General features: G+C 43.1%; 1 long non-coding RNA gene across 1 annotated transcript; it reads right to left on the reverse strand.

The window, feature by feature from the left end:
- Positions 1-63,623: 63,623 nt before the first annotated feature.
- On the reverse strand, positions 63,624-119,222 carry LOC143840697 (uncharacterized). Its single transcript, XR_013232329.1, has 4 exons — positions 119,157-119,222; positions 118,953-119,017; positions 74,000-74,089; positions 63,624-64,573 (listed from the first exon to the last, which is right to left on the reverse strand). It is a non-coding gene; the product is annotated as an uncharacterized LOC143840697 (long non-coding RNA).
- Positions 119,223-142,830: the final 23,608 nt, after the last annotated feature.

A 142,830-nucleotide genomic window follows, 5' to 3' on the forward strand; every position in this document is an offset into this window, starting at 1 on the left:
TCTCCCCCCCCCCCATTCAGCACGAGTCTGTCGCTTTTCATCTGGGAGCAAGGAACTGTGTTAATTCCAGCTAGAGATCCTCAGCTGACAACACTAGGTACCGCTCTGGTCTCAATCATACGCCTGGCATAAGAGCTCCATCTTACAGGCCCTGCAGAAAGCTGACAAATCCCGCAGGGCTTGTAGCTCTTCCAGAAGCTCATTCCACCAGGTAGGGGCTAGGGCCAAAACAACCCTGGCCCTGGTTGAGGCCAGGAGTATGTCCTGGGGGCCCTCTTGGATAAAGTTTTTCTTTTCTCTTCAATTTTTGGAGGCAGTTGCAGCAAATTCTTGTATTTGTTCAGTACAGAAATAGAACTTCGTGCAAGAGTTACAAGTACAGAGTGGACCGTTTCATCTTGTTCCACACACATCAAGCTTTTAAAAAAAAGCATTCAGACTGTTTTAATCAGTTCAAGATAACATGACAGATCAATTGTCTTCAACTGACTCTCTTTTGCTTTGAAGTTTTGACTAAGGACAAATTAGGTTCAAACTTAGATTGAGCCACAGAAATAGCAGCTCAAGGGGGAAAGGGGGGGAGAATCTGAGGTTTAAACATATTAAATTAATTTTGATTATCATCCAAATATACTTTTAGTATGTATCATGGTAAATGGCTATTTATCTGAAGATTTCTATCTTATTCCACATATGAATATAGTTTTCCAGCATAATGCTGCTTCATCTGGGGGAATCACTTTTCTTTTGATTGATAGTGAATACATAAAGATACAACATATTTATGAATTCCATGACGTTCAAACATTCAGAGTAATTTGCAGAAAATGTAACATGAAAACCATTTGACCTGGTGTGGATAGAGGTAAATAAATCCCTTTTAAAAGAAATTGAACAGAGTTTCGTAAGTCCTATTTATTTTCAGGTTCAGTTGTTCTTCCTGTACCAAAATCTGTCTACTGAACTTAACATACTGGAACAAGTTTAAAGTAACAAAATCCAAACCATTCAAGTTTAATGTACAGATTTTGGCATTGACTTAGTGGCAAGGAAGAATCCTCTTTCCTGTTTATAATTTGACCCACATGTAGAGTTGCATATGTTATATGAGATTAGGTTTTTAATTAAAACTGTTAACAACCTACATAGGCCACAGGAAGTTTCAAAAAGTGTCCTGTCACCTCACCTAAGAAATTGTTTAAAAATTAAGAGCCCTTCCTCTAGATTGCTTGCAGCTAATATGTCATGATGATGATGATTTCCATGAAGCAGTGCTGAATAATGATGACCACGTTGGACAGTTAGAGCCACTTTGGCTAGGTTTCTATAGTTGTCTTCCAATCTTCCTTCCGCTCCAGGGCTAGAGCCGCTGATGCTGCTTCTGGGCAGAAGGCCATTGCTATGATGTTTGCTTTAGATAGGCTGCAGCTGGGCCGAGTGGGTGTTTCAGTTAGGCTTTATAAAATATGCTCCTCAGCCTCTGTTCCTGGTAAAAGAACTTCCTGGTTTCCTTTGATTTAAGAGATTTTTCCCTAGAACATATGTGCAGTTAGAGATCTAGGAAGCAGTGTACCAGCAAAGAGACAGATATTAATCATATACTTTTTTTTACCAGTTAGCTCAGAAGACTCATGCCTGAAAGCTTTGTTTCCCATCATTTTCGTGACAAGCATGTCAGCACTAGTGATTTCCCATGCTTTCACTCTGAATGCTGAAGCTTGTTCGTGGGTGTGAAAAACTGTGGCTCTCTAAGCAGGAAAATAGTCATATAAGGAAACTCATGCTGATTTGCTGATGAGGACGTGTTCTGTTTGGAGTATTCTCTTGGGTTCCATTTTTGAAACTTTTCAGTCAGCTGGCCTTGAGTTCATAAAGTTTAGCTCCCTCCCGCACTTATTAAAAAGCCCCTCTGTAGTGCCTGAGTAAGTGAAACAGATGAAAATTCATTTTATCTTGAATGCCTTGAACTTAAAGGGATCTTTATAGCCCCATATAACTTGATCACTGGCTTTGCAAATAGAAGGAAAAGGGAAAATGAGACTCCTTGTGCTGTAGCGATAGCGATGTGGAGCCATCTTTAAATGCAGGCTAGCTAAGAGAAAGGGTGACATGAATGTTTTTCTATTTATAATCTCATTTACATATTTGAAAGTTTTCAGTAGTCTTGCATTTGAAGACTAACTAGACTGATTTTAGATAAAACTTTTAAAAGAAAGCGTTGAATTATTGTCTGGCATACAAGGTTTTGGAAGCAGGACTTGGAATAAATAAATTCCAATCCAGTCAGAAGACAAGTATCTGTACTGTGATCAATGGAAAGACTGATCATTCTACACATACACTCACAGTTGGATGGTTAACATGTTATTTTAAATTGGTCATAGTGACTTTTGGTTTCACATGCCTGTTTCAAGCGATGCCCCCTATATGTAGGAGTAGCTCCACAGCACTCCAATCATTTCCTAACTCAGTACCTTTCTATCTTTCTCCTTAAATATTTTCTCTGCCCTGGCAAGTGAAGGTTCCCAGAGGATGAAATCTGTAGGAAGTCACTAATTTCCTGGCCGGCATTAAGGTTCCATGCAATATATTCTCAAGAATTGTTTCTTTTTAATATTTCTGTTGATAAGATTTAATAAGAGCAGATACAATGGCATTGTGAGGGCCAAATGGCACACGATGTTTTACACAAGTTTGCCACTGGAGGCAACTCCATGTAAAAGCACTACAGGGAGCAATTTGGATCCAGACCATGGAAGAGGGGTTCCTGTCCCTTCCCCTGGAGCAATTTCGCAGAGCTGAAATGGAACATGAAACCCTCTGAGGGAACAAATAATGCCCCTTGGGGGTTCCCAGGCCACTTTGATTAATGAGCCAGTTTGGTGTAGTGGTTAGGAGTGTGGACTTCTAATCTGGCATACTGGGTTCAATTCTGCACTCCCCCACATGCATCCAGCTGGGTGACCTTGGGCTCGCCACGGCACTGATAAAACTGTTCTGAGTGAGCAGTGATATCAGGGCTCTCTCAGCCTCATCTACCTCACAGGGTGTTTGTTGTGGGGAGAGGAAAGGGAAGGTGACTGTAAGCCGCTTTGAGCCTCCTTCAGGTAGAGAAAAGCGGCATATAAGAACCAACTCTTCTTCTTCTTCTTCTTCTTCTTCTTCTTCTTCTTCTTCTTCTGAAAATGGTATGATAGAGAAGGCAAGTGACCCTCTTCCTCCTATCCCTTGTTGAAGCTCCTGAGGTGTTTTAACACAGATTTGCCACTAGGAATTAGCATCTACAATATCACTTGCCAGGACCTCATGTAGAAATGAAAGGTATTGCTTGGCCCTGAGAGAGCACTTTTCCTCTGTAGTGATTCTGTTATTCAAGAATGGGCTATGGGGGATTCTGAACACCTGCATAGTTCAGCCATAGTTTTAAAAAAGGACAAGAATTGAAAAATGGGTAAAAGGCTACTGGTAGCAAATCTGGTGAGCCAGGTTCTGCGCTCCTCCACATGCAGGCAGCTGGGTGACCTTGGGCTCGTGAGAGTGCTGATAAAGCTGTGCTGACCGAGCAGTGGTATCAGGGCTCTCTCAGCCTCACTGACCTCACAGGGTGTCTGTTGTGGGAAGAGGAAAGGGAAGGCGATTGTAAGCTGCTTTGAGACTCCTTCAGGTAGAGAAAAGTGGCATATAAGAATTCTCTTCTTCTAGATGAAAGGGAAAAGAGGCCAAACTGAATAAGAAAGTGAACTGAGTGAAGGTTTGAGCACAGTCCCTTCTTGCTGTTTTGATTTGCAGTAGGCAATTGAGTCATGTCTCCTGCAAGTATTTGCTCAGCATTTTTTGATCTCATGTTGTGTTCAGAATCCCAAGGAAGACAAAGGAGGAGGAAATGGAACAACCAAAGGAGAGACAGAACCAGACAAAAAACTACTGACTTATTTTCCATGGTGATGTCAGCACTAGTTATGATACCCTGTACAGTTCCTAATGGATTTTGCAGGGAGGGTTCTTTTATACTGGGTGACATATGTATATGCTTAAGAGGAAAATAATATTCAAGTTGTTCACTTGAAGGTTAGCTTCAGTTCAGTTCAGAACCACAGTCAACACATTTTTTCTATCACTTGATAAAGCCTGTTATATGGTGTCTTTCTATCTCCCTGTAGGTAACAAGATAGTCTCCCTGAGATAATTCTAGCAGAGTACAAATTTGATTCCAATTTCATCAGATAATAAGGCAAGTGTTAGCATTTGGGTGTTAAGGAGAAGGGTTGTTATTTTGGCAATCCTACTGCTATGTTGAGTTGCTTTATATGACTTCAAGGTGGAGGGTCTGCTATCACCATTGGAGGAGAAACAGGATAGAAGTAGGATGCTTTCATAACATTTTTGTCTGAACTAAAATGTTTAGGCATAGGAGCTTAAAACTACTGTCAGATCATCCTCTGTTTGAAGTAGCACAGCCTAAAGAGAATCAAGTGAATGTTTTCCCTTTTTTTGGTTGTTGTTACTGTTGTTGTTCCTTTGGCAATGGAACCCTTCTTTTTCCTCTTCAGAGAAGATGAAACAACATCAGCTGCTCACCATATGAACAAAGTCATTATTGGAGTATTTTGACTTGCTTAATGTTTAGTGGTTTGTTTCCTCAAGCAAATAAGTGATGCAAGTAGTATCTTCATTAAGCCATAGTCCTATGATGTTGAGGTATAAATGAGGCACCTGAAGTGTTCATAGTAACTTGAAAGTAACTTGAAAGTAGAGAATTCCTGTTTTGTATTTTTGAATATTTAAAGGCATTGTTAAGTGGAGGCAATTTGCAAGATAAGGCAACTGTGGTTAAGATTATCTTAAGGGACTACATTTTAATACTCTTGGGTCTTTCTCTTCAACCATAAATTCCAGTTAAACTCTAAAGTAGCTTTATCCACCTCTGAGAGTTTGACAATGAGTATGATAATAGGGTTTCCACAGAGCAATCTCACAACAAAGGGAAGAGCAGAGTTAAAAATATAATCATTTTTGACACAAGTCTGCTGCTGCAGACTTGGGGTGTGCACCAAGAAAATAATTTGTGTTGATTCTATTTGAACCACATCGATTCAGATAAGCCCAAAGCATCCAAGTCCCGTTATCAGCATAGGGATTTAGATGATTTAAGTACAATCTAATAGTTTTGGCTGTAGCCCGAGAAATAGCTGATCCATGGAGATAAGTCACAAACTACCACCCCATCAGCTTGACATCTATAGCTGGGAAAATTTTAGAGTGAATAATCAGTCAGTCCTTAAGCAGTTAGAACATCTGTGATTGCTAAGAGTCAGCATAAGTTTCTCAAGAATAAGTCATGTCAGACTAACCTTAACTCTTTTTTGAGAAAGTTACTATCTTGCTGTGGACATACCGTGTATACTCGTGTATAAGCTGAGTTTTTCAGCACAGTATTCACATTGAAAAAGTCCTCCTCAGCTTATACGTGGTATATACGGTAATTGAAATAACATCCTGCTCCCAGTCAGCCAATAGTTACATTGCTTCTTCAAATCTCCTGCAAGCTGAAGCTTGCTTTTTTCTGGCTGCTTGTAGGACAACAATGGTTTGAGTGAGGGACTCTGATATTTTTTTCCCTTTTGCCTTTACTTCTTTCAAACTATTCTTTTGGTTTCTGTGAGTGGGGTGGGGTGAGGTGGGTTTTGGGGGTACTTTGGGATTTACTGTTTCTCCTAATGTTTATTTTTTCTTTTTTTCTGAGGGGCTGCATTGTTTGCCTTTTCTTCTTGGGGTTGTGTTTCTTTTAAAAGTTGATTTTTATAGTTCTTTCTTTCAGTGTTGAGTTTTATGGTTCTTTCTTTCAGTGTTTTGTTCTAGGGGGAGCACTGTAGCTGTAGTTAGAGTAGTCCATTCTCCCAGTTTGGTAGCTGTTGTACTTGTTGTGGGAGGTTGCCAACTTTGGGTACTGTTGTTCTGCTCTGGTTTGCTGACCCTCTTTTGCACTGACAGAGCTAGTTTACTGTTTTTCTTTGAAATAAATATTCAAAAACATTTAACCTACTGGTGTCTCAATTAATGTAAATCTACCAGTAACTGCTGCATTTCCCACCCTCGGCTTAAATGCGAGTCAATAAGTTTACCCAGATTTTGTGATAAAATTAGGTGCCTCGACTTATATCCGGGTCGGCTTATATGCGAGTTTATACGGTAGTTTATTTCAATTTCAATAAGGCTTTTGATATGGTTCCATATAATATTCTTGTTCACTTAAATGTAATATGGATTATTTTACTGTTAAGTGGATCAGTAACTAGTTGACAGATCACTCTCAAAGGGTGCTTGTAAATGGTTCATCATCCTCTTGGAGAGAAATGACGAGTGCCTCAGGGATCTGTCCTGGGCCCTGTGCTGTTCAACATATTTATAAATGATTTCGATGAAGGAACAGAAGGATTTTTAAATTACATTTTTGGATGATACTAAACTGAAAAGGGTAACAAACACAGCAGAAGACAGAATCAAGATACAGGATGAACTTGACAGGCTAGAAAATTGGGATAAAATGAATTTCAATAGTGATAAATGTAAAGTTCTACACTTTAGGAAAAACCAAAGGCATTATTATTGGATGGGGGACGCTTGTCTTGGCAGTAGCATGTGTGACAAGGATCTAGGGGTCTTAGTAGGCCAAGGACTTGTTGGCTAAAAAGGCAAATGGAATTTTGGGCTGTATCAAAAGATGAGTTATGACAGTAATAGGATCTTTAACCACTCCTGCAGAGCAGATAAAATAAATTAGTAAGGGCTCTGAGGGCGGGCCCTGTCCGGGATGAGGAAGGGTGCCGATTGGCCCCTTCCCCTGGACTGACAATATGAGGGCCCTCCGATTGTCAGTCCGCTGGCAAGGGACCAATCGCGAGCTGGACAATCCCTTGCTGCTGGACTGACAAATCGGGAAGCGCCTCCCGATCCACCCCCTCCGATATCAGCCACATGCAGCAGACTGCCGCCATTTCCTTCCTCGCTGCGTAGAGCGCAGGTCGCAGCCTGGCTGCGCGCCCAAGACGAGTGGCGGCGGCAGCGGCGCTGGTGGCCACTGCTAACAGGACGGCTCACCGCTGGGCCGCACAGCCAGCAGCAGCCAGTGGCAGTAGCCGCAACTGCACAGTCGCGGCGGCTGCCCAGTCGCGGCGGCTGCCCAGTCGCGGCGGCTGCCCAGTCGCGGCGGCTGCCCAGTCGCGGCGGCTGCCCAGTCGCGGCGGCTGCCCAGTCGCGGCGGCTGCACAGTCGCGGTGGCTGCACAGCTGCCACGGTGACAGCACAGCCACCCGCGAAGAGGACAGGTCGCCGCCAGCCCACGCAGGCAGGAGCAGCCGGCAGCGGAAGCTGCGGGGCCAGGAAAGCGATGGCGTCGAATGTGTCCTGGCCCTGAGCCTGCCCTCCGCCATTTGCTGCCTCGCCACCACCATCAGAGGTAGGTGGCAGGGTAGGGGGGAAGAAGAGGAGGCGGCGGTGGCGGCGCTGACGGGGAAGGCTCATAGGCCAGCCCACATTTTGAAATTAAAACAGACCACAGCATTTATTGATTACAGACCAAGGAGCAATGGTGAAACATGGGGATCTATCCCAGAAACTGAGTGATCCACCCGCCATTCGATAAACATTCCATTGTCTCCTTGCTGATGAAATTCTCGGAGTGATAAATATGATTAGAATCATGAGTGGTACCATTTGATACCAGGGGTAAGCCCAGGCAGAGCTGCAAGCTGGGTATGCATGTGGTGGCTCAATCCCGCAGAGCTCATAAGGGAGTCATCAAAAGGGGAAGGTGGACATGCAGGTCCATCTCCCCTGAAAAGGATCTGCTCAGCTGAACAAACTGTCACAGAGCAAGCAGAGGGAACCCATATAATGCTTCCATCGAAGCTCCTAAACCTGAAGCCAACCAAGCAAACATCTCATATGATGGACATCCCCATTCAGAGGGATGAACACTGTCTATATACTGCCTCCTGCCAAAAAGAAATGTCTACATGTTTGGTCATGGAGCTTTCCAAACCTCAGTGACTTTTCTTGCACTTTTGCAGACCTACCTTGTTGCTAAATCCACTTCTTCTGAGTTGCTAGCAGCTCTCCAATTTGAGAGTTTCTGTTAATGTCAAACAAGACCTATCTGTGCTAAAACTATTCTTTTGAATGTTGGAAGCAGTCGCATTTTCTGATCCTGCTTCCCTTTTCCTGTTGGCATTGGAAGAGAACCAGGATCTTTGTAAGGTCTGGTCTCTGCTACAAGAGCAAAACAGTTTTGGATGCGAGTCAAAGTATGCATCACAATTCCGATTTGCATTTTGTGCAACTACATTTTCCTTTATTATACTTCCAGCAGACTCTGTGGGGAGTTTCACTCATGAAGCCTGGCTTAGACTTGGTCTCAAATGTGGACCCACATGTTAGAGATGTGGTTGACTAATTGCCAACCACGTTCAGGATATGCTAAAAGCACGACCCCCATAAATGCAGCATAACTAGGCATCCAGTTAATGAAATTACATGCTACAGCCTTTTTTCCTTTTTTCTGAGCAACGACCACTCATGTCCTTATCCATCTGGCTTAAGTAATGAAAAGTCATCTACATAATATCCATCCAGAATATCTTCCCAGATCTTCCTAGGGCTGGGCCGGGTGGGAATGCATTGCTAAAAGCCAGAGTAGCCCTACTAGTGTCATGCATTCAGGTCCCCATACAGCATCAGGACATACTTCCCCCAACAAGGTGGCAGACTGTGAATTTGAGCCCATTTTATCCAGTAATTCCCTGAAACCTGCCCTGAATCCTCATCAGATGTAGACTTACCTGTCGCTGAGTCATCGCCAGTGTCCTCTTGTCCCCATGTTGATTGAATCATAGAATCATAGAATCATAGAATCATAGAGCTGGAAGGGGCCATACAGGCCATCTAGTCCAACCCCCTGCTCAACGCAGGATTAGCCCTAAGCATCCTAAAGCATCCAAGAAAAGTGTGTATCCAACCTTTGCTTGAAGACTTCCAGTGAGGGGGAGCTTACCACCTCCTTAGGCAGCCTATTCCACTGCTGAACTACTCTGACTGTGAAAAACTTTTTCCTGATATCTAGCCTATATCGTTGTACTTGAAGTTTAAACCCATTACTGCGTGTCCTCTCCTCTGCAGCCAGCAGAAACAGCATCCTGCCCTCCTCCACGCGACAACCTTTCAAATACTTAAAGAGGGCTATCATGTCCCCTCTCAACCTCCTTTTCTCCAGGCTGAACAGTCCCAAGTCCCTCAACCTATCTTCATAGGGCTTGGTCCCTTGGCCCCAGATCATCTTCGTCGCTCTCCTCTGTACCCTTTCAATTTTATCTACGTCCTTCTTGAAGTGAGGCCTCCAGAACTGCACACAGTACTCCAGGTGTGGTCTGACCAGTGCCGTATGCAATGGGACTATGACATCTTGTGATTTTGATGTGATGCCTCTGTTGATACAGCCCAAAATGGCATTTGCCTTTTTTACCGCTGCATCACACTGCCTGCTCATGTTTAGTTTACAATCCACAAGTACCCCAAGGTCTCGTTCACACATAGTGCTACCTAGAAGCGTATCCCCCATCCAGTAGGCATGCTTTTCATTTTTCTGACCCAGATGCAGAACTTTGCACTTATCTTTATTAAATTGCATCTTGTTCTCATTTGCCCATTTTTCCATTGTGTTCAGATTTCGTTGAACTCTGTCTCTATCTTCCGGAGTATTTGCCAGTCAGCCCAATTTGGTGTCATCTGCAAACTTGATGAGTAGTCCCTCTACCCCCTCATCTAGATCATTAATAAATATGTTAAAAAGTACCGGGCCGAGCACCGAGCCCTGAGGTACCCCGCTACTCACCTCTCTCCAGTCTGATGAAACACCATCTTTGAGTGCGGTTCTCTAACCAATTCCCTATCCACCTAACTATCTGAAAATCCAGATTGCAGTCCTTCAACTTATCCATCAGAACATCATGGGGAACCTTGTCAAAAGCTTTACTAAAATCCAAGTAAATGACATCAACCGAATTTCCCCGATCCAGCAAACCTGTTACTTGGTCAAAAAAGGAAACTAGGTTGGTCTGGCAGGACCTGTTGGAGACAAATCCATGCTGACTTCCTTGGATCACCAAATTGTCCTCCAGATGTTTGCAGATCGCTCCCTTTAATATCTGCTCCATTATCTTCCCCACAACAGAGGTCAGACTCACTGGTCTGTAGTTTCCTGGGTCATCCTTCCTCCCTTTTTTGAAGATCGGAATAACGTTTGCTCTTTTCCAGTCCTCCGGGACATCTCCAGTCCTTAAAGAGGTTCCGAAGATGATGGACAAGGGCTGTGCAAGTTCTCTGGAAAGTTCTTTGAGTACTCTCGGGTGCATTTCATCTGGACCAGGGGATTTGAACTCATCCAGTGCAGCTAAATGCCTCTCGACAACCTCTCTATCCATGTTAACCTGCCACCCAGACACTATCCTTTGGCTACAGCCATCTCTAGATGTGCCTAAACACTTTGACCTGTGGGAAAAAACTGATGTAAAATAGGCACTAAGCCTTTCTGCTTTCTCTGCATCTTTCATTAGACTTTGTCCATCTGCACCCAACAGTGTGCCTATTGCCTCCTTGACTTTACGTTTGCTCCTCACATAACTGAAAAATCTTTTCTTGTTACAATGGGCTTCCCTGGCCAATCGTAGCTCACTCTCAGCTTTGGCCTTTCTGATGATTGATCTACAGTGCCTAGTAACCTGTAGGTACTCTTCTTTAGAGCTCTGTCCTTCCCTCCATTTCCTGAACATTTTCCTTTTCTTTCTTAGTTCCTCTTGAAATTCTCTGTTCATCCAAATAGGCTTCTTAGAGCTCCTGCAGTGTTTTCGTCTTTCTGGAATAGTCATTGATTGAGCATGCAATAGCTCTTCTTTGAGTAGCGCCCACCCTTCACATGCTCCCTTCCCTTCCAGCATTCTCGTCCATGGTATGACACTCATCATGTCTCTGATTTTATTAAAGTTTGCCCTACGGAAATCCAACATCCGCGTCTGGCTACAAGCTTCCTTGGCTCCCCATCTCAAAAGGAATTCTATGAGGACATGGTCACTTCCCCCTAGGGTCCCCACCTCCTTCACCTCATCCACCAACTCTTGCCTGTTGGTCAGTATTAAGTCCAGTATGGCTGAACCTCTTGTGGGTTCATCTACCATTTGATAAATGAAATTGTCAGCCAGGCAGGTCAGAAACTTGCATGACTGAGGACGCTTCGCAGAGTTAGTTTCCCAGCACACATCTGGGAAATTGAAGTCACCCATGATGACAAGGTCCTGCCGTTTGGATATTTTCTCAAGCTGCTCACAAAGTGCAGCATCCACATCCTCTCGTTGGTCAGGCGGTCGGTAGCAGACACCAACCACCACACTGTTTGTTTTCCCCTCGCTTATTTTCACCCAGATGCTTTCCACTGCAGATATGCTCTCCTTCACTAGAATTTCCTGACAGGTAAGCCCTTTCCTCACATACAGTGCCACTCCTCCACCTCTTCGATCTATTCTGTTTTTTCTGAACAGTTCATATCCATCCACCATTACTTTCCAGTCATGAGAATCATTCCACCAAGTTTCTGTGATGCCTACTAGATCATACCTTTCCATCAGCATGAGAAGTTCCAGCTCTTCCTTTTTATTGCCCATGCTTCGGGCGTTAGTATAAAGACAACTGAATCCTTTTACTTTTGGTTCCCTATGAGCTGGCCTTGCCAGTTGTGCTGCCTCCGATCGTTTTCCTTCCATACACTCCCACTCATTGAGACTTGTGCCTCCTAGTGTACTTCTTCCTATGCAGGGGACAGCACTGGACTTCATCTTCACTGGAATCATTGGATGAACTGGGCTTCATGGGAGAAAGTGGCCTCTTGGCTCTGCTCTTGCACACAGGTGCCACCTGTACTGATGATGCTGACTGCTCTCCCACAACTTCTAGGACTAGGATTGCCAACTTCCACATGAGAACTTGGGATCTCTCATTATTACAACTGACTTCTAGATGACAGAGATCTGTTGCCATGAAGAAAGTAGCTGCTTTGGAGTGCAGACTCTATGGAATATCTGTCTGAGGCCTCTCCCCTCCCCAAACTCTGCTTTCCTCAAAGTTCACCATAAAATCTCCAGGAATTTCCCAGCTGTAGCTGGTAACCATAGCCAGGTCTGACTCCAAGCAGTCCCCCCTCAACAGCCAAAACAGGCCTGGAAAGGACCCAGACTTCTCCTCATCTTTTTACTCACAGAAACTCAGTCACAAATACTATGGTTGCTTAGCAATAGCCACTGCTGGAATTTGTTACTTAAAGCTGCAGACTGTCCTTTTATCATTTTGGAGTTTTAAAGTCCCAAATGTGGTGTTTTTTTAGATTTCACATTTTTCTGCAGTCCTGGAACCCTTTTCAGATCTGTAGAAAGATCTGCCTTGCTTGTGCACAGCTCAAGTCACCAGATGTAAGTATCCTCAAATTTGGACAACCACTATTAGTATATAGATGAATGTTATCCTTGGATAGGGATTTCTATCCAGACATTAGAGATAGAACCATAGAGTTGAAAAGAACCATATAGGCTTTCTAGTCCAACTCCCTGCTCAATGCAGGATCAGCCTAAAGCATCCAGGATAAGTATCTGTCCAGCCACTGCTTGAAGACTGTCAGTCTGGGGGAGCTTCTGATATCTAGCCAGTACTGTATTACATGTAGTTTAAACCCATTATTGTGGGTCCTATCCTCTGCTGCCAACAGGAACCTTTCCCTGCCCTCATCAAGTGACAACCTTTCAAATACTTAAAAGAAAACAATCATGTCCCCTCTTAACTTTCTCTTCTTCAGGCTGAAAATTCCCAAGTCCTCCTGGATCATCCTCATCACTCTTCTCTGAACCATCCCAATTTTGTCCATGCCATTTTTTAAGCGAGGCCTTAAGAACTGTGCATTGTATTCCAGGTATAGTCTGACCACTCACTCACTGACCACTGTGGTATACAGTGAGACTATAACTTCTTGGGATTTTATTGTAATACCTTTATTGATACCCAAGATTGCATTTGTCTTCATACTGTCTGCTCATATTTAGCTTACAGTCCACTAGTACGCCAAGATCTTGCCCCCCAGATCACTGCCACCCAGAAATATCTCTGATCCAGTATGCATGCTTCTCATTTTTGTGACCCAGATGCAGAAATGTGCACTTCTCCTTACTGAATTGCATTTTGTTCTCAGTTACCCACTTTTCCATCTTGTTGCACTCTATATCTATCTTCTGGGATGTTTTCTACTACTCCCAGTTTGGTGTCATCCACAAATTTGAGTAGGCCCTTCACTCCCTCATCCCAATCACTGATAAAAATATCAAAAAGGACCAAACCCAATACTGAGCCCTATGGCAGACCACTGCTCACCTCTGTCCAATCTGATGAAATACCACTGTTTACTACTCCTTGGGTATAGTTTTCAAGCCAGTTCCCTATTCACCTAGCCTTCTGAAAATCCAGTCTACAGTCCTCCAGTTTACCCATCAGAACTTCATGGGGAACCTTGTCAAAAGCCTTACTGAAATCCAAGTAAAAATATCAACTGAGTTTCCATAGAATAATAGAATCCATGATCTAATAAACCTGTCACTTTGTCAAAGAAGGAAACCACATTGGTCTTGTAGGACCTGTTGGAGAAAAATCCATGGTGACTTCCCCAGATCAACAATTTTTCCTTCACATGTTTGCAGATCACCACCTTTAAAATCTGCTCCATTATCTTCCCTGCAATTGAGATCACACTCATTGGCCTGTTGTTTCTTGGGTCATCTCTCCTCCCTTTTTTAAATTTGGGATAACATTAGCTGTTCTCCAGTTTTCTGGTTCCTCTCAGGTTCTCCAAGAGGTCCTAAAGATGATGGATAACTCTCTAGAATGTTCTTTGAGCACACTTGGTTGCATACCATTTGGCCCAGAGGATTTGAACTCCTATTGGTAACATCACCCCTGGCATCATAGTAGATGGGGGTGCTGTGGGGGGGGGGCTATTGAGGGTCTGGGGAGTTATGAGATTTAATGTATTCTATTGTATTTTTACTGTATTCTTAATTGTTGTTAGCTGCTGTGAGATGGCAGGCCCAGGAGTGGCAGCGTATAATTACAATAAATAAATAACTAAATCAATAAATCCAGTGCAGCCAGGTGCCGCTCGACAACCTCTCCTACCATGTCAACCTGCCACCCAGAAACTATACTTGCCTGCTACCATCTAGATGTGTTCATATTCTTCTGGGAAAACACAGAGGCAAAATATGTACTGAGTCTTTCTGCTTTCTTTAACTGTTTCTACACTGGAGGCTTCAGGTTGAGCCAGGGCAGGTTGCTCCACCTCTTCCTGCTCCCACATAGTGGAGCATTTGGCCTAGTGCACTTGGATTTGTGCTCCTACACAGGAGCCAGGGCAGGGAATTCCCAGGGCCATTTCGCACGGCTTCAAAATAGCACAATGGTTGCTAATTGGAAACGCTACTAATTTGCCATAACCCACGACGTCGTAGACATTCTGCAACAATCCTGAAACCGACCCGCAAAAAGCGCTTCGTTGTGGCGCTTTCAGGGGAATCCAGAAAAGTGGATTCACCCTCCGGATAGCGATACACTCCTGCAACCAATCTGCAACAGTAGCGCTTAAGACCTGTGTGTTACCATTGTTGCTGGTTCTTCAAAGTCCCTCCCCCTGGCTCTCTCCTCCAAACTTCCGGCGAAGCGATCGCCATTTTTTTTTCTCCGAGCGAGCGGGGATAAACACACCGGCGAGCTTCTTTCTGTTTAGAGGCTTCCCTGGCTTCAGTCCTTCACCTTTAGTCACTAAGCACAAACCACTTAAAAGCCCGTTTGCTGAAATAAAGTCCCTTTATTTTTTACACATAAATTCAGCCGAAAATCGGGCCCGTGAGAGGGGGGGGGGAATTTTTTTTTATCACTCGAGGCAGCGTGCAAACGATCATACAATCAAACGACAGCTCACATTAGGCAGCTGGATGGGTCTCTCCGTAGCAACGAATCTACCTAGATTCGTTGCTATGGGTCGGTTTTTTTTTTTTTTAAACCTTTCTTAAAGGGAAAGGGGCTGTTTGGGAGCATGCTAACGGCTGCCCATTGGCTGCTTGACGGCCAGGGGCGGGACGAGCTTGGCAATAGCGCTTCCTTTCTAGCGATTTCTGCCGAGACCGGAAGCCTGTGGGAAACGCTAAAAAACGCAACTGATTCCACTACAAAGGCAGGTATGCATAACGACGAATTCCACTATTTTAAATGGCGATTTTTCATTCCGCAAACAATTTGCAACAAAGATCCCCGTGCGAAAAGGCCCCCAGTGTGGAAACAGTCTCTCCGTCCTCTGTCAGAGTCTCTCTGTAGGTCTATTGCCTCATTTACCTAATTCTTGTTCTTCACATACCTGAAGAAGCTTTTCTTCTTATATTGGGTTTCCATAGCCAGTATCAGCTCACTCCCAGCTTTGGCCTCTCTGATGGCTCACCTAGTAACATGCAGGTACTGTTCTTTAAAGGTATGTCCCTCCCTCCATTTCTTGAACATTTCCTTTCTCTTCCTTAGCTCCTCCTGAAGTTTTCTGTTCATCCAAATAGGGGTTTAAACTACATGTAATACAGTACTGGCTAGATATCAGAAGCTCCCCCAGACTGACAGTCTTCAAGCAGTGGCTGGACAGATACTTATCCTGGATGCTTTAGGCTGATCCTGCATTGAGCAGCGAGCTGGTAATCTTTCGGTCTTTCTAGAATAGTCATGGCTTGAGCATGCAATAGCTTTTGTTTAAGGATAGTCCACCCATCACTTGCTCCTTTCTCTTCCAGAATTCTTGTCCATGAGACAGCTGTCATCATAACTCTGAGTTTATTAAAGTCCGCCCTATGAAAGTATAGCATACATGTCTGACTATGAACTTCCTTGTCCCTCCATCTCAAAAGGAATTCTAGGAGGACATAGTCACCCCCCCCCCAAGTCCCCACCACCTTCACTCCATCCATCAGCTCTTACCTGTTGGTCAGTATTAAGGTGAGTATGGCCAAGCCTCTCATATGTTCTTCATCATTTGATAAATGAAATTGTCAGCAAGGCAAGTCAGAAAATTGCATGACTCTGGACATTTGGCAGAGTTTGTTTCCCAGCACACCAAAGAGAAATTGCGGTCACCCATAATTTCATGGTCCCGATGCCTGGATATTCTATCAACCTGCTCCAAGAGGGAAGCATCCATATCTTCACCCTGATCAGGTGATCTATAGAAGAAGCCAACCACTATACTCTTTGTTTTTATGTGGAAATGTCTACTGGCGTGGCCTCTCAAATGGATATAATTATGGACATGACGTCCGTAGTCCTGCCTCCAGGGACCACATCAGTAGATGGACAGTGTGGGTGGCCTTGAAGAAGCGGCGGCAGCTGGCAAGACTCAAAGCCAAGCAGCATTCGCTGTACTGCTACCACTTATCCTCCAAGGCTGCCCGAGCCCTCAGGAGATTGTGGGCGACCTTGGAAAATGAGTAGTAGCAGCGAACAGGTATCGGCTCTCAGCCTTGCTAGCTGTTGCCACTGGTTGTCCTCCAAGGCCACCCTCACCCTCAGAAGAGTGCGGAAGGGTGAAAGAGGCAGCACAGTGGGCAGGACCCAGAGCCCCGACTCACCAGCCATCACTATGGCCATTATGTGGGATATTTCCACATAATGGCTGAGAGTCTGCTTGCTGGCTCTTTTATTTCCTCCCTCATCTTCACCTAGATACTTTTCACTGGAGTATCACTCTCCCCCTCTAGTATTTTTTGACAGGCAATCAAACATATAGCCTCAATCCATCTCCTCTTCATCCTTTATGGTTTTTGGGAACAACTCATACCCATCCACTACTGCATTCCAGTCATGGGAATCATTCCACCAAATCTTTATAATCTCTATTAAATCATATCTCTCTGTCTGCATGAGAAACTTGAGCTCTTCCTTTTTATTTCCCATGCCTTGGGCATTGACCTATAGGTAGGTACCTGAAACCTTTACTCTTGGTTCTATTCCCAGGCAGGCCATTGCTACTTACATTTTCTACCTCTTTTATACAGACAATGATAAAGTCACTTCAGATGAGTGTAAAAGATGTGCTGAGAAGAATGTATCTTTGAGAATAAATCCAATGAACTTATAATTATGTAGAGCCAAGGAGAATGGAAAACTAGCAACTCCAGGTTTAATTACTCTTTTATTCTTTCACTCTAAGATATAATAGTCCGTTTGAAACAGGAACATATCACTGTGAGTTACCAATATATCAAATTCTCAACATGGCCAGATTAGTGGATACTGAAATCCAGAGACATGAACAGACAAGTCAGATCTTTCTACAAAGTGGAGAAAAGCTCCAGGTTCTCAGAGAAATCTGAAATACAAAGGGGGACCACAAGTAATTGAAGCAGCACCTATAGCTTTAAGAAACAAATAGCTAGGGTCGCTCATTGAAAGAAGGGAAAGAAAAACAGTGAAAATCTTACCTCTGAGAGGCTGTCATACCTGGATAGAGGCTTCCAGAAAGAATCTGAGGATGGGGTTGCACAAAAAAATAGTTTGACTGGTGAGGGGAAATGAGGGAAGGCACCAAGAAAAGGGGAGAAGCTATGGGGCTTTCAGAGAAGGAAAGAGGAAGTAGTGAGGAGGGAAAAATGAGATGTGGGAAACAGTGGGAAGGGGAAAATGAGAGTTCTCTTGGATCTCCAATCATTGTTTCATAACATAATGAAATAATTGTTCAAAGCCTGCACAATTAGTAAAACAGTTACAGAAACTCTAATTAAAAGCCACTTTTCCTGATGTCATGAGTAATCAGTTCTGACGATCTTAAAAAACCTCCTAGTATAACCAAGAAAAGTGTGATGCTAACAGACATCCTCTTTCCAGAAAATCTTGTAGTATATTTGTATATTTGTCCAAAGCTTAAGTACAAAAGGATTTGAATCTCTCCCCATGCCTACATAAAACAGTCTTTGTATTGACTCTCTGCATCTGGCCACCTCACCAAGATCACACAAAACTAGTTGGCAGCCATTTTTTTACAGCTGTTAAATTTTTGAGCTAAATATAATCATGGTATTTGTAGTCATTTAAAAAGACGAGGCAATGATTAAATCAACATTTGTCTCACATCTTTAACAGGCAATAGAAGCTCACATTTCATTATTGGCAATGAACTGTTATCAGACCTTACATTATTTTTCTTACAGTGCGCAACTAAAATATTTCATACTCGCAAAGGGAACTAGTTCCTTCTACTCTAAGGTTATAAAAGGTGCCATAGATATAAAGAGGAGAAGTAAAAGAATGAAGAGGCTTTGGAATGTTTGGAATCCACACCAGTAAATTCAGTTTGTAACTGTTTGATTTAAATCACAGATCACAACACCTCAGCCAAGCATCCATTTTAGGAAAAACTCTATAAACCTTAGTTTCTGCAGGAGTATGCCTAGTCTGACTGCCAAACAGAAGTATCTAACACTTGGCCACTGGGTGGCAACTAACAGAAGCATATATTGCACACCCAAATATGGGACAGGAGGACTAGAGTTGCCAAAATGTCTACAGATTTTGAGGTGAAACATGTGGAATGCTAGGTTTGGGGAAGGAAGGGACCACACCATGGTATATTTCTATAGATTCCACCCTCCAAAGCTGTCATTTTTTACCATGGAAAATTATGTCTAATCTGTAAATCACTAGTAGGCTGGCAGCTCTAAATGTCTTAGCCCTCCTAAATATTTGTCTACATAATGTACTCAAGGCCTCAGAAAGGAGAACTAGGAAGAACCAGGCTGGACCTGGTGACACTGGGGAACTATGGAGCTGAACAAGTCAAGCACACTACATATTTTGCATATTCCAACACTATGATAGCTCTGGGTATCCCTGAATGTACTCTTCCACTCACTAAATGCTTCAGTATACAACAATGTGTGGGTTCATATAAGGGCTTTAGTTCAGTGTTTCAAAAATAGGTCAATCCACATATTTTCTTTGAATAAGAATGGGAATTAATATCTTTTACTCTATCAGTCCTTATATTATCTGGGTGCTAGGTATTTGTTTGGGGTAGGTTGGTTGCCTGAATGTGAAGTTAAAAGATACCAAGACATTCAGCTTGTTCACTGATGCCAACCTCCAGACAGGGGCTGGGATTCTGCCAGAATTACTCTACAAAGAACAGTTCCCCTGGGGTAAGGTGACCAGATTGTCCCACTTTTGGAGGGACATCTGGGGGTACCTGGCAAATTGTACTTACATTGAAATTAAAAAAATATATATTGCAATACTATTTTTGTATTCTCTGTGTTCTATGAAACTTTTTGTTGCTCCATATGGACCACATTTTAAATCAAGACCCCCCCCCCTGGTCAATGGTGTCCCGCTTTACCAATGTTAAAATCTGGTCACTTTACCCTGGGAGGAATGGCTGCTTTGGATTCTATAGCATTACATCCCACTGAGGCCCATTCTCAATCCCTGTCATCCCCAGGATCCACTCCCAAAATCTTCAGGAATTTTCCAACCTGGAGTCAGCAGCCCTATATCTTGACTCATCTTTATGTTATTTCTCACTGTGCTGGCAGCAGACTGGCCGCAGGGTTCTATCTAGGCTAAGTCTGTCTTCCTGCAAGTCATTGCCAGAGGGCAGGAGCCAAAGAACTGGTGCTTTCGATGAGCCAACACAAGACATAATTGTTTTTTTTTTCATTTTGGTTAGTTTATATTGTATTTTCTTTTGTTGTTGTAAGCTGCTTTGGGTCCTTTCAGCTGATGTGGGAGAAAATGAGTTATAAACAACACATATTAAATGCCCTGTAAGCAGAAAGAACCAGAAGTTCCTCAGCAGTTAGTGAGGTAATGTGGTATGTGTATCTCAGTGGTTCTTCTCTTGCTAAGAATGTAAAAATAGATTCTGAGTATGCATGATCAGTGTACAGACTGATTATATTGCTTAGTATGTATGTGCTCAAAAATCAATCCAAGTTCATTTATAATTTTTATTATCATTGTGAGACTACAAAGTTGCTTTGTAAATTCATGAACAAAAGTTTTTAACTCTAACTTTTACTTGACATGTAACTCCCATAGATCACTGTCAGCTAAACCTTTTGTTTGGCAAATATGGGTTGTTTTTTGCAAACAATCTTATAACATTGTGATCTCCTATCTAGATCTAAGAAGTTATTAAATATATATATATTTTTAACCGCTCCTCGCGGAGTGGAATAAATAAAGCAGTAAGGGTCCCGAGGGCAGGTCCTGTCTGGGATGAGGAAGGGTGCCAATAGGCCCCTTCCCCTGGACTGACAAGCAGAGGGCCCAATCGGGAGGCACAAAGCACCTCCCGATTGGGCCCTCCGCTTGTCAGTCTAGCCCCAAACTGCTGTGCGTGGCTGCTGATTGGCTGTTTGCCCAGCAAACAACCAACGCAAAGCGCCTCCCAACCCACCCCACCACCCACCAGAGCTAACCTTCGCTCCACAGTGGCCATTACTCTGCTGGCCGGCGAGAGCGAAGGTAGGCCCACTGGCCCCCGCTGTCTACCTGAAAACAGTTCCCCAGGCCCCGGGAGGCCGCTGGCCGGCTTGCTGAACCACCTAGCGCCCTCCCCGGGGCCTGGGGACCGTTTTTGCTTTCTCAGAGGGAGGAGAAACGCTCCCCAGGCCCCGGGGAAGGCGATCCGCAGGGCCTGGGGATCCGCCTTCCCCGGGGCCTGGGGAGCGTTTTTCCAGATCGGGGGGGGGGGACGAACGAAAAACGCCTTCCCCGGGGCCTTGGGAGCGTTTTTCGTCCCCCCCCCCCCGATGTGGAATTAAAAAAAAGATCGCCTTCCCCGGGGCCTGGGGAGCGTTTTTCCATATCGGGGGGGGGGGGGGACGAAAAACACTCCCAAGGCCCCGGGGAAGGCGATCTTTTTTTAAATTCCACATCGGGGGGGGGACCCTTCCCAGGTTCCTAGCACCCGCTGTATATTTTTTTTACAGCGGGCTTTATTTCTAGTATATATGTGTGTGTGTGTATGTGTGTGTGTATACAGCCAAGCAAGGTAAAATAATATAATAGGGTAAAATAAGCTCATATTATAAACTAAAACAGAGTAAAATTGGCTGATTAAAACATCTTTGTTCTGGCTCAATAAACAACCATTAAAAATTCAGCTTCACACAATGTAGTCTCTACAGAGAGATCATTGAGCAGGAACTGGACTGTAACTATTAACTGAACTTGGCCGAAGTAGAGGATCAAGAAGCTTTCTGTGAAAATTCACATGATTCTTTAGATTTGCAATCTAAAATAATATGTGAAGTTGAATCAGGGCAGTTTGCAGAACACGGACACAACCTTTCCCTCCTTGGGACATGCTGGTATCTTCCTGCTAAGATGTTCGAGGACAGCTCATTCTTGTCAGCATGAAAACTCTATGGAGGGATGGATTAATAAGATTATAAAAATAATTCATAATTTTCCCTTGATTTGATTGGATCCCCAGGGCAGTGGGAGAACATACAGAGGGTTCTGCTGAAAACATTTTGGACCGTTTGGCCACCACTAATCTTTGTTTCAAAATATTAAAGATTTTGGACTCATTAAACATAAGGAAAAATACATTGAAAATCCAAGTTCTACTATTTTAGATTCAATACTGAGAAACCATGAGCTGCATTGTGGGTCCATCTTTAAATAAAAGAGTAAGCTACGTGACTCCACTTTAAAAAGTATTTTAAGCCAAAATTTAAAAATTATTATCCAAGCCTCGGTTTCTAAAAAATGTTGGCCAAGCTCAGCACACAACACACTATAGGGCACACACATGGGAGCACCAAGAATTTGGTGAAAGAAGGTTCCCCGTAGCCCTTCTATCTTCCTATTGAAAGCCTTTGCCCAAATTGGAATACCATACAATAACTGGAATGCAGTTTCAGCATTAAAGATTCTTATGGCCGCTGGGACATATTGGTTGCCTTCCAAAAAATAAAAACATTTAATTTGAGCTGAGGAACACTTAGCTAAATTCAAAGAGCGGTCATGGTGGATAGACCATTTGAGGTTATAATTGAACGTAATGCCTAAGTAACTAAAATTTTTAACTTGAGCAATCATCTTGCTACCCAGCATCCAATTCCTTGGAGTCCAACTCCTGGAAAAAAACAGAACTTTAGATTTCGAGTAATTGATCAGTAAAGAGTTGTGTTGACAATATGAGTAAAAACAATTGAGAAATCTTAAAAGACCAACTCTTGAGTAGGAGAGGAAGAACTCTGTGGGCAGTATCCCCCTCCCTCCAGGACTTGGAAAGGCTCCAGGCATCTGTTATGGAACTCACTGGCAGGAGCAGCTCTCACACAGCAGGGATCTGCAACCTCCAAGCCTCAGAGGGAAGTAGAAGGAGGAGGAGGTGGTCAGGGGTTTGGGATGGAAGGCAATTGGCTCGCTACTGGACAGACAGGCAAGCTGGTTGGAGGAAGAGGCACTTTGGGGTGGGATAGCCACCCTGAGTGGGTGTTAAGCAGTGAGTGGTACTTAAGCCATGAGACACACTCCTCCTCCAAAGCCTTACCAGATATATTAAGTGGAACAGATAAAGTTCCTGAACACATCGGTGGGACTGCCCCGCCTCCAGGCCACTTGCTCCACGTCCCACCACGTTACTTAAAGGCGAGGCGGCGCGGGGCGAGGCGGTGCTGTGCTTGGAGAGGTGAGGTGAGGCGGTGCGGGGAGAGGGGAGGTGGCCAGCCCTGAGCCGGAGGAGGCAGCAGAAGAGGAACCAAGCAGCGGGCAAGCCTGGATGGGGTGGGCGGCTGGGCAGCTGCCTTAGCCCCGCCCCATCTGGCTGCCCTGCGAAGCCGGGGGTGGGGCCAAGGCAGCTGCCTGGCTGCCCACCCCATCCAGCTGCCCTGGGTGGGGCCGAGGCAGCTGCCTGGCTGCCCGCCCCATCTGGCTGCCCTGCAAAGCCGGGGGCAGGGCTGAGGCAGCTGCCTGGCCGCCCGCCCCATCTGGGCTGGCCCGCTGTGCGGCTCTTCCGCTGCCACCGCCTCTGGCTCAGAGTTGGCCACCTCTCCTCTACCCACACTGCCTTACCTCTCCCTGTGCCACCGCGCCTCCTCCCACTACCAGGAGCCGCCCTCCCCTTGCCGCCACCCCCCCCCGCCACCACTAAGCAGGAGCCACCCCCCTGCCGCCCCCTGCTGCCCCCTGCCCCTGGTGTCCTGCCTTAGGTCCCTCCCAATGTGGTCACCTTACTAAAAAGGCAAATGGGATTTTGGGCTGTATGAAAAGGAGTATAGTGTCCAGATCACGGGAGGTAATGGTACCGCTTTACTCTGCTCTGGTTCAGTCTCACTTGGAGTACTGTGTTCAGTTTAAACAGAGGCTGGATAGCCATCTGACAGAGAGGCTTATTCTGTGAAGGCTCTAGGGGGTGGCAGGTTACAGTGGATGAGTGATAGGGTTGTGAGTGCAGGGGGTTGGACTAGATGAACCAGGAGGACCCTTCCAACTCTATTATTCTATGATTCTATGACTTTCTATGATTCTATGATTCTATTGCCAGTTGGACTGGGGTGGGTTGGCACTGCTCTTATTATTAGGCCTCTCGGCAGCATTCAACATAGTTGTTCATGAGCTTCTAGCTCATTGCCTCACCAGTGCTGGGATTTGGGGGACAGCCCTTCAGTGGCTGACCTCCTTTCTCCGGGATCATGGACAGAAGGTTGAAATAGGAGAGAGTTCATTAAGTCACCACCAGCTTGCTTGTGGAGTCCTTCAGAGCGGCTCTCTCTCCAATCCTATTCAACAAATTCATGTTGAATTTCATGTTGAATTTCATGTTGAATGTGTCCTTTTGCCCAACTGGTGTGGAAGTTCAGACTGTATTCTCAGCAATGCTGATGACACCCAGCTCTTCCTCCTGATGAATGATCACCCTGATTCTCCCCCAAAAGCATTAGCCAGCTGCTTGGTTGTAGTGACGAGGTGGCTCAAGCAGAGTGGTCTGAAACTCAACCCTTCAAAGATGGAGGTCCTGTGGCTGGGTAAGAAGGGTCCAAGCAATGAACCGAGCCTCCCCAAACTGGGTGGAGTACAGCTATCAGTGGCATATTCTGCCAGGATCCTGGGCATGATTCACAATGGAGGCTCAGGTCACAAAAGTAGTGCAGCTGGCATTCTATCACCTTCGCCAAGCCAAACTACTAGAAGAAGAAGAAGAAGAAGAAGAAGAAGAAGAAGAAGAAGAAGAAGAAGAAGAAGAAGAAGAAGAAGAAGAAGAAGAAGAAGAAGAAGAAGAAGAATTGGTTCTTATATGCTGCTTTTTCTCTACTTGGAGTCCCAAAGTGGCTTATAGTTGCCTTCCCTTTCCTCTCCCCACAACAGTCACCCTGTGAGGTGGGTGAGGCTGAGAGAGCCCTGATATCACTGCTCAGTCAGAACAGCTTTATCAGGGCTGTGGCAGGCCCAAGGTCACCCAGCTGGCTGAATGTGGGGGAGGGGTGCAGAATCAAACCTGGCTTGGCCCTGGACCACCTAGCCACAGTGATCCATGTAACAGTCACCTCTAGACTCGACTTCTGTTACTCACTCTACAAAGGCCTGCCCTTAACCTTGATCTGAAAGCTATAGCTTGCCCAAAATGCAGCGGCCATGGTCCTTACAGCTACACAATGAAGTTCCCCCATCTGGCCCATTACCCAAGAACGATGCTGGCTTCCAGTCAAATTCAGGATCAGATTTAAGGCTCTTAAATTACCTTTAAAACCATATGTGGTCCGGGCCGTATGTGGTGAGGGACCATCTCTCTGCCTACACCCCTCAAAGAGCTTTATGTTCTGCCACCTCCAACTGGCTAGTGATCCTTGGCCCAAAAGAAGCCTGCTTGACCTCAACCCGGGCCAGAGCCTTCTCTGTCCTGGCCCCCACCTGGTGGAATGAGTGCCCAGAATATATCAGGGTCCTAATTGATATAGAACAATTCCACAGGGCATGCAAAAGGGAGCTCTACTGCCAAGTATTCCATTGAGGTTTGCTCATGCCAACTTACTCCACTAGGCCCATAAGCCTCCCTCCCATGAAACTGAAATTAATGCCTGTATGAACCAACATGTTTTACAATAAGACATACCCATAAAATAAGCCATAGCAGGATTCTAAGCATTTGCGCAATATACGCCATACCCCAAAAATAAGTTTGTCCTCCGGGAGAAGAAGTAAAGCTGTGGCTGCCATTTTACTCAACACTGTGCCTCTCTCTCCCCCAGCACCAATCAGCAACAGTCTGTGGTAGGACTGCATACTCTGTCATGCTTCAGCCACTTCAGTGCTCATGGATGCCCAATGTGACCAGTGCTCACCACGGAGGGGAGGGGTGGCACTGGCACCCGCACACCAGCATCAGCACCCCTCCCCTCCGCATCATGCCACTGGCTGCCCCAGTCTCTCTTGCCCCCTACAAACACCAGTAAAGCTGCTGCTCCCCAGCACTGACCAGCAAAAGTCTGTGGGTCTCTCTCACCCCACACAAACACCAAGGGATAGGGGGAAAGTTTTGGAGAGTTATGACAATGTTCCAGAAGAAGACGACTTAACTAGATTTGTACCATACTTAATAAAAATAAGACATCTCTTGAAAATAAGCCATATTGTGTCTTCTTGAGGAGAAATAAATATAAGACAGTGTCTTATTTTCAGGGAAACATGGCAGTTATGAATTTATTGTTCTACTGTTTATCATTTTTTTTGTTCTTTGATTAATGATTAATGATTTCTCTGCCTTGTTCCTGTTCCTACGTTCCATGTAAACTGCCCTGAGCCTCCTGGGAGGGTGATATATAAATGTAACAAATAAATAAAACAAATAAATAGAAAAGATAGAAGCTACCTCTGCAATATCCCAGTGAAACAGAAAAATGTTTCCCGTATTTCACAGTTTTGCCAGCACGTTTGGAGCTTTAGCCCCTAAATTAGACCTAAAAAAGAAGAACTTATTTCCATGCTGAGGCTTCACCTTCTTGCAAATTGACAGCACCAGGAAGCTTCAAGGGGGGCAATCATATTTTCACAGAGCAATGTTTACCTAATTAAGAGCTTCTCAGTAGTCCCCAGTTAGTTAATTGTGTCATTAGCAGCAATTTTGACATGAAGAACAACTTGTGTCTTGAGGATCAGGCTGGCCCCTGTTAGTGAAGCCCAATGGAGTTGCTCCCAAGGGAGTTAGCAACCAGCTATTGCCTTTAGTACAGCACGGAATAGAATAATTGGTCCCCCGAGAGGCTGTCTATTCAGCTGCCAATAGGGATTGTTTTTTCTGGTGAATAAAAACCCAAGCTGCCATGACTTCTCTGCTGCACATTAACTTGTGGCTCACACACACCAGGGGCTCTTGTGTGTGCGGGAATAGATATCTAGCCAAATGTTACAGCTGCCCTATTTGTAGTTCTGCAACAATGACAGCATACAATTGACTGTCCTGATCAAATGAGAAGGGTGGCTAAGCACTAAGGGCTCAGCTGGCTTCAAGGCAGCAGACCATGCTAGTAAGAAAAAGGCATGATCAGAGTTTAGCTTCTGTAATGTCAGTGAGCATCAGTCTCCACCCATAATTTCAACAAACATGCCAGTTACAGGCTACACTTAGAGGTGATTGCCTTTTCATGGGTATTCATCTTGCTAGGCTCATTCTCATTCACCCTAATGTGCTTTCTATAGTTAGCAGAGGTAGTCTTAATTTTAACAATACTTAGGTGTTTTATATAGCATATTTCATATCTTCATGCATTGTCTCCTGTATTATCTCAGTAGGTCTTTGACGTTATGATGGATTACCTAGTGCTAAAGTGGGTATCAATCAGGCTACATGCAGTATGAGTAGGCTGCTTATTTTTCTGTTGTAGGAATTCAGAACTTTAAAAAAATCATTTCCAGGATTATCTGGATTCAAGAGTTCCAAATTACCTGCATTTTGTGGAATTGATACTGTTGGGAACACTGAATGATTTTTTTTTCTGAACTTAGTACAGATCACTGTGCATGTACAATATTTATTTTCTTGCTCTTTTTAATTTTTAAAATATTTTTAATAAATTGCATGCTAGAAAGAGAGAGAGAAAATTAGCTGTTACAAACATTTCAGAAAATCATCACAGTGTCTTTTAAATTCTTCAGCTGGCCTTTAATTTACCATAGCTGTTAATTTGGCCATCACAGCCAGTTCTCTGGTTTTCTCACACCAGGAGTTCATCTGCGGCTCTTGTTGCTGTTTCCATCTGGTAATTTAACCAGTAAGAATATAGATCTTTGTCTTTCACTTTTATAACTGTTCTTAAAATCTCTCAATACCTTTTATCAGCACAATTGTCATTTCATTAGCCCGCTTGATTAAATGATAATAATTAATTAATTGATTTAAAATATCTGGTACCACAATTATTATATATACCTCATACTTCTCAGATTTTCTTATTTCTGCTACAAAATATGATATTGGATATTAATACAAATCTTTATGTACTCAGAAAATGCAGTAGTCTTGGACTGTCACTTTCCATTTCCCTAGTCCCGTTGTAGATGTCCCACGCCATCTGTTGCGGATCTCTCTTCCTTCAATCTTTTTTTCCTGGTGCTCAGCGATTGCTATTCCAAATCCTGGCACCCATCCAATGACTTAGAAGTACCCAATTGTCCAGTATTGTAATCCACAGTAGAGGTTGGTTTTGAAGGGAAAGAAAGAAAATCAGAAAACCATAACGAAGCTCCAAATTTTGGCCCTTCTATCTCCGTCTTTTCTACCATACTGGATTTTCTTTCCACTGGACTCTGTGGTCCATCTGAGTTGTACTTGAGGGACCCATATGAAAGTCTATTTTTCTGCCTTTCTAGAGTATATCTCTATGGTCACAGTATCTCAGGAAAAAAGGAAAGTCTTGTACTGTACCTCTGTATCACTGGCAGAAATCTCTGGAGTGAAAACAAAACTGGTAATTATTTTTAAATGTTATTTTGTAGTCCACCTCCTTTAAATAATTATCAGCCAGATATAAGCAGCTCTGAGTAAGTTCAAAACATCACCTGCCAATCTTGTCAGTTCAAGAAGGGGGGGACTGTGATTAAAAAATCAGACAAAGCAGTCACTTTTTAGTCACTTACCACTCTGATGCTCCATAGGGTGGATTCCTTATGCCATTTTCTGGGATGAAATCAGTCATAAAGAAAGCAAAGGATAAAAAAAAGCAAAAAGGAAGAGCATTCCCTGGGCCTGAGATCCAGGGAACCGAAAATGATCTGAGGCTGCTGATGCCTCAATGGATCAGTTTTCTTGACTCAGATGCACCCAGGGGTGCTGTCGTAGTAGGTGTGGTGGATTCTAGCATGATTCCCTCTATCCTGTCATTTGAAGTTGTGAAATGGCCCAAACTCAACTTCATGCACAAAGCAATCCTTATGAACTGCCATCTTGCCATTTATTTTCTTTCTCTAACCTATACTGGGACAATCTGCTACAGTTTATAGTTCATTTGCACTTTGTACTGCTGTGCTTTATCAGATGAAAATTGTCAAAGTACATCAATACACTATCCTGCTGCAATTGTACATAAAGTTGTATAAAATTATTTTTATACTGTGCTGTTGTCAGTGAAGAGGAGCATGTGTACTTTATTAAAGGACCATCTGCATATAATGATACATACAGTCCCATGAAGATTTGTAGTTTTTTTTTTTTTGCAATGGTTTATCAATGCATATGTCTTTATCCGAAAAGTAGAACGAAGAAGAAGAAGTGTTGGTTCTTATATGCTGCTTTTCTCTTCCCTAGGGAGTCTCAAAGTGGCTTACAGTCACCTTCCCTTGCCTCTCCCCACAACAGACACCCTGTGAGATAAGTGAGGCTGAGAGAGCCCTGATATCACTGCTCAGTCAGAGCAGTTTTATCAGTGCCATGGTGAGCCCAAGGTCCCCCAGCTGGCTGCATGTGGGGGAGCGCAGAATCGAACTCAGCATGCCAGATTAGAAGTCTACACTCCTAAAAACTACACCAAACTGGCTCCAAACTGGCTCCTAACCACTACACCAAAGATACAAGGGAAGTAAAACCTGCTGCAAATATCACATATTATGATTTCAGAATTAATTTTAGAAATTCTTCTACTTAATAAAGAGAGCTGTTGAGCAGAACACAGTGCAGAGCAAAAGGGGGGAAATACACATCTCTAGAATTCAATGGGAATTTTCAGTGAACCATTCTGAAGTTATAAACTCATCCTATTAAGGTTTAAACTCTAATTCCAGAGGTTTGCCAGCTGATTCTAGTTACTCTGAGCGGAGCTAAAGGCAGTTTGTTCATTCTGATAAACAGGCTGGTACAAAAATCTAATAAAAAAAAATCGAATAAATAAATAAATCCTTGCTTTAAAAAAATCAGGGTTGTTAGCCAAATTTGGGTGAAATTAATTTGTAGATGTATGAGAGTGTTTCATCTCCCTCCATTTATAATTGATATATGATTGATATTGATATATGAAGGAAGACCCAGCAGTGTGATCCTTTGAGTTATTGTTGCAGTTTTCTAACTGGGGGGCTTGTGAACCTTGAGAACCATATTGCAGGCATGCTAGTGCTGGGATCGTAGTCCAACCAATCAACAACCACTTCTACTGATCTGCTGTAACTATTGAAAGGCAGTATTTATGGTCCAACTGCAAGGATCTGTTACAAGCCAATCAGGTTACTTGGTGGGAAGCCTAAAGTATATAAGAGTTTGTTGAGTTGTGTGTTTGCTACTCAGCATTTGGCTGGCGTTCATAAAGAGCTGAATTGCTGAAGATACTGCATCAGTGTCTACTGAACCTACAATCTTAACACTGGCAACAAAGATGGAATGACTGTGCTAGGCAGACTGCCCTGGCAAGCAGCTGGTTCTGCCACTAACAGAGAATCACAATGAGCCTTGTCTGCCCTGAAGGGCTGCTGATCTATGAGCTACTGGAATAACTCCGTATACCTGCTGATTTAACTGCGTTGCCCTACTGCGTACAGAGGCTACCTGCTCTGCCTTCTAAGGATGACTGCCCACTTGGTTGTGGTGCCACCCCAGAGAGACCAGGCTCAGCTTCCACTGATCTCACTGCAGTATCCTGCTGCCTACAGGAACTGCCTGATTGGTTACGATGCTCTTGCCTACAGAGGCTCAACCAATAATCATCACTATGGCCACCACCAGCCGAATCTAGGAATTTGATCTGAGGGTTCCCACCAACTCGGAATCATACACCTCCTGCTTAGAACATCTCCTAGAGGTGAACAACACGTCTGACCCTGGAAAAAAGCACAGCACACTGCTTAGCATCTGTGGCCCCACCAGCATTTAACTTGCCCATGATCTCCTGGAGCTGACTAAAATCAAAGACTCATCGTACCGCACAATAGTCAGTGTACTCCAAAAACACTTCAAGATTGTTTCTGCACTAGTGATATCATTTGGATTTGCATTTTTAAAGGGTTGACTTTTTTGTATGTGCACTAAAATCTGCTTCTTCAGACACAGTCCCAAATTGCCCACTCACTTGCCCCACAGCAAAGAAGTCCCTAGAAAATTGGATTTTATCTTTTCAAGCAGAGTCTAACAGGGTCTAATTCAGGGCTGCCCAATGTACAAATGCATGCAATCGGGTTTTTCCCTGTGCCCACCATTTTGAATCATTTGGGAATGTTCCTTTCCTTGTCACTGTCCTCCCTCCCCCTCCTCCCCCCCCTCCTTCCAATCTGAAAAATCTGCCTTTTTTAAAAAAGGGGGGAGTGCATTACAATGCTGTTTCTAATTTTTTTAAAGCAGTCTTGCAGTCTTATACAGCAGTATTATAATATCCAGGATTGTTGTTTATTATATTTAAAATTACATTCCGGATACTTTGAGAGGAGGGGGGAGAGGTGATCAAGGGTGCAGAATGGTGGGATTAAGGGATGCAATGAAAACAAAGGTGCAAGCAGGCACATTTTGCAAAAAAACACAACAACAAAAACACACACAGAGACCAATATGGTTTCTTTCTTTGATCGAGTGAAGAGCTTACTAGATAGTGGAAACTCAATTGATATTGTTTGCCTGGATTTCAGTAAGGCTTTTGACAAGGTTTCCCATGATGTTCTGAAGATGTACTGATGGAGTGATGCAGACTAGATTTTCAGATGGTTAGGTGGATAGGGAACTGGTCAGAAAACCACACCCTAAATGGCTAATGGTATTTCATCTTCTGTGATTGATGTCTCTAACTAACATAGAATCCACTCTATACACTGCTGAACCACATGAACCTGTGCCTATCAAAATGACCACTGCACTTATTATGACAAGTATTGGTTCAAGAGGTTCAGGCATGTATAGAACAGTTCCTATGCAAGCTGGGTGTAAACTGCACGGAGTTTTTATTCCAACCTCAGATCAATTCAGTCCCTGCCCTCTACACAGAATGTGATTTCCGTTTGGATTTTGGGTGATTTTAATTTTCCTTCTGCAGCAAGAAGGATTGATCCGGAGTGACCCTACCTTTATTGTGCGATATCTCAGACTGCTTTTAAGCCTGAATATCCAGCTTGAGAAAGAAAGCTCCGGATTGGGAAAGAAAGCTCCGTGGTAGAGAACCTCTGATAGGCTACACCTGGTCATGTGACACGCTTGCCTTAAAGGAGAAGCCCCTAATTTCTCTCAATTTCTGTCGGTCCTGGATTTTTCCTCCCTACTCTGCCTTTTTCGATCCTCTCCCCCACCCCTCCAAGAAAAGAAAGAGGCTCCCTGCCTGGCTCCTCTCCCCCCCCCCTTCAAGAAAAGAAAGAAAGAGGCTTGGCTCCCCCCCCCCTTCTGAACTACCCTAACCACGTGCAGAAGACTTTCCTGTTTCAATGGGGAGGGGGGGGAAGAATCAAGTTCAAAGCGATCTGAATTCAATAGGATTGACAATGGAATAAAGAAAGTAAGTGCAGACTCTGCCCTAGAGTCACTAAACTTGCAGGGGATCCCAAGATGACACTCCTCTAACTGCCCTGGTATCTCTAGCACACATGAGGCCATTCTACCAGATCATAAACCAAATCAGTTCATGAAGTGGTGAAAAGTTCATGGTAGTTCATGGCTTGCAAATGGGGCATGCCACAACCCACAGACTGAACTGAATTTCATTTTCCTGGTTTGTGCCCATCCCTAGACAAGACAATAACTGCTTCTTCCTTGAGCTGATAAAATAGATGCAACCATCACTTCCCAGTCACTAGCCTTCTGTTATACAGAAGGTGAGACAGGGTTGCCAGCATCCAAATGGGGCCTGTATATCTGGTCAATTGCAACATCCAAGCTACAGAGATCACTTCCCTGGAGAAAATAGCTGCTCTGGAGGGTAGACTCAATAGCCTCGTACAGCACTGCGGTACTTCCTCTCCCCAAATCCTATTATTTCCATACTATACTCCAGTCTCCAGGATTTTCCCAGCCCAGAGTTGGGAACCCTATGATACATATTTGCTTCAGAAGCCTTCTCATGCTGCTTCCTGAAATCTCTGGCATGCAGACTTAATTTGACTCCAACATGTAACTGATCTGCTAGATCCTCTTTGGAGCCAGATATAATGCATCTATTGGCTTTGTCATTTCAGAACAATCAGGAAATCAAATTATCAGGGTCTTCCTGTTTTGTTGTTGGGGAATCACCATCTGCATTTCTGCTTCTAAGGATGCAGCTGCATTTGAAACCTCCACCACTAATTCAACCATAGATTTTGGCACAACTGATAGTGTGGTTTTCATCTGTGTGAAACACAGGGAAAAGGCTGATCAGTAGAAAGGAAGGGAGAGGAAAGAGCAAGAAGGGTCCCCCCCCCCAGACACATGGGAGGAAGACTTCAAGGGTCAGAAAGAAAACAGAGGTAGTGCATTTAGAAAGACCAAGGGAAAACCTGAGCTCTGACATAAGCACAAATGAACCCCCAATATCTATGTATTATACATTGCTAATGATTGTTGTACACATATATTAATGCACTATAAAGGGGGAAATCCCCTATAATCAGCATTCAAGAAAAATAGGTAACATTAAGATACTTAAGTGGTAAGATCTTATGCATCCTGTGAGCATGGACCCTTTGAACAAGTACTGTGCACATTAGATAGTCTTTGCTGTGGAACATGCTTCCTGATTTGCTATCACTTCAGTTTGTAAAAGGGATCATTGGAAACCATTGATCTTGTGCAAATGGAATGGCTAGCCCGAAAGGAAGCATGCTCCACAGATGGAGATGAAGGACACAGAGACTCACAGCTGAGTGTGGCAATTGTTGCACCCAATGCAATGACATCACATTGGATGAGCTGTGGAAACGATGTCACGGATGGGCATGAACTGACTCATTAACTAAAGTGTGTGGTTCTTAAAGCATTCATGGAAGCAGGCCTGTCACATGCATTTCACAAAATTTGAGGCAGTTCATGGTGGTTCATGAAACAGATAACCCGATGGTCATCAATTAAACTCCAAGGCAACAGGCACTACTGCTGCTAATGACAGAACTCCCACTTGACTGTATGGGATCTGAAAACTATATTATGCCCAGACCCCCACCTCTCTTTGTTGGGTTTTGCTGGGAGCTGGAGAGGAAGAGACCACACAGAAGTTTATCAGCTTTTCTGGACAGCTTTTCTTTGTTTTTTGCAAATGCTGGCAGGGGCTCATGGAAATTGTAGTCTATGGACATCTGGAGGGCTGTGGTTTGACTACCCCCTGCATTAGGGACTCTGAGTTTCAAGCCAATCATTCTTTCTGCTCAGGCTAAGCCGTGGGGCTTAGCTTCTGCTGTATGTCCCTCTAAAAAGGGCCAGCATTTCATGCATACCTTAATCCTTTGGAGACCAAGTCATATGAAGAAAGGATGAGAGAGCTCTGTCTGTTTAGCCTGGAGAGAAGGGGACTAAGAGGTGATATGATAACCATCTTCAAATACTCAAAGGGCTGTTATATAGAAGATGGAGCTATTGCTTTCTGTTGCCCCAGATGGTTGGACCAGAACCAATGGGTTGAAATTAATTCAAAAGAATTTTTGGCTAAACATCCAGAAGAGGTTCCTGACAGTTAGAGTGGTTCCTCAGTGGACGTGCATCAAATGGACCCCATGCAAGCTGCACACACCAAACACATAGGGAACTTCACCCTTTGGAAGTTTTTAAGTAGAGACTAGATAGTCATCACAGAAATGTTGATTTTATGAACTTGGGCAGATTGTGAGTGAGTGGGCAGGAAGGGATATCCAAGTGTTTGTCTCTTGTGGCCCTTCCTTGCATACCCAGGGAATTGCTAATTGCTGCGGTGGGATGGTGAGTGAATTTCTTCCAGGTCAGGCTGGATTCTGGAGATGTTTGGTGTCTGTGGGGGGGGGGGAGGGATCTCTTGGGCATGAAATTGGGGTCACCATGATTGGGCAGGTAGTTGTGAGTTCTTGCAAAATTGTGCCCAACATTTCTCCAAAAGCACTTTCCTGGGAACACCTTCTTTGGGAGAGGGCTGTAGTTTTGCCCCTCTCCCAAGCTGCATATAAGAAGAAGAAGAGTTGGTTCTTATATGCTGCTTTTCCCTACCCGAAGGAGGCTCAAAGCGGCTTACAGTCACCTTTCCATTCCTCTCCCCACAACAGACACCCTGTGAGGTAGGTGAGGCCAAGAGAGTGCTGATATCACTGCTCGGTCAGAACAGTTTTTATCAGTGCCATGGCGAACCCAAGGTCACCCAGCTGGTTGCATGTGGGGGAGGACAGAATCGAACCTGGCATGCCAAATTAGAAGTCCGCACTCCTAACCACTACACCAAACTGGCCCTAACATGTAATGGAGCATCCAGGGAAGGTCTCCTGTGAGTTTTATACCTATAGCTTGCACAGGGTCTATTCTATAGACTCCTGAAGCTGTTCCTGACATTTCCTCAAAAGCAATGTCTGAGGGTCGCCTTCTTTGTGAGGATGAGGAAACAGCAGCAGTTGGCCTTCTTTGGAGCTATTGTGGTTGCTGCAAGAAGTCCTCAGGAACTGAAGGCATGTGAAGATCTTTATACTGCTGTTTCTTAATATCCTGCAAGTATAGGATTTTTGTACCGTGTCTTGTCTAGTTGAGTGTTTGTTGACCAGCCAAATGCCTTAGAAAGAACCCTTACTTCAGAAGGAAAATGGCTTCTGGCAGAACAGGAGGTTTCCCACTATACTGGGAAGCCTGACAGACCCATGCATATTGCTGGTTTTGTTGCCAAGTTAGAGGAATTTATGATGAATACATGTAGTGTTTTCAAGGCAAGGGATGTTCTGGTTTGCCATTGCCTGGCTCTGTGTAACAATTCCGGTATTCTTCAGAGGTCTTCCATCCAAGTACTAATCAGGGCTGACCCTGCTTAGCATCTCAGCTATGACAAGATTGGGTTAGTCTGGGCTATCTGGGTTTGGTTAATTCTATCTATAGCAGAGACAATCTAGTGTAGCGATCCCCAACCTGTGGGCCGCGGACCACGTGTGGTCCTTCGACTAATTGGAGGTGGGCCCCGAAGGACGCCTTCTCCCCCCCCCGGCCCTTTACTTCATCCCCCCCAGCCCTTTACAACACACTTCATTGTTGTGGCGTGTCTGTATCTTTTTTTGAAGGGATGTTTAAACATTACCATAGTGATCAGAGAGCATTAGGGCAGTGGTTGAGAGTAGAGGAGTAAACTACCCACCTCCCACCGGGCCTCAGTAAAAGGTGTTGAGTGGTCCCCGGTGAGTGGTCCCCGGCGTTGAGTGGTCCCCGGTGATAAAAAGGTTGGGGACCACTGATCTAGTGCACAGAAAATTTGTTCATAGGATCCAAGCCATAATCTGTAGTAATATAGTAATCAACTGATCCTGTGAGCAGTGGTAAAGGACCCTTGGGAAAGTAGTAGAAGAAAGTACTGTCCATATGTAATGCAACACATTATCTTGCAGGAATGAGAGACAGAAACCAAATCCCATCATCAGTTGCTCAGAAGGAGTGTCAAAGGGCAGCTTTTAGGTGTGCCCCTGCGAGAAGGGGACTTCTAAATATTGACTTTAACATCTTTAAACAAGCATCTAGTTTTCATTTAAACTGCTAAATTTATCATAGTTCTAAAAGTGAGTCAGCTCACCTTTGATGAACTTGACTTACTGGAAGAAGCAATCATCTGCCCATTCCTCAGCCACTTAAAAAAAAAACAAGCCTCATGTTCAAAACATTCAACTTGTGTTGACTCGACTATCTCAAGAAAGATATGAATGTCTCCACTGTTATTTCAAGTACACAGCAGCTGCTCCAGTTTGAATTTCTGATCACTACACTCATGCAGATGGGGGAGGGGTTGGATACAGAAAAATCTCCCTGAAACCTGAGACCCACAAAGCTGATATGCATGACTGGTGCACAATATGTTATCAGGGGTATTATCAGCTTTCCAGATAGCCTTGTGAGCCCTGCCCACTGAGGTGACATTCTGCCAAAGTACTGGGGTAGCTTCTTCTAGGCTTCTGCGGCTCCGCATGAGTCACTACTGTGAGGCCAAACCCATTAACTCCATCAGCCCCATTTGTTGTGCTTTTTGGAAGTTTCTGAACAGCTGCCTGGTTCCTGTGCCAGATCTTGACTGGAAATATGGCCACCTTTGACTTAGTTTCTAAAGAAGAGAGAAAGGGAATAAATAAAGACCACAGTGTAGGGATTTTAACCCAAGAACACATGAAGTTTCATGTGTAAAGTTTCATGGATTCTTGGGATAATTATAGGACCAGATAAAATGACAAAATGAATAAGACATTTTATTACTATCATTCTTTCAGTTCTCTGTTAGACTGTTTTGGTGATAGAGATGTGGCTTGTACCACAAGAATGCTGAGAGATGGAGCCCACTCATCCAGCACTCTGCTCCTCTGGTACTCCAAAACTCTTGCACCCAAACTCTGAAACTCTCTCCCCAGAGAGGAGCATCAGTCCCTTTCTGATGCCATCTTTGCCCGGGAAGGGGTTTTGTGTGTGTGTGAAGACTTTTTTGTTTCATTTGGTATTCTCTCAGTCATCTTTCATTCCTGACCAATGTTTTAATAATTGTTTTTATATGTATTTTAGCTCTAGTTTAAATTGTTTCAATGATGTGTGGTTTTGTTTGACAGTTTTCAAGATGTTATTTTATGTATGTTTTAATATTGTTATTAGTTATTATTGTTATTATAAGAGGCAGCGACAGAGACAACATGGAATCCAGCAGTGTGTTTGGCCCTCTGGATGGATCCAAGGTTCCAGAATTGGCAAAGTGGCTTGCCAGAACAGGGGCTTTTATACCCTGCTGGAGGGTAGTGTGTGCTAGAGATTGCATGAACACAGGGTGGGCTGACTCGGGGTTGAGAGAATGGGCAAAACGGGTGCTAATGGCTCAGGAGTGGGTGCAAGTGAGGCTTGATGGCTCTGAAGAAAGGAACCCATTGTTGTACAATGGGACAGTTCCAGGGGTCTTAAGAGACTAACTAGCTGGGTGGAGGGGAAATTCCCTCCTGTGTGAGTGGCTTAGGTTGAGTAACAGACATGAAGACAAAGAGGTTGGGCTAGAGCCCTCAAGTGCAATTCTCTGCTGGCCACTGGATTAGCAATACAATGGAGGAATGAATGCAGAGGATGAGGGTTGCAGCTGTCAGGTCAGACCAGTGGCTTCGATCAAGCTGAAAATGGAGTCTGGCCAGACCTGAATCCTGGCTGACTAGAGAACCTGAAGTCTGGCTTTGGCATAAGCCTAGACTGGTAGAGGATACCATGGGTCCTTGGGCACTGTGCACCAGTCCAGCAATGAAGGGTTTCATCATACATAACAGTTAAGCATAAGGTGATGTACATTGGGACAAAAAGTCCCAGCTTTAAGTATAGGCTAATGGGGTCTGAACTTGCTGGGACTGAGTGGAAATGAAAGTGTCAACCCCAGTGTATTGCATCAGTAAAAAATGGCAAAATTCTATGATGGGGATTATTAGGAAAGAGATTGAAAATAAAATGGCCAATATTGTCATGCACCTGTATAGAGAAGAGAAGCACACCTGATTTTTTAACCACTTGAAGAAGCCCGAAAGCCACTTAAAGGCTAATTCCACATGAGGGGAAAAGGCCGAGAGGGTGGTCATATGGTACTTCATGGCACCATGGGGTTGACTGGGGCAATTTTTTTATTTGCAGGAAGGTGGGATTGCGATATCCTGAGAGCCAGCTTGGTGTAGTGGTTTATGAGTGGTAGTTTCTGATCTGGTGAGCCGGGTTTGATTTCCTGCTCCCTCACATGCAGCCAGCTGGGTGACCTTGGGCTCACCACAGCCCTGATAAAGCTGTTCTGACTGAGCAGTGATATCAGGGCTCTCTCAGCCTCATCTACCTCACAGGGTGTCTGTTGTGGGGAGAGGAAAGGGAAGGCAATTGTGAACCACTTTGAGACTCCTTCTGGTAGAGAAAAGCGGCATATAAGAATCAACTCTTATTTCTGTCTAATATGCTAGGTTTATGATATTTCTGTCCTAGTCCATTGCTTATTACACTATGATTTATATTGTGTTATTTGCCTTCACATTCAGTGAGAAAAGGTTGCCTATGAATATATATATATATATATATATATATATATATATATATATATATATATATATATATATATATATATATATATATATATATATATATATATATATATATATATATATATATATATATATATATATAGTAAATAACACACTACAGGTTGTACCATAACATAGATAAAAAGGAATATCCTAATAACTGTGCTTCTCGGGATTTTTACTGCATCTACAGTGCAATTTCCCATTGCTTTTTATGTTCTCACCAAGTTCATTAATGTCCTTCACATCAGACTTATCTTTTGCTTTATTTTCAAAAAGACTAGGTGGCAACTCTGTATCTTGTCTAAGGTCTTATTTCATAGTGGTGTATCTGAGTTGAGCTCCAGCATGGCCTCACACTTAGCTTTCTTTCCCCCTTTAGAAAACTAATGGAACAGGTCACATATTTGAAGCTACCTTCATCTAAAAGAAAAAAAAAAGTTGAACTTTAGAATAAGGTGGCAATCATTCCATGAAAAAAAATGCCAATACTTACAATATTAGTTAAAAAGTGTAGCAGACTTTTCTAATAAAAGAACAGTAATTGTCTTGTAAAACGTTAAAGTTTGTCTCAGTGACACTGGCAGTAACCTCTTCATTAAACAACGGTCTAGCAGTACATTTCTAGTTAATTGTAATCCATTGGCAGTGTGGTTTAGTATAAATCATAGCAAAGGGCAAGTATTTGGGGCTCACATTTCTAGGCTGCTTGACTGGGCACATTCAGAAACATATTTTGAGATATCAGGAATTCACGTTGATTTAATGGCCCCAAGTGGCCAGTAGAAAAATAGAAAACGAATGCATATATCCATTTCAACGGGAACAGAAGCAGATTGCGTGTTTGGGAATTGTTGTCCTCCCAAGTGTTCTTCTAGTGCACACTTAACCTTGTTTAGAGCCTTTCAGTTCCATCCTAAGCCATGTCACACCATTCTATGGGTTCACCCTTCTTAAATTTAATGTACTTAGAAAGGGGTTTAACTTTGCTTAGTATGGTGCTGCTCATATACTCAAGCATAAGTGCCTGTACATACAAAATTTTATAAGTCACCAGAGTTTCAGCCTTAGAGATGGGATAATCCTCCAGGTTTTGGGCTTTTGAATCAGACCCATGCTTGTGTTCAGGGCTCAGCCCAAAAGGACCAAGGACATTTCAGTGTGCATCAGTTCCTGGAAGCCATTCTCATTGCCCTCCTTTCCCAAATCTATGTCTGGCAGTAATGCTGGCATGGGTGGCCCTGGTGATTGCTGTATAGAGGAGACTCTGTTAAGAAATGACAGGGACTGTGGGAAATTCAGTTCCCAGACACACAATTCTGCATATGGCGGACCCAGGTTAGACCCCTTCCTCTGCCTGTCTTTCTAAGCTTGCAAAAGAGATGATTTATAGGAACCCATTAATGGAGCATGATGGTGAGCCTGGAGGACCAGTTTGGAGTCTTCTTTAAGTCTTTTTAAAGCATCCAGCAGCTTTTCTACAAAATTTAACAAATTATTTCAGAAAGTTTTAAAAGGTACAACACATTTAAGTGCAAAATGTGTTTTTAAAAAGGAAAGATGTCCTGGAGTTTACATAAAAGCCATCATATTAAAAATAAACATAATCAACAGCCAGTATTAAAGGCTTGACAGAAAAAGATTTATTCCTGTTCCTGCAAGACATAAAGTATGGAGCTACATGGGCCTCCAAAACAAGGGTATTCCATAATGTTGGGTTGGTTAATGAAAGGACTCTGTGTTCAGTTGATGCCATCATAGCATCAGCCTGCAGTGGTGTGTTTAGAGCAAGATGTCACTGGCAGGTCTTTAAAAGCAAGATAATACACATAGGAGATTCAATAGAAGAGAATCTTTCAAAATGTTAATGGGCATCATATTTTAATGTCTTCAGAATAAGCATAATGTTAACATAGATCTAGATTTTTTTTCATTCACATGTACATATTTATATTTTTGTGCATAGGGGATAGATTTTTGTGCATAGGGGATAGTATTAAGGCTGACTTTGTCTTAATAACTAAATACAGAGCTGGGGATCTTAGAATATCTGCTTTGTTCAGTGAATAAATTATATCAAATAGTCTCTAAGGATGTGTCTTTACAATACAGCATTGATGGAGAAACTGATGTCATAGTGTTCCTTTCCACACTATCCATGAAAAGTAAGAACCGGGCCTAAGAGAAGCGATGGGGGCCAGTGGGGGACTGGATCACAGTTAGTGGCCTGGCTATATTTCCCAGGAATAAATAAGTTGCAACTAGGTCTCTTAACGTTTTAAGGATTGCTTATCCTTTTGAAAATGTTCTTGACAGGTCACAACAGCTGTGAGGCAATGCAATATGAGGAAAAGAGGAAACATACATTATTGATTGATATATGAATCACATAAAATTGGTGACAGGTACATTTTCCTCAGATCACTTACATCTATTACTTAATCTGAAACTGAAAATTTTATTCAATTGTTCTGAAATCACAGTTTTAGTGTGTGTGTGAGAGAGAGAGGAAAGAGAGGCGAGAGCGAGAGAAGAAGAAGAAGTTGGTTGATGATTTGAGGGAACGTGCTTTCCCATGCACACCTTTTTGGTTACTGATGAATGAACTAAAAAGAAGATGCAATTTGTGAAAGTGAATTATTTACAAATTCAACAGAAGGAAACTTTACATTTTCACCCAGTAACAGAAACTAAGTAATATCAGGTCAGGTTACAAATTCAGCTGATTCAATGTGTAAAGATTTTGCAAGAAAAAATAGATAAATTTTCAAAGGAAGAAGTAACACCCTTCTCCTGCTGTAGACCCTTGTACCCCAACTTGCAGGATCCTCATCTTTCTAATGTAAAGCAGATGAACTTTGTTGCATCTGAAGGCTGGCACTTTGAAGAAATATGAAAAGTTTCCCACTGCTATTTCAAATATTTACACCAGCTTTTTATTGAGTTATAAAGCCTGCCACTGAAAATCATAGGAGACACAGTGCTCCCTGTGGAGGTTTTAGCAGTATGATTCAGTAGTGATACAGAGGGTATCGTTTTCTTGAATATACAATAGAGAAGGTTGAAACAGCAGAGCTATAAATTCCAACACAGAGACTGTTGCCTACAGTTACCAAAGTCTCTAGGAAAGGTGTCATTTATGCAAGATTTACAGCTGTGCCTATCAATGCCTGGAAAACCCAACAAGATTTCACTATACCACTCATCCCTCACTTGCAGATGAATAACTGGAGATGAAAAAACTATTTACCCAAGGGCATGCAGGAATTCCATGGCTGAGGGCATTTTCACACACTATACTGAGGCAACTCATATTTACCATTGAAGGTACATTCAACAAGGAACTGCAGTCTACTATGGGTCTCTGTCAAACACTGCTATTTTACACATGTCCTTTTTGTGCTCACACATATATTTTGGGGTGTAAACTTACAGCATTTTTGTATATGCCTAAAAAAAGTGAACATTGGCCAATAACATCATTTAAAATATTTGTATCCTGTATTGTCAATATACAGGCCACAAGTGCTGAAAGTTAATTTCAACATGGATTTTTCTCATCTGGCTTTGAATTCAGCAGCTGAAACACAATTTTGCTAAGAGCATCAGGTACTTCCAAATATTTGAAAGACATTGTTAGAAGCTGTATGGGTCCAAAAGTAAAATTTTATAAAGACCAAACACAGCCCACATAATACTTTTTGTTAATACCAACAAAATTACACAGTACAGTATGTGAGCTTTAATGTTACCAGAAATATTTGCCTGATATTTGGCCTACCATTCATAAATCCACTACATTTCCCTGCTGCTATTTTTCTGCATAGCTTCTGACAGTTGTAATACAAATTGACATTGCAGATCACAAAGTTGCTTAGCTGAGATCACACATTCCCATATTTTCTGCTCAAAGTATACAGAATGGTAAGGAGCCTTTCAACTCCCTTCGCTCATACTTTCCTTTAAAACCTCACATTCAAGAGGAAAGGTATCCAAACTGGGAATGTCATGAATTTTTCATCAAATGTGTTCAGCAATTGAATTTACCTTATTAAACCATGATTATAATCATCATCATCTTCATTTTTATTTCCCACCCTTCCTGGTAGCTCAGGGTGAGTTACAATATATTAAATACTCCATTCTAAGAACCAGTATAAATATTAAGAACCAAAATGTTCTGTAGCTTACAGGCAGCTGGATATCAATAAAATTTGAGGAATTTGTTCTAGGAGGGGTTGGTCTTCTATTCTTTTGGCAGTGAGGCCAGCTCTTCTTGAGGTTGCATCTGGTGTTTTGTGTAACCTCAACCATAGGCCTGATGGAAAAGCTCTATTTTACAGGTACTACGGAACTGATTAAGGTCCCAAAGTACCCTGATCTCCTTTGACAGAACATTCTACTAGGCTGGGGCTAAGGTCAAAGAGGCCCTGGACCTGGTGGAGGCCAGTCTCACTTATTTTAAGCCTGGGATCCTAAGAATATTTTGGTCAGCTGATCTCAGTGCTCTTGATAAGGGATGTGATGGAAGAGGCAGTCCTGCTGATTAGTGAACCAATCAACAGGTCTGTTCAGTTCATCACTGCAGAAGAGTTGATTTTTCTATGCCACTTTTCTCTACCAGGATTCTCCAAGTGGTTGACAATCCCCTTTCCTCTCCCCACAACAGACATCCTGTGAGGTAGGTGAGGCTGAGATACTTCTGCTTGGTCAGAACGGTGTTATCAGTGCTATGATGAGCCCAAGGTCACCCAGCTGGCTGCATGTGGAGGAGGAGTGGGGAATCAAACCCGGCTCTCCAGATTAGAAGCCGCCACTCTTAACTACTACACCAAGCTGACTGTGAATAAGTCAAACTCCTGCCAAACAAATTTGCATTGTATTTTTCAGAATTGTACACGTGTGAAAGTGCTGCTGATAAAGATTGGCTACCATTAATGTGACTAAGTATTCTTTAGATGAACACCAAATTGGACTTTTTATTTTAAGGTCATCATTTACTTATGATTGATATATTATTCATGACCGATTTAACTGCCTGTTAAACAATTGCCTGACAAACAGAGCAGTGGATCAGCCAGGAGGTCTAGCTAATAAAAGCATGATGAGCTGAGAGCCCATGTGATAATTAATATGGAGCAGTGAAGATATTAAGAAAATATTATGAAGGATCACAATCACTGAGGAAGTTTGGGAAAACGGGAAAACCTAGGAACCCGTTTTGGTCGTGATTTATTTCTGTTATGGTTTTGGATGATTTACAAAGTTTTGAATCATTATAAAATGAAAAATAAAAAGATCCATTATTGATTTGGAATAGCCAGGACAAATCCTATATATTTTGATTGCATGGTATGCAGGCCACCTTGCTTGAATGGCTAGAATGTCATCGAGAGTTGGTAGGAATGGGGTGATGGCTCCATTCCAAGGTGTGTTTTAGCATGAGGAGGAGCCTGTCGGAGGGAGTCAATATGCATCCCAACTCCCTGGGGTAAGGGGCTTCCCTATGAGGTGCCACGAGGTGAGCAAAGCTGACATGGTGGGGAATGTGCATGTGCTTGTTTGGTAAGGTGACCAGATTTTAACATTGGTAAAGCATGACACAATTGAACTTGATTAAAAAATTGGTCTATATGGAGCAACAAAAAGTTTTATAGAATGCATAGAACACAAAAATAGTATTGTAATATATATATTTTTAATTTCAATGTAAGTACAATTTGCCAGGTACCCCCAGATGTCCCTCCAAAAGTGGGACAATCTGGTCACCTTATTGTTTGGCCAACACGCCTGGAGTTTAGCCAAGGAGGTTTGCACCCTTTGCCCCCCCCCTTCACAGGCAGCTTTCCGTAGTTGCCCAATTCAAGTAGGAAAATGGGGGCCTGCATTCCTAGCAGGGTGCAATGGCGGACCCAACTCTGAAGTTGCTGGGGGATTCATGCATTTGGTGGACTGCTAAGTCGGGCTTCCTCTAATGTTGTCCCAAACCTCCATGGATAATGTGAATAAATGCTAAGGTCATGTTAAAAGCCATCTTGTGGGTGTTGCATCTTCTTCTAGCTGCAACTGCCCTTCTTATTTTATTTTATTTATTTTATTTTATTTTCACATTTATATACCACCCTCCCTGAAGGCTCAGGGAGAAGACTTCTGATAGTCAATAGAATGGATATTGTTCTACAGAATATTTCTGTATGTGATCGCATTTAGATCCTCATCCTCAACACACAGTGAAGAACACTGTGCTTAAATTATTCCACTGTCTGCCATTATAACTGATTTCAGTGTGCTTGTTTTCGACTCAGGATTTGTGGTGAAGTCATAGTGGCTTCATTGCTAGCAATTTGTTTTTTCAGCTTTACTTTTCTCCTTTTCCTGTTTTTTATTTCCTGATGATGACATCTTGTCAGTGGTTTCTCTTCTTTTATTAAGTATCCCCTGAGTTTTAATCGTGTGATTGAACATTTAAAATCCAATTCAAATTGATTACAGTCTAATCCTATCTATATTTACTCAAAAGGAGCTCCACTAAACTAAATGGCAATTTTACTCCTGTGTTTAGTATGCACAGGGTTGCAGCCTTAATATAGGAGAATAAATGAGCACAAATCTGTCTGGCTTTCTGATTCATTTTCTAACACATCTTAATCCAACAACTCTAGTCATTCAGAAAACAAAACATATACAAAATGTGGTCATATTGTGGGTAAACTTCATGTCTGTCATTTTTAAAATTGCTTTGAGATAATTTTCATCATTTACAAAAATGTTAATTTACACTAGTGCTGGTACCCCTCAGCCATGAAACCTGGATCTCCCATTCCTTTGTAAGAACCTTATTTTAGGTGGTATCTGTAGATTACAAGAATAGAGAAGAAAATTAGTCTAGGCAAGCCAACAAGAACGGTCTGAATTGATACATCTCAATGGAAGAAGCAAGCCATATTCAAGCACCAGCAAGAAAGCGAAAACGAGTGATTCATGGTAAACTGATGCAACTGTTGAACCAACCATTTTGTTAAACAAGATGCAGCTAGATTCCAGTGCCCCTTTCACTACAGGTGCAACTGAACAGGATATGTTCCTGAACCAGATGTTTACAATCTGTCTGCAAAGAGTTCCTGGAACACAAAATCAAGAGTAAAACTGACATTTCACAAGGGAATTAATTCAGGTTGTTGCTCTATCCAGTTTACTTCCCATCTGCTAAAGTAACATTTTAAATGACTCTTTGATATGTTTGAGACTTTTTAATGCAGAGTTGATTATTATTTTCCTTAGCCTGTCCCATTTTATGACATTTTATTAATGTCTTGCATTTTATACAGTGATTTTTCCCCCACCACCCACTGTAAACTACCTGAAATGGGACTCTGAAGAGGTGGCATAGAAATATTTGGTAGGACCTCCTTCTCTGGGCTCAAGGGGGAATGTAGTTGCATATATTAATCAAAGCAAGGATAACTAGGTCAGGGAGCCTGCCCAGGAATCTTTGCTGGCTCTGTGTGAGATGTCAACCACATCTAAGAGGATTTCTGTCTATCACAGGAGTAATGCAATTAATTGCACAAATGAACACATGGACCATTAACCTTTCTCTTACTTTGAGACAATGAGGGCAAAAGTATCATCAGTATCTGGCAGTTGGCTTATCTCTTCACCTGGAAGTATTGTTTTCCAGATGTCTCCTCCCTATTTATCCTTCCAGCTGTTTTATCCATCCTTAATTACTGGGTCTCAAGCTCCCATTGACTAGGTCACCATACCTAAGGTACCTAAGGCACCCATTCAGGCTAGAATGCAAATGTTACAAATCTGAGAAACTCTTGTTTTCATTACCTCAGTCCAGAAATTTCCCAATAAGCCAATCAAGGCTGTTTTGTCAAGGAATAGTTCAATCAATGGCTAAGTCTCCATTCTTTATCTCGCACCAGTAGTTAATCTAAACACTTTTTTTTAGAAGTTAGTCACTCAATCCTGGCCCCAGGAACCTATTGTTGTTATTTAAAGCAATGCTCTAGACCTAGTTCATGTGTGTTATTTGGACCTGACACGTATCCAACACAGCATGCTGGTTCTTTCTTTATTGCTTCTCTGTACAGACCTCCCTACTGGTTTTCTGCACATCATGAATGGCAGCTATTCAAACCTTTACTGACCCAAAAACATAATCCTCTATTGCAACCATCTAAACTCTTTACTTTCTTCTGTTTGCTTGCTTAGTTTTAAAAGTGTGAATGCATGTTAAGGACTTTTTATTTTGTTTTCAATAAAAACATTTTTAATTAATTTCTAAAGTTTGCATCTACCTGAGATTTCTGTCAGGATTCTCTCCCCATATACACAGGTGGAGAACCTTGCTGGTTACCATTCTCAAAAAGTCTCCTAGAATTGCTAATTCCCACATAATAAATTTAGGAGACAGATCTATTTAGGTAATATTTTTAAACACGAATAGATTACCCTTTAACAGGAGTTTCACCTACAGACATTAACATAGGGGAAACTGTTTAGCTCCATGCCACAAAGCTGCTCCTGCTGACTTCTGCATATCAATACTTTCTTAGAGAATAGACCAACATTAACTCAGTTTTTCTCTGGGTATCCTAAAAGTTCACAAAACAGTTTACATAAGTAGCATATGGGTGTGCTAGTCCCAGGGCTAATTTTCAACACCAGTGACTGCTCGGGATGCCATAGTTAGAAAGCCATCAGTATAGTGTTGAGGCTCTATTTGCTTCTGGCCATGTGGGAGAAACAGACAGTGATGACTTATGCCTCCTAGACCCACACTACTGCTAGCCTACTGTAAGATGAACTTCTAAGATGATGTCAGCTCCGCTAGCCTCAGCTTGAAAGAGAGGTCTGCTATACTGTCACCAGCCAGATGAACCACTGAAGTGTGAACAGTGCCACTAGATATTGACATGGTTCTGAGCAGCAGTGGAATGAGAAGAAGTTCAGACCAGATACTGCTTAACCTTAAAAAAAAGGAGACAGCTAGTTGATGAGGCCTTTTTGTGCCATTTCCTCAAGTGAAACCAGCATCTTTGCTATCCTTGCTAAAGATAAATATTTCTTATTAATATTTATTTATTATATTTCAATTTCTATACCACCCCTCCCTCGGAGTAGGCTTAGAGGCTCACAACACATAAATAGTTAAAATCATTACAAATATAAAACAATTTAAAATGTATTTCTATGCCAATTCTGCTCCCACAGCTTCTCGGGCTTTCCTAATTGTCTAATTTCTAGCATGATGGAATTCTGTCGGAGGGGGACAACATCGGACATGGGAGAGGAAAGGGAGGCATGAAGAAAGGAGAGAGTCATGGAGGGAGGCCCATATTAATTTTTCATTTAATCCTGGCCTCAGCCATAGCCCTGGTGGAAGTGTGCCATTTTGCAGGCTCTGTTGACAGTTCATTCCACTAGGCAGGAGCCAGAGCCAAGGATCTCCAACAAGTTGGTGATAGCAGAGCACAGGCTCCTCTGGGGGCATATAGGGAGAGGTGGTCCCACAGGTATGCAGAGTCCAGACCATGTAAGGTAGAGGTAGTCGACCTGTGGTCCTCCAGATGTTCATGGACTACAATTCCCACGAGCCCCTGCTAGCAAACGCATGCTGAAATCGATCTGGCTGAATGCAAAGTGTTGTGAATGGCCCTTCCATGGGTAGATTCAGCCAAATCCAAATGGGTAAGATTTTTTTTTCTGTCTCTCTCCCCATCCATCGCAGGCAGCAAAGATCATATCTGCTGCATGAGAAATGGGGGAGGCATTTAAAGGACACACCAAGCAGATAATCATGGAAGATTAGCTGCTAGGCATGTCCTTTAAATGCCTCCCCCATGCCTAGAAGCTGGCTCCTTAAGGATCAGGGAGGGCAGGTACAGGTTTCCTGTGCCTCCATTTTCCAATGCAAGTCAGTAGCCAGCTGCTTAAGGATTGGGGAGGAAAGGCATGGATCTCCCCACGTATCCCTTCCCTGATGTGAGCCAGCATCTGACTCTACCCCGCACACACACACATACACACACCAGTGACAATTAGCAGCCGGCTGCAGAAGGCTTACTTGGTGAGGGCAGGTGTGGGCTGGATTTGTCCATGCCACACTCACCCTATCTGATGACAGCTGGCAGCCAGCTGCAGAATCATAGAATCATAGAATCATAGAGTTGGAAGGGGCCATACAGGCCATCTAGTCCAACCCCCTGCTCAACGCAGGATTAGCCCTAAGCATCCTAAAGCATCCAAGAAAAGTGTGTATCCAACCTTTGCTTGAAGACTTCCAGTGAGGGGGCACTCACCACCTCCTTAGGCAGCCTATTCCACTGCTGAACGACTCTGACTGAGAAAAACTTTTTCCTGATATCTAGCCTATATCGTTGTACTTGAAGTTTAAACCCATTACTGCGTGTCCTTTCCTCTGCAGCCAGCAGAAACAGCATCCTGCCCTCCTCCAAGTGACAACCTTTCAAATACTTAAAGAGGGCTATCATGTCCCCTCTCAACCTCCTTTTCTCCAGGCTGAACATTCCCAAGTCCCTCAACCTATCTTCATAGGGCTTGGTCCCTTGGCCCCAGATCATCTTCGTCGCTCTCCTCTGTACCCTTTCAATTTTATCGATGTCCTTCTTGAAGTGAGGCCTCCAGAACTGCACACAGTACTCCAGGTGTGGTCTGACCAGTGCCGTATACAATGGGACTATGACATCTTGTGATTTTGATGTGATGCCTCTGTTGATACAGCCCAAAATGGCATTTGCCTTTTTTACCGCTGCATCACACTGCCTGCTCATGTTTAGTTTACAATCCACAAGTACCCCAAGGTCTCGTTCACACACAGTGTTACCTAGAAGCGTATCCCCCATCCAGTAGGCATGCTTTCCATTTTTCTGACCCAGATGCAGAACTTTACACTTATCTTTATTAAATTGCATCTTGTTCTCATTTGCCCATTTTTCCATTGTGTTCAGATCTCGTTGAACTCTGTCTCTATCTTCCGGAGTATTTGCCAGTCCTCCCAATTTGGTGTCATCTGCAAACTTGATGAGTAGTCCCTCCATGAGAAGGCTCATGGAGAGCTGATGTGTGTTGCACATGTCCACCCTGCACTCACCCTCACCAATGACCCTCACCAATGACAACAAGCTGCCAGCTCCAGAAGGCTTGGGAAGGGTGGGTGCAGGCTGGACATGCCCACCCTACACTCACCTTGCCCATGCTAGTTTCTTGCTGGCTTTTAAAGGGTCAGGGAGGGTGGATCTCATCCCACAACACAGACCCTTTCTGGGTAGCAGAGATTGAGCCCCTGCTCTGGGTGGAAGGGGAGGCATTTAAGGAGTCCCCAAACAGCTGACATGACAAGACCAGCTGTCTGGCAGTTCTTTGCCCATGCCTAGGAGGCATTTAAAGACCCCAACAAACAGCTGTTCATCCGCTACTTGACTGGGTCATTTTCAATGTCAAGTCAGCCAAATCAAGGCTGAACATATTCAAACATCTATGATTTGGCTGATTAAAACTTATTATTTTTTTAAATTAGACTTGGATAGATGCTCAAATCAGTATTCATTTGTATTTGTTTTTTTAGCTTATCCAAAAATAAGCACTCATCCCTACTCTTGTCTTTTATCCCTACTGGCTTTAACGACAGCTGGAGTGGGTAAGAATTCATCAGGGAAACAACATGGGGAAAGAGTTAAACCTCCCTTTCCCCAGTGCCTTACACTTAATATAACTTTACCTTGCACCCAGCTGCTTTTTAATGCTAAGTTAAACAGATCCTCAATGTAACATATAGTTTCGTCCCCAGTGAGTGAGTTCATTTCACATTTTAGATATATGATAAAGCATGGAGGTAATGTTCCCTGAAACTTCTGGACTGGTGCCCACAGTTGCCTTTGTTATTGAGACTAGCTCATGCTCTTAAATTTAATGCAGTTAATTTTGGCCTTTGACTGTGAAACTAGACAATCACCTGATAATAATTGTACACAGCATTAATTAGCTTATTGCAGATTTAAAAGGGATTTGCAAAGCACGGAATAGAGATGGGAGAAAAAGAGGTTCTTCTGACAGACTATTTTCTTTGAGGAAAGAGTCCCCTGCCACATCAAAGGCTGTACCATACAATACTTTGCTGTGTTTATAACCTGCTTCCTAATTCAGTGCCTGCACTTTGCTGCTGATAATCTAGAGTCAAACAATGTGCTTATTATCCTGTTTCATAGGATAATAAGATAGGATAATTATCTCAACTGCCAGCCAGGTGCTAACAGTAAGTCTCTCTATGCCAATTAACATGTGGTAAAACAGCCAGACTTTTAAAAGAGTTTGTACCATAGCCTGTCAAACACTGATCTTCGGAGCTTCATTCAGTTGAAGTGCTCCAGCACTTAATAAAGTGTAAGTGTTAGTTTATTCACAAAAGCACATTATAATGCTGCATATCTGGCACAGACAAAATGCAAATGACTTATGTTCAATCCCCTTTTTTAATCTATTGAAGTCAATAGGTTTAGAAATGTATAGCTAGTTTAGGATTGTACTGTGAACAGTCAGTTTGCTACCACAAGCCAAGAAAGATAAGTTCAATGCATAATCCATTCTAGAGCTCATGTGCCTAAAACCTGAGAGAGAAGGGAGATGCAGAGTTGGGGATGATCTTCATGTAGAGCTAAAGTAGCCAGCTATTGATGAGGAGATGTTATGAAGATCTCATTCATCAAGAGATAATGCATTCTTGTTAGCTACTCTTCCCTGTCTGCTATGAAGAAAATAAGTTGGGTGAAGAGCATGCTAGGGCAGGATATAAAGTACATGTTTTCTCTTATACTAAGGGTATTTTTAAAGTTCCATATTGATAGTCAGCAGCCTAACATGGAATTCTTATACTTTGAAACTGTTTTGTCCAAAGAATGAATTAGCTAATAGGGAAAACTCCCCCCACTCACACACATAGAGAAGTTTCATAAGTTAATAATGGCAAAGAAACTCTTTTCATATTTAGCCTTTCAGTGCTTTAAGCTTTCCTGGCAAGAATTCTTTAGTGCTGTTTGGGTCCTGAATCCAAATAATGCATTTCAGAACAGCATCACTTAATTGTTAGTTTCAGCTCAAAAAGCAAATTTGTTGCATATTTTGAAATTCTTTGTAACAACAAATCCCTAGCTTCCGACACCAGGCTACATTGTTTCTTGCCAGATGTTGCATTTTAATCTGTTATAATAAAATCTCCAGATGCTCAAGTAAGTTTGATTTTAACTTGTTTGTTCTAAATATATTATATTGTTTCTAAGTAACATTCCACACCTTTGAAAGTACTAATAAGTTCATTGGCCAAGACATGTACTGATAGGTTCTATCAGTTCTATACATTTAATATTTTGGGTAGCATGCCACCATTGCCCCCATATTAAAGCTGCTACAAACAAATGAGCAATATCACAAGGGTGCCAGAAACTACTTTGCCATTGTGCAACCTTGAAATTCATGTCTGAAGTCACTCCTCTAATACCACTAATTCTCCAAGTAACAACCAATGATGGATTTTATAAGTAATCCAGAAGTGAAAGGATTCATGAGAAGCAGTGTAAGGGGAAAATGAATTTTAGAACTTTCTAGATGATACTGATGCAGACTCTGTACAGTTTCTTTGGGTTTATCACGCGCTGGTTTTCAGCCACCAGTCCCTTGGTTCTGAAGCACATAGGAGAGGAAGGGGTTTCAATTATTTTCTTTTTGTGGGGGGTTAGAAAGGTTCTTGTAAATGACTGATGCAAATACTGGAAACTCGGTTAAAACAACTGGATAACAGATGGCAAAAGGAAAGTGGTTTACAGTAAAGTGTTACAGAGCAAAAGATCATTTACAAGAAGCAATTACAGAAAGAGCCCCAAGCATCCAAGATCCCATAAAAGGGTAGCTGGGGTGGATACACTACTTTAATGATAGATTTTTTTTTTTTTGCTCTTGAGCAAAAAAAACAAAACAAAAAAACACCAACCCTTTTCATTTAAAAAAATCCATTTTGACTTTTCTCTTCTTTCTTATATTTTAGGGTTATGCAAATGAACTAAGAAATGTCTTCTTCCCATATTAATTCAGCCAATCATGTCCTATAATATCCATGCAAATTGGACGGTAGGAGATTCTTGTTGCATTAGGGAAAGTCAGGGTCTTATTCTGTGACCTTTCAGACAAATAGTCAAAGGAGACATACAGAGAGATGGCGAGGTGCAGGCTCAAAAGGACTAAATAAAGGAATTTAAAAAATGCACAACTGCAAGTTGCTGGAAGGAGTGGGAAATCTTGCTGACCAATGCCATTTTTAATTTTTAGTTTTACAAAGCTATACGGGCACTTGGATGCTTTTAGATACTATACAGCTGGTTTGAGAGTGATGGCATACAGAAACACATACTGCTTCATGGGTCTTATTTCCCTTGAGGTTATGGGTCATTTAAAAAGCAAGAAATATGATGCCAGCCCTAGAAATGTAAATACTTATTACACATTAAACCACTAAGGCAACAGACTTCCTTTGATGCCATAGCAGAGAGAAATCGAGCTGCAGAGTTTTGGTTATGGTGGTAGTAGTGCTTGGCTTTTTAGTGTTTAGATCATTTTCCAGCCCTCCAATTCTAATTCCTTATGGGCTGATAAAGGCACATTTGTTTTCCAGAAAATGTTGTAAGAGCTTGTAAAATAACAGCCTTTTGTTTGAGAGACATCATCAGCAAAAAGAATTCTACAAGACAGTCAATATGCCGTAATGCTGAAGGGGTGTCTAGGGTTGTGTTCTTTGTTTCCCCAGCCAGTATGCCCCAACTGTGGTGGTTCCAGCATATGCTCTGCTAAAATACTTAAGATTCCAGGCAACTGTTTCACCTGAAGACAGAAGCCTGTCCATTGCTGTCATCCTCAGACATGTTTTCCTACCCTGAAAGTTACTGGCTATATTACCCATACATATTAAACAGTTGTCAAACTTTTTATCTCTGAAATAAAGACATCAGAAGTCAGTGAGACTGGATGGAACCATAACAACTATCTGCAAAAACTACCTGTTCATCGTTTCCATTTTGAGAGATCAAGATATGTAGCAAGAAAGGAAGATTCCAGAGGTAACAAAAAAAAAAAAACTGCTGGCTGGTAGAAATACAATTTTAATGTCTGTCCTGCTCCATTGTGTCATGATAAATGAAACTATGTTAAGAGGAAACATGTTCCTAGTGGGAAGGGTTCTAATGGAACACTGGGCAGTTTAAAAAGGATAGGGTTGCCACTTCACAGTTGGGAAATTCCTGGAAATTCGAGGGTTCCCAGCTGGGAACATGGGTTCCCTTGCTCCCATAGTCCCTGTCCAGGGAAGTGTCCACCTGGAATGCCAGAGAGGGCGCAGATCTCCTCTGGCACCATCCCCTGGCTGCTTGAAAGCCCATGCCTTCCCCATCAGGCTGAAACCCACTCACAGTTCACCCTCCTCCTTAAGGGAGCCCTAGCTGGGGAGTTTGCTCACAAGACCAACTCCCCTCAACAGGCTCCAACCCCTGCCACCCCACAAGTTGTGACAAATTTTGCAAAACAATTACAACATAACACAAAAACCTGAATCTTAACTATGGCCTATAAACAACCAGCCTTGCTAACCATAGAATCACAGAATCATAGAGTTGGAAGACCATCTAGTCCATACAGGCCATCTAGTCCAACCCCCTGCTCAATGCAGGATCAGCCCAAAGCATCCTAAAGCACCCAAGTAAAGTGTGTATCTAACCTTTGCTTGAAGGCTGGCAGTGAGGGGGAGCTGACCACCTCCTTAGGCAGCCTATTCCACTGCTGAACTATTCTGATTGTGAATTTTTTTCCTGATATCAAGCCTATATCATTGTACTTATAGTTTAAACCCATTACTGTGCGTCTTTTTCTCTGCAGCCAGTGGGAACAGCTTCCTGCCCTCCTCCAAGTGACAACCTTTCAAATACTTAAAGGTTCTAAGTACATAACTCTGAAGGGTGGGAAGCTCCTCTAGTGGCTTTGCCCGATAAAAGAGGCTGGGTGAAACATGCAGCACCTTAAAAAGGCAACTGGGTAAGTCCAGGCCATTACTTATGATATCAAAAGGACATTAAAAGTTTATGATAAAATGCTCCAACAATGCCTCTTGTCTGAACCAAAACTGACTTTTGCAAAGGCTCAAGAAAAGGCATTGGCTAATGAGACTGCTTCATTCCATGGCACCAGAATCACAGAATGCCTCTGTTATAAATTCTATCCATAGCAAGCAGGCAGAAGATTCATGGTGACAGGCCAATCGTTGTGCAGGGGGCAAAGGACTGCATCATTGATCCATTTACAGCTTCAAGGATATAGAATGTAGATTCTGCAAGAAGAAGGGCCACCCTCCATGTATATGTCATTCAAAATTTGTCTATTTAAAGCCAAAGAGCAATAATAAAGAATCATGTCATCTGGCATCACATGATCTTCCCATTGAATCCCAGGAGCTGTATCACATTCAAAAGGTTAGTGGCAAGAAACCTGTAGAAACTGCGATGTTTGCAATGGTACTCATCAATGGTCATGAATGTAAAATGAAGATTGAATCCAGCTCAGGGGTATCCATAATCAATAAAGATACATTTCGTCACCTTTTCTCATAGGAATTTTTTTGTGACCACTTATAGGATGATTTTTCTTTTCAAGCTGACGGTAAGTTGACTAGATCCCATATGCAACAACAGCAAGAAGTTCTGGAAAACACAGCACAGGGAGCAACAAAAACAATAACCTGTGTCGGCTGTTTGCTTCAAACATGATATGCAAGAAAACCTGTGGAAAAGTCTCTTCTTTTATTCTTGTTAGACCTTGTAAAAAGGCAGGGGACAGAATTTCTGGATTGATGCTCTGTTTCGTGTTCTTCATTAGATAAGGTCTAAAACATACAATAAATAATTGTAAACAGATACATACAAACATATACAAAAAAAATAGAACACCAAATCCAACAAAACAATACCCTAGAGCAGGGGTAGTGAACCTGTGGTCCTCCAGATGTTCATGGACTGCAATTCCCATGAGCCCCTGCCAGCATTTGCTGGCAGGGGCTCATGGGAATTGTAGTCCATGAACATCTGGAGCAGTGGTCCCCAACTTTTTTATCACCGGGGACCGGTTGACACTTGACAATTTTACTGAGGCCCGGTGAGGGGGGGGGGTAGTCTTTTGCTGCCGCTGCCTGAGCCCCTGCTCCACTTGCTTTCCTGCCAGCGCCCCTGACTTCCCGCTGCCCGCTGGGGAGCACTGCCAGCAGTAGCTGCGCAGTGCCGCACCAAGGGGGAGCCCCAGCCATGGTGGCCGCCGGAGAGCACCAAAGGTCAGCCAGCAGCAGAGTGGCAGGGCAGCCCCTGAGCAGAACCTGGGGAGGAGGACGAGGAGCCGCGGCCCGGTACCGACTGATCTACGGACCGGCACCAGTCCCTGGACCGGGGGTTGGGGACCACTGATCTGGAGGACCACAGGTTCACTACCCCTGCCCTAGAATTTCAAACATCTTGAAGTCACAAGTTAAACAATCTGTTATTTTCATACATGGTCCCATTGCATACACGCAAATCAAATTTATTACATTATATTCACAAATCACTGCATGTTATTCAAACACCATATGGGTGTTAGAAAACAATTTTAACAAGATCAAAAAATGAAGATTTTTACTTTCTTAATATTGGTTCTGACATCTCCTACTCCAAACAACCTAACAAAACATGACAAATCAAACTAGGTTTTAAGACCATGAAGAACGTAAGCCACCAAGGTCACCCTCCTTTCCCTGAGAAGAGACCAAGAAACCATAATCAAATATATATGTTGATTTTGCAGGTCCCTTTCAGGATAAGAAGTTCTTGATTGTTTTAAACTCATGTTCTAAATGGCTGAAAGTAGCCTTGTGTCATCACAAACAGCAACAGCAACAAACTCAGCACTATTTGCAACTTATGGGTTGCCTGACATAGTTATCTCAGACAATGGTTCTCATTCATATTTGCAAACAGAAATTTGATTAGAGCTGTCAACATTGCTCTTTCCACCTGAGGAAACAGCCCTGTGGAACAAATGGTGCACACCACAAAGAATGCTTTGAAGCAGATTGTGGGAGGCATTTGTGTAGCACGCCTTGCCAGATTACTCACTGCCCAACGTTACTTCTTGTCACTTCTCATTCAATGACATATTACCTATGGGGTGATGTCTCAAAACAAGAAAAACCGAAACAAGTCATGAATGCTGCTCTATCGGTATCTTTACTTCATTAATTTGTACCTCAGGAATTTTGGATCCATACCAAGGTGGGTTCCTTCTACCATCACTGAGGTCATTGGACCTGTGTCTTACAAGGTTCAGTATGCATATGGACCAGTGTGATCTTGGCACATAGATCAACTGAGAAGGTGATCATTGACAAATGGAGCTTGTTATTTTTCCTGCTATGCTCCCTACTCAGTTGCCAGAGCCATCACACATTGAAATTTAAATGCACCCATGCCCACAGGAACTGGAGACCCTATACCTGGCAGGAGAACCTTAAGCCCTAATCATGAAAGAATACCACCTTATTGAATGAAAGACTATGTTGACTAAGGGGTAGCTTTTAGTCGAGGTTGTTCAGCCTCTTCAATCTCTGTAGTTTTGGAGGAGTGGCTAAAGTGGGTGAGAGTTCCTGTTCTCTGTTGTTGGGAGAGAATAAACTAGCTATGCTTAAGGCATGCTAAACTTCATCCTTACTACTCTCAGACATAGTAGTGTATAAAAGTAAATAAATAAATTAAAGCTCCAACCAGACAGAGTATCATTGGTAGATGAAAGAGGATATCATATAGTTGTGATGCCATCATGGCCATTACTCTGAGCACATATAGACAACAGGTTTTAGCTTTTGAGATATAAAGGAAAAGAGCCATTATACAATACCGCTGGTGGGGAATGGTATGTACAATTTTAGCTCAATAGTGGGATGTCTTGTAATGTGTTCCTACAAACTGAGTACAAACACACCCATTCAAAAGAACAGCCAGACTTTGATTATTAACTTACAGGACAATGCAAACACTAAAAATGAGAGACAGTACAAACTGATATTTGTTACTGCAACAGTAAAGAACTAAAGACCTCTGTTAGGAATAATACAGTCTTATGGAGTTAATTTCCCAGCACCAATCTTTTTATTTAAAATATTCAGTTCATGAAGCAAGGAGTACAGTTGCTTGGACAGAGAAAAAATGGGGAAGCGGAGTTAATGGGAATTCCAAAGAGAAGGTCACCTGGAGGGTGAGTGACACCTAGAAGTAGACCCAACAGTAGAATCAGTAAGCCTACCCTGGGGCAAACTACCACTTGCACTATAAAAGTCCACCTGAGAGCAAACTTAAAAGTTACATAGCAACAACAACTGTTATAGCAATGGTGGATGGAAATACTCCTAATGGCCTCTTATGCACGGCGGCAGCTACTGCGCGCTGCCACCGTCTCGTTGTGGTGGGCCAGGATGCACGGGGGCGGGGCATGCTGGGCTGCCCCGGTGTAGCGCGCGCTGAACACCGGGACCCAAAGGTAAGCTGGCGCAGCAGGGGCGGATGGAGGTTTAGACGGCCCAGGGAGGGAGTGGGGGGCCCAGTCCTCCTTCGCAAGCCCAGGTGGGGGCAGGGGGTTGCCCCTGCCAGCTCCGGGGCTCCGCGGAGCCCACAGGGGCGCGTGGTGTCCCTACAGGGACACCGTAGGGTTGGGGCTGGGTGAGCCGACAAGCCAGGTGCTGGCGATTACGCACAGCGCCGGCCCACTGCAACCCTGGCTTAGCCAGGAAGCTGCAGAAGATCCCACGGTCACTTACCAGGGGCCTTCCATAGCCCTGGGCCAAGAGGTGCTTGCGCTGGTGGCGGCAGCGAGCATTATCGGTGATTTTAACCGAAGCGCTCCTGCCACCAGCACGGGCATTCTGGCCCATGCATAAGAGGCCTAGGTGAGCATCATATGAGTGGTGAAGAGGCCTTCAGGCAAATCAAAGCCACTGAATTGGGCACTGAAGAGATGTTATTCTTCACTTCCTGCCATTGATGACATATTGCCAGTATTCTCCTAAACCAGATTTGTTTACTGATTTCTGATGTTAAGAATGGTTTCCAGTAAATTAGACTTGACCAGGCATCCAATAGACTCACAACTTAATCCACACTAATTGGATGCTTCAGATGGCTGTGAATACCAATAGGAGTCAACCTTGCTATTTGTTTATGTTTTGACTTTTTTGCTGCCGTTTCTCAAAAAGACTCAGGGGGATTACAATGTCAATAAAATACATATATTCTAAACATATTTTTAAAAATTAGTTAAAACATTTTATAATTACACAGCTAATATTGCCTTTAATAGTGTTTTTATATGGGAAGAGGGGGTCTACTTAACGTAGCACTCATTAAAATAGCTTGGTGTAGAGGTTAGGAATATGGACTTCTAATCTGGCATGGCGGGTTCGATTCTGCACTCCCCCACATGCAACCAGCTGGGTGGCCTTGGGCTCGTCACAGCAGTGATAAAGCTGTTCTGACCGAGCAGTGATATCAGGACTCTCTCAGCCTTACCTACCTCACAGGGTGTCTGTTGCGGGGAGAGGAAAGGGAAGGCAGATGTGAGCTGCTTTGAGACTCCTTCGGGTAGAGAAAAGTGGCCTGTAAGAACCAACTCTTCTTCTTCTTCTTCTAAGGAGTATAGCCTGATGGCTACAGGTGGAGTAGTTGGTGGCTGGATCTTATAGCAGGCCCAGCTGAACATGTCTCCACAGCAAGACTTAAAAGCAGACTCTTGTAAGGCTGTGGCTATCCAAAATATGCCAGCCCCAGAAAATGTGAAAGGAATACAGTTTAATAAAGTTAGAGTCCAGTGGCACTCCAACAAATGACAAATTGAAATGACAATATGTTTTAGCCAATTTCAGTTGCAGAACCCATGTAATAACTTATTAAGCAGGATATAACATTTTATTGGAAACTGCACTTTTGATTTCATGAAACCTTTGATTAGTAATGCACCAGTCTTATAATATTACTATCCAGGACAACAATTAAATCTCCAGTGTGATGCCCCTGAAAATGTCCTCAGTGCATTCTTGTTGCAGAACCATCCAACTGAATATGCAAGCAAAGCATTTCTGTCTGTCCGCCCGTCCATCCATCTATCGTCATCGTCGTCATCATCATCATCATCATCATCATCATCATCATCATCATCATCATCATCTGGTGTGTGTATCGTATAGCCTGGTTATCTGAAGATTGCCTGGCAGTCAGGCAATTCACATTCAGAGGTTGTTTGTCATTTTCTGCCTCTGCATCATGAGGCCTTGGAGGAACTACCATCCAAATCCTTGGAGGTCTCCCATCCACATACTAGCCCTGCTTAAGGTCAGACCTGCTTAGGTTCTGAGATCTGACAGGGTCAGGCTTGCCTGGCTATTAAGGTCAGGGCAGAGCACTGTCAGAGACTGAAAGAGGATTTGCCAAAGTGAGAAATTCCTGCTGGCAGTGGTTTTAGGGACAGAATGAGTTTATCAATATATCTGTGGCCAAATGGTTACTGTGTTTTCAGACCACAAACCTCTTGAGCTAATCATCACAAAGAGATTACAGTGAATGTTGATGCTATAATACAATGATGTGGTGATCAAATATTATCCAGGACCCTCTTGACAATTGGTATTTTTTTATTTTATTTATTTATTTATATTTATATTTTATACCACCCTTCCCTACGGCTCTGGGTGGTTTACATAAAACATTTTTGAATATTCACATAGAACACTATCAAAATCAAGTATTAGCTGACACCCTTAGCAGAGCGTATATGCCTAATAGCAGTCAGTCTAAAGATGGACAGTAAGACATTGAATTCACATCAACAAATCTATTTTGCAATCTTTGCAATGGTTGCTACTGATGTCTGACTCCAAGGAACTTTAAAGCCCTTCACAACCTGGGGCTAACATATCCAAAAGACCATCTCTCCAGGTATGAGCCCATGCAGCATTTAACACAGCAATATCTTGTTCCAGACCCCAAGGGTTCTGTGGCTGCCAACTTATGGGTGTTTTCTGTAGTTGCTCCTGTGTTGTGGAATAGGTTTTTGAAAGACATTAGAACAGGGGTGTCAAACATAAGGCCTGGGCAGGGGTGGTCTGAAACTGCCCATTCAGGGATCTTTTCCAGCCTGCAGTCAACTAGTATAATAGAGGAAGCAAATGTTAATAGTAGGACCCCTCCTCTCGTTGAAGGGCAGTTATAGATACAAAAGTATAAACACCCTTCCTCTACATTTCAAATATCATAAAACAACACACTGCCTGGTTCAAAATGACACTAAAATGGATGTCAGTCAGGACAAATCTGGACAATATAGTTTAGAATATGTGAGAAAGAACAGCTGACCCATTAACAACCTCCTCCCCACTCTAAGGAGATGCACAATATAGCACAATAAGGTTTCCAAGAATCTACCAGCTAATCCCCTCAGGCTCCATCTTCATCCTTTGGGGGGTTAATATGTCAGCCTGCCCCAGGGAACATTTGGCCCTATAAAATATGGCATCCTATTCCATAGCTGTGTGCTATGGCAGTGTGTTCTTAGACCCACATACACCCACTTGCATGCGGGGGGCTGCCTTTTGTTCCTATGAAATGCTGGTTGTTCTGGTGCTGGATCTGTGGACCTCTATCTTTGAGATTGCTAAATACTGCCTCCCAAAAACTGCTGTCTCCCATATCCGCCCTAATTTTCTCTTACATAGCTTTGTATGTGTTTTCAGTTTGTTTTGTGTGTATTTTATCCTTTTCCTCTCTTGTTGAATTAAAAAAATTACAGCAAACCTAGCCTGATTTATTTTGGCTTATCAGACTTTGCTTGATCTGAATGCTGCAATGTATGTGGCCTTGCACTGCCCTTCCTTCAGCAGGTGGAGGAATAGTTGAACTTATCTTCCTAGTCCTGTTCTATGGTGGCTTAGGGCAGGGGGGAGCTCACAATACCCTGTTGCTTCATGACTGTACCCTGGGGCCTGGGCTCACAGCACTGGCAGCAGGAGTGGGCTCACCCGTTCACCTTTGTGCACCCCTCGCCCAGCCCCTGGGGCCATGCAGGGAAGACACACAAGCTTAGAGCTTACTAGCTGCTGTCCTTTATAAAGTTTGTACCTCCAGTTCCTGGCAGTACAATTTGACACACATTTATGTCATAGCCAGCCCTCATAACAAGTGAGTTTGACACCTATGCATTAGATCTTTTACAGTTTCAGAGGCCTTGTAAACCAAAACTTTTCAAAAGAGGCTGTGGTCTCTAGCCTCTTTGTTGCAGAGTTATAAGGGGAACCATGCAAATTTATATATTTGGAAGTAATTCTGCTGAGTGGACAAATTGTACAGTAATGAAGGGGGGAAGAAGTCAATCAGCCATGCACAAACGGTTGAGTGTTGAAGACTACATAGCAGGTATAAAAGAATGGAGGGATATGACATTGACCAATTTCCCTTCTTTCAGAGCTTTCCATCCCAAAGTACTTTGTGTTCATGTGGTTCCACAATCCCAGGCCTAGGGGCCAAAATGTGGCTTCCCTTTCTCTTGAACCCACAGAAACTGGCATCCTTTAACCCAGTGTTCCCCAACCTTTTTATCACCCGGGACCGGTCAATGCTTGACAATTTTACTAAGGCCCGGGCAGGGTAGTCTTTTGCTGAGGGATGTCGCCGCTGCTGCCTGAGCCCCCGCTCCACTTGCTTTCCCACCAGCGCCCCTGACTTCCCGCTGGGGGGGCGCTGCCAGCAGCAGCTGCACAGTGCCACGCCGAGGGGGAGCCCCAGCCATGGTGGCCACTGGAGAGCACCAAAGGTGAGCCAGCAGCAGAGTGGCAGGGCAGCCCATGAGGCAGCAGCCGGGGAGGAGAACGAGGAGGAGCTGCGGCCCGGTATCAACTAATCCATGGACCGGTACCAGTCTCCAGACCAGGGGTTGGGGACCACTGCTCTAACCTACTGTCAGAGTGATTACCCACATTGAAATTCCTGAACAGAAACAAAGATTATTAGCAGCCTGTTTTTTTCTATTTTTATTTAATAATAAAAGCCATAAACATTGTTGAACAGAGTAGTTATATTATGATCTCAATAAGCTCTTCAATGTCATGTTCTTGGTTCTGCCTTATTAATGTGATAAACATAATCTGTAGGTAGAAAGCAATGCTACTGCTATGGTACAGTGGACAGAATGACCAATTTGGAAATGAGATGCCCAGATTCAAATTCTTGTTTAGATTATCAAGTTCAGTTAGAGGCCTACCTCAGATTGTGACCTCTCCGTATATGACCAGGGGCTTTCCCCTCTTTTCCATGGAAAACATTGACTTTGAACTTCCCTTTGACCCCAATATGAAAACACACCCAAATTGCCTAATTTCTTTAGAATACATCCACATGGAATAAGATCGGACATTATCATGTCATGATAAACTTTTAACTTTTCAATTGGTTTCCAAGGAAGCTGAAATTAAAGAACTCTCCAGATGAGATATATTCAGAAGAAATGTTATGAGATATTTGTACTGTGACAACTACACAAATGAGCCTGAATATGATGTGCACTTATCTTCCTAGCTGCTGCAAGTCTGGGGGTACCTGGCAAATTGTACTTATGTTGAAATTAAAAAATATATATTACAATACTATTTTTGTGTTCTATGCGTTCTATGAAATTTTTTGTTGCTCCCTATAGACCAAATTTTTAATCAAGAACCCCCCTCCCCCCCGATCAATGGTGTCACTCTTTACCAATGTTAAAATCTGGTCACCTTAATCTTGAGGCATTTCAACAACAGGCATTAATGTTAAAGGCATTAATAAAGAGAGCCTGCTTTGCAGTCACTGCCTTAAGGAACTATTTACTTTGATCTAGTTGTTTATGCTCAGTATGTTTCAATGATGGAAAAAGAATGTTATGGTACCATGTTTAAAATTTAAATATCTAAATTATTTTTCACAATATTTCCCATTTTAAAGGAAATGAACTAGATAAAGGGCATCCACCTGGCAAATTTATTGTCCTGTATCCAGATTTCTTACCTAGTCTTCACGCTTATCATGGATCCCAAGCCACAGTTCCAAAGGTATAAGGATTCCCAAATAAAGGGAACAATTTTCCCTTCTCTCCTCTTACAGTAGTCTGAAATTATCCCCAAAATTTTATTCAGCTGCTGCAGTAAAGGTACTGGTAAAATCATTCTTCAGAATTACTTTTGTACCAACAGAAAAAGAAACAGGGCCTTAATCATCCTTTCCTCCTTTCTTCCTGAAATATATTTCCAGGTTCTCAGCCAATGGGATCTCACTTGCTAACATCATGTAAAATCACATTAAAATAGTAAAATAAAATAAAGATCAATGATAGATCAACAAATTAGTCCCTTAAAAATAGAGAGACCCCATTTCATTTGCCCCATTAAAATCATTGTAAAAAGATACTAATAATTCTCCTTAAGAAATTGTGTGTTACAGTCAGACATTCCTTCCTGAGGAGTAAGAAACAGTGTCTTAAAGGGAGAAGAAAAGGGCATATGGCTGCCAATTATGGTCCCTGCTGCCAGTTCATTGGTTCCTATTATCCATAGAGTTCAAATGTGTCCCAACCTTTGGTTCCAGATTCTTCTCTAGTGGACTAGGAGTGAAATCGTGTTCTGATAACTGCCTCTCCCATCGCCAGAATTGTAGTCCTCCTGTGCATTGATAAAACACCATGCAATAAGTATTTTGATATTTACGTTTGCTTTTCTGCAATGTTTCAACAATGTGCCTGTGCCTGTTGATAATGTATAGGAGTGGGAAATACCCAAAGGAGTTAAAAGCAGCAGCAACAATACAAATCCCTGAACAAAATTTGGAGATAAACAAAGAATAACAGATACCAAAAGTATTGCTTGCATTTTGGAAACAACACCAAGCAATTCTGAAGTTCCAAAGCCATGAGAAATTTCAGAACTTTCCTTTGTTCCACAAGAAGGGTGCCACCACTGAAACAGCTGAGGCCTGACTGCTCTCATCTACATTTTCATTAAGAAGGGAATACAAAATATGTTTTTATGTGAAAACCTGCTCTGAGGGGGAGCATTTGCAGGGTTCATCCCCTTTTATTTATTTCAGTCTTATGGGTACTACTCCTTAAATAAAATTTCCTCTGACATTGGTCTGTAATGTCTAAAATCATTCATTAATACAGCTCTATGAAGAAGAATGTAATTATTTTTTGAAGTTTCTCATTTAACTCCTTCAGTTTTCAGTAGAAAGGGGTGTATTGTGGCTTAAAATTCACTTGGAGCATAACAAGGTGATAAGTTATTGTGTAATGTAAATCAGGTAACCAGGATTACAGTTGTTCACTTGCTTCTTGTTTTTTGTTCTTTAGGCTCTCTGAAGCAAGAGTTAATGTCTTCTCACTTTTCTACACAACTTATGACTGATGGAACAGAGTGAATTGTATTTGCAAGTGAAAAACGTTTTATAAATATTTGTTGGTTTCAAGAACCACATTCATAAGAGATCTTAAAAAAATCTATTTTAAGTTGAATTTCCTTTTTCTTTGGAAAGCTGCATTTTATTTGGATGAGACATTCAGAAGGTTTCCTCCTTTCACTAGAAAAAAGGGTTTATTTGTTTGTTTTTAAAAGAAAAATCTCTGGGTTTTGTGAGTTATTGTGAGCTGACTTGTCTAGTATACTTAAGAAAGATAAGGTGAGTGCTCAGAAGCTAAATGACTTTTTAAAATCTTACCTCACTGCTTAAGAGACAGGTACCTGTTCCTGAATTGATGTTTTGGGGAGGGGAAGATGTGGAGCTGGGCCAAATAATAGTGATAACAAAAGCAGGCTAGAATTTATAGACAAACTTCAAAATAACAGATCACCAGGATCAGATGATCTCCATCCTAGACTGATTATGCATGGGGCAGGAAATCCAGGACGGTGGCAGCAGGGCGACCCCGATTGTGCATGACACTGCCGCCATCTCAGCCTTGGTGTGGCGCAACACCCTGAAAGACCAGTGGCAATGGAACATGGAATTTTCCAAGTTCCCTGGGATGCTGCAGGTTCCAGTAGGGGTTGGGTCAGGCCAGCGCCATGCATAACCGGCAGTGCCAGGCCATTTGGCCCATCCTTTTCCCCAACCTACAGTGTCCTTGCAGAGACACCACATGCCCCTGTCAGCTCCACAGAGCTGTGTAGCTGGTCAGAGAGTCCCCCCACCCCACCTTGGTAGGAGAGTGGCATGCCATTCCCCACCATTGTGTGGTGGGTGTCCCATTCCCCCCATCACCACCCCTGCTGCTGCTGCTTCTAGGCAGCGTGCTGGGCTTTCCAGCCTTGGTGTTTTGCTCACATGAGCAATACACCAGGGCAGCCCGCATACTTTGTGGGATTCCCTCCCCTGCGAGTATACATGAAGTACCAAGGCATGCTGCCCTGGCACAATGTCCGGCAGTAGCCCAGTGTGGCTGCTGCCATGAATAATGGGTCCTAGAGACCTTAAAGAACACAGATATGAAACTGCTAATCTTATAAATACGCATGTGCCCCCCAATCAGTGTTTTTTCAGTCTGAGTACACTGGACCATGAAAATATTGATATTTTCCAATATCCACCAATATCAGTATAGTATTGGGATTTGGATAATATTGAGAAAATCTGAATATTTTCAGTTCTCCGAACATTAAAAGTAACCAATATACATTTAAATGGCCACCAAACAGTTGATCCTGCAGAGAGCAGCTGATCTTCCCTTTGGCTGCATGGGGCTGGTTTGAACCGGGGTGCCTCAAGACTAACAAACAGCTGATCCTTTAGAGCAGTGGTCCCCAACCTTTTTATCACTGGGGACCGGTCAACGCTTGACAATTTTACTGAGGCCCGGGGGCATAGACTTTTGCCGAGGGACGTTCCCTGACTCCCCACCACACACTAGGGGGTGCTGCCAGCAGCAACTGTGCAGTGCCATGCCAAGGGGGAGCCCCAGCCATGGCAGCCGCTGGGGAGCACCAAAAGTGAGTTGGCAGCAGAGTGGCAGGGCAGCCCCCGAGGCAGCAGCTGGGGAGGAGGACAAGGAGGAGCCACGGCCCGGTACCGAATGATCAACGGACAAGTACTGGTGCTTTAGAGAGAAGCCTCTCTATGTGATCCACTTGGGCTGTGCAGGGAGGCAGTTTGAACCACCCCCCTACAGCACAACAATCAGCTGATCCCATGCAAAGAAGTCCTGCCTAGCTTGCAGACTGGCAGTGATTAGAATCATAGAATCATAGAGTTGGAAGGGGCCATACAGGCCATCTAGTCCAACCCCCTGCTCAACGCAGGATTAGCCCTAAGCATCCTAAAGCATCCAAGAAAAGTGTGTATCCAACCATTGCTTGAAGACTTCCAGTGAGGGGGTGCTCACCACCTCCTTAGGCAGCCTATTCCACTGCTGAACTACTCTGATTGTGAAAAACTTTTTCCTGATATCTAGCCTATATCGTTGTACTTGAAGTTTAAACCCATTACTGCGTGTCCTCTCCTCTGCAGCCAGCAGAAACAGCATCCTGCCCTCCTCCAAGTGACAACCTTTCAAATACTTAGAGGGCTATCATGTCCCCTCTCAACCTCCTTTTCTCCAGGCTGAACATTCCCAAGTCCCTCAACCTATCTTCATAGGGCTTGGTCCCTTGGCCCCAGATCATCTTTGTCGCTCTCCTCTGTACCCTTTCAATTTTATCGATGTCCTTCTTGAAGTGAGGCCTCCAGAACTGCACACAGTACTCCAGGTGTGGTCTGACCAGTGCCGTATACAATGGGACTATGACATCTTGTGATTTTGATGTGATGCCTCTGTTGATACAGCCCAAAATGGCATTTGCCTTTTTTACCGCTGCATCACACTGCCTGCTCATGTTTAGTTTACAATCCACAAGTACCCCAAGGTCTCGTTCACACACAGTGCTACCTAGAAGCGTATCCCCCATCCAGTAGGCATGCTTTTCATTTTTCTGACCCAGATGCAGAACTTTACACTTATCTTTATTAAATTGCATCTTGTTCTCATTTGCCCATTTTTCCATTGTGTTCAGATCTCGTTGAACTCTGTCTCTATCTTCCGGAGTATTTGCCAGTCCTCCCAATTTGGTGTAATCTGCAAACTTGATGAGTAGTCCCTCCACCCCCTCATCTAGATCATTAATAAATATGTTAAAAAGTACCGGGCCGAGCACCGAACCCTGAGGTACCCCGCTACTCACCTCTCTCCAGTCTGATGAAACACCATTGACAACAACTCTTTGAGTGCGGTTCTCTAACCAATTCCCTATCCACCTAACGATCTGAAAATCCAGATTGCAGTCCTTCAACTTATCCATCAGAACATCATGGGGAACCTTGTCAAAAGCTTTACTAAAATCCAAGTAAATTACATCAACCAAATTTCCCCGATCCAGCAAACCTGTTACTTGGTCAAAAAAGGAAACTAGGTTGGTCTGGCAGGACCTGTTGGAGACAAATCCATGCTGCCTTCCTTGGATCACCAAATTGTCCTCCAGATGTTTGCAGATCGCTCCCTTTAATATCTGCTCCATTATCTTCCCCACAACAGAGGTCAGACTCACTGGTCTGTAGTTTCCCGGGTCATCCTTCCTCCCTTTTTTGAAGATCGGAATAACGTTTGCTCTTTTCCAGTCCTCCGGGACATCTCCAGTCCTTAAAGAGGTTCCGAAGATGATGGACAAGGGCTGTGCAAGTTCTCTGGAAAGTTCTTTGAGTACTCCCGTGTGTATTTCATCCGGCCCAGGGGAATAGAACTCATCCAGTGCAGCTAAATGCCTCTCGACAACCTCTCTATCCATGTCAACCTGCCACCCAGACACTATCCTTTGGCTACAGCCATCTCTAGATGTGCCTAAACACTTTGACCTGTGGGAAAAAACAGATGTAAAATAGGCACTAAGCCTTTCTGCTTTCTCTGCATCTTTCGTTAGAGTTTTGATTCCAAAAGTCCCTTTTGCTTTCCTCCCTTTGGATGGGGGGGGGGTAAAAAGGAGTTTATTGTTGAATTGCTTTTGACAAGTCTGCTTACAATGCATACACAAAATGAGCATTTAAGTTCTTCCAATGTCAGTAAGGCAGGAGACATGCAGTCTGAAAGCTCTGTCCATGAGGCTGGGAGTTCAATCCCAGCAGCTGGCTCAAGATTGACTCAGCCTTCCTTCCTTCCGAGGTCGATAAAATGAGTACCCAGCTTGCTGGGGGGTAAACGGTTATGACTGGGGAAGGCACTGGCAAACCACCCCGTATTGAGTCTGCCATGAAAACACTAGAGGGTGTCACCCCAAGGGTCAGACATGACCCGGTACTTCCACAGGGGATACCTTTACCTTAATGTCTGCATGTTGCAATAAATTAACATATCTAGGCCAAATAGCACCATTGTAATATTTTTAACTTTTTGCACCAATATTTTTGCTGTTTTAATCCTCTCTCCAAACCTCTCTATAACATATCAGTTATAGACAAGCCAATACTACTTTTATTTTTTCAAAAAATTATGTAAGCAAAACACATATATCAAAGTACTTTCAAGTAAGAAAAAGAGTAGTGATACTGCAAGGACAAAAAAGTGAAACTATAACAGATGATGAACTGCTCAATTCCTATTTCTCCTCAGTCTTTTCATGTGAGGGAAATGGTGCTCAATGTGGCAAAAACATATCATAGCAGCGGGGATGGTAATGGTGGTCTAGGATCACTGCGGGGGCAGTCCATAAACATCTAGTTTCTTTAAATGAAACAAAGACTTCTGGGCCAGATGAATTGCATCCAAGGGCACTAAAAGAACTTGTAGGTATCATCTCTGAAACTCTGTCCATTATGTTTAACACTTCGTGGAGAACAGGTGAGGTGCCAGATGATTGGAGGTGGGCAAATATCCACATCTTCAAGAAAGGGAAAGTACTGACCCACCAGTTTAACATATGTAGCTGGCAAAATTTTGGAACAAAACATTAAACAGTCAGTCCTTGAGCAGCTGGAACAGAGAGTTGTGATTTCTAAGACTCAGCATGGGTTTCGCAAGAACAAGTCATGTCAGACCAAAGTTATCTCTTTTTTTCGAGAAAGTAACTACCTGGCTGGATCAGGGGAATGCTGTGGACATAGTTTATCTGGATTTCAGTAAAGATTTTGATAAGGTTCCACATGATATTCTTGTTGACAAGCTAGTAAAATGCAGTATGGATCCATTTTATCCGGTGGATCGATAATTGGTTGAATGATCGTACCCAAAGGGTACTTGCTAATGGTTCAGCATCCTCTTGGAGAAGAGTAACAAGTGGAGTGCCTCAAGGATCTGTCCTGGGACCTGTGCTATTCAACATATTTATAAATTTTTTGGATGAGGGACTAGAGGGGGTACTTATTAAATTTGCAGACGATACAAAGCTGGGAAGTGTAGCAAACATCACAGAAGACAGAATCAGGATACACGATAATCTTGATAGGTTTGAGAACTGGGCTAAATTGAACAAAATGAAATTCAATAGGGATAAAAGTAAAGTTCTGCATTTAAGTAGGAAAAACCATATACACCAATATAGGATGGGGGAGGCTTGTCTTGGCGCATGTGCGAAAAGGATCTAGGAGATCTAGGAGTCTTAGTAGACCATACATTGAACATGAGTTAGCAGTGTTTTTGGACTCTATCAAATGGAGTATCATGTCCAGATCACAGGAGGTGATCGTACCGCTTTACTCTATTCTGATTTGGCCTCACAGTTTTGGGTGCCACAGTTGAAGAGAGATGTAGACAAACTGGAATGTTGCCCTCCAAAGCTGGTGAGGGGTTTGGAGACCAAGACATATGAAGAAAGGTTGGGGGAGCTTGGCCTGTTTAGCCTGAAGAAGAGGCGACTGAGAGGGTATCTGATAGCCATCTTCAAGTATTTACAAGGGAGTCATGTAGATGATGGAGCATAGTTGTTCTCTCTTGCCCCAGAGGGATGGACCAGAACCAATGGGATGAAATTAATGCAAAAGAAATTCCATCTAAACATCCAGAAGAAGCTCCTGACAGAGCGGTTTCTCAGTGAAACAGGCTTCCTTAGATGATGGTGGGTTCTCCATCTTTGGAGATTTTTAAACAGAGGCTGGATAGCCATCTGCCAGAGAGGCTGATTCTGTGAAGGTTCAAGGGGGTGGCAGGTTACAGTGGATGAACAATAGGGTTATGTGTGTCCTGAATTGTGCGGGGGGGGGGGTTGAACTAGATCAGTGATCCCCAACCTTTTTATCACTGGGAACTGGTCAATGCTTGACAATTTTATTGAGGCCCGGGGGGGGGGGTAGTCTTTTACCAAGGAACATCACCGCCTGAGCCCATGCTCTGCTTGCTTTCCTTCCAGTGCCCCTGACTTCTTGCCACCCACTTGGTGGGCGTTGCCAGCAGCAGCTGCACAGTGCCATGCCAGGGGGGGGAGCCCCAGCCATGGTGGTCGCCAGAGAGCACCAAAGGTGAGCCGGCGGAAGAGTGGCAGGGCAACCCCCGAGGCAGTAGCCAGGGAGGAGGACAAGGAAGAGCTATGGCCCGGTACCAACTGATCTATGGACCGGTACTGGTTCCCAGACCAAGGGTTGGGGACAGCTGAACTAGATGACCCAGGAGGTCCCTTCCAACACTGGTATTCCATGACTCTGAAATGATAATGCAGATCTTCCATCTATTTTTTTCCTAAACTATGTGCTGTAACCAGGAGCCAAACATAGCCTTTCAATATTAAGATGACCCCAGATTAAAATAAGCAAGTAGCCGTTTCCCATTGCCTCACACTGAAACTAACAAAACAAAAACTGAAATGGCAATGAAAAGGCCTGTATCTGCCAACACCAATGGTTAAAATGTTCCTCTTGGTCTTTCAGTACAGTTAAGCCTACAGGTGACACAGTAGTGGTAAATTCTTTGAGCTTGTTTTGGCTCTCCTACATTTAGGCAATGAAAAGTTTAAAACAGCTTTTAAACTTCATCTCTGTCACTCCCTGAAATGAAGACCTTGCTGACATAATCTGTTATCATCACACATGCCGTCTCTCACCACTGTTGTTTAGCTTGAGAAGGGTATAATTTGCATCTCAGACAATGATAACTTGTGTACCTACTGGCTCAGTGCTCTACAATTGCCACACCCTAGAATAGAGTAGAACCCTAGTCACAGGAACAGACAAGTAAGCACACAGGCAAGACTGTTGAATACCAGCCCATTGGCAGAGACCTGTTTTGACTGTTTCTTGTTTTTGAAGTTGGCTAGCTCCCAGCATTGCATTAGGAGCTTTAAGAAGATGAACGTAGTGATGACTCCACAGGGTTCATGCTTTCTGAGACCTAAGGATAAACTTCACTCTTCCCCTTTTTCAGACTTAATCTGGAAATGAAGTAGCAACACAATAAAAGAAGATCTGGTGTTCCATTTTGATGGTGAAATTTCAGGTACCCAACATTCTTGACAAATTATTGAATTGTACAGAGACATGTATCAAATTTTGTATGACATTTAGTATGCTAAATGCTAATTTGAAAGTTCAGAAGATCACTTCAAAGATCCTGAACTGGATCAAAAATGGCATCCATAATCATACTAAAATTTAAATAGTAAAATTTGAACTTGGATGGGCACTGAATCTCACTGTTTGCTGAAGCAATTCCATAGTAAATGGTAAAGAAGAAGAAGAAAAGTTCGTTCTTATGTTTTGCTTTTTTCGTCCCCTTCTTGTTGTTAGATGTGAAGTCATGTCCGACCCATTGCGACCCCATGCACAATGATCCTCCAGGCCTTCCTGTGCTCTACCATTCCCAGGAGTCCATTTAAGCTCGCATCTCTTCCCCTAAGGAGTCTCAAAGTGGCTTACATTCACCTTCCATTTCCTCTCCCCACAAAAGACACCCTGACCGTTTATGCACTGGAGGTTTCATGCTGGGCTGCAGGTGGAGTTTTAGTCGTGGCAGGTTGCCCCACCTTTTCCTGCACCCACACGGGTGAGCATTTGGCCTGGTGCACCTCATCTGCCCCCTATTTGTGCTCCTGCATGGGGGCACAAGGCAGTGAAGTTCCCAGTGCATAAACGGTCTCTGTGAGGTAGGTGAGGCTGAGAGAGCCCTGATATTACTGCTTGGTCAAGACAGCTTTATGAGTGTCATGGCGAGGCCAAGAATACCCAGCTGGTTGCATGTGGGTGAGCGCAGAATCAAACCTGGCTTGCCAGATTAGAAGTCCGCACTCCTAACCACTACACCGTACTCCTAAACACTACAAACTTAGCAGGCCTAGCCCTACAGCTTTAAAGAGTTGAAGCATTTAAAGAGGAAAGATTCTACAATAACATAGGGTAGAAACAGCAATAGAAGGCAAGGAAATAGAAAGATACACAGATTTTTATTGGAGAAAGAAATACAAGTTGTATTACTGGCAGAAAAGGTAGTGAGACAGAATTAGGGGGTGGATGCATCATTCTGGAAAGTAGCAAGATATTGTAAGAGGCCAGGACCCTAGCAAGTTAGGGGGATGTATCAGGACCCATTATGAAAATGAAATAGACTTGATTCATAATTCATGAGATAGAATATATGGAATTGGTTTCTGGGGTAGACACCATAGTTAAATGTTTGTACTGGGCCCAGTGAAATTTTATTTTGCCCTGGAAGAATTGGACAGACAGGGTATAAGTGGCCCTAAATCTTTTCACCTACAATTATAACTTCAGTAGTTCTAAAGCCTGTGAAAACTAACTGAAGAAGAAGAGGAAGTTCACAATAACTGCCATTTCAAACACTTTTGCCTGGCAACCTTTGTACACGGTGGCAAGAAAACAGATGCTTCAACAGGAAATTCTCCATCAAGTACCGTTTTGAAAACACGCACACAACAGCAGCTCTCGAAAGCCATTTATAGAAACGTAAATTTGAAGCAAAATTAATCTTAGAAATGCTTATGAAAGGTGAATTGTGACTTTCTTCCCCATAGATTAAAAAAAAAATCTTTGGAGACTTAAGAACATAAGAAGGATTTGGTATGTCTGGATACTAATTGTTTAGTTGTCTAGACAGTGATGATATTATTACCAAGTTATGTGCAGATACTCACTTTGTTACTGTTTCCAGAGCTGCCTACCAGGATTGCTTCATCTAGCTCAGTTGACATCTGCAAAAGCTCCCTCGATATTATTTTTCTCATCTGGGCAAAGATATTGTAGGTTTTTAGACAAATCAGATATGCAATGAGCCATATATTTTAAATGTTGCATGAATGTATATGCAGTCACAATAAAAGATCAAAACGTGAGAAATGAGAAATGCTGCATCTATGATTTGAAGATTATACTTATCAGTCTGCACTAATTTCTATTTCTTTTAAGAAGGAGTGGGTGAGAAATCTCTCCCAGATCTACTTAGAATTTATATGTATGTAATTTATCATTTGTGCCTGCCTAGTACTATGATTAAATTTTGGAATAACCTCATTGACTGCAATCAGTCTAGCTAGGCCAAACTCATCATCATATCCTATTGGCATAGGTCAACTACCTCCACATTATGAGCTATATTATATATTTGGGCTGCTCATATGGAAGACAAGCAGCACTCAGAAAATAGTTTCATGGAACATCCCACATGATGATGAGTGGTGACTGGCCCATATTAAGCAGCATTCAAGGATGGAGTGAGATAAGAACTTGTGGGAGGCATCAAATTTCCTTGCCCCCAAATTTCCTTTTTTCCCTTTCCTGAAAGCCCCCAGAGCCTCTATCCTTTTCGTGTCTCATAGAATCATAGAATCATAGAGTTGGAAGGGGCCATCCAGGCCATCTAGTCCAACCCGCTGCTCAACGCAGGATCAGCCCTAAGCATTCTAAACAGTGGTCCCCAACCTTTTTATCACCGGGGACCACTCAACGTCGGGAACCACTCACCGGGGACCACTCAATGCCTTTTACTGAGGCCCGTGGGGGGGGGGGGGATAGTTTACTCCTCTACTCTCAACCACTGCCCTAGCGCTCTCTGTTCTGATGGTAATGTTTAAACATCGCTTCAAAATAAGATACAGACACGCCACAACAATGAAGTGTGTTGTAAAGGGCCGGGGGGGGGAGATGAAGTAAAGGGCTGGGGGGGAGAAGGTGTCCTTCGGGGCCCACCTCCAATTAGTCGAAGGACCACATGTGGGCCGCGGCCCACAGATTGGGGATCGCTATCCTAAAGCATCCAAGAAAAGTGTGTATCCAATCTTTGCTTGAAGACTGCCAGTGAGGGGGAGCTTACCACCTCCTTAGGCAGCCTATTCCACTGCTGAACTATTCTGACTGTGAAAAATACACTGAGCCCTGAGGTACCCTGCTACTCACCTCCCTCCAGTCTGATGAAACACCATTGGCTTTCAGATAGTTAGGTGGATAGGGAATTGGTTAGAGAACCGCACTCAAAGAGTTGTTGTCAATGGTGTTTCATCAGACTGGAGGGAGGTGAGTAGCAGGGTACCTCAGGGCTCGGTGAGGGGGTGGAGGGACTACTCATTAAGTTTGCAGATGACACCAAATTGGGAGGGCTGGACAATACTCCAGTCCAGACGATAGAGACATAGTTCAACGAGATCTGAACACAATGGAAAAATGGGCAAATGAGAACAAGATGCAATTTAATAAAGATAAGTATAAAGTTCTACATCTGGGTCAGAAAAATGAAAAGCTTGCCTACTGGATGGGGATACACTTTTAGGTAACACTGTGTGTGAATGAGACCTTGGGGTACTTGTGGATTGTAAGCTAAACATGAGTAGCCAGTGTGATGCAGCAGTAAAGAAGGTGAATGCCATTTTGGGCTATATCAACAGGGGCATCACATCAAAATCACAAGATGTCATAGTCCCATTGTATACGGCACCGGTCAGACCACACGGAGTACTGTGAGCAGTTCTGGAGGCCTCACTTCAAGAAGGATGTAGATAAAACTGAAAGGATACAGAGGAGAGCAACGAGGATGATCTGGGGCCAAGGGACCAAGCCCTATGAAGATAGGTTGAGGGACCTGGGAATGTTCAGCCTGGAGAAAAGGAGGTTGAGAGGGGACATGATAGCCCTCTTTAAGTATTTGAAAGGTTGTCACGTGGAGGAGGGCAGGATGCTGTTTCCGTTGGCTGCAGAGGAAAGGACGCGCAGTAATGGGTTTAAATTACAAGTACAACGATATAGGCTAGATATCAGGAAAAATATTTTCACAGTCAGAGTAGTTCAGCAGTGGAATAGGCTGCCTAAGGAGGTGGTGAGCTCCCCCTCACTGGCAGTCTTCAAGCAAAGGTTGGATACACACTTTTCTTGGATGCTTTAGGATGCTTTGGGCTGAACCTGCGTTGAGCAGGGGGTTGGACTAGATGGCCTGTATGGCCCCTTCCAACTCTATGTTTCTGTTTCTATGTTTCTATGTATCTATAACAAATATGTTGGATTTAGACAACTAAGTCTCTTTAGGATTGCACTATAACAGTCCCTGCTTTTTATGTATGGTTTCCCCCCCTTAATTTCATTTCCTTTTCCCTGTTACTTACTTCTCCATGCCAGGCATGCAGAGTCTATTACTTCATATTTGTCAAATAGAGTCATACACCTCTGCTAGTTCAAATTCTCATACTACAAGGCCATAATATAGCACAAGAAAAACTGAGTGAGGCCTTCTTTCACCCTCCTTTAAACTCCTTGAAGTAAATAAAAAAGAGGGCATGGCAAATGTTCCGCAATCTGATAAGAAACATTAAAACATTTCCCCACCTGCAATGCTGCTGATAATAAATGATGCTATATGAGTAAGAATTCAGAAACTAGACTAGCATAGAAGTCATACAGTTATGAATGACAATTTGAGTGACACATGACAGCAGCAATTCGCTATTAAATTTTCTTGTGTGTATGCACTTGTGGGAAAGATTGCTTGAATTCTTTAAAAAAACACTTTGGTTAAGAATAACAACATTCCCTAAGACAAGTATTTAAATATTGTGGTTGAAATCAATTGGCTGTTGTGTGACAAGAAGGTGCCCTCTAGGTAACCATGTATGCAAAGGTATTCATTCACCTTAATTCATTTTTTACAGTGGTTTATTTTGTGGTCGAGGTTAATCAGCTTCAAAGAGTAGAGGACAATTATGTACATTTGACCTTTTCTTGCCCTTTCTTTTTAAACCACTAAAAGCCTTCTACAGGATGAAGCATGAGAATTCAAAATCAGTAACTCACAAAGGCTGACTTGTTAACATTTAAATATTAAAATAAACTTAACATTAATAAGTTTAGGTAGACCAAGTACCTCTACTCTAGTAATATTATGACATGTTGTATAGATTGTCTTTTCCCTTACAATCCCCCAAGAACATTAAGATCTTTGGATCAGCATCTGCTCAGGGTCCCCAGCCCAAGGAAGTGAAGTTGGCCTTGACCAGGGACCGGACCTTTCCAGCCCTAGAATCATAGAATCATAGAATAATAGAGTTGGAAGGCACCAACTGGGTCATCTAGTCCACCCCTGCACTATGCAGGACATTCACATCCCTATTGCTCATCCACTGTAACCTGCCACCCCCTTGAATCTTCACAGAATCAGCCTTTCTGTCAAATGGCTATCCAGCCTCTGTTTAAAAATCTCCAAAGATGGAAAACCCACCACCTCCCGAGGGCCACCTCCCTGGCCCAAGCCTGGTGGAATATGATCCTGTGGAGATCACAGCTGGTGGGACCAGGTTTAATGTTGAGGCTCAAAACAAAACAAAATAACATCCAGCAATAAGGCTGGCCTCACCATTAGAGGATGAGGAGAACTAGAAGGTAAGCTCCTTCATTAAACACCCCCTGTCTTGGAATTTTATTTTTTGGAATTTTAATTTCCTATGAAAAAACATGTAAAGGGCTTATTTCACTTCTTTCTCTTATCTCCCTAGAAAGAATATAGATGAACTCTGAAAGGAGGATAAAAGGTAATTATGAATAAGGACAGAATGGGTGAGCTTTCTTTTTAATTCTAAACCCTGATCTTTTGTCTGTTTTAGCCTATGAAATAAGAACTTTGAATCTTGTTCCGTATGCTGGCTTGTTCTCTTGCTAGTCTTGAGTGAATCTTTTTCTCTCCCAGGTAGAACTCAGGAAGGGGGGAGAGGGCTTTGCTAGAGATTTAAAAACTCGCCTAACAGTTGTATCCTTCCAAGTCCATTGACAAGTCCAGTGTAGACCTTGTAGTATTGTCCCCAGAATTTCTCACTTCTTGGAGCAGTAGGGGGATATAATCATACAGTATGCCATGTCATATTGTGATTTATTGAGTAAATTTAATCTCATGTGGCTAAAGTAAAGGGGTTACTTCCATATTGCATAGGCTGTTTAAGCTTCTTCTTGGAAAACAATGCAAAAGAGATCAGTAAATTCTGGAGCCTATGCTGCAACCAAGAGTTGGTTGCTAAAAGGATGCATGTTATTCAAAATGGATATATAGAATACAAAGCATGGGCAGGTATCAACCTTCCCTTCGTGAACAACATGCTTGTAAACATGTCTTCCTTCCTTTGTGCACTGTCACCACAAACTGTGGCTTTTTATCTGGCAGTGATGGCCTTTTGGTCTATAATTACTGTGAGAAGGATTTTGTTCCCCTTGCTGCCAATGTTACTATACTCAACTGGATTGTGGTTTCCCAGCTGAAACTTTAGCTACCTACTGGTTAAAAGTCACACATTTTAATGAAGCACATTTATTACCCATTGCTTATATTTGTGGGTTAGGGCATATTACAATAAGCATGAAAAAGAAATGACTATACTTGAGTGAATTCCTTTCATTCTCCATCAGGGGAGTGAAATTTAGTTCTTTGAAAAGTTGTTACTGATTATACGTCTGCCATTTTCTGTTTGTGTACATCAAGGAATTATAACAGGCATGCACAAAAATCAATAAATCGCATATAGTATTCAATATCCTCTTGTGTGTGTAAAGTTTATTGTAACAACAGGACCTGGAGTCTACAGCTACCAATCCCTCGCATGTAGCTTATTGCAACAACAGGACTGAGGCCTACAGCCTATTTGTATGATGCTGCCCTTTCTGGATCTGCTGAGGGTGGTCTGACTGACTGGGTATGAAAGAGAATTAATGCCTTGAGAGAGGCGGTGGTTGTTGGCAGAGCTTGAATATGCAAGCTGCTTAAAAGAATAAAATGGATTGAAGAGATATAATTTTGTATATAAATGGAGGAGAGAGAATCCTAACTGTCTAACTGTTGTTCAAAATTCATTCTGTCTATTCTGGAGACAAACAGGGAAGAAGCAGGACACTGCACGAGATTATCTGAAAAATATCAAGAAACTCCTAAAGCTGTTCTGACTGAGCAGTAATATCAAGGCTCTCTTAGCCTCACCTCCCTCACAGGGTGTCTGTTGTGGGGAGAGGAAAGGGAAGGCAATTGTAAGCTGCTTTGAGACACCTTCTGGTAGAGCAAAGCAGCATATAAGAACCAACTCTTCTTCTTTGGGCAAGATTGGAACTGGTGGGAAGGCATAGAGTAAGCTCATTGGACGCAGAGTGGAGAGCATCTGTTGCTTCTGTTTCCTGTCTTGATGCTGATTATAACCCCCAGATATTCCACCTTCACCTGTGTCTACTCCCCAGGGTGATAGATGTATCAATTACAACTAATAACTTGTCAGAAAGAGTATTATGCCCATTGGGCCTTACTGTGCCTTAATCTGTGGCAGTCTCCAACCCAGCCTGCGATTCTACCATCTCCGAAGTTCCACCAGAAGGAGTGTGCTGATTCTGAGAGGTAAAATGGCCACAGCCATCTCCAACCTCATCGGGTAAATGGCACTCTGCTGCCTTAGCCACAGCTGCTGTGTTGGTGCACTTGGCGTCATGGCAACCATTTCCTGTTCTGACAAGATGCGGGATGGCCCCAGAGAGCATGCCCACCAGGCCAGAGAGCTGCTGGTTTCCTACTACCATAGCTGCGAAGACGTCATCCTCAGAAAAGAAATGTTCTTCTCTCCCCTTTGCCATTCTGGCAGCTTGGAATCAAACCCAGTCTCCCTCGGTGTTGCTGAGGAGGTCCTGAGTCTCAGCACGAAATGCAGACTCGGCCTCCCAAAGAATCAGGAGGCTAAGACAAACTCCACTAGAAGTATGGAAGGAGGAGTAGAGCAGACAGAGTAACAGGGAATGAGGAGGGCAAGGCTGAGACAGGACAAGCAGAAGACCAAACCCCTTACTAAACACAGTCCAAACTGGAACAGCATTTGCTGATATCAAAGCCACTTCTGAGTGAAAGGTCCTTGGCTCACCAATACAGATCTTGTCCTTTGAACTGCCCCTCATTCCCTGCTTTGAACATCTTACTTGTGAAATAATAAAGAAATAAAGAACCAATAAGAGTCAATGGAGACAAAAGTGTCTACACACATCACTTTTGGACTATATAACTTGCAAAGTGATCCTATACTTAATTGGGATCCTGATTAGACCTACTACAAATATTTCTCAATATGCTGAGTGTACACAACTACAGTATGAAAGGAAATAAGTCACAAGATTCATTTTCATCTGACCTAAATCCAAACTGTGATTATGACCTTTTAAAAAATTATTTAGACTTTTAGATCCAGGAAACAGATATACCTTTAAAAGTGTATTTGATTATTTTTGCTATGCCTTTGCTTATTTATGGGAGGGGTCCCTTTTCCCACTCAAAATTATTGTGTAGAATTTCACAGGGGAGAAATTCATCATTTCCCTATGCTGAAACAAATCCGTGAGTGAACTTTCTGGATCAAATTTAGCAGTTTGAGAGAATGGTAAGAAAACACTAATTGGGGGCTGGATATGGAGAAGTGACTTGTCTTAGGAACCCAAGATGTTTCAACACAGAAACTCAGTGCTCTCTCTCTCTCTATATATATATCTATCTCTCTATCTCTCTATCTCTCTATCTCTCTATCTCTCTATCTCTCTATCTATCTATCTATCTATCTATCTATCTATCTATCTATCTATCTATCTATCTATCTATCTATCTCCCTGTCAAGTAAAGGACTGGCATAGCCAGAAATCACAAAGAGAAATAAGAAGCAAGATATTTAGAAACTCTACATTCACTGGCTTTTTCTCCTGCTGCAGCTGGCAAGCTAAACTATTTTTTACCCCTTTGGCTGTCACACTCTCAGCTCTACATCCTTACATGTGGTAGACATAGCTTGTGTCTCTTTCTCAATGAAGTTGCTATTAGTGTGTGCCTTTGCTGGGGGTTCTGCCTGGTGGATAGTCCCTCCTTGCAAAGTCCCTCCCTGCGCTGCCGAGCAGATTGACAGTTTTGGTTACAGCCTCCATTTGAGAGGCCTCCTGCTGAGCCTCTGGGGTGGAGGGGGACAAGAGCTCCAGCCAAGAGTTGATGGCATCAGTGTCAGGTTCATGATGCTAGTGGAAAGAACAATGGAGACTGTCTAACTATGTCTGTAGGATGCCAGAAATAAACTGGTACTTTAATATTCCTTTGTAAACCAAAGAGTGTCTCTTTTTCTTATGTGTCATGAACACATTTAAGGGACAAGTAGCCAGCCCTCAGCTGAACAATATGTGGAGCACAGGGCCTAACATTCTACAGAAACAACCAGCAATAGAGCCTCTCAGACTATGCCATACAAAGAAGAAAATTGCAGCTATGCATGTATTGCATTAGTCATGCATAATTTTACTCATATCCCATGACCAGATGGTCATTTCCCATTTGTGAAAGTTGTCCAAAATAAGGCAGTAGGGTCAGGGCTGGGCACAGAGGTTCTTGTATTACATGCCTAGATGATTCCCAGTTGCTAGACTGCCAGTTTTTGAAAATTTACTCCTCGCTGTTTAAATACTTTAAATGGCATCTGCTCTACCAGCACAATGTCTAGCATTTGAGGTTTGGTACCTGGAGTCTCTCTCTCCCTCTGGAACACTGGTGCCTGCTTGTGTCACAGCTGCCAGCAGCTCAAGTTAGGCTAGAGTTGTTGCGGGTTCTATAAAGTCAACAAAAGAGATCCAGTGGGAGACAAAGGTTTCTGGCTGACTAAGGACTCTCCCTGGGCACAGAACAGCTGATCTCATGAAGAAGCAGATGTGAATCAACAGCCAGAGATCCTTAGTGCTTGTCAAGTTTTACCCCACATCTCGAAGCTTGCCGGTTCTGAATGCAAAGCTATAGAACCACACATTTATTAATAAACACGTGAACCCAATATACCCCACTCATTTATTTTATTTTATATAATTAACATTGGGAAATTAACAATATTTACAAGTAGCTAGGGCTGAGGGAGAGCAGCTGCTCATCCCTGACCTGACCTATATCTGTGGATCTACAAGATCTTCAACCTCGGGAAATAAGGGTCATGTCTAAGGCCCTTTTTTCAGTTAGGGCCAGTAGAAAACACAGTCTGGTTTTTTGTGCTTCTGGGTTGTGAATCGTAGTTTCTGGACTTAATTGTTTAACTAGCTTTGAGACTTACAGAAGAGAAAAATGGGGTAAAATATTTTACTAAATTAATATTTGGATCTGGACATTATTATGGTGCCTGGCTTACAATTCCAAAAGCTTACAGAGAAGGGGAGAAGGAGGTGACAGTGACCTAACAAGCATGTAAGTGACTGGTATGTTTACCAACCTGGCCCTCAAAGAGAATTGTGCTGATATATTTAGATTTCCATGTATTCACATGAATTACACTGGTGGCAAACTGGTCTGGAAAGAGAGTTTTGATTTGATTCTATATAAACACAGCACCTCCTCTTTGTCCAGACTCTGGTCTCTTTCAGGGCGTACATCCTAAGCATGCAGCAAATGTTTTGCTTGCATATACTGGCATACAGTGTTTCCCCCTGAAACCAATAGGCACTAATTAAGAAACTAATTAAAGTGTAAAATAATTAAATATTATTTAAATACTAGCAAGAAAGCCCATTGCAACCAGGAATGCAATGGGTGCTAGGACCCAGGGGATACCAGCAGGTGCAAATCTCTCTCTCTTTTGCAGCAGGAGCCATAGGAGGTAATCAGGGCTCCTTAGTAGCAGGGAAGCAAGGGTCATTTGCAATTTGGGGCTCTTTTGCAGTTTGTCTCTGTCTGTCTGTCTCTCTCCCTCATAGCAGGAGCCATAGCAGGTAATCAGGGGTCGTTTGTGGTTTGGAAGGCTCTCTGTGTCTCTGTGTGATTCTCTCAAGCATCTGAGAGCAAAGTGGCTAGCGTCCAGGGAAGGAGGGCGGGAGCTGGAGAGGGAGGGCCAATCAGGGTGCAGTCAGCTTTGGCCCTATTCCATCTTGGACAACCAAGACACTCTCCACCCCAAGGGCTGTTTCACAAATATTAAGAGGAACAATGGATAAGGATTATGAACTTGCACAGGTCATATCATTTGCACAGGTCATACAGTCCTGTTTAGTTGTCAATCATTTTGTTTTTTTAGCATACAATGTATCAAGCACCAGTTTGAATTGGAAAGCTTAACAACCGGATCCTAGGGTTCTTCTTCAAATGTAGCATTATAAATGTTATAACAACATATTACCACTAGTTCATGTATTAATGGTCTGCTTTCTGATAGTTCCATCTATATTCACATGACTGCAGTTCTAAGAACACTTTATTGGGAGTTAATTACACTGAATAAAATGGGACTTACTTCTAAGTAGGGGTGCTCCTATATTATGCATATCGTGAAGCTATTCAACAGGTAAAAGCAATAGTACATATTGAAAAAGGGAACTTGGCTTCTGCTATAAAGGTCTCCCAAAGTGGATTCATAGTATCAATGAGAAATCAACACTGTGCTTTATTGAAGTGCAACAAGCCATGAGACTGGTTATGCGAAAAGGATAGCCAAATATTGATATGGACTCTATAGCCAAATAAAGGAGACATATGGCTCTGATTTTTTTTAATATAGGTTCCTGTGGAAAAAGTGAGCACTAATTACGTTAATACTAACATTCATCATAAGAAGATGATAAAAGTAACATAGTAGTCTGGATTCAGAATGTACATGTCATGTTTCTAAATCTGTTTTTCCCCTGCATCATCAACTGTGTAAGATTCCAGAAATCTGATCTCAGAGAATCACTCAAGACTAAACTCCTAAAGAATGCCTTTCATCCCAGGCATTGCTTCAATGGGATGGCTTGTTTACAGTCTGGAATCACTCCACCATTTCCCCTGTCTGTTAAACTTACAAAACAGCCAGACTTGTCATACCCCACCCCTAACTCTGACACATGCATTACAGAAACAGACAGAAGGATCTCACTACCAACTGTGCTGCAGATAATCTTTTCTAAAGATACATTTGCCTCCCTAAAGGAAGTCATCCAAAGCTGCTTCAACCCACCTCCTCTCTGGCCTAAGTTCCTTTTCCAAGAAGAAGAAGAAGAAGAAGAAGAAGAAGTTGGTTTTTATATGCTGTTTTTCTCTACTTGAAGGAGTCTCAAAGCAGCTTACAATTTCCTTCCCTTTCCTCTCACCACAACAGACACCCTGTGAAATGGGTGAGGTTGAGAGAGTCCTGATATTACTGCTTGGCCAGAACAGCTTTATCAGTGCTGTGGCGAGCCCAAGGTCACTCAGCTGGTTGCATGTGGGGCAGGAGCAGGGAATCAAACCTGTTTTGCCAGATTAAAAGTCAGTGCTCCTAACCACTACAAGCCTGTTCTCTACCACACTGGATTTCACTACATGCAAAACTACATGCTTATATTCCCCTTTTGTACTTTCCTAGGCTCCAAATGGACAGAGGTGGATCAGCCATTCTTGTGTTGTTATATCTATTGGCCGCATTTGATGTGGTTGATCATGAGCTCTTGGATCGCCACCTTGCTGAGATGGGATAGGGGGAACAGCTCTTAAGTGGCTGGCCTTCTTTCTTGAGAACAGGTTGCAGAGGGTTGTGGTGGGGACTGAGCTATCTGATCCCTTTGCACTACTGTGCAAGTTGCCACAGGGGACGGTACTCTCCCCTACCCTTTTCAACATTTATATGCACCCTCTTGCTCAGTTGGTCCAGAGTTATAGACTGGGATGTCATCAGTATGCAGATGACACCCAGCTCTATCTCCTGATGCACTGGTCCCCAACCCCCGGTCTGGGGACTGGTACCAGTCCATGGATCAGTTGGTACTGGGCCACAGCTCCTCCTCATCCTCCCTGGCTGCTGCCTCGGGGGCTGCCGTGCCATTCTGCCGCTGGTTCACCTTTGGTGCTCTCCAGCAGCCACCATGGGTGGGGCTCCCCCTCGGCGTGGCACTGCACAGCTGATGCTGGCAGTGCTCCCCAGCGGGCAACGGGAAATCAGGGGTGTCAGTGGGAAAGCAAGTGGAGCAGGGGCTCAGGCGGCAGTGACATCCCTTGGCAAAAGACTACCCCCCCCCCCGGGCCTCAGTAAAATTGTCAAGCATTGACCGGTCCCCGGTGATAAAAAGGTTGGGGACCACTGTCCTGATGGATGGCCGGCCAGATATCCCCCCCCCGAGACATTTGCCAGTTGTTTGGAAGCAGTAGCTGAATGGATCGGGCAGAGCTTAGTCCCTCCAAAATGGAAGTCCTATACTGGTTGAAGGATGCGTACCCCCCCCCCCCGGCTGGATGAGGTGCAATTGACATTTGCACCTCTGGCCAGGATTTTGGGGGTGATCTTCAATGTCTCATTATCTATGGAGGCTCAGGTCACTAAGGTAGCTCGGATAGCATTTGCGCCAGGCATGGCTACTAGTGCCCAACCTGTCCTCAGATCACCTGGCCACTGTGATCCATTCAACAGTCACTTCCAGGTTAGACTTCTGTAACTTGCTTTATGCCTTGTCCATGACCCGGAAATTTCAACTGCAAAAGAATGTGGCTGCACGGGTCCTCAATAATCTTGGAGGGCCCATGTCCATCCTCTGCAGAGATAGCTACATTGGTTGCTGGTTTGCTTCTGCTATTTTCTGCCAGGGACCTGATATTTGTAGCCTGGAGATCAATTGTAATTCCAGGAGATGTACAGGCCCCACCTGAAGCTTGTCAACTCCAATTGGACAGTGATATGCAAGTCCTGTGTGTGTATAGGTTTATACATAGAAACACTTCCCCATATATATAATCCACATGCATCTTCTAATGAACTCCCAGAGGTAGAGGCAGCTTGCCATTTTTGTCATGCTCCCTCTATCCATGTCTTCTGAAAATCTGTAGAAAATTCAGGTAATCAGTGAACATGAATTAGGCCAGTGGTTTTCAACCTGGGGGTTGGACCCCCTTTCGGGGTCAAACAACCCTTTCAAAGGGGTCACAGCAGCGTGAGCAGCTTGGTGGAGGGGGGGTGCCACAACTGTTGCCTGCTCCACCTGAAGGTGCCCACCAATTTATATACAATTTATAACCAATTTATATACCATCATGAACAATGGATCTTCATGCCATTGGTCAGTTTTGGTTTAATTTCTGTGAAAGAATGCTTGCATAATTTTGTGGTTGGGAGTCACGACAACAAGGAACTGAAAGGGTTGTGGCATTAGGAAGCTTGAGAACCACTGAATTAGGAGAAAGGGACTAGGGTTCTTTTCTACTATTTTCAATAGGTAAAGCAAAATCCCTGCCTGATCCTGCCATCTCCCATTTCTTTGAATATGGTAATTTACTTCCGCGTTGATTTATAGCATACTAGAAGTTAAGCCCACTGTACACAAAATTCAGTGGGCGCTAGCAGCCTGTCCCCCCGCCCCCCTTTCACCCGATTCCCCGGCTTCAGGGCGGGCAAAGGAGCCGGGCCGTCACATCTCCAACGCAGCAGCCTAGCTCCTTTGGCCACCCTGAAGGCTCTCCCCCCATCCCCCTCCCACCTGAGGGCTCGGCCTCGGTGCGGCACAGTGAAGCCTCACCCGGCCGTGCACTCACCTCCGAGTCCGGGAATGCCTGGGCCAGGCCAAGGGGCCAATCGGGAGCCATGCCCTGTGTGGTTCCCAATTGGCCCCTTGGCCTCAGACTTACATTTGGAGGGGCCAATCGGGAGCCGCAAAGCTCAAGTTTTTCTCCCAGACTCGTCCCGCCCCTTTTTCCACCCACAATGCCCTTACTCTTTTATTTTTACCGCTCCCACAGAGTGGTTTACAGATACCATTAGAACAATAAGTAAAAATTAAGTAATTCAACAATATTCCAGTATTAAGTATTGCTATACCCCAAATATAAAAATGTTATATTAGTTATATCTCACATCTCTGATGCTGCCTGGGGTTTGTTGTTGTTTTATTTGTATTTTACTGGAATTTTTTATTTTAAACCACCATGAGCTGGTTTGGTCTGGGAGTGGCAGTTAAGAAATCAAATAAATAATAAATAATAAATCTCTGCAACTGTGCTTAATGGGATTTTTATTTAATTTCTTTATACAAGCAAAGGGGGGATTGTTGAACAATTTTGGGACAGCTTCTAGGGTGGTTTGTTTTTTTGAACAAGAACCTCTGTCTAATTGAAAATGTAGCATTTGTTGACTAGTTTATAAATACCAAATTTGGTATTCACAACGGTCTATATGAACTTTCAGGGAGTTTACTCCTGTAATTTTGCTTTTTAAATATTATAGTAATAACCACTGGAAAAGACTACTCCCCCCCCCAGAAGTGAATCATTTCCTAACCCTCCCAAAAGAGCATGTGGGAGGCATGAGGGCCTAGGAAGATGTCTGTGCAGCAACCAACACTTTTACTAATGAGACCTCAGAAATGTCTTGATGATCTTCTCTAATTGCTCTGTATAATTGGATAACTTTATGGCCCAGTCTCCACTCAGAGGATGGGCATTTCAAAAATGCTAATCTGCAAATTAAGTGAGCACCACTCTAATTGGATTTCTGTAGGCCTTATTTCTTTTTTCTTCATGATGAACACAATTCAATAATGACCAGCTATGTTGATCATTAAATGGCAGATGTGCCAAGGCTATAAAAATAATTTGTCATGCCCCTATCAAGATTTCACATGTGAAAGTAAAGAATCCTTTTGTTCACATCTCATCGTTCTCTGTAAATTGTTTTTAGGATTACCAAATTTCAGGTGGGGGCCTGGATATGTACTGAAATTTCAGAATGAAGATATTAATTCCTGGAGAGAAGGGCTACTTTGAAGCATGGACTATGATTTCATGCAGACATGGCAGAAAGTTTCTGCCATGTAGAGTGGGGGCAGTGTGGTTTTATTTTGCAGGAAGGTGGGAGTGCTTGGGAATGCAATCCCACCTTTATGCAAAAAAATAATAATTAAAGCCCTGGTCTACCCCATGGTGACCCGAAGTGCCGCAAATCTGATCTGGGCATTTTTTTTGCTGCCTGCTGGCCTCCATAGGGTGGGAGAATCTGGGCTGACTCTTCCCTTCCACATGGGCATGCTGCGGGATAGGACCCATTGGCCCAAAAGTGAACATGGAAGAATCCACATTCCCTTAGTGCGGGGCTCCACACCAGGCTCAGGAGGATGGCGGCCTGGTGACGGCATCATGTGGACATAGGGATTAAACTGTTCTCTGATCCTGTATCTTCTGCTTCAGACCCCACTCATAAGAGGATCCAGGCTTATGGGTGTATAAGTAAAAACACTACAAGGGGAAATATAACTAAATGAGAGAAACCGAGGTGGAAAAGCAGAATGGTTAGAAGGGTAAAGTATCCTTTCACCCCATTCTTTCTCTACTATTCATTATCCTTTTCAAAAGTTTCTATTTTCTAATCATAAATTGTGTGCTTCTTTGGGGATTATCAACAAGTCATTTTTTCCAATAAAAAGGAGAGATTCAAACTGCATTCATGGCAGTAAATCCTTAGGCCATTTAGCACTCAACGGTATATAGACAAGTCATACAAGTGTCTATAGTCTACAGTTATGTGCAAAGAAGTGAAGTTGCCAAGTCTCTATATGCTTCAAGATTTCATTTATAGTTGTCAACCTCCTGGTGATGGCTGGAGATATCCTGGGATTACAACAGAGATTGGTTCAGCTGGAGAAAATGGCCACTTTGAAAATAGAACTCTGTGACATTATACCCCATTGAAGCCCCTCCCCTCCCCTAAATCCCAACCTCTTCAGCCTCCACCACTAAAATGTCTAGGTAATTCCCAACCTGGAGCTAGCAACCCTATTTTAGGAAGTGACCAGCAGACAAGACTCAAAACCATAAAGTTCTAGGTGTGTGACTGAAGGCTAAGTATTAGAGCTACTGGCCTGTGGCAGGGCTGCAGGCCTCCTGGTATGGGAGGTTACCTCCCATTGTCTGGGAGGTGTCTATATAAAGACCACATTATCAGGAGCTAGAGTAAAAGTCAAGGTACAAGGCCAGAAGCTTGAAACAGAGCTGAGATCAGGCAAGAGTCAGATTTCCAAACAAACTCTCCATTCTGTAAGGACCAGAAAGCAACAGCTCAGTTTGTGGGACAGGTTCTTACATGTCTGACAAGTTGTCCAAACTGCGGAGTAGGGTTGCCAGATCCAAACTGGGAAACTTAGCTGGATATTTGGGGAGAGTGGAATCTGGGGAAAGGGAGTTTAGTAGGGTGTGATGCCATATGGTGTGATGCCCTCTGGTGCTGCCAGTTTTTCCAGCAGTTCACCTGAGTCTGTAGACCAGCTCAGTTTCAAGAGAGGGTGGGTTGTAACCCAAAGTTTTTATAGAGCCTGAGTCTTTGTGATTGGTTCCTTGGTTGAAACCAATCAGACTATCCCATATCAGGAGGGAACTGCATCCTATGAGGTATTGTTATATGCTGGCCACAGCAGCTAACCCTCCAGTGCAGACTGGAAGATTGTCCTGGGCCCAGGCTGGGTCCTGGTTTAACCCCCCCCCTCCACCTGGCACCCATTCAGACAATTCAACAAACCTCTGATGGGCATGAACAATGTTTGTTTTCTGGGCAACTATTCTCCCCACACCTCCATATGCTCCTAGCATGACAAAAGGCTACCTAGCTTGGGATGCCTTCAGTCTAATTCCAGTTTGGCATGATATCCAAATGCAGTTTGTTTCTTCCACATACATCAAACTGAAATTAAATTTCGGCTTTGAATCTTAAGAACCTCTAGCAACCCCCACAAGTTCATATTTGCTTTTTTCCCCTCCATGGTCCTGATTCATGTTGCTGTTTACCAATTTTAAAAGCTCTAGAGATCTATTCACATATTTCTTAGTGACTCCTCCAGCATACCTGTCAGTGCTTATAGTGTGTATTTGTTTGCTATCTCAAGGAAAACTCACCTTGTGGTGATCATATAAAAAAGGCTTCTCTGAATCAGCCCTCAGCCCGTTACATATTGTAACATATGAGAAACTTTTTCTTAAAAGCTGGCAAAGACTTATTGAACAGAATTTTGATATTAAATGAAAAAAGGACAGCATGGGCACTAAAACTGAGAGAAAAGAAATATAAAAATCTGCCATATCCCTGCTAGAGCAAATGAAATAAAGCAAACGTCACTAAAAATAGGTTGTACAAACTCAAGTTAATTTATGAGAGTTCATAGTACTAAATACTAATACACAAATATCTATTTCCTGTGTAAAGGTGGGGAAGCTAATGAAGCATTTAGTCTGGCTTCATCTCAAACCATGCTTAAATCTTGGCAACATGCCCACAAGGAGGGAATGGCAGGGTAGATGGAGCTGTAGCAGTCAGACTTGCCTAGTGCTGTTTCTTGGTGATCATGTTGACCTTATAATTGCTATAGATTTTCAATTGTTTGCTACACTGCAGTTGTGCATTCATTTCAATGTTTCAGCCTCAAAGAATGAAGACAGATCCTTGGCTAGTACATTTATGGAGCCGCACCGTCAAATTTTCTGGCATGTCTTGATAGAATTAGTGCCTGAATATTCTATGAGACATGTCTTTCATCGGAGCCTCTGATTCAGACAGGTGAATAGAATGAACCTGTCCTCCCCCTCAACAGGTAAACCAGGGTTGAACTCTCAGTGGAGTATATCTCTGCATGATGAAACATGTTTTGAATTACATAAGATTAAATGATATCTCTTTTTTCCAGACAGCACTGGTGAGAAATCCACACACAACAGCAGCTTGTATTTCAGCACTTTAAAAGGTATTAGCTGCAAAATTTTGGTGTGTGTTCTCAGCAAAGTGACTTGGGAGTTAACTTGAGTTGGAGCCTCATTCAGGCACTCTCTTTTACACCTGGAGGACAATCTGTATTTCTCATGCCTAGACCTCACTATAGAAAATAATCTGAATATCTAGGACATCCCCTAGTATGACCTGGGCTCAAAGTCATGCCAGGCCATGATGCTCACCGCATAACCTTGAGTTAATGTACTTTAATATAAGGGGAGTAGAGGAGTTAATACTTTTTCCAGATCATTTGTATCCTATTCTTTCTCCAACGATCTCAAGGTGGTAAATATGTACCTCAACTTCTTAAAACAACCTTGTGAAGTAGGTTAAACTGAGAAAAAATTACTGGTCCAAGGCCTCCAAGTGAGTTTTATGATAAGCATAGAAGATGTTCCCTGGCTTTCACTGCACACAACCCACCTACCTAAGGTGGTTTAAAACAAAAGGAGGATTTATTCAGTACACCCCTCTCTACATTCACTTCTCCTTGAGAAGAAACTTAATGGTCCTAAGGGCAGGTAAGCACACTGAGAGGTAGAAAGGAAATGGAATACAAAACATAATCACACAGAGAAGACGTATGTGAAGTAAAACAGGTCATAGCTTTATTGATTACAACACATAGGATCATTGAAATGGCATAGATCCAGACATTGGACAACCCACCAGTTGGTTGATGGAACCTATTGCCAACCCATTTACTGGGGGACCTAGGAATGGCAAGCCTGTGGTCCTACATGACGCACAAGCATCTGCATGGAACCCTTGCCACCTGGGAGTGGCCTCAAATACCCAGGTGATCCACGAGGGGAGGGAGGTAGCCATGAAGAGAGCTATGGAAGGCAGGGAAGGCTGCCAGGGAACCAAAGGCCAAGTTAATACCACATGCATGCAAGGTAAACTTGTAACTTACTCAACACCCACTTCCCATCATGCTGATGTGAAGTAAACCACTCTTCAAATAACTCCTTGGCTGTGCCACTTGTCCCAAACCTGAAGCCTGAACGGTTGAGCATTTGCTTGACCATGTAGTCCAACAAAGAGCATAGGGAAATGTCTAGAGCCCTCTTATGTCCAGAGAGGACTGCATGGCAAAGCTTGATACAGGGAGGGAGAAGACCCTGCCCCAAGCTTTCAGCTGTCAAGTCCACCCCCAAGCCCTACCCTGTCAGGAGACAATTCCTGGTGGTCAGCCATTAACCAGTCACAAGGAAAGCAGACCAAACTCTGCCCCAAAGCCATGGGAAATGCTGTGGAAAAGAATATTTGGTACCTTGTCTTGTGGCCGCAAAGCATCCACCAGTAAGTTTGTGGTCACCATTGCTCTGAGTTCAACAGAAATTGCTGCTATAATAGTGTAAGATCTTATCTTCCAACTGTTATTTCAGTGACTGTGTTTTCTTATGCAGCAAAAGAGGCATTGGTCACATTCAGGACAAATGTATGCAAGACTTGTAGATTTTATTTTAATGGTTGAAATGTAATCATGTGTTTATTGTTCTGGCTGAATCAATGGATATTAAAAGTTCATTAGCATCCCATTATGCTTGCAACTAAGACATTACAAGATTCACAAGATCTGACTGCAACTTTTCTACCTTGCTCAGATGAGAAAAGTAAATAGGACATTGCTATTAAACAAAAAAGAATCAATTTTCTGCACTGGCTGTCATAGATGTTGACGCCATCACATGTTCCTGAAGCAGTAAATAATATAGATGGGTATCTTGCATACAGGAAAGTCATACTTTCTATATTGCTATAAAGACACTTGGGTGAACACTTCTGATTTCAGAAGCCTGAAAATGGAACTTTGGAAGTTATATGTCTATTTCTTAGAAAAGATGTATCACTCCAGTGTCATTTCTAAAGGCTTGTTCCACACTACATGTTACATGTCAATTGTTTCTAAAAAGATAGATTCAGATGGGTACCTGTGTTGGTCTGAAGCAGCAGAACAACGTTTGAGTCCAGTGGCATTTTTAAGACCAACAATGTTTTATTCATGGTATAAGCTTTCATGTACATGCCTTGAATCAAATTGTGTTGGTCTTAAAGGTGCCACTGGACTCAAAATTTGTTTAATTGTTTCTAAAGTCATCTTTTATGTAGGTATACTTGTTTTCTAAAAGTAACTTTTGAGGTAGCTTTGATACAAACACATAGTAGCACTGATCTCATTTTTCTTTGCTTTAAGAGCAACTTAAGGGCTAAGAAGGTCAGAACCAAAATAGAAGCAATGTAAATAGTTGTTATTGATATCTCAAAATAACAATAAGATTGTTTATTATTTACATAGCACGGCGCTTTAACAGAAAAAGAAAAAAGGACAACGAGACCCTGTCCCAAGGAGCTTACAATCTAAAGAGGCAACTACAGAGGGAGAGGTGAAGGAGGGAAAGAGAAAAGAAATAGCAAGGATAATGGAAGAATATTTACCATTGCAATTATTCTTAGGCTTTGTTGCAGCTGAGGATGTAAACTGTGGAGGTCACTGAACTTATTTCCATAAATGGAAAGTTTAAAAATATGTGTGAACTTAGAAAGATGTACTAAGATGTACTAAGAAAGATGTACAGACAAAGAAATCACTTTGGAATATGCTTCTTAAACTCACTTTCATCCTTTTTAAACCTCATAAGCCACTATTTTGCAATATGAAAATAATGAAAGCTAAGAACAACAATGAACTTTGCTTACTTAGAAGGAAGTAGAATTTGAGGCCAGATAAATATACCCCTTAAATATATGCTGGTGTAAAATTTGCTTCAGCTTGCTTTTCTATACTTGGAATGAAAAAATGTGGAAACCTGAATGTGGAAAAGTAACAGATTGCTCTGCCACCTATTGGCATGAACTTGAAATCTTTTTGTTAACATGACCACATTTTATAATCAGGATCCCAAATGATGGTTTCTAGATGTTTTCCCTGATTCTAGATTATTTCTCTTGTTCCTTAATCAGTTTTTAAGGGTGACTGTCATGACCCCCCCTGGTTCATGCCATCCTGTTCCCCACTGCTCCTGCATATTCCCACATTCTCAGGCTTCCTCCGGCCGGGGCAGCCCAAGGCCATAAAGCAATAAACCTGTCCTCTGAGAAGTTTCCTCCCTTCCTTTCCCAGCGGGCGAGGAGCCCCAACAAGTGTATCAATCTCACTGTAAGTGTCCTTGCGGAGACAGCTAAGTCTCAACAATGTGCCATCTTCCCGATAAGGCACCTGGCCATCTGGTAGCCTGGGAACAGGACCCCTTTTGTCATTCCTACCTGCTCTCCCGCCAAACCCTTTGCGCACCCCTCCTTTATTTGGTGGACCCTATATCTGCCCCACCTGTTCTGCACGTACTTTGTTATTATCAAGATCTTTGCTTAGGAAGATCTTGGCATGCTTAGCTAACTGTGGACTTTGCCAAATAAAGCTCTGCTTTAGAATTTGCAACCGACTGTTGGATTCTTGATGCGCTTTCACTTGGGACTCCACCGGCTGGGCTCAGCCTGATTCCTGACAAATTGATAATAACCACTTCCCCCTGTTAATCCATCCGCTGGTGCGCCTCGCTCCCCATGGCCGCGGCAGCCCCGGAGGACTCAGGGTTAGACATCGTGGAACAGTCCCCGGACGGGGGCCGTCAGCGCCTGATCATCCATGTCCCCATCGAAGAACGGGCGGAGGACGGCGCCACCACAGTACCTTTGACCACCCCTCCCGACACCAGAGCCGGCGACGCTCCCCTCGACACCGGGGCCAGCGACGCCCCCCCCCGACGCCGGGAACCACCGATCCCCGCCATGCCAGAGCCCCGCGAAGGATTCTGCGAGTGCGACGGGGAATTCGCCCCTACCTTCTTTCGAGGAAGAGGACGAGGAATCTCCCGAAGACCCAGGAGATGCGGACCGGCTGGTCGAAATGGGGCGCCAGGTGGGGGTCGATTTCACCCGAGAAGGGCCCCAGCACCTTGTCCCTGCCGAAGAAGTCGAGGGCCTGATGCTACGCGTGGGGGACCAACGACGAGAAATCGAAGCCCTTCGCCGGGCCCTGCACCAAGCCGAAACCCACCGAGAACCCTGGAGCGCCCCCCTCGCCTCCGAGAAGGGGAAGAAGGGCCGGCTCTCCCTACCAGCATCCCTGCCAGGCGATCCAGCTGCCCCGGCTACCCGAGTTGCTACGCGCCCCCCTGTGGGCCCCGCTGTCAAGCCCAAACATCACAGCACCCCTTCGCTCGGGTAAGGGACTCTCGAATCCCTGGGGGGGGGCCACGGCCACGGGCTTGCTTTCCATGTTTGCCCCCCCCAAACACCTGGCCTACTCGCGCCCGGCCGGCAAGATGACCTGGCTGGAGGAGGACGATGTCGACACAGAACCCGAGCCCCGGCCGGGGCCCGACCGGGTCGCAGTCTCCACCGAGATACCCCCTCGCCATGAACCCCGTCGCCTGAGGAGGGAAACCTCACCATTACGTTCCCGGTCGGGGGGCCAGGACCCCGGTACGTTTCTATCGGGCCCATGGGGGGAACCCCCGACGCGGACCCTTACCCCCCCGGACCCGGCTCCGCTGCCCCGGGGAGATCGCCCAGCGGGGGAGTGGATTTGCCCGACAGCCCCGCGGAGGGGGACCTATGCCCCGCTTGCCGTGGACACCCGACCGCCCCAACCCCAACCTCAACCGCCAGCCGCCCCGCCGCCCTCGCCGGTCCCACAGCCGCCCCCTCGTCAGCCGGACGACGGAGCCGCCCGCGGAGGGCGTCACGACCATTTGGGGGGCCGGAAATTCAAGGTGAAGTTCGATGGCTCTTCGGAGAGACTCACTTATTTTTTGATTATGGTGGATGGCTTCTTGGCGGAGTGGGGAGATTCTTTCACGGACGAGGCCGATTTAGTACGCACGCTGGGCTGCAACCTAGAGGGCAAGGCCATGGACTGGTGGATTACCCAGTACGAGAGGGGGACGGCAGCAGCTACCTCCTTAGAATCCTTCAGGACCGCCCTCCGCGCGGCTTTCAGGGACCCTTTCCGTGAACGAAAGGCAACGGAGGCACTGGCCAAGCTGAAGCAGCGGGGGAGGCCCCTGATGGACTATGTCATTGACTTTCGGGCCATTTCGGACCGAATTACCACCATGAACGACACCCAGATCATCAACGCCTTCCTGGATGGCCTGGATCGCCCCGTGGCCGACGGGATCTTCAACCGAGGGCTGCCCGAGGACGGACACCTCCAACAGTGGATCGACACCGCAGGGGTGATCGAGACGAACCTCGCGAACTACCGAGCCTACCAGCGCCGCCAGGAGGCGGCCCGTCTACTACGTACATCGCGAACAGACAAAACCCCGAGTGTCCCCAAGCCGATCGCCTCCCAACCTACCGCCACACCGGCGCCCGACCGGGAGAAGCGCAAGCAGCTGGGACTCTGCCATGAGTGCGGGGGGAGGGGACATTTTGCCTCAGTCTGCCCAACATGCCTGGCAAAAGCCAAAGCCTCCCCTCAGCCAGAGAGGAGCCAGCGCCCGTCCGACAAGCGCCCGTCCGACCGCCAGCGCCCGTCCGACAAGCCGTCGAGTAAGCAAGGGGGAACCAGGGCGCTCCTCGCCCCCGTCACCTCCTCGACGGAGGTGGAGCTCTCTTCCCAGACCAGCCCCGAGTCCTCCCAGTCAGACAGCTCGGGAAACGAGGACGGTCCGTCATGCCGGGCGCCCCTCGGCGGACCCTCCCTGTCGGCACTCCGGCGCCCCCAAGATGAATCCTACCCCCCATCCTCCTCCCGGCGGTACTAATCAATGAAGAGGCCGACACCCGGGTGGAGGTCCAGGTCTGCGTGGACTCCGGATGCTCTACCTCCTTGGTGACCCCCGGGATCGCGCAAGCCCTCGCCGCGCGGCAAGAGGACCTGGCCAAACCGATCATCATGCGACAAGTGGACGGCGCCCCAGTCGGGGGAGAGGCCATCCGCCACGCCACCAATGCCCTGGCCCTGAACCTGGGCCCCCACTGGGAACGCATCTCACTTACAATCGCCCCTGTCGCGGGCTTCTCCATCCTGCTCGGCATGGACTGGATGGACCTTCACCGCCCCGAAATCGACTGGGACGACAAGCGCCTCGTCTTCTCCCACCCAAACTGCAAGCTACACTTCTGGTACCGCGACCAGCCCGAGGCGCCACCCGTGGCCATCGCGGGGACTGTAGTTCCATGGTCCGAGAGCCCTGCCACACTCAACCCCTGGCTGAGGGCGATGGGCCTCTACCCAGAGCGGGACGAAGGCATCCCTGCCTGCTACCGTGACCTCGCGGAGGCCTTCTCGGAGGAGGAGTGCAACCAGCTCCCCCCACACCGCCCGACGGACTGTGCCATCGAGTTGGTCCCGGGGGCTAAACTTCCGAAGGCCAAGCTCTACAACATGAGCCCATCTGAGCTTTGGGAACTACGTGCCTTTGTGGACAAGAACCTGGCCCGAGGCTTCATCCACCCCGCCACTTCCTCCATGGCAGCCCCCGTCTTGTTTGCCAAGAAGAAGGACGGCACCCTCAGACTCTGCACTGACTACCGGGCAATCAACACTGTCTCACGGGTGAACGCCTACCCCCTGCCCCTCATCAAGGACTTGCTCAGTCGCCTGGGAGAGGGGCGCATCTTCACCAAACTGGACCTGCGGGATGCTTATTTCCGAGTCCGCATCGCAAAAGGAGACGAATGGAAGACGGCTTTCAACACCCCTTTGGGACAATTTGAGTACCTCGTCATGCCGTTCGGGTTAAGCGGCTCTCCGGGCGTGTTCATGAATGTAATCAATGAAGTGCTGCATGATCTGTTGTACCGGGGGGGGGGGGTGGTTTACCTCGATGATGTGTTGATTTACTCCCGGGGGGAGGAGGAGCACACGGCTCTCGTGCGGGAGGTCTTACGCCGCCTTGCAGATCACAAGCTGTACGCCAAGCTTCCGAAATGTGAGTTTCACAAGTCCCAGGTTGATTTCTTGGGTTACCGGGTTTCGGGGGAGGGAATTGGAATGGACCCCACAAAGGTCCAAGCGGTCCTAGACTGGGAAACCAACCGAACTCGCCGGCAGCTCCAATCCTTCCTCGGGTTCGCCAATTTCTATCGTGACTTCCTCCCGGGGTTCTCCAAGGTGACCCTGCCCCTCACCGACCTCCTGAAAACTAAGGGGAAAGGCGCCAGGGATGGCCATCCGGGGGCACCACTACCGTGGACCCAGGACTGCACGCAGGCATTTGAACACCTCAAAAACTTGTTCACCTCCGAGCCCATCCTGGCCCACCCCGAGATCGACAAGCCCTTCGTGGTGCAAGTAGACGCCTCCAACGAGGCTGTCGGGGGGGTCCTCCTGCAGAGGGGGGAAGGGGGGAGACTCCGGCCTTGCGCCTACCTCTCCCGCAAATTCTCCCCGACCGAGCAAAACTGGCCCATCTGGGAGAAGGAAGCGGCGGCAGTCAAAACCGCCCTGTCCACCTGGCGCCACTTTCTGGAGGGATCCCCCATCCCTTTCGAGGTCTGGACCAACCACAAAAACCTCGAGGCCCTGCGAAAGCGGCGCACGCTCAACGCGAAGCAAATTCGATGGGCGGACTTCTTTTCCCGATTCGATTTTACCCTTGTCCACATTCCTGGACGTAAGAACTTCATGGCAGATGCCCTTTCCCGCATGTTCCCGGGGGAGCACCGCCCCTCAAGAGTGGACACGGTCTTCACCCCCAAACAATTGGGTCTCCTGGCCCAAACCCGCAGCCAGACCAAAGCGGGACGCCCGGCCCAGGGCCCCCCGCCGGAACCCTCAGGGACCCCTCCCCCGGTACCCCTGTCGGAATTCCGCTCGGCCCTTGGGCCGGACCCACAACTAGCCGACCTCCATTCGCAGCTTCGTGCCCACGAGGGGGTCTGGTATAAGGGGGACCGCCTGTACGTCCCCGCCTCAATGCGCAGAATGATTCTGGAGTTGTGCCACGACAGCAAGGCTGCGGGGTACTTTGGCTTCTTGAAAACTTGCGGGCTGCTCCGCCGCCAATTCTGGTGGCCGGGGGCCCGCCGCGACGTGGGGAAATACGTCGCGGGCTGCCCGGTGTGCCTCGCGCACAAAGGAGGGGTGGGAAAGCCCCAGGGTCTCCTAAAGCCTCTGGAAGTCCCAGATCGCCCCTGGGAGATTATCTCCATGGATTTTATCACGGACTTGCCCCTCAGCCAGGGGAAGACGGTGATTTGGGTAGTAGTGGACCAATTCTCGAAGCAGGCCCACTTCGTCCCCTGCCCAGGGCTGCCCACTGCGCAGCGCCTGGCCGAATTGTTAGTTACCCACGTGGTACGCCTCCACGGGTTCCCCCGCAAGATAATCAACGACCGGGGGGCCCAGTTCGTTGCTAAGTTCTGGGGGGCCCTGATGACCCTGGCGGGGGTGTCTAGGGGGCTCAGCTCTGCGTATCACCCCGCCACGAACGGGCAGACAGAGAGAGTGAACCAAGTGCTGGAACAGTATCTTCGCTGCTTCCTAAATTATCACCAGGACGATTGGGTTTCCCTTTTGCCCCTGGCGGAGTACGCCTACAACAACGCCCCACACTCGAGCACAGGGAAACCACCTTTTGAAGTAGTTCATGGCTACGCCTCGCCCCCCTTCCCAACTCTGATGAAGCCGCCAGGGGACCCCGTCGCCTCCCCGCCGGGGGTGGACGAATGGGCAGCCCGGGTACGGGAAGCCTGGGGGGAGGTAACAGAGTCCCTGAAGAAAGCCAAAGCGGACTTTAAGCGATGGGCTGACCGCAAGCGCCAAAACCCCCCCGCGTACGCGGTGGGGGACGAGGTGTACATCTCTACGAAACACCTCAAAAATAGACGGCCGTGCAAGAAATTGAGCTACCAATTCGTGGGCCCCTTTAAGGTGGTGCAGGTGTTGAACGAGGTCACCGTGCGGGTGGAGCTTCCTAAAGCCTACCGCAAAGTTCACCAAGTTTTTCATGTCAGCTTGGTCAAAAAGGCTCCCCCGCCTGACAAGTGGCACCCACAGTCCCGTCCGCCCCCTCCCGTCATGGTGGGGGAGGAGACGCACTACGAATTGTCCGACATAGTCGACTCCCGCTTCTTTCGCAAGCAACTGCAGTATTTGGTCTCCTGGAAAGGGTTCCCTGACTCTGACAACGAATGGGTGGATGCGGAGGACGTCGCCGCCCCACTTCTCCTCCGCAGATTCCACTCCCGCTTCCCCGACAAACCGGTCCCTATTCCTGTGGCCGCGGGCGCCTGAGTGAAGGGGAGAGGGGGGCCTTAAGGGGAGGCGAGTGTCATGACCCCCCCTGGTTCATGCCATCCTGTTCCCCACTGCTCCTGCATATTCCCACATTCTCAGGCTTCCTCCGGCCGGGGCAGCCCAAGGCCATAAAGCAATAAACCTGTCCTCTGAGAAGTTTCCTCCCTTCCTTTCCCAGCGGGCGAGGAGCCCCAACAACTTTATCAATCTCACTGTAAGTGTCCTTGCGGAGACAGCTAAGTCTCAACAATGTGCCATCTTCCCGATAAGGCACCTGGCCATCTGGTAGCCTGGGAACAGGACCCCTTTTGTCATTCCTACCCGCTCTCCCGCCAAACCCTTTGCGCACCCCTCCTTTATTTGGTGGACCCTATATCTGCCCCACCTGTTCTGCATGTACTTTGTTATTATCAAGATCTTTGCTTAGGAAGATCTTGGCATGCTTAGCTAACTGTGGACTTTGCCAAATAAAGCTCTGCTTTAGAATTTGCAACCGACTGTTGGATTCTTGATGCGCTTTCACTTGGGACTCCACCGGCTGGGCTCAGCCTGATTCCTGACAGTGACATGATGAAATGGGTACTGGGTGTTCTAATTATACACTTATATTTCCAAGCTAGGATCCAGCCCTCTGTGGCTATTCCTGCAATTACTGTCACCTAAAGGTTTGTATACATAATTTAATTACACTCATATTTAACTATAATGGCATATGTAAATACTACGGGATAATACAGACTTTACAATCCGTAAGGCTAGTTTTTTGCTGTGTCTCCTGAGAGATTCCTCCCTCCCAAGACATAGTCTGCCACCTTGGATTACTAGCTCTACATGAAGCCTCTGACAACTCCTCAGTTCAGTCTTAAAACAAACCAAATTATATGTAGTTCTCTGTATGTGTACACAACCTGGTTCTCCTTCTGCCTCTTTTCTCTAATCATCTCTTACCATGAACATACATTGTCCAATAGTATCTTTAAGACCAACACAGTTTTATTCTACAAGCACACAAAAACTTATAACCAGAATAAAACGTTGTTGGTCTTAAAGATACCATTGGGCTCAAACTTTGTTCTGCTGCTTCAGACCAATATGGCTACCACCTGAGTCTCTTTTCTCATGTATTCAAAAATCCTCCACATGACTTGGTCTTGTCCTAGCCACATATAAGAAATAAAATATAAACTGCACCACCTACACTAACATCTAGTCCTCCTGAAGATCTGCTCACACATTTCTTCTTTCCATGAAAGGGGTGGAGGAAGAGTTACATGAACACAACCTCCTAGAAATTGCTCATCAATATGGACCATCACTGGCATTGTATCTCATTATTTAGGTCATGCTTTCTTAGATGAGAATCAGACAAGCTGAGTTATTATTATAATAATTTTAATAAGGTTGTGTAACTTTAAAATTTGCCAAAAAATGAGTTTGCAATACAGTAATCTCTACTTTGACAATTTTCTAAGAAATGATACAGTAAATGCAGTTTTCCCTTTTAGATTCAGAAAGCGAGCTAAGTGTGTGAATAACTTGTTAGATTTGCAGCCATTAAGTGCTCTTTCGCTGTCCCAGTATTCTATTGTATATGGACTGCTCACCTGACTGATGTCAACCAAGACTACCTCTCTAAGCACTCTGTACTGCACTAATTGATCTCTTAATTGGCTCAGTCAACACAGCAGACTCCATCACACAACAAGCACTAATTGCTACAAGCTTGCTTCTGAAAAGTTAAGTACTTAGAAGATGAAGCATATGTGTGTGTGTGTGTATGCAGGCACGTGCTTGCTTGAATTGACTCTTCAGAGCAGTTTGCTGAATGCAAATTAGTAAGGGGGGGGCAGTTTGTCATTAAAAAAATCGAAAGCTGTATTCTTTCCTGAAGAGTAGCATGTCTATCCCTCCCAAATGCTGCATGTTTAGACACTTGAAAATTATCCCTTCTTGTTATTAATATTATTATTGCTGTATACCACACACTTAGTACTAAACACAAATTATTTTTATTTTTATAAGAAAGTGTTATGCCATTCAAGTTTTGAAAAAGAATTTAGCCAAACAGAGACCTTTTAAAAATTAATCTGGCATTCTAAAAGCCCTACTAAAAGTATTCAGATGGATGTTTGCCATCTGCATGGCCCAGTTTGGAACATAAATGAGTCAAAGAGGTAATTTACAGTCATTTAGTTTTTATAATGTACCTGGAGCCACTAAACGGAGGACAGTTTTATGGTATTTCAGCTCTGACAGATCTGAATATTAACCGGATAGACTTTGTTCCTCACCTAAGGGTAAAACACATCATCAAAGTAGGTAGATTTGTGGCAACAGGTCTGACAAAGTGCTTTTAAGTGATTCTTGTCTGGTTCCACTTTGGCTGGAGGGTCAGTGGATAGGGAAACTTGGCTAGGAGTAAATTCAGCCTGTCTTCTATAGTAAAAGGTAGATCCAAATTCAGTGGAAGTCTAAGGCTTGCTCCAATAAATACCAGAGGTAACTGTGACATACAGCATATTGATTGCATATAAATGTCATGAAAGCAACTCTTTTCAAGTGATCATGCTTGGTTTAGTGGGGACACACAGGTAGTAAAGATTTCAGGAATGTGGCATTATTGAGGAAGTGTCCAAAGCTGATGAAAGTAGGAACTTCCTTTCTAATTGTGTGATTGCATGTCAGTAGATTCAGGTAGGTAGCGGTGTTTATCTGAAGCAACAGAATAAAGTTTGAGTCCAGTGGCATCTTCAAGACTTCTTGACATTCATGCATGAACAAAAAGCATATCGCTTCAACTTCCTGAATAATCCAACTTCCAATGTAATGAGGCATGTAGAAACAAGGCTTACAAACCTCATAGTTCATTTGTGAACCATTGCTATGTAGAAGTGGTTTTCAGCTGCTTGCACATAAGGTTGGTAATGTTCATAAGAATTGCTCCCATTCACTTCAACAAAGGTGAGAATTTCATATGCACCGTTCCGGGGAACGTGTCAGTACAGACTGGTATCCCCATACCTATGTGAGCCTGTGACCAGTATTATACTATTAACATATAAGGACTTGTCACTGATGAAAGAACTGAAAATGGAGATTACCTGGATTCCGTTTTGACAGAAGTCCTAAAGAATAAAGAAACAAGGAAAACAACAAAAATAGGACATTTTTCTTTATTTATCATATTGACAGTGGATAGGTCTGTTTCTCTCTGTTTGCTTTAATTATTAGACTGTCCTTGTTATATTCTTGTATGAGAATTTCATATGTACAAAAGGATATGTGCAGAGAAGCCAGCATCAACAAAGTACATAGAGAATTCAGGAGAGTATGCTGGAGCTGACTATTGCAGGCAGTTCTGTAGAGTGATCTCTATGAGCTATAGGGCCAGCTTATATGTGCTGTATCCTATTGGAAAGTAATAGATTCAGGGTTCATAGGCCTGGATAGGTTTGGGAAGATACTACATTTTTAAATCCCCATTAATTTTCAGAGAGCTTCATTTGCCTCTGTGGAGTTGGACACAAGGAACTTTGGCTCATGGACATTATGGGAATTTTAGTGAAATGGCAATCACAACATTGTTATGTTCGTGGTTTGTTCCACATTCAAAGAAATGCCTGTGCAGAATAATCTTTGTTCTTTTCTAAAAGAAGAATGCTAATATTTACATGGTAGAAAATCGTGGTATATATGCAAAGCATTTTCTTTCATAGATGTTAGACACCATCTATTTAGGATCAGGGTGTCAGTGATTTTTTTTAGTGACAGAGCCAAATGTGATATTAAAATACTCTTCTACCAAGTAATATTTGCAGATAGCAATGCAGTGCAATCCATAATCACATTAAGCCAATCCACATTCCAGTCTTTCTTATCGACTTAAATTTAACCTTAGCTGAACTGAGATTTGACTGCCCATGACCATACAAGTGGTGGCCTTAACATTTATCCTAGGTTATATGTTGTGCTTTCCACTTGCAAAGATTTTTGCTGGCTGAAATCTTTTATGTTGATATCTTCTAATCTTTTATATTGAGATCTTCTAATAATTCCAATTAATGTGATGGCTAATAGATATTCAACATTTGTATAGCATTCCCCATTCTAATCTATGTTGTGTGCAAAGTAATTCCAGCAAATAACTATTGAAATTTTCTTTTGACTGATATTGTTAATTATATTAACTGGCACAATCCTTAGAAGAGCAGAGAATTGCTTGATAGAATATTTATCATATGGGTATACACCCAATCTAGTATTCAAATGTTTCACTTGAAATTGAGATGCCTATGATCATTATAGTAACAGTTGTGAGTTATTACTACAAATTAGAAACTGAGAAACTATTATTTTCCTAAGTATCATCAAAGTCAAGAAGGGATGTAAGAATGATTTGTCCTTCCCACTTCCAAAATTCTTTGTGATTCATACTAAATGAAGTATAAGTATCACTTGGAGACAGTTGGATAGTATAAGTATCACTTATATTATACTCAGCAAGCAATGAATGGCCTAAAACTTGAAGAATGGGAATTTCCTTCATCTCTCCTCCAGTTGTAGCCTGGAACTCCCCAAAATTCTGCTCCTGGAGATCACATGGTCCTCATAAATAGCTTGAAGGCAAAGTGAAAGTCCTCAGTGTGAGGGTAGAATTGACGAACCGTGCCTACTAATCTACTGGTCATGTCAGATTCTGAAAATTGTAGACCCAGACTAGTTTTATCTGGTTTTTGCAATGTTGATCTGCAGAATCCTGAGGTTATTAAGTAGTTATCCTGGGTTGTTACACAAGGTGATGGATAATGGTGGATGAGCTGCCAGTAAAATAGATTGCTTCTGTCACTGATCTCCCAGAGCAATATACAGCTACATGATACAGAAACATAGAGTTGAAGGGTTACCATGGGTCATCTAGTCCAACCATTTGCACCCCTGGTCTATAAACTGAGAGAATGTCCTAATATGCACCCTAGAACCTGCTGCAGTATACATAGTTTTACTGTACAAGGATTTGATGGCAGCCAAATCAATGTGGAAGAATTTTCTAAAGATAATAATTTTGAACTCTACTGCTTCAGACCTTAAGGAAAGTTTTCTTTCTTTCACAATAGATCTATGAACAACACTATTATATAATGCAAAATTCAAAGTATTTGGGAGCTAGGTTAGTGGAACAGAATGGTAAGTACAGATTTGTATCATCCTTATCCATGGTTCCTCTATATATTTCTGAAACAGCCTGGGGAGGGGGGGGGAATGTGTCTGGCTGTCCAAGTTGGAATAGGGCCAATCAGGGTGAAGCCAGCTGCACACTGATTGGCCCTGCCCCTGCAGCTTCGGCCCTTTGTCCCTGGACTCTAGCCTCTTTGCTCTCAGATGCACCTTAGTGCCTGGAGCCAGCAGCAGGTAAGGGGAGAGGCCCTGGGAAAAAGGTGGTGGTGGAGGGCCTGCTAATGAGGGCCTCTTGACTTGCTAAGCAGGGCCTGCTAACAAGGGTCTTCCGGCCTGCTAGGATGGGCCTGCTAATGAGGGCCTCCCAACCTGCTGCCTTCTAAGGAGCTCTGTCCCGGGCCTGCTAACAAGCTTGGTAGCCCCCATCCACCCCACTTGATCAGGCTGCAAACTGCAGCCCAAAGCCACAAGCTGCCTGGCTGGGGGCCGGGGAGCGGACCCTTTCAAGGCCTGTTCTTAGGAACAGGCTTTGAAGCTAATATACATATAAAATTTCAAGGAAAATAAATGTTCCACTTTCACCCCTTCAGGCAGATGTGGTGTTTCTCACATGGGTACTGCCCATAGAATCCAGCAGAATAATTTGAATATTCAAATACTGAACATGAGAAACTGCCTTATATCAAGCCAGATCATTGGTCTATCTAGTTCACTGCTCTATTCTGACTAGCAATAACTGTCCAGGATCTCAGGCACAGAAAGTTCATCCCCAACAACTTGCCAAGCTTTTCTTCATAAAGAACTGCTATGGGAGCCAAGGTCAATTAGGTAGAATGAAGTGTTTATTCGGGAAGATTACAGACTGGAAGAAGAACGTGTGAAGAAGTCGGAAGCAAGCCTGAGAATTGTATTGCTGGGACAAACAAGAAAGTTACCTTTAAACTAATAAAGGGCTACACCCCTATTCCTTTCTGACAGTCTTTCCCAGTTTGCTGCCCTCCACAGGAGCTTCTTGTTTTATACTCTTGACTGTGCATATCCCATTACAGCTGATACATGAAATGCAAATACTTCCATTGAAAATGGGACCTTCCGCATGCTAAGCATATGGCCTACCACAGAGCCATAGCTCTTACCTTCATCACAGATGCAAGAAGTCCTGGTTTTGAAGCTTGAGTCCAGTGGCACAATTAAGACCAACAAAGTTTCATTCTGAGTATAAACGTTCATGTGCATACACACTTCATCAGATCCACTGAAACAGTTTTCCTCAAATGTTACATATAGGTAGGGAGTAGTTGCCAGGAAGGGCTAGTAAGAGTCAAGATGCATAAGTAAATGGGTGAAAAGTATAGGTGCAATTGAATTAAAACAGCCGCTAAAGCCAGATTATAAAGCTGTAAGTTTCAGCAGCAGCATTACAGAATGGGAAATTCATTCCATTGATATTTTGCTTCTGAAAATGTCTGAAGTTCTGGAGAGGTAGATGGGTGCATATTGTAATCAAACATGTCCTGCTCCACAGATTTACTTGCATTCAGTTGAAATAATGTTACAGCTGAAGAATCCAAAAATCACCTGAGTTAGCCAAAGCCCTTCATGTCAATGGGTGTAGCCCAAAGGGAGTGCTGTGTTTATTCAGTGCCCTGGTAAGCCTGTCATTTCACAACACTGTCCAGCTGGATGTGTATCACAGCAGATGTTTCATTTTGTTGACTGGCCTGCTTTGATTTTCTTAGCACATCTAATCCCTTTAAACTATTCATAGCAATGGGGACTTGGGTGGAATGGAATATATATTTCTACATAATATATAACAATGATACTTTGGACAAATTACATCTTGAGGCTTGCCATACTTTATGGAAGAAATTCCTCCTACCTTTGTGTACATTGGTAGTTTTGAAGCCCCCTTAAGGACTCCAACTGGTTGCCAGCTGCAAATATATTTTGCGGTTTAAATACTTTATATACTACATCAGGTTTCCCTACAGCAAAGCCCTGGAGATTTTGGCAATTTGAAGACTATGCATGACCCAAACATTAGCTAATTTCAAAGAGTACAGCATGAAATATTGTCTATGAATTCCAATAAGCATTGTCTCTGAAGAGGACTTCTCAGAACTGCAGGACTCTTTATGGGTATTATAGCAGAGATGATGCTTGTAAGTAATCTCATTCTAAAGTAGTTCATTTTCAAGAATACACTTACATCACTAATTGTTTCCACAGAAAGTGGTGTTTAATGCTGCAAGATTCTCTTATTCTTCCCCTCCCTTCTCCTTCTCTTATTCACCCCTCCCTGTAGGGCTTTTGTTTCTTTCACAAGAGGCCCCTTCACTGACATTAGATTTCAAAAATTCATTTTAGACATCATAACTGATGCTTCTTAAGATGTGATTTAATGAAGAAATTATCCCTTACAGAAAATAATTGTGACTAATAATGCTCAATCTCTCTTCAGTTCAAACTGCAGTTGTAACATTATTATTATTATTATTATTATTATTATTATTATTATTATTATTATTATTATTATTATTATTATTATTATTATCTTTCAATTTATTGCCCGCCACTCCCTTACGGCTCGTGGCGGGTTACAACATTTTAAAACCCCCAATAAAATCCATTAAAAACCCTCAGCAACAATTACAATATAACATTATCGGTTAGCAAGCTAACCTGGCAAGATAGGCTAATCAACCTCCCCCTCCTACTACAAGCAGGTGGAGAGGGGATACTGATGGTACATAATATCCAACCAACACCTTCAAACTCCTGAAAAATATTGTCCGTCCCCCCCCCCCCCCCCGATATTTGAAAGTGCATGACAATGACTTTGCACACATTCCTTTTTATACTTCTTTCCCTGCGGGCAGTACATAGCTTATCTCTCTATTTTCAATACCTCTGTGGTAGCCTTGCCTGTTTTGCCTACGTATCTGTTGAAGTATACATGCCCATGACAGTTTATACGCAGTCTTAAAGTGCTACTGAACTCAGCTTTGCTCTATTGCTTCAAACTAATATGGCTACACACATGAATTTGTTTTGTCTGAATGATTTGTTAGGCCAAATAAATCTCACAGACTTCAGTAAGAAAGTAGGTTTATGTTTGCGCAAACAGGAGCAAAGCTTAGCCTTCTTTGGTGAAAGCCAAGACTTTACTCAAAACTTGCTGGTCCAAAGCAATCTTTTATACAGTTCAATCAGGAAAATTCCATCTAAACTGTCCCCCCCAGGGCAGTCCTGGGCTGGGCTCACACTTTTTCCCCTATACACCCCAAACATACAGTTTCCATAAATTTAATGCACTGGGGTATGTGCATTAAAATGAGCTCTAATAATGAGCTCTAAGTCCACCCAGGGGCGGTGATTCTACTATGCTAGTAAGCCTAACTCTTTATGACTCTTACCTGTTCTCCAAAAAACTGGTTTCTTTTACAACTGGGGTCTTATCTACAAGTGGGGCACCAGGATTCTAGTTAAACAGCTTCTTTAACCCATTTTATTACCATGAGACAATGATGGTACTAATCAAGAAATCTAACTCTGACCCTTCAGATTCAATATTGAGGGCCAGACTGTTAACACTGTGCATATATGTACGTATATGTACTTTGCCACAACTATACTTTTCATCCAATTGCCCGAAGCAGCTGACAGAGCATTCAGAGCATAGACCAACATACTGAAGGCCACTAACTGATAGATACTGCCAGGCATAAAAGCTCCAAATTAGCCTATACTCTCTTAGATAGCTGACTTACATTTGTGGTTTTACATTGTCCACACCCTGGTTCCTAAGAATTATAATTCAATTCAACAAGTTTCATGTCACTTGATGACTAACACTGTTGATTGTATAGACATAAATGTAACACATGTATGTTAGCATTGTTGGCTTTAAATGATACATAAACCTGCCCATGATGACCATAGAGAATATGAAATCCAAGCAAGCCTGTGCATGTGAACATGTGTCAACAGTAACTACTTGATGCTGAATGATACCACTGTACAAATATAAAACTACTCAAAACAGTGTTCGTTTTCAATTGAGAACAAATCATCAAGGTGGATCATACTTTGCAGAAAATAGACATTGCAAACAAAGTAAATGAATGTCAAAAACCTTATTTGCTAGAAAGAATTCATCCTTAACAGTAAATGACCCATGAACAGATGTTTCTCAGGGGCTCATTTTGCATGGTGGCAGCCACATTGGGCCACCGCTGATGCGTTGCTGTGGAGCTGCAATGCTCCACAGCATTGTGTGTCCCTACGGGGGACACATTTCAGTGATGGAATTACCTCTGTGCCAAAATGTGCCCCACGGAGGACACAGCAGTGGCAGAATGATTCCACCATGCGGAAGCCTGCTGGACAGTTATTTGGCAGGAAGGGACACAATCCCACCTTACTGCAAAATAAAAACAAATGTCCTGGTCCGCCTCCCAGCGCAACAAAGCACCATGAAGCCAGCCTCATGTGTTAGGACATAGGAAGGCTCGGCTCTTCCCTTTCCACATGGGCCTGCCACGGAACAGGCCCTGTTGGCCCCTGCCATGGGCTAAGGGAACTGAAAAAATTCTGCATTTCCTTAGCCCGGGGCTTTGGGGGCCTGATCCCCAGAAGGGCGACAGTTTGGCAACATCATGTGGAAGTAAGGATTTCACCATTTAGAATCAGCCATAGTCAGCTTTATTTTATAACAAAGAAATCATGCTACAAGGGCAGATCAGTTTGTGAGGGAACAGCATTTTATTTTGAAGGGAAAATTTAATTTACCTCAGAGTGGGGAAGTGTGTGTGGGGAAAATCCAGCATACATTGAAATTTCAAAATTGCTAGATTTCCTTCCAAAATGGTACTCGTGGCCACAGGTTGGCCCCAAAGTTGTCTAGTTTGGCCTTTTGGGAACTTTGTCACTCAAAATGTCATGACACCAAATTCTTATTGGTCTCTAAGGTGCTACTATACTCAAATTTAACCCTTCTGGAAAAGGAGTCATGCCCAGAGAGCTCTGCACCCCCCCCCCCAGCCAAATTCTTTGGTGCCAGATGTACAAACAAGTTAGGAAACATGGTTTATTATATCCATCTGTAGCTCTCTCCACAGAACCAACCCCAAAAGTCTTGGCCAGAATGGGATCTGGGAAGATCATTTTTTTGCCAGACAAATACAGACATTGAAGCAGCAACCCAGGAATACTCAATTGCACCTTCACCTCTGATAGTTCAATAGAAAAAAGTGTCCATGCAGCAAACAGGAAGCATGGGTTTGTTTCCAACTAAATGAGATGCTGGCTAGAAAGCAAAATTTGATTTTTGGCTATCAACAAGTTGATGAGAATACAAAGAGAATACAAAAAGAGAATACAAACTAGAACCCACATCCTACTTTGGTGTATTCTGTGTATGGGCAGCAGCAGCCCATGTACTGATATCAGGGGCATGGCTGCATCAGCACAATCTAGTTGACTCCTCCCTTGTGCACTTTTACAGAGATTATGGCATAGCACCATGTGAGGGCTGGTGGATAGTGGATTCTTAGTCAAACACTTGGTGCTAAACCTACTTATAAAAGGGGATAATAAGTTGCAGTGCAAGATACAGTTTACCAGAAATGCAGAAATACTAAACAATGTTGAACACGTCTGTGTGCATAGTATTTCTTAGAGAACCTTTGTCTTTCAGGAGTAATTTGTGAACAGGCAAGTACTAAAACACATTTAAAAAGGAAAGTGGAGAGAAAAGTGATACCAATGTCTTCGACTTTACTGAAAACCTGCAGCAATGCTCAACATTGTTCTCAGGCTATAACAGAGAACAGGGAAATAAATACAACTCTTGTTTTTCTAGCCAGGAAACTATGACTTTGTGACCTCTCAATTGCCCTGTCTGCTGACCTTTGAGGATATTTAGCCTGGTAGTTAACATCTGCGGTCCCATCAGCAGCAGTGAAATAAAAGGTACTTAATGCAAGGCAGTCTTTTGCAAGGTTAGAGAGGATCAATAGGAGATGTGTTTAATGTGGTATCACTATCAGGTCTCATCTCACTTTTAAAACTGAAATATCCACAGTGGGACATCTTTGTAGTCACATAGTAGAGAGATCTATAACATGGCAATATTCTCCCACCTAGGGTCAGGAAATCTAAAGACTGGGTAAGCGTGAAATAGTAAGCTTCAGAATAAAGTGGAATTAATAAATAGTAATTGTACTGCTGATTTAATGATAAACTGGACCAAGTTTTCAAGTAATCACAATGGACTTTTTTCCAGTCTTGATTAACTGTGTTGAGAGGTGGATCGTTGCCTTGCTTTTAGACACAAACATACATTTCTGTTTTTCTTTTGTGTTCAGTATGTTCACTGTTTGAAGATAAGCCTTTTGGACAAGGCAAGGCAACCTAAAGAATTTAGGCTCTAGTTAAAGCTAGAAGAAAACATCACCAAAACTATTCTTCCTCCCACGAAAGGCGTATACAGTTGACTTTGCATAGCAGCAAAAAGAGATTCTTCAAACTTGAAGTGCTGCTTCACACATAATGTCCCCTATAGAACACGAAATAATCTCAATTTAGAAATCATTATTACTAATTTCAGTAGAAGTTATTCCAATTATGAAAAGTATCTTAAAATCAATATCATGCTTTATTCCCCCCCCCCCCAATATACACACTCCAAAAACAGATCTTGGTTACCACAATTTCCATTATAGGGATATGGAACTGAAGTCAAAAGACTGAGGCTTGCTCATGGCCATTCTATGAATTTCTGTGAGAGTTTACCTGAATCCAGAGCTATTGATCAGACTGTGTCATTCTAACTTTTATGTGAATTAAATATTTTATCTTTTCTCATTTGTCCTCATTTTAATCTTATAAAATAGACTGTCCCGAACACCAAAGCAAGCCTCCCTCAGCATTCCATTCCATGCATCACATTGGTCCCTGTTTTGATTAAGGATGGTGTCCCATCTTACATGCCCACAAGCACTGGGGCTGCTGTGAGGAGAACTGGTTGCATTTGTTCTACTTCCTTCCTGTACCAGTTTTTAAAAAGGTATGATCCAGCCTTAATTATTATGCCACCCAGTATTGTTTTTATGTAGTTTGAGGTAATCTTTTTGATATTGCTTGAATTGGCATCAAATCATATCACTTGCTTTCACTTTATTACTTGCCAATATTAGAGTACAATTACATGTAGAGGTGGCCCATGAAAAGTAAGGGAATGGGCTGTGACATCTTCTTGCTGCTCATGCAAATGTTGCTCATCCAGACAGCAAAGGTATCTCATTGTCAGAATTAACTACTGTCATGTAGACTGTCATGCAGATTCTCTTGCATGTAGGAACTGGAAACCTTGATTCTCCTAGAACATGTGGCAACAAGGACAGCTAACATAGCAGCTCTCAATTCACTGTATGATCAAAAATAGCATATGAAACAGACCTCCGTAGTCTAATTATTTGTCTGGTTTGGAATGTGCATTGCTTCCAACTTAAATCTGCTGGTGTGGGAATTTAAATATGTAGTTTTCATGGTTTCGTACTGGATCCCTTATACTATCTATCTACTGAGTTCCAGATTTTCCTTGTTAAATTTGAAAACAGATGCTTGGTTTGTTCCACAATTTCCCTTTTTATGTTTGCCTAGACACCTGAGTTAATAAAGAATATGTGCAGTTTCCATTCCAACATACTCATGATACATTCACAGTGGAGAAACTGATAGTCCCACTTTTAGGTCAGAATCTGGTCCAGCAGCAGCAGCACTTCCCTGAAACTGTAATATGATCTCTGAGGAACTGGAGAAGGAGATGTCAAGGGAGAAGCTGAAAGAACTGGATTTGTTACAATTAACTTAGGAGCCAAAAGGAAAAAAAAATCCTTTCCTGGTTTCTCATCTTAGACTCTTCTCCTTTTGCTTTTTAAAAAATTTTTAATTCCAACAGACAAGTTCTTAACTCTATTTAAAGGAAAGAACTGCATGATTATTTTTACAACCTTAGGTTGTTAATTCTATCAGATGTTCTATGAATTCTATGATTTTTTCCATTCATCAGTCTCTCACACCAACTATCTTTCAAATATATCTAAAGGTGAGGGTGGGGGATTCGGGCTGGCATTCACTGTTGAACTGGAATCCTTAAGGTGATAATTACTTGCTAAATACTTCTTAGTAGGTGATAAGTGCTGTGTCCTAGGAAAACAACCTGGTAGCCTACCTGTAACCAGGGATCAACTAACTGATGGCTAAGCCTTATGCATTAAGGCTTGTTCTATGGCTGATGGTACTACCAAGTGCTGCTGGTTTGTTTCTTATTGCAAAACTGAACACTGTAGAAGGTGTAAGTATGTTTGCCACACCCACCCTACCTTCAACTTTTCACACATATTTCTGTGCTTGTTCATAGCCATTGTTCTTCTAGTCTAAGCTGATTCAGAATCAGCTTCTAAGAAACTTCTGTTTGCATTATTCCAGTCAACCATGGATCATTTAGGGAAAAGATTACCACGTTGTTACCAGTCAGGCTTGATGTCTCTGAAGATAAATTAAGCCCTGCATTGTCCTCACTCTAAATTGGAGGAAGAAGCCATTTGGCTACTGCGATGTTGTCATCTTGCACTACCATGCAAACAATTTTACCCAAATATTACCCAGGTTTTTCTCTAGATGTATATACTAATGCATGATAAGTGGGCCAAAATATGGACAATAATTAAAAGGACTGGATATCAACCATAGAGAATCAAACTAGGACCAGATTCTTCCACCTGAGAAGCATATTCCCTTTCACTTGCAAAGAGTTTCTCACCGTTTCATCTCATGAAGTGATATAAAAACCTGAACTAAAGAGGAGAACTTTTACACAAAGTGAACAGTTTTGTGAAACTTGTCCTTTTGGTTCAGTCTTATTATATTGGATTTTAATACTTTTATTTCGCTGTCATTGTGATCACTATGGAAGATCAAAGGGCTATTGTTCTGAAAATAGTACTGGAATATTAGTTGTAATGTTTATTGCTTGGAAGGAGCTTTTCACTGAGGGTTCCAGGTTAAACATTATTTAGCTTTCATCATCTAAATTTCTCCATATATTTTGGAATTCTTAATTATGTGTCTTAGTTTTAGGAATCTCCATTGTTTTTTCATTTTTTAAATTTCTGAATTTTGTACAGAGAACCGGGCACATACAGTCTGCCACAAGTTTGAGTGACTTCAGTTTAGTTATAGCTTTCCTCCCCTCTGCAATAGAGCACACATGTATAAATTTGTAACCCACGGCTCCAAATAATGAAACTTGGAGGACTCTACAGCTAGAACACTAGGATGTAATAAAATTCACTGCATTTAAGTCTGAGCATCTTTTTGGCTGTCTACATTTTCTTTAAGCTAAATATCCCCGTCATCTTTAGAAGTAACAAATTGAACCATGTCCGACCTTAAGCCCATTTAGGACTGGCCTTCAGACAAATTTATTACAGAGACTCACTGTGGGACAGTAATTTCCCTTCACTTACTGAAAAACTGACTCAAAGCCTGAATATTATTTCACTATATTATGTCTACTGTTGGCTCCAGCATATTCTAAAACCAAAACCATTCCATTCCCTCATGTGCACAGAATAGTTATGAGCCTGGAGGCCCTCTGAATCTGCAGTTTCCCTTTTTTTTAAGGCATCCATTGGGAAAATGATAAACTCCCCTTTTATATGTTGATTCTTTTAATTTTATTCACAATCAACTCACTGCAATTGCTAGAGAAGACTGTTAAGGAACCCAAAAGTGTGAGATTATTTAGAACTATTCCCCTAAACTCTAGGCCTAGGGATGAATGCCATTATGCTTTGATTTTCCATTTCAGAAAATGATTTTTGGGCCCCTTTTGAATTTTACAGAGTTTGATTGCTATGTAGACAAAAACTTGTTCAAAGAAGAGGAATAATTTGCCTAAAAGAACCTTGATTTTTTTTTATCATAAAGATTCTCAAGATAAATTCATCTAATCATTTATGAAAATTAATGATCATGGTGGTGGACAAGAGACAAGCAGAGCTGTTTCTAAATCCTCCTCTATACCCATAATCTGTCTCAGTATCCTAACAAAAAATTCAGTAGTCAAATGGCACTGAAAATTCTAGCCTCCTGAAAGATCTTATTTTTACATTCTTAGAAAAATAATCCTCAAATATTTTCTAAGTCCAGTCAAAACAACAGAAATTGTATTTTTAAAAAGTAAATGTGAATTCCTTATAAAGGAGATCAGACTGTATATAGCAGAATGTGAAAAGAAAAGACAAAAGAAACCCTCCCAAAATTGCAAAAAGCATACGCATAACAAAATGTAAATGTCTTTATACAAAAGGCTTGCATTGCACTGAGCTCAAACTTACTCAATTTCAGGTTTGTTCAAGTCACTAGTTAAAATGTTGCCTTATATCAATTTCTGTCAAAAATTCAGAGTTGTCAATAGTTTCATCTCAATATAGAAGTCCATTGCAGTATTCCATCAGTAAGTAGTTTCAGCCACAAGAAACACTTTTGCAGCTAGCTTGGGGGTTGAGTGACCAGGTAGCCTGGAAGGACTTTGAGATCACAACTATGTTGCAGTTTATGTGGACATTAAGCCTAGTCTATTAATTATTTCAGAAAATAATTAATTCAGGAAATAATTAATTCCATACACAAAGAGAAATTTCCCCTATAACAAAGATTAAACTCTTTATAAAGAGCTAACCTCTTTTGGAGATTACAAAGAAAAGGCTATAAGGATTTCAATAGCTGAGAATTTGGTGCAGAAAACAACACAGAGAAGATAAAAGAAAGTTTTAAAAGTGGGAAAGGATACAGCTTTTTAAAAATTATGTTACCTGTGATGAAAGTGCAATGGGAGAAAGTTGTTGGTTGATATATGGGACAGAAAAATGATAGTTCAAGAGAATACTTATTTTTCTCAAACAGGTATTTTTCAAGAACAGTTATGATTTGGATTTCCAGAGATTTAGCCACCAAAGTCGTCAAAGTTGAGGTTTTACCCATTTTTTCAGACTACCACCCTGTGAATTTGTCTTATAAAAGAAAACCCAATACCTTTAAATCAGCCTGTCTCAACTTTTTAACCACTGAGAACCCCCTGAAACATTCTTCAGGCTTTGTGAAATCCCAGAAGTAGTACAATGGTACAGAATATGGTTGGAAAGCATAGCTGTGTACATGCCCACCTGGGGCCTCCCCTTCCCACCCTCTCCAGTCCATCATTAGCTATTTTGGGAGGGGGCAGGTTGACATGACCATATATGGCCATATCACAATAAATGTTTAACAACTTTTAAAATGCATACAGTAATTATCTCCCACCTGTTCAGGAAACCCTTCCAGGTCCATCAAGAAACCCCAGGATTTCATGAAATCCTGGTTCAGAAAGCCTGATTTAGATGGTGTTGCAACAAAAAAAGAAGAGGTGGTTGAGGACTGTAAGAAAAATTAAGGAATTTTTAAAAATCAATTAAAATAAAGGCACTGACTTTAAAATAAAGGCACTGACTAGCTTGGGATGCAAGTAAAGTCTTTATCAGACATCATTTGATACAAAATAATTTTGAACTTAAGGGGAAGAGATAAGAGAAATTACAAAATATTTTGAAGAAGATTAAAGAAAAGAAGATATATTAAATAATTTCCCAGGGAATACAAATATATCTCAACAAATCAGGATTGTACAGCAACAATAAAATGTTAACAAGAAAAATAGAAATAAAATAGAATTATGCGAAACAAAGACATTTTGAATTTGCAGCTAAACCAGGGAACTCCCTGGCATAGAAACTGAGAAAAAAAGAGAAAAGAAGATTATATTGAAATTATAAATTGGAGATGCATTAATTAATAAAGTGGCTATTCAAAAACATTTTGTAAGTATTATTTTAACTTCTATGAAGGACAATGTGTCATCAGAAACATAGATGAATACCTTAGAAAACAAAATTTACCTAAGATTAAAGAAGACCTAAGACAAATTATGAATGGAACCATAACAATAAGAAAAGTTGTGGAAGCGATATAACAAGGATAAAACGAGGAAAGGCTGCAGATGGATTGTGGTGTTTGTATTTATAAATGTTTTGAGGATGACATTTTACAACCCTTACAAAATATGCTAAACTCTATTTTACAGGGAGGAAAGATGTCATAAATGTGGAAAGAGCCTAATATAACATCATTACCTAAGGAAAAACAAGATTTGTCTTTGACAAGAAATTATAGTCCAATAACAGTACTGAATATAAACAACTATAATTGTTGTTCACAACAATTTTAGCCAAAGTCTAAAAACAATCTTGCAAGAACTTAGACATGAAGATCAATGGTGATTTTTATCTAAAAGGCAGCTGAAAGATAATGTTTATGTTATGTTATTCCCTCCTGCCGTACGGGGCTCTTCAGATTGCTGAGCCTGCCACAGTTAAGTTTAGGTCAGCCAATACTATGGTGGCTACTGCTGTCCCTTCTTTTCCTACTGGCAAGGCTCTTGGGGTCATGGAGGGTTGCAAAGTGAATCTGGGGCTGGACATACACATAAGGCTATAAAAACTTTAGGATGATATATCAATTCTTTATTGCCATGAATGTTGGCATAGTTTTAATACTGTTCTTTCCATTAGCAACACAGCAAAAATTGTAGTGAAAGATATAAAGGTTAGAATAACTGCACAATATGAACCTATCATCAGTTCAGCACATAATTGGTGTTTGTACTTTGGACTTCCTATTTTCTTAATTTACATTTTGTTTGATAAGAATTGGAGACCTATTTATCTTACTGCTCATTTGCTGTTAGTATTAGCAATGCAAACCTCTTTTTTGCTATTCATCTACTTTGTGTCTAACACAAACTATGCAGGGCTACTGAGAACTGTTGTCCCCTTATTTATGCATGTAAGAATAATGACTAGTGCATTGAAAAATAATGGTGATTGCAGGAACCTATATAATATTGCATCTCCCTGGCTTGCAACTGAAATATTAGACCACATGACAATATGTCTACCCAAAGAAATTTTCCGTAAATGCAGAGGAGACACAAAATAAACAAAGTGGTGGCAAAGAAGTTGCAATAGTATTCATGGGTCCTAAAGAATCAGGAAATTTAAAAGTATACAATGTAAAACAGCAACCCTTTTTTTAAGTAGACACAGGTAGGGCAAAGCACAAACAACTTACTGATAATATTTTGGCTGATATTGAAAAACATCATCTGTGTTTAATTTGGCAATGTCTGTTAAATTATTCATTGTATATCCAATTGGATTTTTTTGCTTCAGTAAAATCATTTGTTAAATTCATTGCCTCATGCCCTCACACCCAAGATCTCGGGTGGGCAGCCACAGAGGCTCCCTGAGGCTAGCCTGTGGCCCAAACCTCTCCTTCCCTCCCATACCCCCTGCTCTCTGCCCGGCTTACCTTTCTGGGGTGGGCCAACAGAACAGGCCAGCTGTGTGCATTTCCAAATAAGCACCACTTTGCATCTTTATTGATAGAAAGCATAACAGAAATAGATGAAAACACAAAAGATTGATGAATTTGAAAGCATTTTGCAAACAGAACTAACATACTGCTCTGACAGCGCTACCCCAACAGCAAAACCAGATCATAACTCTAACCTACCCAGAGGCTGGCTGTCAGAACTGGAACCATGTGACCACTTCTTGCTGGTGTGGATTCCAATCTGCATTTCAAGATCAGGAACACAGAGAAACACCAATTCCCAGTCTCCATAATAACGACAGATCAACATCCTGCCTGCACCTTAGCTCACGCAAAGTGTTACACAACATCAAAGAGTTTATAGTTCACATCCCTTGAGAAACTAGCTTACTCACAACAAGACCAAATTGCAAGCCATTTTACACATTCATGAACCTCCTAAACCTGTGCCTGTCAAAGACCCATTATGCACGGGGGTTTTAGCGCACATTCGGGGTGGAATGGCGGCAACTAAAATCACCGATAACGCACGGTGCCGGCTGCAACTGGCCGCAGCTTCGGCGCATGCCGCCAAAAAAGCCGCGTTCCCGAAACGCGGAAGAAAGCGCAGCTTCCGGGTGACCGGGGCGCAACCAGAAGCGGCGCCTGGATCGCCGCGTGCATAATCGGTTACTCAGAGTTTTGCCACCATCGCGCCCCGCTCCGTGCATAACCGGTGTGAGTCGCGTTTTCCATGTGACCCGAAATCACCATTTCGGCGGCCGTGCATAATGGGCCAAAAGTGGTAATTTTAGCAAGTGCAGGTTCAAGAGGTTCAGGAGTATATAAAATGGATCCTGTGGAAGCTCTCAGGGGATCTCCAGCTGACTCCTCTAGCTGCCCTCCAAGGAGATCATTTCCCCATAAAGCAATTTCTTGGCATCACTTTCTTTTGGAGGCTGTAACTCAGACCCTGTAAATTCAATTCTCACCAAATTTGGAGGACAGGTAAAGGAAAGTCAGCTGAAGACTCCTTGTGAATTTGTTGTCTTTAGCATACTAGAGTTCCATTTACCATTTCACAAATCTCACAAAGACCCATTATGCACGGGGGTTTTAGCGCGCGTTCGGGGTAGAATGGAGGCGACTAAAATCACTGATAACGCACGGAGTCGGCTGCAACCGGCCGCAGATTCGGTGCACGCCGCCGAAAAAGTCGCGTTAGCGGAACGCGGAAGAAAGCGCAGCTTCCTGGGCGACCAGGGCGCAACCAGAGACGGCGCCGAATTGACCGCGTGCATAATCGGGGAGGCCGGAGGGTCGGAGGTGGCACGACCGCTCAAGCAGCTGCCGGAACGAACGGCGGCGCAGGCTGGGGGGGGAACCCAAGGGAACACGGATGGAAAGGCGGCCGGAGAGCACACAGTGGAGGGGGGTGAGGGGATCGCCGCAGCTAAGGACCGCAGAGAGGCCGGCCACCCACCTCCCATCCATTCCCAAACACACACCTCAACCACAAACGAGAACGGAGGCAAGGTCTCTAAGAAAATACAAAAACTTTATAAAACAGTGTGAATGAACAAAGCACAAATATACAATACAAAGCTTAAAGTAGGGGAAACAATATAAAGGGGAAACCTATGGGGCAGAGGAACCGGGGCAGCAAAGAAGGGGAGAGGCGAGCTGGGAGTAAACTAAGGGGAAGGGGAAACATGCTCTCTCCCCCTCCGTGCCCAACAAACCCGGCAGGGCTGCGCCTGTGCAGGCTGCTTCCACCCTTCCTGGCCTCCGCCTCCGATGCTCGCCAACGCAGCAGCGCACTCGCCTCGCTTCCCCTTGGCTCCGCATCGACGCCTCGACACACGCCGCTCCGGGTTTTGCCACCGTCGCGCCCCGTCCCGTGCATAACCGGTTTGCTTCGCGTCTTCCCCCTCCGTGTTTTCCATGTGATGCAAAATTGCCATTTCGTTGGCCGTGCATAATGGGCCAAAGTGAGCCAGTGAACAGTTGTTTTTTATACCCCAGTTTTCACTGCCCAAAGGAGTCTCAAAGTGGCTTACAATCATAGAATCATAGAGTTGGAAGGGGCCATACAGGCCATCTTGTCCAACCCCCTGCTCAACGCAGGATCAGCCCTAAGCATCCTAAAGCATCCAAGAAAAGTGTGTATCCAACCTTTGCTTGAAGACTGCCAGTGAGGGGGAGCTCACCACTTCCTTAGGCAGCCTATTCCACTGCTGAACTACTCTGACTGTGAAAAATTTTTTCCTGATATCTAGCCTATATCGTAGTACTTGTAGTTTAAACCCATTACTGCGTGTCTTTTCCTCTGCAGCCAACGGAAACAGCATCCTGCCCTCCTACAAACGACAACATTTCAAGTACTTAAAGAGGGCTATCATGTCCCCTCTCAACCTCCTTTTCTCCAGGCTGAACATTCCCAAGTCCCTCAACCTATCTTCATAGGGCTTGGTCCCTTGGCCCCAGATCATCTTCGTCGCTCTCCTCTGTACCCTTTCAATTTTATCTACGTCCTTCTTGAAGTGAGGCCTCCAGAACTGCACACAGTACTCCAGGTGTGGTCTGACCAGTGCCGTATACAATGGGACTATAACAATGATGTTACCTTCCTCTCCTCAACATAGGCACCCTGTGAGGTAGGTAGAGCTGAGAGAGCTCTGACAGGACTGCTCAGTCAGAAGAGCATTAGCAGGGCTATGACTAGGTCACCCAGCTGGCTACATGTGGGGGAATGAGGACTCAAACCTGGATCACCAGATTAGAAGCCACCATTCTTAACCAGTACACTACGCTGGCTCTAAACGTTTATGATAGGCAGCTCAAAGTTCATGACAGTCATGAACAGGGCACACCATGAAGCAAACCTTATTTTCCTGGTTCATGCCAATCACTAGTCATCAGTGTCATTATTGGTGGACATCAGAGCAACCTATTACTGAGCCCCCAGGGAAGGCGGTATATAAATAAATAAATAAATAAGTAAGTAAGTAAGTAAGTAAGTAAGTAAGTAAGTAAGTAAGTAAGTAAGTAAGTAAGTAAGTAAGTAAGTAAATAAATAAATAAATAAATAAATAAATAAATAAATAGATAAATAAATAAATAAAATCACTCATCATGGGGAGAAGAGAGAGGGAGTAATCATTGAAAAGTGGGCTGAAGGGGTGTGAAACAACGAGGAGGGGGAAATGACATACTGGAAAAAAACGAAATCAAAATCAACTTCTAGAAATACAATGGGATAAAAGTGGTCTCAAAAAACATGGGAAACTTGGAGGGGGGGTGGACAAAAAAAGAAGTGAAAACTAAAGGCACAGAAATACATGAATAAACTGGAAAAAAGGATAAACTGGAAAAAATATGGAGCCAGAACCAACTGGTTTCCCTATATCGATAACAGTATTCTTTCTATTTTGTGTTTTATATTGTTCCGGTTAAGACTGTTTAAATATAAATTGAAAATAAATGAATTGATAACAGCATTCCAGTGTCAAACAGCCAACATCAACATAGCACCTTATGCCACCTACTGTTATAGAGAAGGTGGTAAGCTCTTAGGTTTTAATAAAATCCAGATTTTAGTATTTAATTGTTTTAAATTTTTATTGTATCGATTATACTGTGAGCTGCCATGAGCCCTCAGGGAAGAGCAGCATAAAAATCTGGAAAATAAATAAATAACTCCATGTTGAAAAGCCTCTTTTAAAAAAAATAATATCGTATCAACAAAAATTGTACATACAATTACAAACATTTCAAAATCAGTAAGATTCAGGGAATTTGTTTATTGCCAGCAAAAATGAATGCTCCTTTCAAGTTCTGTACCCTCTGACTGTTTTCTCATTACTCAAAGTTGTTGCTTTGGAGCAGAATAACCCAGAATAAACTGAAAAATGGTTACCTCCCATGTATTTCTTGGTAGGATGCATGGAATCTGAGGCTAAAGCTAAGACAGAAAGGAGAAGAGCTATTGACTACAAAGCTGGTAGGAGCTATAATAATTGAGCCTCAACTGCGCATTACTGATGCATCTTTACTTAAGTCTTAGCACTCATAGCAGCTGTTCTAATATCAGTGGTCTGAATCCCCTTAAGGCCAGGCAAATGAGCTGAGCCAAAATGTACCCTAGGGACTGCTTCACAAATGCATGTACATCACTCACTCTAACCACTTGCCAGCTCAGAGATAAATTGCAAACTGCATCCACTGAAAAGTTATTGCATTTCAGGCAACATGAAGTGATATGAAAGTTCAGTAGGCATGGCTGGAGCTGCACAGGTTTATCCATGCATGCAAGTTATCTCTTGATGATGCTTTCATCAATTATAAGAATGTAAAAATTCAACTGGCAAACGTAAACAAGAAATAATTGCATTCTCAATATACATTTAAGAAATAGCCAATGACCATCTTCTTATTCAGGACTACGTGAGGCCCTGCCTTTTTTGTGCACTGAATGGGGTCTTCCTTTAGATCAAGATTTCTCTGTCAAAAAGTGGGAAAGAAGTAATGGATCAGAGGAAGGCATAAAGTACTAAAATTATCCTTTATGGGCAATAGCTGCCCTTTTGCAGAAGCAAAGACTTGCAAGAATATGCCGTGAGGTCCCGGAAGAGCTAGCTGTAAGTGGGTTTTGTCCCTTGAGTTTCTAGAAGATTGCACTATGGAGACGGGAGATGTGATTTAGAATCAAAGGGCCAATACATTAACATCTTCTCCTGCATGGCCAAAAGAAAAATTACATGTGGGTCTAGCTTTAAAAAACAGATATGTCTGTTTTCCCCATGATGAAAGAAATGAGCATTTTACAATCAAGTGATATTTTAAGACTCTGAAATCAAAGTGTTTCAAGTAATCCCATGTTTATCATATGCTTCATCCTGCTCTTACTGCACTATCTACTACTTTTTAAAAGCAATATTTATGTCTAATAACTTTTTTGCATTGGTTTTTTGAACTTTATAACTTCCTAAATATAATATTATTGCTAAAGGTAAATATAATATTAATGCTTGGGTATCCGTAAGGAGTTCCATGTAATAACTACAAGACTACTTAAAATGTGGATGCACTTGTAGATTTTCCTGAATTGGTAATTAATGGGGAAGGTTTGCCAAGCCATGAATTTCATAATACCACTTAAAATCTCATTATTATTTTCCTTTCTAGCCTCCCTTGCTACACAATGAAGTAGGAGGAACTGGAAGGCTCTTGCTGAAATCCAGAAGCTCTGCCCTAGCCTGACTCAATTTTAACTTGTACCACTGGTCCTTATAAAGCCACACTCCTGTGTCAGTTAATATATTCACAGAGTGGTGGGATGCTTTTCTAGGGGGCAGCAATGGATGGACGGGCTGGCAACATATATGGCTTCTTGCTGTGAAGGACATCATGTTTCAGGGGCACATGAAGAGCCTGTTTTGGAACATGTCAGAGTCTCCCCAGCATCCTGGCAACCCCTATCCCTCCTCCTGCTCTGCCTCCAGCAGGAGTGGATATGAAGATAGGCACTTTCTTGCTGGTGGTCACCTTCTGTCCACTTTCTTGTCTGTTGTCATCTTCTGGGGACCTGTGAACTCTGTGTGTCGAGTGCCACCATGGGGTGCTCACAGGTTGCCCACAGGGATTTGATAAAATTTGCAGGTTCCTATATTGTTCTGATCCTGCTACTGTCCATTCCTATAATGGAATTTCCAGGATATGTTCAATAATTTTCATTATCCATTCCAGATTTTCATGAAGCAAAGAAACCATTAGAATTCAGTGTTCTTTTTGTGGCAGAAAATCTCACATCAGCAAGGCTTGAACCCAAACAGTAAGAATCCAAGCCTCCTCTGTTGTGACTCCTGATGGTTATTTGAATTGGACTTCTCTCACCTTTACCTAATGAACTCTATCTTAGGCCTTCCTGAGAGGTAAGGAACCAGGAACTTTCCTGCAGTCTTGCCCCTGCTTACCCTTTGTTTTTTCTTCAGGTTTTTCAATCTGCAGGGATTTTATTCCTGCACAGTACCAAGTACTTTGCAAGGTGATTTATGGATAATAAATGATGTTTAGGACAAACATATAGGCTTTCTACCAGTATTTTATTTTAATGAATTCAATAATAAACCACAAGAACACAGAATTAACATTTCCATGGAGCAATCATTTCTATCTATGGAGCACAAATTTCCTGCCTTCCCCTTCAGTGGCAAGCCCTCTCAAAATCCTATCCCTGTGAAAGAAAGTGTGATGGACAGGCTAGGGTCTATTCCGCACACATAGGATAATTCACATTCAATGTGCTTTGGAAGCTGGATTTTCCTGTGCAGAATAGGAAAAGTGTATTGAAATTGCATTATCTATTGTGTGCAGAATAGACCTAGCTTCCACCTCTCTGTAAGATGAAATGCTGACAGAAGAATAAGAATAAGAATAAGAATAAGAATAAGAAGAAGAAGAAGAAGAAGAAGAAGAAGAAGAAGAAGAAGAAGAAGAAGAAGAAGAGTTGGTTCTCTACCCAAAGGAGGCTCAAAGAGGCTTACAGTTAACTTCCCTTTCCTCTCCCCACAACAGACACCCTATGAGGTGGGTGAGGCTGAGAGAGCCCTGATACTCCTACTCGATCAGAACAGTTTTATCAGCACTGTGGCAAGCCCAAGTTCACCCAGCTGGCTGCATGTGGGGGAGTGCAGAATTGAACCTGGCATGCCAGATTAGAAGTCCGCACTCCTAACCACTACACCAAACTGGAGATTTGGAAATATCATTGGAGTCTAACTGTTTAGAACAGACTGGAAAAGGTATATTTGTAACTGAAGGATCTCAGTAGCAGGAATAAGACCTCCACTCAAAACTTCAATGGATGTAAAAAGTTCTTACTTATACCTTACTTTCCTCAATGTTCTGTTCATACTAGGGAAAAAAAGTTAACATCTTGGGTTTTTAACCCTGTGGACTCCATGCCTAAAGGAAAGAAGCATACATACACACGGACACACAATTTACTATATTGCCATATATTGGTATGAAACAGTGTTTGAATTGCAAACACGATAACTCTGTGTGAATGAGGGTTTGCCCCTCTAAGGCTGATTCTGCATGGGCGGAAAAGGCCAAGAGGGAGCTCATGTGAAAATGGGGCTAATCCCTGCTTCCACATGATGCAAACGCTGGGGAGGCCCCGTCCTTGGCTTGGTATGGATCAGGTCCTCATTTGTGGGAGAATCTTTGTTCCCTTAGCCCACTATGGGGGCCAGCGGGGCCTGTCTTATGGCAGGCCCATGTGGAAGGGGATGAGCCAGGCCTTCCAGGCCTGGTTCTTCCCCATCCTACAGTGGCCCAGAGGGGGCCAAAACTCCCTAGCCAGCTTTGTGGTGGTTCGCTGTGCCATGGGGAAGACTGGGGTATTTCTTTTATTTTGCAGGAAGGCAGGATTGCATTCCACGCAATCCAACATTCCTGCAAAACAAACCAAAACACTACCACCCCATGATGGAACCCATCTGCCATCACTGTGTTTCCTGGGGGGACACATTTCAGCAGGGCATAAAGTTGTGGAGCATAAAGCTCCACAGCACTGCATTGCCCGGAGTAGCCACCACCATGCAGAATGAGCCTAGATGACTCTTCTCATCTTTAAAGATAACCAAGTCCTTTCAAATATTCCAGAGATGATAGCTTTTGTGTTCATTGGTTGCTTTGAGACAGAAATATAAATGAAATTTTAGTATGTGCATAAAGGTTTTTTGTTTTGTTTTTACTGTAGTCAGGAAGTCATTGGTGAAAAATATGGATCATGAAGAACATAGCCTTGTAGTTACACATATTGCTTTTTCGTTGACATTATTAATCCAATATACTGTTTCCTAATTATGATATTGATTTTTTAATGGATTCCTCTCCCAGTACACCTAAAGGCACAGATGAGTACCTCAAAAGAATCACAGGGGAACCACATGGAACAATGTCTGCCAGTACAGGTACAGTACAAGTTCAGTACAGGTACAGTACAAGTACAGTACAAGTACAGTACAAGTTCCCCAGAGTGTTCCATCCTATGCCCAATTATCCTCCGTTCCTTTCTGCTCATCCAGTGGGCCTGTACGGGAATAGTTTTAATCGCCATCATTGTGACTTAGTCATTGTTTTAATGGGGTTTTAATGGGGAATTTTAATGATTAATATATTGTATTGTATTAAAATGTTGTGAACCGCCGCGAGCCGGTTTCCGAGAGCGGCGGTCATACAAATCAAATAAATAATAATAATAATAATAATTATACACTGGTATACACTTCTCCTGTATCAAAAGTTGTTGGGCTAATGAAGGAGCATTTTGTAGTTTTGTGTGTCTTTCTGATTAATTAAGAGTGATCACTGTCCACTAATACTGTAGCTTTTTGTGTCCACAGCAACAATGGAGTCCTGGGTTGCCAACCTCCAGGTGATGACCTGGAGCTATCCTGCTATAAAAATTGTTCTACAGATGACAGAGGTCAGTTCCCCTTACAAAAATGGCTGCTTTGGGGGGTAGACTCTATGACAGTTTATTTACCTGAGGTTCTTCCCCTCCTCATACCTCTCCTTCCCCAGGTTTCATCCCCAAAATCTCCAGGTATTCCTCCACTCAGAGCTGGCAGCCCTAAGCCAGATATGAGAGAGAAAAGCAGAGAACAAGGCATATCACAACTTTATTTCTCTGCAGCTTTCAGAAACATTTGAGCATTAACTGGTGATCACAGATGATGTGAGTCAAGTCCTGCTGCCACCCCATCTGCCACCCAGCCAGAGATTCTGAGGAGGGTGAGGGATGTATACATTCTCCTGCTACTATGAGTAACCTTTGGTTAAAGGGATATATCTTTTGTATGGTTTCAGACCTCTCATCCCCAGCTCCACTGTTGGGATCTCCCTTAATGGGGAAGGCAAGGATTTTCTCTTCTTCTTGCCTGAAATCCCTGCTAGAATCCAGCTACTAACCCAGTTCACATAAACACTGTAAATTCTACCAGTCTGAAACTTCTGTCCAGGATCCATTGACTAAATATAAGAACACAAGAAGAGTTCTGCTGGATCAGAACAATAGTCCATCTAGACCAGCATTCTGTCTCACACGACATTCTGTCTCTAGTGGCCAACCAGTTCTTTCAGCTGTGTAGATCGGCTTTCAGTTTTTTTCAGTCAAGATTGTTTTTTCTCCCTAACTTCTCCTCATAGTAGTTGTTTCTCAGTAACCCCTGTTCTGTCAGACTCTGAACTAATTCTCCCTAGAATAAGGGGCTTTTTGCACGGCTTCAAAATCGCACAATGGTTGCTAATTGGAAACGCTATTGATTTGTCTTAACGCACGACGTCGTAGACAATCTGCAACACTCCTGAAACCGATCACCAAAAAGCGCTTCGTTGTAGCGCTTTCAGGGGAATCCCAAAAAGTGGATTCACCCTCCGGAAAGCGCTACACTCTTGCAAACAATCTGTAACACTAGCGATAAAGACCTGTGCGTTAACATTGTTGCGGTTTCTTCAAAGTCCCTCCTCCTGAGCCTGTCCTCCAAACTTCCGGCAAAGCGATCGCCATTTTTTTTTCTCCAAGCGAGCAGGGATAAACGCACCAGCGAGCCTCTTTCAGTTTAGAGGCTTCCCTGGCTTCAGTCCCTCCCCTTCAGTCACTAAGCACACACATTTAACACAGTCATTCAGCCGAAAATCGGCCCGTGAGAGGGGGGGGAGGGGGGGATTTTTTTTTCCACTCCGAGGCAGCGTGGCCACGATCAAATGACAGCTCAAACAGAGGCTTCCCCGGCTTCAGTCCCTCCCCTTCAGTCACTAAGCACACACATTTAACACAGTCATTCAGCCGAAAATCGGGCCCGTGAGAGGGGGGGAGGGGGGATTTTTTTCTTTTCACTCAAGGCAGCGTGGCAACGATCATACGATCAAACGACAGCTCAAACACATTAGGCAGCTGGATGGGTCTCTCCGTTGCAACGAATCTACACAGATTCGTTACAATGGGTGTGTTTTTTTTTTTTTAAACCTTTCTTAAAGGGAAAGGGGCTGTTTGGGAGCATGCTAACGGCTGCCCATTGGCTGCTTGACGGCCAGGGGTGGGATGAGCTCGGCAATAGCGCTTCCTTTCTAGCGATTTCTGCCGAGACCGGAAGCCTGTGGGAAACGCTACAAAACGCAACTGGATACCACTACAAAGGCAGGTATGCATAACGACGAATTCCACTATTTTAAATGGTGATTTTTCATTCAGTGACCAATTTGCAACAAAGATCCCGGTGCGTAAAGCCCCCCAGAGTTGGTTTTTATACCCACTTTTCACTACCTAAAGGATTCTCAAAACGGCTTACAAGCACCTTCTCTTCCTCTTCCCACAATAGACACCCTGTGAATTAGGTGGGGCTGACAAAGCTCTGACAGGATTGCTTATTCAGAACAGCTCTAGCAGGACTTGTCTAGCCCAAGGTCACCCAGCTGGCTGCATGTGAAGGACTGGAGAATCAAACCTGGTGTTCCAGATTAGAGGCCACCTAACCACTACACCATGCTTGCTCTCAGAGAAATACAGCTCTAATAGCACTTTTCTTGCAGATATTTCTGGCCAATCAGAGTTTTGGAGCAATCTGTCACTCAGTGAAGAATTTAACCATTCACTTACTGGTTCTCTGTCACTTCAGCACTTGGAGCTCTATTTTTTCATGCTGCTATTTCTAGACACTGTTCAAAGTGTATAGTAAATTACAGAAGTCTAATCCAGAGGACATTAATGTAATAATAACGTCAATTCCGCTCCTGATAAAGATAGTGAAATACTTACCTTATGAAGACACCATATTTTTGGCGTTTTGCACGATGTCGCCAGACTTCCATGTCCATCAAGCAAACTTTGTTACCCTAAAGGTAGCCCATAATGGAAGGGTGCCACTCACAGAGACACCTTCATTCACAGAAGCCCATGACTGGACTCTGAGCAGGCTGGTATATGCAGAAACCAGCCTGGCAGAGAATGACTATGGAGTCAGTAGGGCCCCTCAAGAAACCTAGGAAGCCAGGCCAGGTCTGGCTTCACTAGATTTCTTACTCTTGCCTAGAAAAGCCAGGCTACATTTCCATGTGGTCTGAACTGGACTAGAATCTTATCTTCTACTTCCTGCTTGCTTAACTGACTGAGCTAAATGTGCACATTATGGAAATCACCTCCTCCCTGCTAAAGACCATTAGAATATCAATAAGAAAGGTATTCCCCAGGAACTAACTGAAACTTCTTTTGCCTCTTTTGTCTAGTGCAGTTTCTGCCTAGCAGCATCTCTTACCCCCAAATGTTTCCCGTTGGACTCCCCCAGTCCTTGCTGATGAAACAAGACAGCGCCAATAGCGGCACATTACACCTAGCCAAGGTATTGTTCCACTTGATGAGATTACTCCATACCTCCCACTCTAGTGACCTCAGAGTTCAAACACACCTATCAGATACTCCAAATATCAGAGACCAATAATCAATCACGGACTTCCTAGTGGGCAGTCACTGGGGCTGACCCGGGAATTTCAAACATTATATCAAGCCTTGCACACATCCCAAGTGTCTGTTGTGCTGATCCCTCCACACCTGGCATCCTGTCCACCCTCTGATGTCATCAACCTTGTGTCTTGACTGCTTGGATCCAAGAAAGGTGCAGTATCTTGAACTTGTCCCCCTGTAGAACTTAGTGTATGTATGTTTTTACTTATGTGTGTGCTTTGAATGTACCCTGATATTTCCCCAAATAAATCCCCTGAGTGTAAGCTTAATTGTCTTCTTCATTTAAAAAGGGTTTCTTCCAGGGAACGGACCCCATAAAAATTGGTAGAAAAGATCCTGCATTAATCGCCCTCTTGTTATATTCATGATTCCCCAGCAATTTGGGCAACAACCTCATGCAATATCCACCATTTTAATGTGTTATTTGGGAAATCACATAAAGTTCCCCAAACTAAAAAGCATGAACTACAGGAGAGCAACCAGGAGGCCACAAGCTAAAGAAGAGGATGATTATGTGAAGGCTTAAGGGGGTGGCAGGTTACAGTGGATGAGCAATAGGGTTGTGAATATCTTGCATAGTGCAGGGGTTGGACTAGATGACCCATAAGGTCCCTTCCAACTCTATTATTCTATGTTTCTAAAAGTATGAAGTGCCAATATCCTGCCCTCGCACCACCTCCTTCTTCCTTCTTCCAGGATCAGGTTATTATTTTTTGTTTAGAGCAAACTACCTCAAGCAGTTTGAATCATGCAGGCATTGAATCATGCAGGCAAAGCCAAAGATAATATTTCCCCAAAGTTGTCACACAAAGCAGGCCTCTCTAAAGTCCCCCCCCCCAAAGAAGGAATTTGATTAATTTTTTGAAGATTCCAGACTCGTGATTCCATAAGGGGCGGCATTATAAAAAGCAATGTGCATCTATGATTAGATGCACAGGCATTTCAATGGAGAAGTTTTACTTAAAAAAAAAATAGTGAAAGGGAATTGGCTGCCTGACTTGATTGACAGGCAGAAGAGAGTTGCGTGTGAAGCACATTGCTCTCTTCCGCCATTTCAAGCAGCGCTTGCAGAGTGTATGAAGCATGAGAAGGCAGCAGATGAAAGCAAGAGAGCTAGAAGGCAAGGAATGGCTGGAGGAGCTATAATTTTTAGTGCTACGCCATTTTGCTGGCATAACACTATTTTTTTTCAATGTGCAGAAATCCCCATAGTGATCCTCTTTTCCAGGAAAGGGTATCATTTATTTATTTATTTTATACATTTGATTTATATACCACCCCTTACTGTGAGTGAATTCCTGACTATTGCTGCTACTTGCTTATTCAGATATAGGGATGGATCCAGGAACATACCTCATATGGTGAACCTAATATTAAGGAAGGGTGAAAATGCATCTAAAACCAGCTTTACTCTTATCCCATCTATTTTCCCTATTCCACAGCTTCAATTTCTTCACAACCAACCCTCACAACCAATCATGTATCAGGCTATTCTTACTCGAGACATATATTTCCATATTATTTCATAAATCCAGACAAAAAGAAGCATCAATGCTCTTTCACTGTAAAGTAATTTTCCACTAAATAAGTGATGCCTTTTTAAACTGGCCTTGTAAATATCAGACTATATAATTGGTATACTTCAACAATTGTATTTTTATGTCACTTTAAGTCTCCAAGTATGCATAACATATGGTCAATAGCCTTCATGGTTTAATAGCTATAGTACATGGAAGGACCATTAAGCTAAGCAGAAATCCATTTGAAAGCTTCATAAACACTCCTTTCTACATAGAGAGGGCACATAAGCATTGGATAAATGAATATCTGTAAGCTGTTGAACCTGTTGATCAATGATGGAAGTGCTATAGACAACTGAAAATTATTCTTTTGCACTATTGACCCTAGGAAGGGCACTGGTAAAGGCTGTAAAGTTTTTTGCTTCCTCTGTGGCTTGGCAAGAATGATGTTATTATCTGTAGCCCAAGCCTTGGGATTGTGGTTAGGAGGAAATTAAAATGGTCATTCCTGGATACTTTTACCCTTTAATCCTTTCAGGGTTAATCTTCCCCTTGTATGCTTCTTAGTATACAAATTGATATAAGAGGCATGAAAAGTTAGTGGACAGTTTGATAACCCATCTTCCCATGTAGCCCTCTTCATGGAATTATTCATCCATGAAGTTCCATTCCTCTAATTTTTTTGTGGGGGAGTGGGTAGGTTTTGGTGCCATTCACTTGTGTTGTTTCTTCATTCCCCCCTTCTCTTCCCCTGTAACTCCCAGTGTGTTTTCATCTTTCTTTCTTTCTTTCTTTCTTTCTTTCTTTCTTTCTTTCTTTCTTTCTTTCTTTCTTTCTTTCTTTCTTTCTTCTTTCTTTCTTTCTTTCTTTCTTTCTTTCTTTCTTTCTTTCTTTCTTCTTTCTTTCTTTCTTTCTTTCTTTCTTTCTTTCCAGCCATCTTGCAGCAGTTTGCGACAATAAAAACAAAATGCAATAAAACCCAACACCCAATAACCCTCTCTCAGCTAAACAATACCCCACAACTAACTTAATGGAGCCCTTCCAGCCCTGTGCCTAAGAGTAGGTGCTGAGGAGGGACCAAGTAAATCTTCCTTGCCCTGGACTCAGTCAAATGCCTGGTGAAGGAACTCCATTTTACAGGCCCTGAGGAACTATGATAACTCCAACAGGGCCCTTAGCTCTTCCAGAAGCTCATTCCACCTGGTAGGGACCAAGACTGAAAAGGCCCTGGCCAAAAAGCCAGGTGTACCTTACGTAGATCACCAACCTATTCGAATTTGCAGAGCAAGGAGCCCCACAGGGGATGGTCCCTCAGATACATTGGCCTTGAAGGTCAGAAACTTGATCTGGAATACAACTGATAACCAATGCAGCTGTCACAGCACTGGCTGGATATGGGGTCTCTATTTTGTACCAGCTGCATTTTGTACCAGCTATAATTTCTGGGTCAAAGACAAGGGTAGGCCTGCAATATATTTTAAAATTATTAATTTTTTAAATTATATTTATATACTGCCCTCCATTGCGGCTCAGAGCGGTATAAAAATAACATATGATGTTATAACATATAACAATATTGTGATGTTATAATGTTACTGTTTATACAAAAAGGAGGTTCTGTACATGACAACACATTAATTATTGAATTGATAGTATTATGTATTGGTTATTCAGTTCAACAATTGTCAGCCTTATTTTAAGGATGTTATGATGTTATAACTTGATGATACTTCATTGCAAAAAATAGGTGGTTCCATGCATGGCAATCTGTTTAGCATGTTCCATAATTATTGATTAACAGTGTTATGTATTGGTGTATCCAGTTTGTTAATAGCCAGCCATCTTCTTAGTTGGTAACTAAAGAAGAGTGAGGGGGGTCCTTTGAAATCCAACCTTTTTTAAACAACATTATGATACTATAGCATTATTGCATATGTGCAAAAAAAGTGGCTGATTTTTTTGTTTCAGCTTTTATGTTTCAACTTTTATTCTACCCTTTCTCAAAATAACCCTGGGTGAATTACAATGTTATCAGTAAAATACTGTTGTTAAATGTTAAAAATTCTCCAAATATACAATAATAAAATTTAAAATTAGTTAAGTACATTTTAGAGCCTCTTGTGGCGCAGAGTGGTAAGGCAGCCGTCTGAAAGCTTTGCCCATGAGGCTGGGAGTTCAATCCCAGCAGCCGGCTCAAGGTTGACTCAGCCTTCCATCCTTCCGAGGTCGGTAAAATGAGTACCCAGCTTGCTGGGGGGTAAACGGTCATGACTGGGGAAGGCACTGGCAAACCACCCCGTATTGAGTCTGCCATGAAAACGCTGGAGGGCGTCACCCCAAGGGTCAGACATGACTCGGTGCTTGCACAGGGGATACCTTTACCTTTACCTTTAAGTACATTTAAAACATTTTAACATTACACACCTAATATTGCCTTTAATAGGAAATATTATGAAGTACATGATGGCCTTGCTGCACAACCCCTTTTCAAAGAAAGCGTGGGGAGGAGCAGATCTGAATGGGGGTGGGGGTGGGGGGAGAATCCCTGAAATAAATACTCTTTTACAAAAGGGATGCTGCAAAGTCAGAGCATCAGCTCTGGATTCAACTCCCTGAGAAACAGTGGCAATAGTGAGGTACATAAAAAGTCCCTTCCTATCTAGTTGTATAACCTGCATAAATAAATAATTTATTCTAAGGGGGATGGAGATCTCCCACTATTACAACTGATTCACCTGAAGAAAATGGCCACTTTTGTAGGTGGGTGCTATGACATTAAACTCCATTTAAACTCCCTTCCCCAAAACCTGAGTCGCCACCACCTCCTCAATCTCCAGGTATTTCCAAAGCAGGAGCTATTTAATTGAGCTTCATTTACAGAGTAGTTCTTGAGAGCCAGCTTGGTGTAGTGATGAGGACTGTGGACTTCTAATCTAGCAAGCCAGGTTTGATTATGTGCTCCCCCACATGCAACCAGCTGGGTGACCTTGGGCTCGACACGGCACTGATAAAGCTGTTCTGACCGGGCAGTAATATCAGGGCTCTCTCAGCCTCACCTACCTCACAGGGTGTCTGTTGTGGGGAGAGGAAAGGGAAGGTGATTTGTAAGCCACTTTGAGACTCCTTCGGGTAGAGAAAAATGGCATATAAGAACCAACTCTTTTTCTTGGTGAAAAACAGCTAACTCTGCCAAAACTTGAGAGATGAGTTCAATAGTACCATCCAAAAATTCTACTTGAATACATGGCTTTTGGGAAGACCTGCATGAGCATCAATTTGGTCAGCATGTGCTTCAAATCTGAATTCTTGGCTACTAACATGCAAAGTTAGATTTCCAATTCGAGTTACCAACTCTGTGTTGAGAAATTCCTGGAGACTTGGGGGCAGAGCCTGCAGAAGGAGTTTTGGGGAAGGGAGGAACTTCAGCAGGGTAAAATGGCAAGATATCATAAAGATAGCCCTCTCGCATATGAACCCACCCATTCATTCCAGGCATCAGTGTCTTTCACCAGCAGGTCAATACCAAAAATATCATTCTTCTTCCTGGTTCCGGCACTATTTGTTTATGTGTTATTAAATTATTTTATATTCTATTGTTGTTAATTGTTCAAATGTTTTTAACGTGTGCCACGTTGAGGAAATATGACAACTAAAATGTTTTAAATAAATAAATACATCTTCCAAGCCCACCATTTCTTCAGTAGAACTGATCTTGGCAGACTGGAGATCAGTTGTAATCCAGGAACAACTTCAGCCCCTACCAGAAGGCTGGCAACCCTTGTTTTCTCTGCATCCAGATCCCACGTATCATTGTTCCCTATCACTGTACCATCATTATTTAGAATTCATTTCCAAGTCTGGGAGTTACCAAGATCAGTGTCAATGGTCACTGGTTTGGGCCTCAGACTTCCCAATCCTGTTGAAATTGCAACCATCATGTAATTTGATCAAGTCAGACCATTTCTGCATGAGGAATATGTTCCTGGACAGCCTTTGAATGTTGGCGGCTTTTAGAGCCCCCTCCACATGATGTCACTTGCATCCCAAGGCTGTCCAGTAGCCAGGTCAAGACTGGATTTCTCACCTTAAATTGAGTGTCCCATCGATTAGCATACAGGGCTAAGACCATATCGAGGGGGGAACACACAATAGTCTCAGCAGCTTTGTCCTGTCCTTTCGCCTCTCCATTTCATGTTCTGACTAATTTTTTTTAATGGTGCAGTCTGCATTGCAGCATGGCCACAAACCTACACTGTCAAAGGTGTAATAAAATCCACAGACTTTTGGGGATCAGGCAGGCAAAACACAACCCAGTTCTGTTTTGTAGAGGTGAGAAAGAAGGGGGGTGATGGAGCTGCCTTCTCCTGAACATACAAGGGTCTGAGCACCTTGTTTTAAAGCAAGCCATTTACACAGAATGTCATTTTAGACTTCAGTTACCTGCTTAGCCTTCTAACAACTCAGGCAGGCAAAAACAACCCTGTTTTCCTATTCTGGAAGTGGGAAATGAACTGGGAAAGAGGGAGTAGGAGCGGGTGATCCAGCAGCCTTCTCCTGATCATGCAGGGATGTGGACAAACTGGAGCATGTCCAGAGGAGAGCAACAATGATGGTGAGGGCTTTCGAGACCAAGGCATATGAGGAAAGGTTGGGGGAGCTTGATCGGTTTAGCCTGGAGAGGAGAAGCCTGAGAGGGGATCTGACAATCATCTTCAAGTATTTAAAAGGCAGCCATATAGAGGATGAAGCACAGTTGTTCTCTCTTGTTCCAGAGGGACAGACGAGAACCAATGGGATTAAATTAATTCAAAGAAATTCCATCTGAACCTCCATAAGAAGTTCCTGACAGATCGGTTTCTCAGTGAAACAGGCTTCCTCAGGAGATGGTGGGTTCTCCATCTTTGGAAATTATTAGAATCATAGAATCATAGAGTTGGAAGGGGCCATACAGGCCATCTAGTCCAACCCCCTGCTCAACGCAGGATCAGCCCTAAGCATCCTAAAGCATCCAAGAAAAGTGTGTATCCAACCTTTGCTTGAAGACTGCCAATGAACAGAGGCTGGATAGCCATCTGACAGAGAGGCTGATTCTGTGAAGGTTCAAGGGGGTGGCAGGTTACAGTGGATGACCGATAGGGTTGTGAGTATCCTGTGTAGTGCAGGGGGTTGGACTAGATGATCCAGGAAGTCCCTTCCAACTCTATGATTCCATGATTCTATGAAAAGGTGGTAAGCAGTCCCTATGGCAGTGGGAAACACAGAAGCAAGGTCTCAGGACATGGAACAGAAGCTGGGAGTCTTGACCCTCCCAGTGGGCAATTCTTACAAAGGTCAGATGAATTGCAGTGATTGAATTGAGTAGGGAAAAGCCTCTCCAGGTATTGGGAAAATCCAGGTGGGCAGGGTGGAACAGGGCTTGCAGAGTTGACCAGGGCTGATTCTGCACTTTGTTTTTTCCATTGTGGATCCTGCTGAATTCAGATGGAATTTGAACTTGGGTCCTCCTCTACACTCCCCAACTGAAACAGAAAGTGTTCTGTACTTGATTGGGGAAGCTCAGAATGGGAGGGGGGAGCCAAGAGCAGCAAAAGCCTCTTTCTTTTCTTGAACGGGGGGGGGGCAGGAGAGAGGAATGGAGACAGCAGAGGACGGAGGAAAAAACCAAGAGAAAATCTTTGCTGAGAGAAGTTAGGGCTTCTGGAGTGCAGTCAGTTTAAGACAAGCCTTGCAACTGGGAACCAGGAAAACTTTGAACTTATGCCCTGGCCAATCAGGGAAGACTTCTTTGCTGTGAGGCACTGGGCAGTGAGTTAATTCGAAAAAAGCAAAAATTCCTGATGCCGGGTTTTCAAATATCTTCTGGATATTGTGGGAGAAAGGTAGGGTCACTCTGGATCAATCATGCATGTTGCAGAGAGAAAATTTAAAGTGCCCAAAATCAAACTAGAAATCTAATTCAGTGTAGATGGGAGCGATTCCTTCAAACTGGGACTGGGTAAAAAGCCCCATGCAGACTACACCTAGGACTGTTCCACCACAGAAACAATATGACTTTGGAGAGTTTTCCCAAATTGTTAAACATCATCTATGAAGAGTGATATTTCTTAACATTACTGGCTGTGAAAAGACACCAGGTTTGTTTTTATCTGTACCCTGACCTTCCTTCAAGAAACACAAGGAAGAATGTTAGCCTCCCAGTGGTAAGATGGTTTTTTTAAAAAAAAATTAAAAATCTGTCAATGAAAATTCAAATATTACATTAAATTACATTGTAACCCCCTGTGATTAAAATAAAACCTCTCTGATCCTCATCTTACAATTTATAATATGTAAAAAGCAATAATTTTATACCCACATAGGTAGCTAAAACAGCAGTCTAAAGAGAGAAGATCTGATTAAATAACTACAGTTTTAACTGACTTCATTAAAGAGCTTTTGTATGTTGTCCTTGTACTGAAGTCCATAAGTATGTTAAGCTGTTTCTGTGTCTTTGTAAATAAATTGTTTAGTGCTCTCAGATTTCAAGCTAAAAGGCTTCAAAATGTATATGGGCCTCATACTGGTGTTGTTTGAAAATAGGATCATGCCATTAACATTCAATTACAGTGCTGTGAAATCAGACAAGAAGGCACCACTGGCACAACCCCAGGAAAGCACTGAGATGCAAATCAAAGTGGCTGCTCCAAACAGCTAACATGAAATTCATTTTAATACACTGCATGCTTAGCACATTGTTCAATCAATTTGCCACTTCAATTTCACAAGATCGCTGTAAATAAAGAAAATGCTACATTGAAATACTTACTAACAATGCCAGTCCTCAAACCATCAAGGATAATCTGCCATTTGTTTCTTTCTGAGGTAAGAATAAGGTGATGTTTGAAGAACTACCTCTTAAATGTTGCCTGCAAATGTTAAAGGAGGGAAAAGGAGATAAAGTGAAACAGTGACAGTTTATTAGGACTGTTGTGTATGTGGCCAGGCTAATGATCAGTCACTGACAGGTTGTAATCATCATGCTCCATGGATCCCTGCTGCAGGATCCAATCAGTTTGAACCAATCAATGGGGTCTGGCCAATGGCACAAGACCACAACCAATCCCTTTGTCTTATATGTGTATAAGCTGGGCTTTTCGAGGGGGGGGGAGTTCAGTGGACTCTAGGTACTTCTTGTATTGTATTCTGGCACCAATAAAGAGCTGCAACAATTCCAATGTCTGTGGTTCTTCAACCATAAGATCCACCATGAGTCTAACAAGGATTACAATTTCTGATATCATTTGAACTAGTGCAGGCTTTCTCAACCAGGATTTCATGAAACCCTGAGATTTCACACAGCCCCAAAAGGATTTCACCAATTGGGTGAGAGTTAATTCATTTTTATACATTTAATTTTATTTAATTGAGTGATATGACCATATATGGTCATGTCAACCTGCTCCCTTCAAAACAAATGGTCAGTGATGGGCCTGGAAGGGGTGGGGAGGGGAGGGGCCCCATCCATATAAATCCTTGCTGACCGAGGACCATCACACATGGTGGCGACTAAAGTCCATAAAAGTAAGTACTCTCATTTTAACTTAACTGTAGGGGGGGACAGAGTGGCATAGGCCTACTCCAACCTTGTTCCTGACACAGGAGGGGTGCGGGCACTGGAGCAGCATAGTCCTGCCCTGGCCCTATATCTGCAGGCTCCCGTTGGTGAAGAAGAGCAAACTGGTAGCCAGTCTCCAGAGTGCAGGTATGATTCTGTTGATTCTGTTCACAAATCATCTGATAATATTTCTGTGTTGTCACTTCATGTGCTGTGAGAGTGACCTGGTGATGTCATATCTGGAGGGAGTGTCTGGATGATTTCACTTCAGGTGACATGCCTTCCAAGGGTGTGGCAGGAAGGTGTGGCCTGCTGACATATCTTGTGGGTTTCTCAAAACCTGAAGAATGTTCCAGGGGATTCTCAATGGTAATGCATTAGTCAAAGGTTGATAAAGGTGTGTCTAGTATATATACTTAATTATTTTGAATTGTGAATATAAATAAGGTGCATAGAAAGCTACATTTTTAAATTCAAAAGATAGTCCCCATTAATACATCTTCTAACCCAGAATGATCTGCTGGATGTATGTGCTGGATATGTGGCAACCTGCTTTTAGAGTTCAACAGTTGTCATCTTCATTACATAAGAGAACAGCACTGATGTGTAAATATTTACCAATAATGCTGTTCATTATACACAGTTACTCAAAAGGCCATTACTGTTAGCATTCAAATTCTTCAGGTTTCTCAAGAGAAGCATGTCAACCTGATCCAAAGAATAAAATAGATTGGAGATCATGGTGCCTATTACTAAACTTCCACTATATTTCCCATAGAATCCCAGGATACTGGCAAACATGCTTATCACAATGTTTAGGCTAGAAACCATGGGAATGACCTTTCTCCTGGTTCTCCAGATGATGCCATGAATATGTGTAAGATTACCCTAATGTGAAGCCCTGTTGCAGTGTGTGTTCAAGATCTCCATGCACCTGGGTTTTTGGCTGCCCTTTTAACTACAGATAGGAACTGTGCAGCAAGGAAGATGCTGTAAAACAAAAGACATCCAGCTAGGGCAATACCTTGTGGGTATGCAGCTGAAACAAGACAGCTGACCATAAGTCTCTTGATCTGGAAGCATCACCTGAGCAGACTTGGGGACAGGCATGGGGATGAACATGCCTATGAGCAGAGAGAGCCAGCGTGGTGATCCTGGGAGAGCCAGCATGGTATAGTGGTTAAGAGCAGTGGATACTAATCTGGTGAGCAGGGTTTGATTCTCCACTCCTCCTTTACCTGTAGCCAGATGGGTAACCTTGGGCTAGCACAGTTCTATTAGGGCTGTTCTCATAGAGCAGTTCTGTTAGAACTCTTTCAGTCCCACCTATGTCACAGGGTGCCTGTTGTGGGAAGATGAAGGAAGAGGTGTTTGTAGGCTGCTTGGGTATTTTAAAAAAACTCCAGCTCTCAGGGCTTTAGTCTGAATTATTAGGAAATGGTCATTAAGTGAAAAAGCAGATGGATGGGATAATGAAAGTATGGGGGTGAGAATGAATAAAAAGAGAAAGGCTGAAGAAATAACACAAAATTGGTGGATGTGGGGAAAGCGGTTATTAAGACTCCTGACAGACTGGAAAGAGTGAGACTGAAAATTAGAAACACGGCTACTAATTTGAAAATTAGAAAGAATGCAGAGAGGAAAGGGGGGACTGAAAACTAGACAAACAGGAGAACTCTTAAGAAAAATGGCCAAATCTTAGCAACCTGCCACTTCTATGGAACAGTGTCATTCCATTAGAATCTTCCATGTCATTCCATAAAATTCTTCCATACTGCAAGACAATAAACAGTTTTAAAGAATTCCTCTTGATAGTCCCTGGCAAGCTTTGTTTGGGTACATATGGTCAGAGGAGGATTAAATGCTATTATGCCATAGCAAGCCTATGGGTTCGATTTGTTTCAGATTCAGTCAGAAGTTAAGATTAATTTCCAGACATGCTGTGTATATCCAATAAACCAATAATTTTCCCAAGTTATTACTTTTCCAAATTATTAATCTTTTTAGTGCAGTTTTGGTGATAACCCTGGAAGAAAAATCCTCAATAAAATATATTATGAGGGGAGGGGGTCCTTCTATATATGCACCATAGTTCATGTGACAGCTTTCATATTTATTTAGATGAAAATCTAGATGTGCATTCCATGACAAGACAAAGGAAACAGAAATCCACAGTTTGTTCTCCCTTAATGCTTCAGTGCACATAAATTAATATAGAAATTATTCTAAATTACTCATTAATTTGGGGAAAAATCTGATATACATATCCAGGTCTCCTACTCTGCCTGTCCCCCTTCCTTTCTGTCTTACTCTACCTTTTTATTTTCTGGGATGAATTTCTTCTTAGCTACTTTTGAGTACTGCACAGAAAATTAATATTTTTCCCCATGAAAAGTCCCTTAGGTCTAGTGCACGGCTTTTGAGCTACATAAGTAGATAGGGACACTCAATCTTGCTTGCAGCTTCAGTTCAGGTTGAATGCCTTCTGTCAAGATGCAAAGTTGGCTATCCCCTTGTGAGGTACAACTAACTGTGTTCGGGGCCTCAACCTTGTCATACTGTCTCCCTTTTGGGCTCATTTACTGAGAGAAACTGTAGAAATCAGCCATGGGGAAAAGGAAAACTCCTAGTGACAAACCTAACATCTAACAAGGTTTCCTAAGCCTTAAGGCCTGTCAAAGCCACACGCCTATAATATTGTATGAACAATTCACTTGAATCAGCAGAACAGGCATTTCACCGTATCACGTCATCATGCGTTTCCTTTTATGGCTTCTAGCTTGCTACTCATACCCTCACAATTGTGCCATGACATCTCTTCTGATTTTCATTTCAGACTATATGTAGGTCTGGGTCAGGGTTAAGTAAGTCTCCAACTATAATGCTCAAAGGACAAGCCAGACCACAAAAATCAGTGTGATGGTTATTTACCATAACCATATACAAAACCACAAGCAGCAAAGGTTCCTTCAAATACTTCAGAGACCTTATACATCTCTTCATTAAAACCTGCCACTGTTTGTTATACTGCACTTTGCCTCAAATTCATAAGTAAAGAGAGAGATTTTAAAACAACAGACTCAATCTGAACATGGGCTAAATGATGGTCTGCAAATAATTTTTTAAAATATTATTTTAAATACATTCAGTACTTCTCTCTGTCAATATTTCTCTCCCTTTAATTTGCATTGATCTTGCTACTGTTCCACAAAGGGGATTACACTGAGGCAG

The sequence above is a fragment of the Paroedura picta genome, chromosome 6, assembly GCF_049243985.1.
Source record: "Paroedura picta isolate Pp20150507F chromosome 6, Ppicta_v3.0, whole genome shotgun sequence".
Taxonomy (NCBI): Eukaryota; Metazoa; Chordata; class Lepidosauria; order Squamata; family Gekkonidae; genus Paroedura; species Paroedura picta.